Here is a 144179-nt window from a genome sequence, read left to right as displayed (position 1 = left end):
TGAAGAACCCATCCCTCCGCACACACTGTGATAAATGATCGCCATATAGACTGGAAGCCAGCCCCATCACCCAAGAACATTCACTGACACAGTGAACAAAAGGAACTGAAAGCTTCCTGTGCCAAAACTTCTCTAAAATTCTCCTGTGTTTGAATAGGGAGTTGTTGGTAAAGACCAGGCAAAATTTTCCCTGAAACTATTGATTCCCAAGGGTAAATCAAAAGGACAAGTGGAAATGATTTATATATGCCACAGGACTCAGGCTTCTGCCTCAGACCTACTTAAATGCTAGTACCGAAAGCAATCAAAAGAAGACACTTCTAAGTAAACGTCAATAACTGTCTCACAGGTATGGACGTTCTCTCTTCCCTTTCCCTGGGGACAACCCAGACTTACAGCTAATCTGTCATTGAGCACTTACTGTCTGTAAGAGGAGGAGAAAGAGGAGGAAGAGGAGGAGAGACCAACTGACCACAGATTAGATAGGAAATCTTAAAGTAAATTTCTTTGCCTCCTTTTTTTTTTTTTTTCTTTAGGGATAGCAGCAGAGGTCTGGAGGAAACTTTTTTTTTTTAAGTAGGCATACATAATATTACTGTTAAAATAAAACGATAGATTTGCAGAACTGTTTTGTACCTGGATTCATACTTAGGTTTGTCATTTTCTTAGCCTGCGGCTATTCCTGAAACATGTGCAGTGATTGTCTTCTTTCACATTTTGTTGGCATATATTTCCATGTTATGTTTCTTTGTTTTCCTTTTCCATACAATCCTGATGTTAAGATGATGTCTGCAATTTCAACAATATCAACGTTACTGGATTAATTTCCTTCAAGCTTTTTAAAATAACAGCAAAAAGTTTATAAGCAGCTTACTACTCTAAACTTGTTCTTTATAAGTTTGTTTGGATTTACAAGTTTCTGCTCTTCATCAATGAGGAACTGTCATTAGTTAGTGTATCCTATGTGTGCATGATCCTGGGCACTTGAAGATCTCAACTTGCAGAAGCTCCTGTGTTCGGATGGAGAGACGAGTCCTAAACTGATCATGAAGTAAACCCCCATTATGCCCAAGGTACTATGCTGATGAAAGCTATATCATGAATTATAACAACATATGGGTACATATGGTGTGAGGGGCTTCCCTCCAGCAAGGGAAGCAGGCAAAATCGAGCAGAGACAAAATAATCCATTTCCCATCTTTTGCTATCCACAAAGTCCATATTTCGGTAAACTTTGTTTCAAATTTTTTGGTTGTTCTTATTTCTTAATAAGAAAAAGAGACGATCCTTGCATTGAATGGAGTTGAGCTTTGAATAATTAATTTGGTGTAATTTTTTTGTGAAGGTCGTATTGGTCCTTTCCTGCACTGCTGAATGTCAGGTCAGTGTCATGGGACATTGTTTGGAGACATACTTCGCCTCAGCACATTCAGGATTCTCCTAACATAAGTGCCATTTCCTGGCGTTTTCTTCCCTTGTGATCAGGAAGTTCTTCAAGTGTCTTTAGTTTACAGAACCATTTTGTGTGCATGGGGGTAAGGGGATTAGGGAAACTAGCAATTTGGGTCAAAGCCCTAGTGACTCTATAGATGATACTGTGTTTGCACTTCACTGGGAATGCAGGAACAGCCCAAGTCATGACTTCACAGTGAAAAACAGAGGAGACGACTCTGGAAAGAGCAGGAGTGTTGTTAGAAGCGATGCTGACAGGGAGTAAGAGTTTTAAGGGTAAACTGGAGGCAGATGAGAATAAACTGCTAAGTAAAAAACACAAACATCTTGAGTAAGCTTTCTCAGTTAGAAATAGTTTTTTTTTCTTGCTAGATTTCAGGCATATTTTCATCCCTTAATTTGACTTTCTCCTCTTTCCACATTAAATGGATGGAAAAGTGTTACCAAAAAGTCAGGGATTATAATGATGAAAAGCACATCTCAGAGCAGTGGTTCTCAAAGTGTGTTCCCTGGACCAGCAGTTTTAACATCACAGGGGAATTTGTTAGGAATGCAAATTCTCAGGCCTTATTCTAGACCTACCAAGTCAGCAGTTTTGGGGCTAAGGCCACTAATTTGTGCTTTGACAAAAGTTCTCCAGGTATATCTAGTGTGTATCAACATTTGAGAACCACTGGTGTAGTGATTAAGGGTATGACATCTGGAGCCAGATAGCTGTAGTACTTAGGGCAATTCATTTGTTTGTTTGTTTCCCATCTGTAAAATGGTAGCTGTACCAAACTCACAGTGTGGTAATGGAGACTAAATGAGCTAAAGTGTGTAAAATCCTTAGAGCAATGCCTGGCCACTGTAAGTGCTATATAAATGATTAGGTGATGATGATAATCTCTTTATAGGTGTTATTTTCATTTTTTCCCCCCACAGGGTACATTTCACAATTTACAGCACAGCTTTTTGTTTACCAGGAGAGCTTCTCCCCTATTATCTTAGAGTTATTTTCCATGGCTCAAAGCAGCATTTCTCAGCATGTGCTCCATGGCTTATTTGCATCAAAACCACCTGTGGTGCTTATTAAAATGCAGATTCTTAACTTCCCCCCAGACCTACAGCAGTGATCAGAATTCTCTAGTGACACTTCTTCACCCAGAAATTTCAAAACCACCACCCTTGGATAACAAAGACTATGATCTTCATTTTGCAAATGGGAACGTGAGGCACGGGGGGTAGCATAAGCTCAGGGAAATCCAGAATCTCAGTAAGACCACGAATAAGAACTGGATTTCTGATTTTGTGTTATATTGACAGATTATGCTGCTTCTTTGTGGCTTTATTTGCTTTATCAAGAATTTGATTCGGGTTGTGCCACTTTGTTTACTGAGACCTAGCATTATTTAACCTAAAAATAACATTTACATTATAAATCTAGAACTATCAAAAATGATGAGTTCCGAAAAATATACCTGGACCATTATCCATCACTCAGCTAAAACTGTTTCAGTTGTGGCTGTATCTAATACATCACTATTTTTTTTTTAAGTTAAGTATTCTTAAAAATTAATTAAATTTTTTTGGCTGCGCTGGGTCTTCGTTGCTGTGCCTGGGCTTTCTCTAGTTGCGGACAGTGGGGGCTACTCTTCGTTGCGGTGTGTGGGCTTCTCATTGCGGTGGCTTCTCTTGTTGCGGAGCATGGGCTGTAGGCGCACAGGCTTCAGTAGTTGTGCCTCGTGGGCTCTAGAGCGCAGGCTCAGTAGTTGTAGCGCACGGGCTTAGTTGCTCCGCAGCAGGTGGGATCTTCCTGGACCAGGGCTCGAACCCATGGGCCCTACGCTGGCAGGTGGATTCTTTTTTTTTTTTTTTGCGGTATGCGGGCCTCTCACTGTTGTGGCCTCTTCCGTTGCGGAGCACAGGCTCCGGACGCGCAGGCTCAGTGGCCATGGCTCACGGGCCTAGCCGCTCGGCAGCATGTGGGATCTTCCCAGACCGGGGCACGAACCTGTGTCCCCTGCATCGGCAGGTGGACTCTCAACCACTGTGCCACCAGGGAAGCCCTGGCAGGTGGATTCTTAACCACTGCACCACCAGGGAAGTCCCTAATACATCACTCTTATGTTAAAGATGAAGCAAAAGGGCTCAGAGAGGTTGAGGAAACTGTCAAAAGTCACATGACTAGACATCAGCAGTGTGGAAATCAGAGCTTGGTCTCCCAACTGCCAATCCAGTGTCCTTTCGCCATATCCCACTGTCCTAATCCTTGCTGATTTAAATGATTTAAAGGAGCACTTAAATTTTAGAAACAACTTTACCTATACTGCTCACATAAAATCTGGTCTCAGCAGTTTTTTTTAACCTCCTTTAATTTCTTTTACTTAAAGATATGCTAATATCACATCTTCCTTTTTACAGTAATGATAAATCAATAATATACTGACAACTAATAACTCAAAGCTCCACTGCATAATGCTTTTTCATCAGTGCAAATTTGACTGTTCTAAAGCAGTTAGACTGACTTTTCAGGCTGTGATGAAAACGCTTTGGGCCTTGTCACACAGGGCCTACAGGTCTTGTATACACTGACCTATTACAGTCAAGCTCCCACACAGTATTAATATGCATTTAGATAACTTAGCTCTTAACTTGAGGCTACACAAGGATATTTATCTCCTCTACAAATCACGCTCGTGTAATTGGTGGGACAGAGGTGCTATTCATGCCAGGATCACTTGATTATCCTATAAAATGATTTTCTTTTTGTCTCAATTGTTTGTATTTTTTATATTATATATGAACTTCATCTTAATGCAGTCATCTTTTCCCATTTCTCTTTCCTGCTAAGTTTCTTTTCATCTTACCCTTAGCTAGTTCACTACTACTTACTACCTAGTTAACTACTCCTCATTTTTACATCTTAGCTCAACTGTTACCTCCTCATAGAAGTCTTCCTTTTCTTTCTCTCTCTCTATAAGAATCTCCCTGCCCCCATACCATGCACTCTTTGTAACTTTACAGCGTTTATTTCTTCATGGCACTGATCACAATATGTAATTTTAAAATTTATTTGTTTGCTTTTTTATTGTTTCTCTCTCTATACACTTGACTGTGAGGTCCATGTGTCCATCATGCAGGTGTCTGCCCGAGTACTAAGCATGATGCCTGATACACAGCAGAGGCTAAGCCAACATTTGTTGAATGAATATGTCTGTGAATTGCTGTGGAATTTTGTAGTCTGCTTAGAGGGGTATGAGTATGTGTTATATCTTGGTCCCCTATGATAACTTCTTTTGGATGATCTCCTTCAGTGACAGACACTGACATAGACGTAGGGTTGTCTATCTACTCAGTTAGTTTCCTTGACTCCAGATCTATTAAATGGACAGGCCTCCTAGACCATTTGGACCATGGTACCTTATCGTGAGTAAACCTAGGTTTTCTAGATCATTCTAGACCACGATGTACTATCTTCCAGAGCTTGTATTCTATGGTAGCCTCTGGTCACAGGGGGTTATTGAGCACTTGAAATGTAGCTAGTATGAAGTTCCATATGCTGTGAGTGTAAAATACACATTGGATTCTGAGGATTTAGTATAAAAATGTAGAATATCTCAGTAATACCTGTCATACTGTTTACTTATTGAATAACATTTTGGGTCTATTGGGCTAAATAAAATATATTATTACATTTAATTTCACTTTTTTTCTTTTTACTCTTAAAATGTGCTACTGGAACATTTGAGATTATATATGTGGATCACATTTGTGACTCACATTATATTTCTATTGGGCAGTGTTGTTCTAGACCTAACTAGTTCACCTCTGTTGTTTGGCAGTGTGGACTGAAGGTGATCCCCTGAAGGGAATGCCCAAATTGCAAGAGCCTCTCATAGCCTGCTCCATTCTTGTTAGCTGTGCACTAGGGGAAGAACTGGCACTCCAGGAGAGTGGCTCAGGTGTCATTTCAGTACTCCCTCAGTGTCAGATCACGAGGCCCACATACAGTTTGCATCCCGAGACACAGAAACTTCAAATATATTGTTAATGTCCATATATCTTGCTTAAAATAATGATAGGACCAGAACCCAGATCTTTCAATTATGCTAAGTCATTGAATTACTTATAGAAGGACTGACTAATAAAATTATATCTTCCTTTTAAAATGCAATACTAGAAAATTTTAAAGGATTGTTAATTAGTTATACAGGTTTTCTTTAAAAAAATCAATTAATGATGAAATTACACCAGTCTTTAGACAACTAAATAGAAAATCATATTGTATACTCTGATAAATTAAACAAACAGAAACTCCTATTATTGCCACGTGTGCTATAGTAGAGGATTAAACTGGGATGACCTTTATTTGGCAAAAGCGTATACACTGCAAAGCAAAATTTAAACAAGTCAGATATGAACATGAACTCTACTTGTAAATAAACACAAATCTAATAACCATTCTTTGCAAAGCTATAAAAACTCCCTTGGAGACCATACACTGCAGTTTGGAAAACTGGTTGCTATGTCTTATTCCAAAAGCCCTCACCACTGACACATCAGGCAGACTTCTCTTCTTAGGTAAGGAGATGGATTCCTAAATAATTAGCTTCATCATCATTATCTTCTGGTTCATTCATTAGTTTAGCAAATATTTAGTGGGAACCAACTATGTGCCAGGCATCTGTGTGTTCTAGGTGCTCAAGATGCTACAGTGACCAATGCAGACAAACTTTTGCTCTTTGGAGCTTAAATTTTTGTGCTTAGGTATTTTCTCAACAGGAAGAATAAAATGAAAGGATAAAGCAAATCTAAGCAGTGCTACCTTAGAATGCCACAGGTAACTTTTTTTTTTTTTTAAGTTGGGAATCGAAATGAATTTGAGACTTTCTATCCTGTGTCTTTCTTGGGGAATTTGAAAGTGGAGGTGCATATGAAAGGTGGAGGTGCATAAAACCATACCTATCCAAAGTACTAATTAGTATTTTCAGAATGAAAATGTCAGAAGACCCTATTAAAGCTTCAAATAAAACCATTAGACTGTGTTAGGGGATTTTCCAATCATTCTGGGGGGTCTTGGCATACTTATTCAGGTCTTCTTTCTTCTGCTGGGACATCCCAACCTATAGTTAACCAGATGTCTTAGTTCTTACATCCATTAATTCTAGGAACTCCCAGTCAGAATGGCTTCCCTTCCCGCCCAACAGACTCATTCTCATTCTCTCACAGTCCGAGTCCTGCCCCGGCACATATTCTCTCCCTTCCACATATTCACTTGCTTACACTTCCACAGGTTCCCCTTCATCCCTTTCAAGCAGAGAGGCTCCTTTAATATGGCATTTTCCCCTTAAAGTTCAGCCGGTAGATGTCTCCATTACTCCCTTATAGCGAAGACCTCGGCAAGTAGGGTTTAATCATTTCTTTAACCGACAACAAGGAAGAAGATTTGATAATTTGCCCAAAATGAGCAGATGCTCTGGAGGACACGTCTCCATCCTACGTCCCTTCCCTCCGATTTAAGCCACAAATGAAAACTACTTTCTCCCTCTTTACCAGGCAAAAGGAAAGGCTGATTTAACTAAGCATGCAAGATGCCAACACCCTCCTCCTCGGTACATCCAAGTTTCCTTCGCTCTGAGCCACCACAAGTCTGCTTCTCCCTTCACTCCGCCCACCCCACCTCTCACCCCCTCAGGTTCCCGAGTCATCAGGGAACGCGAGCGGGTGAAAGGACTCAGCGAAGCTGCATTCCGCGCCACCGCCTCCTCCTGCGCCTCGGGTTCAGCACTGGACAGCTCCCGCACCAGCCCAACAAACGGCAGTCGGCTGATTGACAGAGGAGCCGGCCAAACAGGGCACAAGACGACTTGAAGCCGCCCTACCAGGGTTTGGTTGCGGCCAAGCCGCCTCTTTAAACCGGCTTTCCTCCCGAGAGCAGGGAGAGGCAGGAGTGTGGTTTGTGGCCAAACTTAAAGACTCCAATTAACCAGCTGCCTAGCCCTCGTGGTTCCGGAAAGACAAACGCCTTAAAAGAAACCCTAGCTGCTACGCTCGCGGTGCGGGTCTGGGCGCGCGCGCTCCGCGCCTCGGGGCGAAGCGGACGAGGAGGAGCCTGAGCCGGGAGGCGGGAACGACCTGCCACGGGCGAGACGATGGAGCAGTGTCTTTGGCGGCCGCGGCGGCGGCGGCAGCAGCAGCAGCAGCAGCAGCAGCAGCTCCTTAACACACCTCAATGAGAGCGGCGGTGGAAGCTGCTAAGCAGAAAGACGTAAGCAGGCCAACTATAGCTGCCGGCGGCGAGAGGGGATGTAAGCTGCCGGGCTCCAGGCTGCGAGGTGCGCAATCCCGAGCAGACCCATGGTGGAGCAGGAGCAGCCGGCGTTGCCACAGGTGATCTGATCTCCTGCGACGGTAGCTCAGTCAGCCGCGCGTATTTCAGAACATCCCTACTTTAAAGTCCTTTTGGACTGGGTGCCAGCTGAAAAGGGGGAAGACTCCTAGAAAAAGTCTTAGTGCTGATAGATTGACGACCAAAATTTAAAAAGTGACTCCCTCCGTTACCTCCTCTCCTTGCTGCGAGGCAGATGGGAGCCATGGCTAACCCCTTACTCTGCTGCCTCCTGCTCGTTCACCTGGGATTGGGAGCTGCCGGCGCCAGCCGCGACCCTCCAAGTCGGACGGATTCCTCTCGAGAGAAGGCCCTGAGGGCGAAGCAGCACGCCCAGCAGCCGGCTCGAGCCTCTGCCTCGGACCCCTCGGCTCCCTGGAGCCACTCCACCGACGGCACCATCTTGGCGCAGAAAATCGCCGAGGAGGTGCCCATGGACGTGGCCTCTTACCTCTACACCGGGGACTCCCACCAGCTGAAGCGAGCCAACTGCTCCAGCCGCTACGAGTTGGCGGGCCTGCCGGGGAAGTCGCCTGCCCTAGCCAGCTCCCATTCCTCCTTGCACGGGGCGCTGGACACGCTGACACACGCCACCAACTTCCTCAACATGATGCTGCAGAGCAATAAGTCGCGGGAGCAGAACTCGCAGGACGACCTGGAGTGGTACCGGGCACTGGTGCGGAGCCTCCTGGAGGGTGAGCCCAGCATCTCCCGGGCGGCCATCACCTTCAGCACCGAGTCGCTGTCCGCCCCAGCCCCGCAGGTCTTCCTCCAGGCCACGCGCGAGGAGAGTCGCATCCTGCTCCAGGACCTGTCCTCCTCAGCACACCACCTGGCCAACGCCACGCTGGAGACCGAGTGGTTCCGCGGCCTCCGGCGCAAGTGGAGGACTCACTTGCACCGCCGCGGCTCCAATCAGGGGCCCCGGGGCCTGGGCCACAGCTGGCGGCGCAGGGACGGTCTTAGCGGGGACAAGAGCCACGTCAAGTGGTCTCCGCCTTATCTGGAGTGCGAGAACGGCAGTTACAAGCCCGGGTGGTTGGTCACTCTCTCCGCTGCTTTCTACGGGTTGCAGCCTAATCTGGTCCCGGAATTCAGGTAGGGAGGGAAAAAAGATCAAAGCAAAGCCTTCCTTCCGGGTTCATGGGTAGGTGCGCGTGTGGGGAAGGAACACTGTGGCTGTGACATTTAGGCCTCCCACCTTCAAAGCAGAGACCCAGGCTGAGGGACACCCCACGCAGGCGCAAGTGCTTAGGGACAAGAAGTGCCCCGCATTTGTCAGCTTCAGACACTCAGCAAAAGCTCTTCTCTCAAATCAGTTCCCCTGCAAGGGGCAAGGGACGGGAGCTCTTGGTAGAGCTGAGAGATGCCCTATGTTTCTCTCTAACCCTCGGGAGAGCAGGGAGGGGAGTTCCCGGTCAGGGGTGATGCACTGCACCCTGGCAAGCTCAGGGCATGCCAGCCAGGCACAGAGTGGCGTGCCAACTCACAAGAGTAGGAAAGGGAGTGGGAAGAAAAGAGTTCGTTATTCCCGCTACTTCGGGATAGCCTCTACCTACTTCCTCCTATGTGTGTAGTTTGAGGCGCCAGTCTGTTGTTAGTCAGTTACCAGAGCGCCTAATGAAAAGGCTGCAATCCCCTGGGCAGTTCTGTCCCTTCAGCAGTGAGTCAGTCCCAGCAGCACAGCTGTCTCTAGGATCCATACTTGGCCGTTTGACAGGTGCGCTCCTTCTACTTGTCTCCCTCCTTCCCTCAACCCATCTCCCATTCCTTGGTCCCCTCTTTCTCCTGTTTTCTGTGTTAGGCACACCTAAGGGTTCTCTGGCCCTTCACATACACACACTTTATAAATGAACCTGGTTGAGTTATCCTAGGGAGGGAGGGATCAGTTCTCACTGAATGCACTCAGGGAGCTCAGAGAAAATTTAGTAATAGTTCTGTATTTCCTGCCTCAAGGTGTAGCATTTGTGGGAAGATGAGAATTTGCAGATTAGCAGGTGGTAACTTGTGCCCTGGGACGTGCCTGATTTTTGAGGTGAGGGACTTTTAGAAGTAGCCCTGTTGAGTGAACATGAGGAACAGAAAGGAAAGAGTGGAAACTCCAAAGAAGGCCTGGGAGAAGGCCACAGATTGACTGGTATCCTCCCCAATTCCCAATGGGAAGAAGGTCTTGGGGGTTGAGGTTGCTTCTGTACTTTTTGGGAAACTGGGCAAAAGTGAGAAACCTGTGTGTGTTTTAATGCCCTTTTGGTACAACAAGGACAGGATGATGACCTGGTGAAAGTTACCAGGGGGAGTACTGGGTGGGCAAATGGGAGGAGTCAGAAAGCTTATTTGTCTTGGCACTGTTATTTACTGCTGAATGACCTCAAGAAAGTTGCTTAATCTCTCTGGGCCTCAACAACTTACCTATCAAGTAAGGGAGTTGAACTAGATGGTCTCTAGGGAGCCATCCAGTTATAAAACTCTGTGGCTTTTAATGCTGGCAACACTTGAGAAGGTATAAATGAAAAGTAACCTCCTTTCTCTAATTCTGTATGACCATATTAAATGTTTTTTGTGTGTGTCTATCTCTTTAAAGGATCTTGTCTTAAACCAGCGTAACTCTTTCCTACTTTAAGGATAATCTTACTTCCTCCTGATTTCTGTAGGATCCTATTAGTAAAAGCTGAGCCCAGCTTTGAGTCTTTGCTATATTATTTGCTCAGAAAAGATCTGCAGATGCCATTCACTGCTAGAAAATTGCTTTTGGCCTTCGCATAAGCCTTTTCAGGGAGTCCCAGGGCCCAGGACTGAAAGATCAGTTGATCAATCGATCGATTGATCTATCCATTCACCCAGCTTACTAACGTATATTGATACTTTATGTTAGGCTCTGTGCTAACTGCTTTGCATGTATTATCTTGATTAAGCCTCACGACAAACCTGAGTTAGGTTTTATTAGTTTCCCCGTTTTACAGAAAAGGAACCTGAAGCACAGAGAGATTAAGCTTCTTTCCTAAGATCACGCAGCAGTTAAGCAGCAGAGTCGGGATTTGAGCTCGATTCACACTTTTAACCACTATCTAAACTCTGTCTCATGAAGGTGTCCTAGGAGTGCTGCATGTATTGCAGCTGCTGCATAAAAATATATGTATTTTCAAGGGTCAGATGTGAGACTGGGGATGAGAACCATTCATTTTCAGAAGTATTTCTCATAAGGCTCAGAAACCATAGGTCACCTACATGAACTCAGGCCTTCCACAGGCCAAGATAAAAGGCTGAGACACCAGGGGTCATGTTGTGTAGGCTCACACGACCCTATCTAATTTTTGGACTATGTTCAGAAAATAGATTGTTTCCTCTGGCTGAGTCTCTTTAAGTGCCTTCCTAGTCATCGATGGTGTTCTTTAGCCAAGGCACGAAGCCAGGCCATTTAGTGTGTGGCTCTCTACAGAATCTGGCTCCTCCTAGCAGCACGCATGAAGAGCAGAATAAGTGCTCTCCTGTGAGTACTTTTGCCCCATGTCCCATGCTCCTCAAGTACTGTATTGAGGATTCGCACAGATGTTAATTATAGGAACTGGAAGAAATCTTAGATCAGATGGTTCTTCCTGTTTCATAAAGAAACAGATAAGAAAGGTGAAGTGACTTGTCCAAGAATCACATATCGAGCTTTTAACAACAGCAGAAATAGGATCCAGGCCTTCTGCCTCTGGTTCACACTATGCCATATATATATATAAATTTCAACGGGCCTTTTCTGTCTCTTCATACTCATAAAAGGCAAATGTTTTTGATGTTGTTGATGTTTTATCACCTAAGATGTGTATTCTAAACTTTTATAACGTAAGTGAATAATATTGTACAGGTATGGTAACAGGTAAACCTCAAATGAATTTCTGAGAAACCATGGCTAGGCTCTAATCATGATTTTAAATCTATTTTGAATCTATAGAGTGTTATTTGCAAAAAGCCTTATCTGTAATAAAAAAAATTTGCTAATGATTTCCTCATGGAAGAGAAGAGGAGGATAAACTTTGTAGTTAAGACTTTCATTTAACTTCAGTTACTATTTCAGCTAATATTTCGCCAGGTCTTACTTACAAGGTTCAAGATTTAAATTATATTTTATTTTTAGAGAATTCAAATCTGAAATATGAAATTCAAAAGTAATGTGGAAAACATGGTCAACTACCTTCTTATATTAATGCTTATCACTGTAAAACACCTCTCAGAATAAATTTTATTCCCCTCTGCTTCAGAATGACACAGGTTTCTTAAATTTTAAGGCCTAGTGTAAGACTCACATGTGAAGAGAAGTTTATTGCTCTTTTTTTTCCCCCCCAAAATGGCATTAGTGTTTTACCTAAATGGCTCCTGAGTCTTGTTATAGACCTATAGTATAAACACTTAAGTTCTCATCTTCTATCCCAGCAAAAAAAAAAGAGAGACTAACAATTTAAGGTATACTCTAAATTATTTTTATTTATCATCTTAGGTTTGTGATGTCCTTGCAGAGTTTTCTTCAAAGTTAAGTCCTTTGCTTTTGTATACTAATTTTTCTGTGTGGAACTTAAAGTACTATGGAGTTTGAGCCCATTCTAATGAACTCATAGACATATTCCTGGTGGTGGTTGGAACTGTTTAGTGCCTAGGATGAATATAAGGTACCTAAGTGTTTGTTGAATTTAAATTAAGGTAAAGGAACCTTTGGGAATTCTTACTTGATGAGCCGTAAGGGATTTTGGAATTCATTTGGTTTCTTTCCTCTTCTCATTGTACAGTGGAGGAAAGTGAGACCCAGAGGGCTAAAGGAATTTGCTAGAGTGGCACAGCTCTTTTGTGGTGGGTTAGAATTAATGGGAACCAATATATATTGAGCATCTACTATGTGTCAGATGTTTTATAAATATCCCACTGCATGTAGTTCTTAGTATTCTCAGGTAGTTACAACTTCAGGAAAGTTGAGCAACTTGCCCAGGGCAACACAGCTAGTAAATTAGGGAGCGTGAATTAAATTTAGATCTATCTAGCTATGAGGCTTGTATTGTCTTTCTACTACCCTATGCTGCTATCTCTTAATTACCAATTTTGTTTTCACCTTGTTATTAAAAATGTAACATGGTATTGGCTTGAAATAATTAATATATTTGGCCAAATACGTGACAGACACTTGTTTTTTTGGCCAATCATATAATCAAGTATGTTGTATAGAGAGAAGAGTATTAGACTTGAGTCAGAACTTTGCCCTAAGTCCCAGTTTTGTCTCTGACTGGCTGTATTACCTGTCTGAAAATCAGTTTCTGCACAATTAAAACGTGGAAAGAGACTTGGCGATATCCATATACCTTTATAACTCTTTGTTCTATGAGTTCTTAAGCGACCTATCCAACGGGCAACAAGGAGGCTTTGGAAACAGGACTGATACACATAAATGCAGTACCTTGTGGAAATGATATTGATGGGGGAGGAACGTGCAGAAGAAGAGGACACCAAATGAATGTCAGGTGTGCATTTTTCCACAATAGTGTGGAAACGCCTTTTTAGAAACTTACATAAGTAACATTGGTGTCACTGAGTCACTGACTCCTGAGGGGTTACTTCTCTCTCCTTCACAAACATGTGCCCACACACCTCCATCAGAGATTCTGGTATAGATCTCTGCAGATGGCAATTTACATAGTATTAGAGAAATGACCATCTTGCTCTAGGCCAAACATACCCTGTCTCTCTTGTGGGTACTGGTAGTGGTGAAGAGGTTACCTACAGGAACACGACAGAGCTGTCTACCTGGGTAATGGATCAGAGTTTTTAGATGGACTTCTGCTATTGAGGCTTTTGAGTCTCAATTATTTCATCTTTAAGCTGTGAATAGTAAAGTGTATCTTTGGGATTTTGTAAAGACTAAATGAAGGACTGTTATCACACAGGAAGTTCAGTAAATATTTTGTGTCACAGCGTCTGTCTTCCTAAATACTGAACACTTTTAGTTGTATTAAAGTCACATGATTTATAGTAATTTATAATTTATATAATGACTTAGTTTCATTCCTATTATTGCGAAGGCTTGTAATTACAGTGGATCATGGGGGAAATACTGGCCTTGGAGACAGGAGACATTGACCCCAGCCTGGACCACATCCTTGGCTATGGTGTTCCCATGGGCAGCAGTTGCCTTTCTAATCCTGTTTCCTCATCTGTAAGTTAAAGGGGGCTGGACTAGGTGACCTGTTGGGCTCCTTATAATCTAAAAGTCTATGATTATGTACATAATTAAATGTGTCACTTTAACTTGTGAAGTTTCGATGGTTGTGCTGAAACCAGTTAATGTATCCTCACCTGAATGCAGATCATGTTCATATATGTTCAGTGTTTAACTTTATCATGGTCATTTACTCACAGGCTATTTAGAGAAAGCCCTCTCGGTGTACACTGAATTAAGTATACATACTAAGGGAAATGAGAACTCCATTTCAAAATAAGAATAAGCATGATCTGAGTTTCTAGATCTTGAAAGATCACCTGAAATTTACTTAAAGTCAACAAGAAGCTGTTTCACAGATTTCTAAACCAAGGGCCTCAGTACACTTGTGTAATTTCCCCCAAGGTAATCAATGTTTAGGCATCCTGAAGCTCCTACTTACTGTTTAAAAACAACCTGTCTCTGACTTAACTCTGTAGTTGGTGTTAATACTTCAAAGGAGGCTATTTAGTGTGGTGTAGCAGTGGTACAGCATTATCTTGCCACCTTCTAGAACACGCATTCGGAAGCTGAAATGGGATTTCAAGACTGCTAAATAAATGACAGGAGTTTGGGCCTCCCCTCTGGGGAGAGAACTCATGCCTCACAAGACTGATTTTATGGCCTCAATTGCTGGCTAAGTCAAATTTTACTTTCAACTTCATAAAAGCATCAGTTTTTGTTCACTGTTCAGGGTTTTAAGGCTACCTTTTTCCAAGATGCACCGTGTTTTATGATTATATTGTAATATACTGGGATGCCAAGAAGTATGCTGTTGGTGTTATTTGTACTTGGTTGGTACAGAAGCATTAGGGCCTTGTTTGTCTTCTCTATTCAGCTCTGGATTGATGTTCACAGGGTTATTTAAACAGAATTACTGAAACAGTACATTGGAATTTTGATAACTTTAGCAGCTTGATGGCCACTATGTGCAAACAGGCAGTTCAGCCGTCTTGGGGCTATGTTTCGGACACTTTGCAGACAACAGCATCATTAGGCTCTTGCCCAGCACAGCTATGGCACATACGTACATTGGCTTGTTTTGCTGGTCTTTTAGTATTATTCGTTTTTCAAGTTTTAGCAAGAAACCTTTTCTGGTGTAATTTCTACTTTGGCTGGGCATTTACTCATCTAACAAGTCTTTCTTCCTAAAACTTGACCTATGAAAAGATTTAGGTGGATAGGCTGTTCTATAAAATACTTCTTCAGTTTAGGAAAAAATTAATGCTCTTGGCTAAAAGTCTTTCTCAGGTACCCACCCCCCCAGCCCCATTTTCTACAATACCAAACTTAGTGTAGGAACCATGACTGACTTTCTCTTTTACACCAAAGGATATTATAGTGTCTCAAAGCAATCACAGGAGTCACCTAGTTTTATTACCTTCATTATAGGTAGAATTTATAGAAAACAGAGATTAGCTTAAATGTGATCTGACCCCAAGATCATTTTCTCCAAAAAACAGTTTCCTTCCTTTTTATTAAAGAAGGCAGTCTCTTTCTCTTTTATAGTTAACTGATACTTATAATTAATTGAAATCCAGTTAATTTTTATTCATTATAATATCTCTTGTAACTTTCCCCCATTTAGAATAAGACAAAACAGGATTTAAAAAAAATCCTGTCCAGTTAGCAAAGTACCCAGTGCACTTATAACCTAAAAGGGAACTTAGAATTACATAAGATGTTGGTTTACTTTCTTAACCTGGTTTTCTCACCACTTATGTGTTTTCCAACGTGTATGCCTTATTACATTATCGTGGAAGGATTTTTATAGAATAACAAGACACATGGCTTTTATCTCAGAAAGAGGAAAAGGTATTGTAGTACAAAATAATGTATTTTATCAATTCTAAGATGTACCTTTTCCACATTTTGATGTCTCTCAAACTGAGATGTGTCTTAATGATTGGGGGCATGTCATTTCCAATTGGCATACACTTTTCTTTTAGTGGTACAGAATGTAATAGCATATCTTACAATTAATGGCATCTTATATTTGATGAACTGTGATATTAGAAAATGGGAAATTAAATTCCATGGTCTCTCCAACTATAAAGTTCTACTATCATCTATAAGCTATCAATATGCAGCAAAATATGCCTACATGGAAACAAAAAACCTAGACCTTACTGCTGTATATCAGATTGCTATTTGTCTTCATAATAATTTTTAAAACAAGACAAGCTATACTAAAACATGTAACCACACTGTCTTTTTAATATATGTGAAATACACAAAACATCGGGCCAGAAGCTGCAGAAACTTATTTTCAGAATAGGTGAGGTAAGGATTATCAAAATCTTTCCTACACCATCTGGCAAAGAGTTTCACTCACACTGTGGGGAGATGGATAGGACAGTGAGAATACAAGACCACTTATAAACTAAAAATAGAGGGACTAGATCTGTCTTTCCTTTCTAAAGTGCTTAGAGGTTTCAGGGTGGAAATAAAAGCTTTGTGGTGTAGCCGTGTAACTAGTTTTGGTTAAAGAGATTTAAATGGAATTGTGGAGGTATGTGTTTTTTCTCTTTCTTTTCTAGTCAGTTGCCGGGAATGGAATGAAGAGTTTGGCTGTCCCCTTATTTGATGCCTTAGACCACTGTGTAGAGCAGGGTGTCTCAACCTCAGAACTATCGACATTTGGGGCCAGATAACCCTTTTCTGTGGGGGCTTTTTCGCTGTAAGATGTTTAGCAGCACCCCTGACTCTACCCACAGGATGCCAGTAGCAACCTCCCTGCCCAGTGTGACAATCAAAAATGTCTACAAACATTGCCAAGTATCACCTAAGGGGTAAAAATGTCTCTGGTTGAAAGCAGCTGGTGTAGAGGGAACACATATAAAAATGCTATTCTGTGGCTATCCTATTTCAAGAGTTCTATATGTATCTATGTGTGTGTGTGTGTGTATGTGTGTGTGTGTGTGTGTGTGAGAGTGAGTGTGTGTGTGTGTGTGTGTGTGTGAGTTTGTCAGATCACATTTCTATTTGTTTGTCTGGAACATAAGATCACTGCATATATAGAATCTGACATGAATGAGAACTGGAAAATTTTGATGAATCGATGGAATATTAATTCACATTTAGATGTCATTAAGGCTCAAAAAGAACATCTGGCCAAATTATTTCCAGAACTTGTTGCTAAGCATGGATTTGCTACTTATATAGCTAAATGTCTCATTTTTAAGATTTCCCATTAAAGGATGCATTTGGAAAAGAAAATGTGTGTGTGTCTGTGTGTGTGTCTGTGTGTGTGTGTGCGTGTGTGTGTGCGAACCTCTGTGGGGACAAAGAGGAGAGAGGGAGAAAGCAGGGGGTAGAGAGGAGTGTGGACAGGGAACAAATGGAGATGAATGAAACGAAAAACAGTTAGCAATCTATGATAGTGTTTTACTTTTTCATGAAGCTCTGTTTACCACTGAGCACTTTCATAGTTCTGATGAAACTGAATTATTCTTTTCTAGCAAGTAGTGAGGAATCAAGTTCCTGACGATTTAATCATTATAAAGATAGGTTGGCTGTGCTTGCATTTCAGAACTTTATCTCAGGAAGTCAAAGCTATAAACAGGCTGATGCAGAGCTTATCCCATTAAAGGAATATTAATACCTTACAATATATATTCTTAAAATGCTCTGGTTTTTTTAATGATTTTTTGTTTTTTGGCTGCGCTGCATGGCTTGCAGGATCTTAGTTCCCCGACCAGGGATCCAACCCAGGACCCCTACAGTGGAAGCTCGGACCCTAACAGCTGGACCACCAGGGAATTCCCTAAAATGCTCTGTTTGCCACTTTACCTTTATTGATTCAACTAGAAGCTGTTCATAATTTGAACATATTATAAATGAAATTTCCTAGAAGAAATAATTAAAATGACATATTATATAGACATTATTTAAGGCTTTAACATGTTTAAAGACAGTTTTTAACATTACTATGTTTAGAATCCTGTCAGAAGAAACCTTAAAAAATAACAATGGCTACATGATGGAAAAGAATGTTTAGGCTTTACAAATTACCATAGCACAAACTGATGCATGCCTACTTCCTCCTGTGCCATCCATAAACATGTAGTACATGTGAGCTTCAGGGGCAAGAAACGAGGAGCGTGCTGCTGTATACTGTGTTGATTACAGAGAAATGAGAGATGATGTTGTGAATGTTAAGAGATGAGACCAAAGCTCATGAAGAGAAAGATGAAGATTACTATTTATCTGGATAAGGCACACTTCAGAAAGCTGTTTCAGGTACTAACTTAATAATTAGATTTGTGGGAAGGCCCTCATATTACAGCCCTCTGAAAGTTATTTAGAAATCTATTTGTCTTTCCACTTTTTTGAGAAAGAAGCAAATAACAACTGGGGCATTCCTGAAAGAAACAATGTTCTAGTAAACATCCTGGGAAAGCTCCTTTTTGAAGAATTAGAATTTTAGAAGTAAAAAGGATTTTAGAGATCATGTAATCCAACTTATTTTTACTTTTACACATGAGGAAATTGAGACCCAGGGAAGTGGTGACCATCACTTGCACTGGCTATGGCTGCAGTGAACTTGTAGTTTAATAAACAGGCACAGATAAAAAGACGCTGAGTCATCAAGTAAACGTTAATTTACGGTCATTATTCACTGATTACAAACTTAGCTGGGTATCAGGATCACCTGAAAAGCCTGATAGTACATTCCTAGGCCCTTTCAGACCCTGTGAAGAAGACATGTGGGGACAGCTTCAGAAGTCTGTATCAAAAACAAAGTCTTGGGGCTTCCCTGGTGGCGCAGTGGTTAAGAATCCACCTGCCAATGCAGGGGACACAGGTTCGAGCCTTGGTCCGGGAAGATCCCACATGCCGCGGAGCAACTAAGCCTGTGTGCCACAACTACTGAGCTCGTGTGCCACAGCTACTGAGCTCGTGTGCCACAGCTACTGAAGCCAGCGCACCTAGAGCCCGTGCTCCACAACAAGAGAAGCCACTGCAATGAGAAGCCCGCGCACCGCAACTAAGAGTAGACCCGCTCGCCACAACTAGAGAAAGCCCACGTGCAGCAACGAAGACCCAACACAGCCAAAAATAAATAAAAATAAATTTCAAAAAAACAAAACAAAACAAAAACCAAAGTCTCCATAATTCACAAGGAGCTGGTCCTTAAACACAAACTTGGGAAAAATTAAACAGTATCCGATAAGCTTGAAACACATAAAATTCCTTTTAAACGATTTTAAGAGTAAGAATTAAGAGTTGTAAATACTTGGCAGCTTCAGCTGTAGTCGTCCAAAAACTTTGGCTGCCGGCCATGACCCTACTGGCAAGGGCAGAATGACTAGAAGGTTATGAAGGCAGGGGGATCACAGAGACTATCATGAGAGCAGCTGCCTCTGGTTGTTATAATTTGTCTCTTTATGTAAACATAATATTTCCCCAACCAGTTCTACAGGTCCTTCAAATGCAAGGACCACATTTCATGGCTTCCCATATTCACTGCCTCTTGAAAGTGCCTTGCATATTTCAGGAAGTATGGAATAGTGTCTAAGAAGAAGGGTTTTAGGATTAAAAACCTAGATTTGAATCTATGAGCTTCCACTTTCACTTACTGTGTGATACTGGGCAAGTTGTTTCCTTCTGTGACTCAATTTCTTTATCTGCAAAGAGTACAGATTACACTGTAAAGAGTAAACAATCTTACCTATGTAAAGAGCTTAGCATAATGTATGGAATGTGTTATTTAAAAAAATAACGTGGGCTTCCCTGGTGGCACAGTGGTTGAGAGTCCGCCTACCGACGCAGGAGACACGGGTTCGTGCCCCGGTCCGGGAGGATCCCACATGCCGCGGAGCGGCTAGGCCCGTGAGCCATGGCCGCTGAGCCTGCGTGTCCGGAGCCTGTGCTCCGCAACGGGAGAGGCCACGGCAGTGAGAGGCCCGCGTACCGCAAAAAAAAAATAAATAAATAAATAAAATAAAAATAAAATAATAACGTATATAACATGCGCCTGGCTAGGAGTATGGGTACTGAGGATATAACAGTGAAAATGACAGATAAAAATCCCTGTACCTGTGGATTTTTTTGGTGGGTGGGGGAATATAGATGACAAACAAGCAAGATAAATATAATTCTTGATACAAACAAATGCTATAAGAAAATAAATATGATGTGGTAAAGAATGGCTGAGAGGTAAGGCGTGTTGCAGTAAATAGGGTGATTAAGGAAAACCTCTCTGAAGATGTGACTCTGAGTTAAGAAATGAAGGATGAGGAGACAGCCATGAAACAAGCTTAAGCTTAGGAATCATGCTTGAGATAGGGCACAGCGAGAACAAAGGCCTTGAGATAGGAATGAGCTTCAAATGCTCTAAAAGCAGAAAGAAAGTCAATGTTGCTGGAATGTAGTGGGGGGGGGGTTGACATAGAAAATGAGAGTAAGGGATGTAGAAGGGGCTCAGTAAGTGGTTAAAATATAGAAACATGTTAAGGGCTTTACAAATGTCTAGCCCTGCAGTACTATGTAGATTGTGGATGTATTTTCGTTTTCTTTGCTTTCCATTTTTCTTTCCTCCTTTCTGTCTTGGCCTTCCTGCCCAGTGCCTCCCTTAGCTCTGAGAGCGTGGGCTTTCCAGCTTCTCTGATGAGATCTCAGTCAAAGAAGCTATTTACAGCTGCTCCATTCTTGACTGTGAATGAATACACGGAAAGAGTTGAGTGGTGAGGGAGGTAGAGATTGAAAATCTAGAATTTCTTGCAAAAATCAGCTGGGTACTTTTCTTGCTCCCTGGCTTAAACCTGTACGGTGAAACCCTTTCCAAACACAAACAGCAGGAGACTAAAGGCAGAGGCACAGCAGGCAAACTCAGGGGCAAAACACTTTTCTCCCTCACCAGCATGCCTGAGATGACATGCAGCGGGTCCCCTACCTCTCTCAAGCTTGCGGCGGGCAGGTCTTGTCGTTTGGCATTTCCCGCCTCACTCTGTTGTCTTTTATGGTGAGGACTAAGATGTCTGGTTAGGGGCTGCCTCAGAAAGTGCCAGTGAGAGGCACAAGATACAGAAGTGAGACTGGAAAAGCCAGAAGGGACACCACAAACATTTGGACATGAATTTGGAGGAAGCAGACTTTGTACCATAGGAAAGGAAGTATAGGCAGAAGTACATCTCTAATGAAGAGCATTATCTATGGAAAATTGGGATTATGAATTTTGGGGATTAAAATCATCACCATGATACACTGATGATGATACGATGATCAGCTTCTCTGATACGACAAATGTGAAACTTAGCTTCTTTATATTTCACTTTTCCTTTCTCTACTCTCTCCATTGTTTTATTAATTATATTTAAAATTTCTCTATTGGTTACCTTGACTTTTATATCCATCAATTTAAAATAGTATCTTCTATTCTTTTCTTTCTTTATGCTCCTACTCTTATTCCAGTATTTTTAGGTAATTCAAGATGGTAACATTTTCAGTCTGTCACTGCAGTAAAAAAAAAAAACCCAAAGCCCACTTCTGTTTTGTCCATTAGTTGCTTCTAAAAATTAAAATCTGAATATCTGAATCTATGCCATTTTTAGAATGTTCCAAATTTCAAGGACCAATGGATTTTCTCTCCCTTTTTTTTAGATCAGTTGCACAAAACCATGTTACCTTTAGTTTGTGCATGTCTGCATGGAGACTTTTCACCTATTTTCCCTCCATGCAGCTGCCAATTGCTTTTCTCTTCACGTTAGAGAAATAAAAAGAAACCCTATGTTTTCTTTTTTTTTTTTTTTTTTTTTTGCGGTACGCGGGCCTCTCACTGTTGTGGCCTCTCCCGTTGCGGAGCACAGGCTCCAAACGCGCAGGCTCAGCGGCCATGGCTCACAGGCTCAGCCGCTCTGCAGCATGTGGGATCTTCCCGGACCAGGCCACGAACCCGTGTCCCCTGCATCAGCAGGTGGACTCTCAACCAGTGCGCCACCAGGGAAGCCCCCTATGTTTTCTTATTTCTAAGATCATCCAACTTCTTAATCAATCGTTTGTTAAAGAAAATTTACATTTTTGTTGAAGACATGCTTCTTGGAGTCCCATAATTTGTACAAATTGCTTTAGGTCTTCTGCAGAATAACTATCATGGAACTATTTTCAAATTATTGAAATTTTGGATCCAACTGTGTGTTGGGTGCTGGTCCTCTTATTTCAAGAATTATTCTTTTTTCCCCACCCCCCAAAACGCAATTTCAAGTACTTTTTCAGAAAGAATCTGTGGAAGGTAAAATTTCTAAGTCTCCCCGTGTCTGAAAATGTCTTTGTCTTCATGCATGATTGATTGTTTGTCTGTATATAGAATTAGGACAAACTTAAAATTTGGCAAATGATGCATATTGTATGAAATCAATATTGTAAGGCCTGCTTTTGTAATCAAAGCTGAGAGATTGCAGAGCACTGTACCAGTAAATATTCTTCCCCTTTCTAATATCATGTATTAACTTGTTTTCATGGAGTGGCTCTTCAGAATTGGCAGGTTCCCACATTCTGTTCAATTTAACCAATACTGGCTTGCTTTTTCTAGTGAAGGATCAGTTTTAAAACATTGTGATACTGATACAGAGAACTTGATACAGTATTTGTATCTTTTAATCAGTGTAGCCTTTGCAGTTATGAGCTTCTGCTGCTCAAGAGCTGGGTCAGTACAGTTTGCGTGCCATCTGTCCTCTTGACATTAAGGAGATACGGAATCGAATGTTCCATCGTTGGGGACAGTATCCCTCACTCCTCCCCACCCCTTTACATTTACATCAAGTGTTAGAACAGTGCCCAGGCAGCATAGCCACAAGCTGGGTTTATGTGGGCCTCCAAGTCTAACCAAACTCCAGACTTTGAGAGTCATTTTGGAGGAAGCCTGTGTGCGGTGTTTTAATCTAATAAATTTGATGAGAGCAGAGGGGAAAGAAACTATCATAAAGCAGGTAAACGTAGAAGCTTCTTTTGTATCCCAGGTGTGGCTTCTTCAATGGACCAAGCTGCTGCAACGCAGTATTGATTTGACAGAGCCTCTGCTTCAATGATGTCTGTCTCACAATGGCTCCAGATGATTTCTGTACTGCAAAATAAAGCCAAACTCTGGAAACCAGCTCCCTCTTGTTGGTCTTTTGTGTCCTGACAATTCAGAGCTAGTAAGTATTGTACTGGCCTTGACACAGCTGCTCATTTCCTTCACTAGAGCTGAAAACGGATGCTGGGGAAGAGTGCTGAAGACCCTAGTGGTTGGTGGAGTGCTGCCATCTGGCTTCACTGTGAGTAGACCCCGAATTACTTCTTGGTACAATATAATTATTAGACTCTCTTAGATATCCTTAGTAGTGGTGTAGAACAGGGATTCGTTCCCATCAGGGAGTAAGTGACATCCGGTGGAATGGGTGCGTTAATATATTTATTTATTTAATAAGTTAATTAATTTTATTTTTGGCTGTGTTGGGTCTTCCTTGCTGTTCACGGGCTTTCTCTCGTTGTGGTGAGTGGGGGCTACTCTTCGTTGTGGTGTCTGGGCTTCTTGTTGCGGAGCATGGACCCTAGGCACGTGGTCTTCAGTAGTTGTGGCACGTGGGCTCAGTAGTTGTGGCACACGGGCTTAGTTGCTCTGTGGCATGTGGGATCTTCCCGGACCAGGGATCGAACCCGTGTCCCCTGCATTGGCAGGTGGATTCTTAACCACTGTGCCACGAGGGAAGTCCCAGTATTTTCATTTAATTCAGATTGTAGACAGACAGTTTTTAGTGGTAACTCCTTTCCCCTTGATTGTTACAAGCCTCACTGTATGTGCTGTCATTTACATCGAGGACATTGTATTCTCTTTTATAGTTGAGTCTGTCATTTATGTCGGAGGAATGAGGACATTGTAACTGTATTCTCTTTTATAGTTGAGTCTGAAGGACATAGACTAAGGTAGGCAATCTGTTAAAGGATTTAGGGTAATAATAACTTCGATTATCCAAGTGATTACTTTAGCTTTCTCAATCTCATACTGTCCATTTTTGGCCAAAGAATTTTTTGTTGTAGGTGGGCTGTCCCGCACATTGTATGCACCTCCCTGGCGTGACAACCCCAGATCACCCCGGTTGAAAACAACTGCTTCCTTTTCATAAGATTATCTAAAATTCCAGCAGGCCTTTCCCCTCTTTTCCTGCAATATTTCACATTGTGAGCCGTTAACGCAGGTGGAGGCACAAGCTGGGTTAGTAGTACGAAGGAAGTACCAGGATGCCTTCATATTCTGCATTCGGCATATTTATGGGAACAACCAACATTTCTGTGCCAGGCCAACGGGGCACAAAGGTGATGAGGGCAGAGTCTCTGCAGAAGCTCAGTCTGGAGGCGCCTGCTCCTCTGTGGCCTGGCTAAGCCTTCAGTTACAGAACGGGCGGCCTCGTGGGTGCTGGAAGGTCCTTCAGGGGAGGAGCACGGCTGGCAGGTGCGCTGTACTTTCCTTTTCCGTAGTAATTTCAGATTAATTCAGTGTACCGAATACAGTTATGGTCCTATTAGATTCTTATCCCTGGGGTAAAGATCAGCTGAGTGGGTCTCTAAGCAAGAGCTAGGGTAAGAATTAAAACTCAGTCATTCTTCCTCCTCCTAAGAACATACCGAGGGGAAAGGAACACTTTCGGTTCTGTAGGGGGAGTTTAAAAGCAGATAAATGGCTTTTGAGGGAAGTTCCTGTGCAGGCTGACATGACCCCCTGGAAGGGCCAACTGGAGAGTTGTGAGGTGTCCTCTTGCTGGAGCCTGCTGCTCGGCACCGCACGAGGGAGGGGAAAGCACCGGGCAGGCCTGCGGGGATGAGGCTTGACAGATGGCGGCCAAAGTGAGGTAAGTGGTAGGATTCTTTTGGAAGCTACTTATTCTGCTAAATGGCCTAAAAAATTTAAAGTGCTGTAAAACATTCTCTTACAAATTTAATATTTGCTATAAAATCATTGCAGAAGCAGTTGAATGATTTTTAGTTGTCTTTATTAAAATGAAACAAATTAGGTACAAAAACCTTTGTTCCAAATAGATACTATGTATCTTACCAATGTTTTTGCTTGGTTTTGAGTTTTAAAGATTGGTGTAGAAATTATTTCTAATATAAATAAATGATTATTTCTTCCTCAGAGGGTTGATTTTTGTAGTACGCTGTTTACAAAAACTGAGTAAGTGAAAATGACAGTTTATAAATTTGTACCATTTAGGAAAAAAATGTTTATGTAGTGTAGCATGAATAACAGCAGATAAAACCATTGAAGATGTTAGTTTTTACACAGGTGGTAAAACCTTTAAAACAGACTCCAACATGCATTACATGTGCATTTCTGACCTTAACGTGCAAAAACAAAGCTACTGGTTAAAATAGACTTATTTTTGCTACAACTGAGCACACTTGTAAAATCCTTATTTTTATCATTAATTTCAATGAATAGCTTTGAAGCTATTCTGCTTAAAATGAGAATAATTTAAAACAATAATATTGAACACTGTAACCCAAAACTAATGGAAAACTACAGTGCTGCTGTGAACAAAGCCAGACAACAAAGTCAGACATTCTGGCAATGTGTAAAACACGAAGAAAAATGTTCCCCCAAGTTGTAGAACACTGAGGTACACAGAACAGTCTTCTCATATAAATCAAAGGTTTTCAAAGAAAAGGGAAAATACTCATTTGTTGTTGGCATCACCGATGTCTAGGTAAGCTGTAGTTAAATCACCCGGACAAATACAAAATTGATAATTCCGTCTTTAAAATAAAATAACCAAGAACTATTCCATAAATAGGATGCTACCTACTGGGGAAAATGGCTATGCATGTAGGCTACATTGTCTTCCGTCCTGGCAGCAGATGGACTGACTGCAGGTGAAAACACTCATAGAATGGAGGTTAGTTATTTCATTAGTGATACTTGAGAAAGTCCCATTTATGCCAAACCAGCAGCGCCCCTAAATAAACAAAACTTTCACAAGAAAATTCCTAAGTCACTTCCTCCATGTGGCCTTCCTCCGATCAACCCCAAAGATCTGTGAGACCTCCTTTATTCTGTATCCCATCATCATCTCAATCCCAAAATTTAATTAAGGATTTTCCAGACTTCTTCTTTAGAATGTTTTCTGAAACAAATGGATTTGTGAGGATCTGGAAGTCATATATAAGCTTTCCTACAGTTATAGACTTTAAATGAAGTTTGGCTTCTATATTATATTGACACCTGTGAATCTGTTGCTTAATATCAATAAAAGCTCCCCAGACTCTCTGAGTGTGATGCTTTTCTTTCCAAAGGCACAGACCTAGGCTTCCTGGTGTCATCCTTCTGTATATAGCTGTGCTCAGGTCAGCGGTGATGGTCAGCAGCCTGCCCGGGGTGAGAGTCTCCCTAAAAGGGACCCCAGAAATTGATCTACCTTTCAAGAGGCTCCATCAGCATCCAGAAACACTGTACCCTATCTCGAAAGGCATCGGTCCTGCTGCTCTGCAAATCAATGTTCTCCAGGCCTCATTTTGGCAGCGTGGGCCCTGGAAGTCTTTCTGTGCTGTACTTCTGTAGCCTTCCTTCTTGTGCACCCGCACTGCAACCTCTGCAACTTCCCCTTACTTGGCGCTGGGATTTCAGGACCTAGGAATTTTCCACGATGTCCTTCTACATGCTTTTCATCGGCCGGCCTGGGCTGGCATGTCACACAAGGCTAGCTCCTTCGGCCAACCCCCTCTGCTTAGTCAGTGGCAGCTCCGCAAATGCTGGAGGGATGACTCAATGCACGGGAGTGTGTCCTAAATACTGCATTTGAAAGTGATAGTTTTCCTGAGCTTCTCATGACAATGACTAACCTCTCTGAATGTTTCTTTATGCCTGTGAATAGCTTATCGAAACGGATTAAGCATCCTTTTATGCATGTTCTTAGTAATACTGGCAATATAGTTCTTTTTGTTTGTTATGGAAATAACCCAAATTGGGAAAGGTAGCTTTAAAACTCCCCCGCTAACCAAAGCATGATCAATTGGGGAAAAAATTTCGAATTCTTTTCTTTTTCTTGTGAGAGGCATGGGAAATAATAGGAAAGGGAAAGTGGGGAGCACCACTCATCAAAAACATATTTTAAGAAATGTGCTGGCTTCTATTTCAGGAAGGTTTACATCAACACTGTTAACAGACAAATGAAGGAAAAGGAAATGTGGATCATTGGTATTGGTACTTTTCAGAAAGGCTGATTGATAATATTTTCTTGTATTTGAGATAATCAAGGACAGAAAGCAATGTCACAGGATGTGAATTACTCCTCATGACGGTGAGGAAGGTGCCTATTTTCTGTCTGTTGTACAGTATGTCTGGGAAGTCCCTCCCACACTGAGTCCTTGGTCTTTCTTCCTCTGACCCTTTCACATGACTTTGACTCCTTATTGGCAGGGCCTTTTCCTAAGATTCTTTTGCTGATAATCCAGTCATGCTGTTCTCACACAAAGGCGAGTACTAGAAATAGGCATGTCAGGCTATGACACAGCCTTCCTCCTCCTTTGAAGGGGTAATGACCTTATTCAAGATGCTTTTATTAGGTCTTCTCCGCAAGTTACCGGAGAAAAGTCATTGCATTTCATTCACACAACCATGCTGCCACTGCCAGTCTGGGTGGTTCTTCCAAGTCTCGGTCAACCCCCGTTTTACATGGCTGAGGCGAGGTAAGAAGTTGGACAATGAATTGTAATAACCTGGCTGATTTCTTACTTTGATTTAAAAAAAAACAAAACTAAGCATTATTATTTTTTTCTGCCTGTAAAAGTAGTCATTCCGACCGTAGAAAATACAGGGAAAACATAAAGAATAAAATTAAAATCCCACAAAATATCATCGTTATTAAATTTTGGTATTTTTCCTTCTATATCTGAGTTAAGTTATCTTGTCCCACTGGATGGGTGGGACCAACAAAAGAATTTTCTTTTTCTGTTATGGCCAAATCTACTGTTTCAACCTGGGAGGATCTGTCAGTTTTCTCATAGTGTGCATCACAGAGTTTAAAACTACTTGGAAATACAGCCCAAGCTGGCTGTGCTTCTTCACCTGGTACCTGGCAGTCAGGACTAGAAGCTGGTGACACTTCTTTAATTAAAGAACTGAAGGAGGGGGAAAAAAAACAGAAACAAAAACAAACAAAAAAAAAACAAACAAAAAAAACAACTGAAGGAGAAGTCTGAACCAACTTGAACTTCCTCTGCAACCTCAAGGGCACAGGTTTCTTTCGAAAGTATGAAAGCCACTGTCTGTAAGTTATCACCTTTTCTCTCACTTTCTCGTGGTTTCATTGACGTGTGATCAGCAGAGTTCACATCAGGCACCTCTTCAGGCTCAATTATTTCTTCCGCTGTCTCCTGAAGCTCTAAGCAGGGTAACGGGGCCTCCTGCTGCTGCTCCATCTCACCAGCGGATGCTTCTTCCCAGGGACTCGTGGGCGGTGATATGGTGAGAGTGAGGTCAAGGTCAGAATCCTCCTCTGATAACTCGAGGCTGACTTCCTCTCTATTCACAGATAGGCTGGTTTGTTTGGTAAATGCAGAATTAAATGTTTCAAAACTCATGTGTTCACTGTTTAGACCACTCTTGTCATTCTTTAGTTCTGAAGAGCCATCCGAAGCATTCCTCACTGATGGGACGCAGTCAAGTGAATCTTTTTCTTCCAAGGGATCAGAAGCTGACGATGAGACTACTTCTTCAAGCTGGGACGACTCTACAGTGTCTTCCGAAGAGATGCTGAAGAGACTCTGGCTCGACGGAAAACATTCTTGAGAGAGCTTCATTTCTTCTCTGGGTAACAAATAACTAGAACTTTTAACTAGTGATAATGCCTCTGTTACAAGGCAATTATCAGACGGCGATGGTGAGCCTGCAACAGCCTGCCCTTTCTGTAATGAACACATTTCTTTAGCAAGTATCTCTCTACTCACTGAGAAGGCACAAAGGTACTTAGCGCCTTGTTGTCCTGACATTGCCAGAGAGGGAACGTCCCTAAGACCCTGTGTCTTTTCAAATGCGGACACAGGATGTCTAAGGCTTGTAGCAGGTGATACTTGTTTAATCAACTCCACATTAAAGGGTGTAGGTTTATCAGCTCTGTTTACAACTTCTGTCTGTATTGGTGCATAGGCATTTTTTTCAAAACTGAATGTAACTCGTTCCAGATTAATCACTCCATACTCCGTATCATCCTCCCCTTCCAAGGATGACTGACATTCTTTGATTATAAGGCTGCTATGCTGGATAAAGCCCTGCAAAGCACCTGTTTTTGTTTGCATTTTTGCATGAAAAACATCAACTTTGCTTTCAAGGGTGCTGTACACAGACTTTTGAAAAATCATTGACGGATTGCTGATCCCATCGTAAGTCCTGGCGAATGTGGACTGTGTGACAGTATCATTATAAGATGTCACCTGTGTGCCATCAAGTGGCTCAAAGGTTTTATCTTCAGCAGGAATAGAAGATCCATTAGTTTGGGTACTTCCAATGCTAGAAAGCACCAGATTAGAGGTCTCTAGTTTATCTGACGACTCTTGTTCGGCTTTCCCCCCAATTATCTGAAATGATAAAAGCAAAAGAAATAAATTAATTTAAAAAATCAAGGGCCAAATAGATCTTTTTTTCAAGCATTTACATATGTGAAGAACAGAACAGACAAAGATCAATTTTAGTTTGCTCTGTTCTTTTGAATCTTCATAGGGTAGAGATCAAGCAAATCCCTCTCTTCTTAGGCTTAAAATACCCCCCAAATAGGAATTTGTTTTATCTAAATACACACACACGAGAACTCCAAAACTTTCTTAGTTGCACAGCCTTGTTTTTTTGTTTTTTTTTTTAATGGACTTTTGGGAAGAAAAGCGGCTAGACCACTGGCAATTTAAAGACTTGAAAATGCAGACTGTTTGCTAAATAGCATCACTTAATTCAGAAATGCAGCAGTAGAGGAAAAAGTGCTCAATTAATTTAAATTATTTTTAGTAAGATTAAAAGATAATCTTTAAAGCAAAGAATAACTTATTTTAAACACCAGCTTTCAATTAGACTATAAATGCACTGTCATCTGGAATGTTCCCATGAGGAAACACTAATTATTATCTCTTGTACTCAGAATACACTGATAAGCAGCTTTCCCAAGGTATCAATCTCTATCTTGTTAAATAAAAGTCCCTTACCCCTTAGCTGTCTTCTTAGCTTATAACTGGACATAATCTCTCTCTCAGTTTAATACCTCCCTATTCAACAAAGCAGCAGAAAACACAGTGCAGCTTGCATTAATAAACTCAACTAAAAGGACTGATTTAAACAGTACCAGAAAGGATTTAGCATAAACAGTAACAGAAATACCTCTGGACAATTTTGATAACCTCATAAAAAGGCTGTTTCTTTTCTTCTTTTTTTTAAAGGCTGAAGAATGGTCTTGTTCAGAATATGGTAAAGTGGATTGACCATACAGTTGACCTACACCTGTAGCTCTGGAACACTACGGCCACAGATTTCCTGCCAGATTTTGAAGCAGTCGTGTTGTAAGTCAGGACCTGTGTTTCAAATCTCTTGTTAAAAACATTTCTGCCTTAGTCAAAGAAAGACACTGACCTGAGCAATTGGCAGGGAGGAGCTGAGACTTGGTTTTAAGGGGACACGACTGGCCAGATACAAAGCGTAGAAAACTCTTGATGGCACACTCATTCTGAGAACAGTTCTATGACCCTCCCAATCGTACTGTGGCTGATAATGTTGGGCCATAGTCGTGAATCTCACCATGCCTGTGCTCTTAGTGAAATGAAAACTTTGATAATCCTAGTTTGCCCTAGAATAGGGAGTGGTACAGGATGTGTGTGCACCTTTAAAGTATGGGTACAGTATTCAAGAAGATGACGGAAACATGTTTCTAAGTATATGCTATAGAAAGTGTTAGGAATCGTTAATTTTAACATTCTACTTTCTACTTAATACTCTTTCATGTTTGCAAGAAAATCATTCCTAATTGGACACTACTAAAGTAAGTTAATATATATTACCACGACCGAAAATACTTTATAAGAAACTAGTGTGTGTATAAATATATATGTAATAATTAAAATCTGCCTGACTAAACATAAATACTTTCTTATTCTAAGGTAGTGATTTTATGTATCTCTTTGAGAATAAGATGAAATTTATGAACCCCATCCTCAGAAAAAGAACGCATACACACGTAACATATATTTTATGTGTACACATATAAACACACACATATGTGCATATATATACATAAATACATCCACAGAATTAGACACTGAGAAACAGCTAGAGTGTCCAGATCTGAGTCTTGGCCGGACAATTTACTATGTGCCTCCAGGCCATTCTGTACTTCTCCATCCTCAGTCTTCTCACCTATAAGATGGGTGGCACGGTCCTTACCTCACCCGGCCGTGTGAGAATTAACTGAGCTAATGCGAGTGAAGGGCTCAGACCAGTCTCTGGCCCACAGCGTTCCACCAGTCTTCATTCTGATGAAGATGAGCATCTGCAGACACTCACAGACCCTCTGAGGCTCACCCCTGGACCTGCAAATCCCCACGGAAGCCCAGGTACAGAAACTCAATGTTAACACAGGCACTGAAGGTGCCCAAACCCATGTAAAATTATTCTGTAATAAATCTGCTCTGAAAGCTTAAAAAGGCAGGTATTTTGTCAATCCATTTACTTAGAATCTTGATACAACTTTTTAATTTGCTCCAATTAAAATTCGATTATCAGGCTTCCCTGGTGGCGCAGTGGTTAAGAGCCTGCCTGCCGATGCAGGGAATACAGGTTCGTGCCCCAGTACGGGAAGATCCCACATGCCACGGAGCGGCTGGGCCCGTGAGCCGTGGCCGCTGAACCTGCGCATCTGGAGCCTGTGCTTTGCAAAGGAAGAGGCCACAACAGTGAGAGGCCCGCGTACCGCAAAAAAAAAAAAAAAAAAAAAAAAAAATTCGATTATCCGTCCTATCAGTTGAGAACAGTGAAATGAAACAAAGTGTATTTTTCATATTTACAAACAGTTATCTGCAGACTATGAGAGGTCTGGCATTTTATTTACTGTCTCAGGATTTGTTTTCTGTTTTGGTGGTACGCGGGCCTGTCACTGTTGTGGCCTCTCCCGTTGCGGAGCACAGGCTCCGGACGCGCAGCCTCAGCGGCCACGGCTCACGGGCCCAGCCGCTCCGCGGCATGTGGGATCTTCCCAGACCGGGGCACGAACCCGTGTCCCCTGCATCGGCAGGCGGACTCTCAACCACTGCGCCACCAGGGAAGCCCTCAGGATTTGTTTTTAAAAATATTTTTTAATATATTCAATTTTAGTTTCCTTTAAGGTTTATCAAAGATTTTTTATATTTATTATTACTGCATTTGATCCATAAACACTATTATAGGTAAACAGAATAAGTATTATTCACCTCTTTTAAAAGATAATAAGCTCAGAGAACAAGTAATTTGCCCCAAATCATACAACTAAAAAGCTACATAATTATGGTTGGCTCCCAGATCATCTGAGGCCTACGATTTTTTTCCTCCTTTTGTTTCTTCAATCAGGATGGTAGATAAGCTCCACCTGCAGACAATCCAGACTTTGTAAACTAAGTTTCTGGCATTCTAATCCTTTACATAGCTAGAGAATCCACTTTCCTAAAAGAAACCAATGCCTTGTTATGAATGTGATTTTACGTACAAAAAATATTTCTTCAAAAATAACACCAGCATTTACAGTATTCAGCTTGACCTACCTCATTATTACAGGAATAGATGAAATTCTGGCTTTCTGGGGTCTCTGGATGACCTGCTGTTGCAAACATTTCTTTCTGTTCATTCTGCACCCAAAGCTCCAAGCCTCTCACAGGCGGTGGTTTCATGAAAGGAAGCAGGGGGTCAGTGATTGGGAAGGACACTTTGGCAGTAGGACCTCTGGGAGCCTCATTAGTCTCCAACAGAGGGTCTACGGAGCACCTTTCCACACCGGAGGACTCTTCAATTTCACTGAATTCAAACGATTCTAACGTGCTATTTATGCACACGTATTTTGCTGGGTTGCTGTGTTCTACTACTTTTCGGGATGATTGTATGACTTTATTTTGATTGCTATAAAACAGAGCTACCCACATATGAAGTAAAAGCTTCACTTCTTCCATGGTATCTGGTAAATCAGTATTCCAAGGCCTGAGATTTTAAAGAAAGAAGAAACCAAAATCATTGAAAATGACTGTTTTAGTTGATTATCTTATAAGTAAGTGCCTTAATTATTAACCTTAGTTTTTGTGTTCATTTTTATTTTAAAAATTACATGAACATGAAACAATGAGTAAGATAAAAATGAAGTTGATATAACAAATAATTACAGTGAATCTGCTTGGTATTATTCCCAAGTTACTGGATCTTACACACTTCCTTCTCCCTCCCCAGGGTTTAGCACAAGTATCCCTTCTCGCTACATTTATCTCAACAGAAAAGTCCATCCACTTTCATCCAGGGTCACTCCCACTCACCCGTGTAGTGCTCTGACTACAGTCTTCTCCAGGGGGTTGTTGGTATACTTACTTGCCGTCTAAGCTGAACACGTAATCTGCTTCCCATACGAAAGTGACCTTAAAGGAGCCGTCACAGCTGAATACGGCACGAGAGCGGCAGAAGTCCTGCAGGCTGGAGGGCAGCACCCCGCTCCTGCGCCTGAGCGCTGGGGCCTCGGAAAGCTGCTGCAGTGGGGAGGTGACCTGCTGATGCCGAAATGGCATCACTTTCCCCACTGGGGTTCCCGCTTCAGGGCCTTTTGTGCCATTCTTGGCAAACGCAGGGCCTGGGGCCCCTCTCTGCTGTAGATGCTTCTTTGAATGTTCTGCAAGGAGCAGGGCATAGGAATGCTCCACAGCAACGACAGAGCTTTGGCTTGCGTCGGAACTTTCTAGGGTTTCCTCGGGCAGTGCTGACTGGGCTTCTGCAGGGGCCTGAATGCCGGCAACCAAGCTTTCTTCCTCCTGGCTGACCGTGGGGTCTGATGTCAGATTACTCTTATCAGAGGAGGGCTTGGATAACGGTCCACCTTTTTGACTTTTTACTCCTCTATGATATTCATGGTCTGATGTACCACGCAAAGAATGTTCTTTAGAAAGCAAAACATCGTTCTGTGGCAATTCAGAGGAGCAGGGCAAGTTTCTGGGCTCAGAGGATGGTGTGGTAGAGGTAGCAGCGCTTAATGCAAGATCAGCCAACATATTTAGGGCCTGGGAGTCACAGTTGACAATGGAGTTTTCAGGTGGGTCTTCTGGAGCCACTGTGATATTTTCTGGTTGAGCTGTACTTATGCTAATAACATCTTCTTGACCATCTGAAATTTCTGATTGAAGCTGTGAAGAAGTTTCTCCTTTGGCTTCAGCATAAAAGAAAAAAAGACACATAACACTTGATTTCCATAGAATTAATTCTTTGTCATATTCCTATGGTTCAGTGAAAATCAACAGTTAAGTCAACATATTCAAGAAAAACCTCTTGATATGTTGCATAAATTGTATGTTAAATTTTTATTACCAGAGTGAGGTCTTGTCCAACTTCCTGATGTATTATAATGTATTTACCAAGGAACAAGTCTTAAGGAATGTGCATATTAATTTAAAAAGAAATCACCCTTCAAAACTGCATGTACTCAGGCTTCCCTGGTGGCGCAGTGGTTAAGAGTCTGCCTGCCGATGCAGGGCATACGGGTTCGTGCCCCGGTCCAGGAAGATCCCACATGCCACGGAGCGGCTGGGCCCGTGAGCCGTGGCCACTGAGCCTGCGCGTCCGGAGCCTGTGCTCCGCAACGGAAGAGGCCACAACAGTGAGAGGCCCGCGTACCGCAAAAAAACAAAAACAAACAAACAAAAAAAACCTGCATGTACTGACCTACACACAAGGCATACTGCTCAGCTAAAGAAATATACAAAGAGAAAAAAACAAAAACAAGAAAACAAGACTCCTGCCCTCAGAGAGCTTACAATCTAGTGAGAATCTAAGAATTTCTAAGTTTAAAGTGTATATTATAGAAGGTTAATGTACTTTCTTAGAAATCATTTCCCTTGGCAAGTTATTAGAGAAACCACCTAAGTTCAAAATAGAGATGATTTTTAACCGTACTGATGTTTAATTATAATACGTTACGATACAAATAAAAAATGAGAAAAGTAAGAATATTCAGAATCGCCAATTAATTTCAAGTTTTAAAACTTCAGTTTCTGCATTAAAAACATTTCCTCTCTATTCTATCTGCAAAAAAGCAAATCTCCTCATCTACTGATAATTCTCCTTACAGCAGGTACTCAAATCTACCCACTGGCATTCGGTCAGAAAACTAACATTCTCAGGTGGTTTACTTGCCTTCTCAGGACTTTGATTCAGCCTTTTAAAATGTGATTATCATGAAGGACAAAGTTCTCAACAATACTGGGCAGTGAGTCCCTGTAGCAGGTGGCTGGATGGACAGAAAAGCCAACTGTGCTCCTCTTTATAATTAGCAGTAGCAGGTCTGAAATAAATTACTAACCTGTCTGCAAAGCCCAATGACAGTACATTTACAGAGAAAACTCTGGCCTATGAGGTCATCAAACAGAATGACAAGAGTGTGTGTATGGTGAGGAGGGTAAAATTAATCAACCACTGCCCAGTTTTTATTTAAAATATCAAAGCCCAACGGGGTGAGGTACGAGAAAGTGGCCCAAAGAGGGCTGTCTCGTGAACCCTCCGGGTGTACTGGAAACACATTCATTTTAGGATCTGATGTGTTTACTGACACTAAGTTCATTCTATCCTTAAATACTATGGTTCTTACACTGAGTATCACTATGAGGAAGGTCGAATATAGAGAACACTGTATTGAGTCAAGAAAAAGGGTTCATTTTCATATGTGTCATTTCAGGTAAATCATTTAATAACTGACTTGCTAGAGGTTTTCAATTAATTAAAAATACAATACTGATCATCTATCTCTTTTAAGAAATATAGATAAAATGATGCCAAATAAATTATAAAAAATTAAAGAGTTCAGTAAATAAAAACTATATTGAAAACTTTAAAAAGGACAGAAAACCATTAGTTTCAGTAACAAAATGATTGAGCCTTCTTAAACTCTGATATTTCAAGTAAAAGAAATGAAGTGGATTAGCATGGGTGATTAAGAAATAAAAGAAAAAATTAACACATTATTTAAAAGGTGGTAATCTTAAAATTTTAACTTGGAATGTGGCTGCACAATATATACAGACACTTGCAATACAAATCGCCCTATTTCTGAATACCCATTCTGGAAACTTTTCATTTTCTGGGCTCACTTTTCTGCCAATGCCCAGTTGCACACCTCCTCCCACTAATCGATTAGCCTACAAGTATATAGAAGCCAATTCAGCACAAGGAATTCTAATGACAAGGCTGGGAATACAATGCATTATGTATGTATCTATACTCATCCTGTTCACAAACTAATTGGAAAGACAGGACCAAGACACACCAGATGATTGGAAAATAGTATGAATTAACTCTTTAACGTTCTCAAAAACCCAAAAAAGAAATGGAAAAAAAAGGAGAAATGAGTGCAGATCAGAGCATCAGGAAATAACTCCGGGTGGACTTAGCTGAGCAGAGGGGACTGCACAGGAGTGACAACAGGCGTGGTTCGTGTGGGTGGCACCATGTGCCTGGCAGGGAAGGCACGCATTGGGAAACGGCAGGAGAGAAATGTGCACCCGTGGGTAAGACCACCTCGTAACTGCCTGGGGAGACAAGCAGAGAGGCTGTGTTGGGTATGACTCTCTACAGGCTGTACGGTGATATGACTGAGGAGCTTTCAGAAAAATCTTCAGCCATAAACAACATTAACGAAACTGAGGAAAGGGACTTCCCTGTGGTCCAGTGGTTAAGACTCTGCGCTTCCAATGCAGGCAGTGTGGGTTCGATCCCTGGTCAGGGAACCGAGATCCCACATGCTGCAAGGTGTGGCCGAAAAAATTTTTTTAAACAATGAGGAAAGAAAAAACCAAGCTCATCCATAATACCATCACCCCAACAAAACAAGAGTTTCTTTCCCTGAATTCCACTAAATTTGAGGCTTTTAAAAAACCTAAAGGTAGATGAGAGAAAGTAGAATCATGAGATTAGACAGAAAACTGATGGAAATACAGAGATATGAGGAAATGAAGGGTTTTCTAAACAAAAAACACCACCACACATACAACACAGTAGGACTCAATACCGAAGATACTGTAAAATGTATAGATTTTGCAGCTTGGTGGAGCTGCACTCTACTCAGAGAGACGGGTGTGAAGAGGGACATGGAGCTGGGAGAAAAGTGAGGTCCGCGGTGATGAGGGAACGTGCCAGCAACGAGGAGGTTCCAGCAGGTGGAACACGGAACCAGCAGTCAGCTGCTGGCTCACAGAAGGAGACTTGGTTATTCACTTCCGCACAAGTAGAAGTAGAAAAGTAAAACTGCTTTTAAAATTAATTTAATGCCTTTTGAAACCAAATACAGGGGCTTCCCTGGTGGCGCAGTGGTTGAGAGTCCGCCTGCCGATGCAGGGGACACGGGTTCGTGCCCCGGTCCGGGAAGATCCCACATGCCGCGGAGCGGCTGGGCCCGTGAGCCACGGCTGCTGAGCCTGCGCGTCTGGAGCCTGTGCTCCGCAACGGGAGAGGCCACAGCAGTGAGAGGCCCACGTACCGAAAAAAAACAAGAAAAAATACAAGTGAAATACAGGATTCGAGATTACTGACTGCTTTGAACCATGTCTTTACAGTTCCCTCTGGACAAACTTATAATATCTTCTATAACTGATTATGGTCCAGAAAAATACTGCCAGATGCTACTTGCTTGTGAATTTAGTCATTAGAAAAGGCCATTTATACTTTAACTCTGCTAAACAGTTCATGTTCAGGCTTTCTGCAGAATGAAAAGTAGGGTCTATTTAGTGAAGGTATGAATCTTGGCACTTTCTTATTTATTCACAATGGGAAACCAAGTTACTTGTCCTGTCAGTGTCTGAACTAAAGAAGACCACAAGAACGTGACAGATTTCAACTGATCTTATACTGTTTCAATATACTACTTTATAACCTCGATTAGTCTGTATTACGGTGCTGAAATTTACAGGAAGAGGACTTCTTACCAGGTTGCGGCTGCTTTCTGATTCTGGGATTCTGATTGCCTTTTACTATATTTTCCCTCTGTTTTTGTGGAGAATTCTTCACAGGTGGCTCAGCCCTTGGAACAGTTTTGACTGGAGATGTCTCTCGTTTCCTTGCCCTTTTAGCATTCGTTGACCCTGGAACATCTTTAGAAATAGGAGCTTCTTGGTTTTTCCAATCCAATTTGGTTGTCTGTACAAACTGTGCAGTCAGCACTTCAGCACCTTATGCAGAAAAGACACCGTTTTCTAAGGGGTAGGGGGCGCACATATTTATCAGCATAGCTTTCCTTTGATTTGTTTTGGGGGGGAAACTTTAATAATGGGGAATAAAATATAAAATTGGGGGTATTTCATTAAAAGATTTTTGAACTTGCTAAGTGTTGGTCTATACCCCTAATTAGGATTAGGAGAAAAATATCAGAGTAGTAACTTTATAGAAACAAGGCATGACTTAATTTTTAAAAAAGATTCCATAATCTTTGCTGACTGATGTGGCAGGTAAGGCTGAACATGCTAGTTCACAGCACAGGGTGACGGATAATTCAATTTACACAAAAGCGACACAGCTCCCACAAAGCCATGTGGTTAAAACCATGATCACACTGTAGAGAAGAGACTGTAGGTTCACAAAGAGCCATCTTACATATTTTCCTTCACTACACCTAAATATCAAAGCTTTAACACTGCCTGAAAAATCATCTCTTAAGAGAAGACAGAGGAAGGTACATTGAAGAAAGTCCTCTTCTGATTTAACTTCCTATAAATCTATTATAATTGCTCATTTCTCTTACAAAATGCTCAGCTTTACTTCTCGCAGGGAAGGAAGGAAAGAACTAAAGGTGGGGGCACATGAGGAGAAAAAACTATTAACAACCTGCTTGTATCACACGCAGAAAGTGTTTCAATCCTTTAAGAGTTAAAAAAAAATGTTAATAAATGTTCCCTGTGAAAACGTTTTCCCCATTGACTATATAAAATAATCACACGTGTGAATGTTTGCAAATATTTTAAAATCACGTTATATGGAAAATACTATTTCTAATTCATTGAGAACAGAAAACATATTAAACAGTTTCAGAATGTGATGGTTATTAGTGAAATGTAGAAAAGAGACCAGTTTCATTTTATTCTTTTGAAGGTTAGAAAAATAAACGGTTTTTTAAAAAAGCTTTTAGACTCTCTTAATGTTGTACATTTCCCTGGGTCTAATTATTTTCTTCCCTACTAAACTATCAAAGGCAATAAAGCAGCAGTTTTGTTTTCAGAGTAAGACTTCTGATTTTATACTGGTTACAATTTCTAAAATTTTTAGCATAAAAAAAGGCAAAATATAAGTCAAGCAGGAAAACTGTTAAGACTAAATTAAGAAGAGAAAGAAAATAAGATGAGATGATCAAGACTAGGGGAAGCGTAACATCTGCACGGGCGGGAGGGGAACATCTCTCACAACCTAGGTCCTGCGAGGAAAAGGAGAAACACGAAACAGGTGACCCTGCACGGACTGCCCTGCTTATTTGCATCACTCAATGACATGTTTCTCAAGCTGCATGCAATAACCCATGGGTGTATTATAAAATAAACTTAATGGGCTGCAACCAGAATTCTTTGTTAAATGAAACAGAAGATATCAGATTGTATTACACATAGTTAGGGTAAATGCTTCCTGAAATTTCTGTTTCAGTAATGTATGAATTTGTGTGTACTGGACTACAATATACAATGTATTTCTTTTCTATTTTTTTTTTGAGCTTTTGTGGTATTATATTTAGTCATCTTGGCTGGTTTAATCACATCGTTGTTGTTGTTCATTTTTTGGCCACACTCTGTGGCATGTTGTGTCTTAGTTCCCTGACCAGGGATCAAACCCGTGCCCTGTGCACTGGAAGTGTGGAGTTGTAACCACTGTACTGCCAGGGACATCCCTAAAACATATTTCTTATAGTGGATGAAATTAGCACACTTGAGAAACAGTGACAACATATATGTTGAATTATAGGTAATTTATTTAATACCTTTAAAATGGTTCATATAGAGAGAAACCCAATATGGTTGGCCTGGAATTTGTGAGGAAATGTAGAGTGTGAGTTGCTGCTTCATACTGCCGTTCTTTCTACCACCCTCCTAAACACACACACACACACACACACACACACAATTTCTCAAACTATAATTGGCCAGAAATAACTACTTGTTAAACCACAGGGTAAAATCTTAATTATCTAGGATCCTGGGGATCCACACACCTCCAGTGTTTCTTCTTTAGGCATCAGAATTTTAAAATTCAAAATACTATAGATAGGGTTGGCAAATTTTTTCTGTGAAGGGCCAGACCTCAGTCACAGCCGCCCACCTGTGCCAGCACAGTGAAGTACAGAGACAACAGGTAATGCCTGAGGGACCCTTTGGCCCAAGTCTGCTCACCTCTTCGCTAAGGGGTCATAGAGCATAAGTTCCCTAGTTTTAAACAAAATACACCACACATAATCTGAGATGACTCTAAGCCAAAATTGTGTTATTTGTCGTGCTCTGTTCACTGAAGTGCATTTGACTAACATTAAATGGCTCTGGACGCTGATTCTCCCTCAGTTTTCAGGGGGCAACAAAACCACTTGAGGAACTGTTTCAATATATATGTCTCGAGGCCACTGGACCTTGTTTCAGTAGGTCTGTAGTAGGATCCAGACGACCACTTTTAAAACACACAAAGGATTAGAAATTCTGCCCCAGGATGCTCTAGTTCTGGGAGAGTCCAGGCACTTTCCCCCCTCTTTAAACATGTTCAGGCTATCACTTATCAGTTTTTGCCATCTGTTCTTAGTGTGCCTGATTTTAGCAGATCCTCTTCTTCCACTCGAATTTGTCCGAGGACAGTTCAGAAACTGAATGACCTTATTTCTTAGACAGGTAAGTAAATAACTGAGTGATGATTTGAGCAGTTTTACAAGTGAAATACAAGCTTTTGGTGGGTGGGCTTTTGTCCTATTTCTTGATTTTCATGTCATCTAGATTAGCGCTTCTCCAACTTTAGCATGCACACAGATCACCTGGAGAGAGCTAACGGACACTGTCTAGCTACAGTCCAGGATGGTCACACAGGAACAGGGTTAACACACAACAGTTATTACTAATTGCTCATCTGAAAATCCATACAGACCATGCTTACCGTTTTCTCTTTTCTGACGGAACTTGAGAGCTGTGCGAGAGTCTGGACGCTTCTTTGCTCCACCACGAGTTCTTCTGGGAAAGGGACGGCACAACTTCACCCTTTTACTCTGTACCACGGGCAGCGTGCCTGCTTTTCTCTTACGCTGAACTCTCAGATTTGATGCGGGACTTGATGGGACCAGAGCTCCCTGCCTTGCTTTAAACATCTCTTCAGAATTCTTTTGTGTTTCTGTTTCTTTTCTTACTTCTGCCGCTGAGTTGTGAAATTCAGCACCTGGAGTCATAACTAAAGAAAATCCAGCATCACAAATTCCATCTGAAATACCTTATTTCTTGGACAGGTAAGTAAATAACTGAGTGATGATCTGAGCAGTTTTACAGGTGAAATACAAGCTTTTGGTGGGTGGGCTTTTGTCCTATTTCTTGATTTTCATGTTATCTAGATTAGCGCTTCTCCAACTTTAGCATGCACACAGATCACCTGGAGAGAGCTAACGGACACTGTCAAGCTACAGTCCAGGATGGTCACACAGGAACAGGGTTAACACACAACAGTTATTACTAATTGCTCAGCTGAAAATCCATACAGACCAGGCTTACCGTTTTCTCTTTTCTGACGGAACTTGAGAGTTGTGCGAGAGTCTGGACGCTTCTTTGCTCCACCACGAGTTCTTCTGGGAAAGGGACGGCACAACTTCACCCTTTTACTCTGTACCACGGGCAGCGTGCCTGCTTTTCTCTTACGCTGAACTCTCAGATTTGATGCGGGACTTGATGGGACCAGAGTTCCCTGCCTTGTTTTAAACATCTCTTCAGAATTCTTTTGTGTTTCTGTTTCTTTTCTTACTTCTGCCGCTGAGTTGTGAAATTCAGCACCTGGAGTCATAACTAAAGAAAATCCAGCATCACAAATTCCATCTGAAATACCTTATTTCTTGGACAGGTAAGTAAATAACTGAGTGATGATCTGAGCAGTTTTACAGGTGAAATACAAGCTTTTGGTGGGTGGGCTTTTGTCCTATTTCTTGATTTTCATGTTATCTAGATTAGCGCTTCTCCAACTTTAGCATGCACACAGATCACCTGGAGAGAGCTAACGGACACTGTCAAGCTACGGTCCAGGATGGTCACACAGGAACAGGGTTGACACACAACAGTTATTACTAATTGCTCATCTGAAAATCCATACAGACCATGCTTACCGTTTTCTCTTTTCCGACGGAACTTGAGAGTTGTGCGAGAGTCTGGACGCTTCTTTGCTCCACCACGAGTTCTTCTGGGAAAGGGACGGCACAACTTCACCCTTTTACTCTGTACCACGGGCAGCGTGCCTGCTTTTCTCTTACGCTGAACTCTCAGATTTGATGCCGGACTTAATGGGACCAGAGCTCCCTGCCTTGCTTTAAACATCTCTTCAGAATTCTTTTGTGTTTCTGTTTCTTTTCTTACTTCCGCCGCTGAGTCGTGAAATTCAGCACCTGGAGTCATAACTAAAGAAAATCCAGCATCAATAAATTCCATCTGAAATACCGTACTTCTTAGACAGGTAAGTAAATAACTGAGTGATGATTTGAGCAGTTTTACAAGTGAAATACAAGCTTTTGGTGGGTGGGCTTTTGTCCTATTTCTTGATTTTCATGTTATCTAGATTAGCGCTTCTCCAACTTTAGCATGCACACAGATCACCTGGAGAGAGCTAACGGACACTGTCAAGCTACAGTCCAGGATGGTCACACAGGAACAGGGTTAACACACAACAGTTATTACTAATTGCTCAGCTGAAAATCCATACAGACCATGCTTACCGTTTTCTCTTTTCTGACGGAACTTGAGAGTTGTGCGAGAGTCTGGACGCTTCTTTGCTCCACCACGAGTTCTTCTGGGAAAGGGATGGCACAACTTCACCCTTTTACTCTGTACCACGGGCAGCGTGCCTGCTTTTCTCTTACGCTGAACTCTCAGATTTGATGCGGGACTTAATGGGACCAGAGCTCCCTGCCTTGCTTTAAACATCTCTTCAGAATTCTTTTGTGTTTCTGTTTCTTTTCTTACTTCCGCCGCTGAGTCGTGAAATTCAGCATTTGGAGTCATAACTAAAGAAAATCCAGCGTCACAAATTCCATCTGAAATACATGGAGACTGAGGACAGTCTGCCAATAAGTCTAGTGCAGTAGATACTTCCAAAATGTACCCATTAGGATTTGAAGAATAAGATCTCAACTGAGTTAAAGACTGTAAAGGGCACTTTTCAGCTGGAGGAGTCAAGTCAAAACCACTGGACACTTTGCCAAAGAATGCAGTCTCTTTAATTCCATCCTGAGAAGCAGCAGTCAATGAAGGACTTTTGTCCACCTTGTACAGTTCTTGGAGATTATGCTTTACTAATGTGTTTGGACAGATTCCTTTTTCAGAAAATGATTTCTTTGCTTCCAGCAGGGCACAATTAAGGGCAGGTAAAATAGGTACCACCTTCAATGAGATGTCATCTTCAACTTTCAAGTCTTTCAGCCCTAAAATATATACACATGTATTAAAAACCCAAAGTTCTTGTTTTTTCAAAAACATGCAGGAAAAAACGCTTTAGATTACAAAATTACAGGATGGTTAAATATGATACAGTGTTTCAAATGGTAATCTAAATAGCAATTAATAGAAGACTTATGGATGCACTTAATGAACATATATTATCTCCATATATATGAAAACACGCACACACAGAACCAAAAAAGAGTCACTCAGATGGGATCACCAGGTGAGAATGAAGAAGGCAGGCCCGCCTGCAGCTCCATCTCATCTGACCAGGAGCCCAGCGTGGGCTCAATGCACCGGCATTTAGAGTTGGCAGAATTACTTTTCTATTCTCATCTTCTGCTTTTAAAATGTATCTAATCTGTACCTTATATGACCTACTTCAAATTCTCTTAAGAAGGTAGTCACAGGTGCAAACTTTCAGTTATAGGATAAATAAGTACTAAAGATGTAATGTACAACATAATAAAAAATAATTAACACTGCTGACGTTACATATGAAAGTTAAGAAAGTAAATACTGGGACTTCCCTGGTGGCGCAGTGGTTGAGAATCCACCTGCCTTTGCAGGGTACACGGGTTCGAGCTCTGGTCTGGGAAGATCCCACATGCCATGGAGCAACAAAGCCCGTGCACCACAACTACTGAGCCTGCGCTCTAGAGACTGCGAGCCACAACTACTGAGCTTGCATGCCACAACTACCGAAGCCCGCGTGCCTAGAGCCAGTGCTCTGCAACAACAGAAGCTACCACAATGAGAAGCACGTGCACTGCAATGAAGAGTAGCCCCCGCTAGCCGCAACTAGAGAAAGCCTGCAGCAACGAGGACCCAACACAGCCAAAGAAGGAAAAAGAAGGGAAATACTAATAGTTCTCATCACAAGGGAAAAAATGTTTTTTCTATTTTCTTTAATTTTGTATCTATATGATATGATGGATGTTCACTAGAATTACTGTGGTAGTTGTTTCATAATGTATGTAAGTCAAATCTTTATGCTGGTAAACCCTAAACTTATATAGTGCTGTATGTCAATTATATAATATCTCAATAAAACTGGAAGAAACTAGAGTTACAACACAAACCAGTTGAACTAAAAGAAAGTAAACCCTAAGTAACCCCCAACTCTCATGGTAACTACTGCTATATATTTCATCACCTTCTCTAGCAAATGCAATTTTTTAATATTATGTAACTAGACTGACTAGTCTGTATTTTACTTCCTCTCCCTGGTTCACTCTCTGGCTGAAATGCTAATTTTTCAGCAACTCAATAACCTAAAGGAAAAGAGTACAGGAAAAAAGAGAAAAGGTCAGGTCACTGAGAAATAGGTAATAAAATCCTAGAAAATGTAATTTATCAGTAATAAAAAACCCACAGATAATAAAGACCTTTGGTGCCTACTAAACTGAAGTATACCATTCTTTTTAACGAAAAAGTAACTGCAAAATTAAGAAACACCTAGCTGAATACGTTTATACTTGAGCAGGTATCAGGAAAAGAATGGCAAATAAAAATAAATGGGAAAATGTGGCTAGCCATTAAAATAAAAATTCCTTTCTCTGCAGTTCATTTAGATAGTAAAAGGAAAAATAAAACATGACAAAGTTCTTATGTACTGCTAACAGTTCACGATAAAGCAGCAGTTTTCTAGACAACTTCATTATTTCAAGAATTTGGAAAGGCAGAAGTCAGAACGATTTGTAACAGGCTATTATGAAATCTAAGAAAAAGAACTTTTTAAGTCTGCTAAGCGAAGAGTCACTCAATTTAAAACAAATAACCCCAGCACTGAACATTTCTGAGTGACCAGAAATAGAAAAGTGTCTTAACGAACTAGAGGAGGCTGTGAGCATTGAACACAACAATCCAATGTTTACTCAAAAAGAAATCCTGTGCTGTTCAACCCCAAATGGTACAGGAACTAATGTTTCTTATTCAGGTGGTAGTGTACACCTAAAAATAAGAATAAAGGCAGAGCTCCTGCATACGGAGGGAGGCAGTGTGGGAACAGAGCTGGAAGCCAGCTCAGACTCAGCTGTTTGACCTTGGGCAAGTTTAAGTTTCAGTTTCCTCATCTTTGAGATGGTCACAATAAAAATACCTATTAAGGGCTGTGAAATCAATTGTGCCTAGCAGAATATCAATGTAGTAAATGCTTGAAAAATGCAAGCAGCTATCGCCATTATGTTATTATAACTGGTAATATTTTGCTTATTCCAAACAGGTAATGCCAGCAGTTCTCTGCTTTGAGTAGCTGAATACAATTTAAAAACATCAATTAAAAGAATTTTTTTGGATTGGTTGTAGCTTTATAAATACTATATACAAATCATGTTTAAACATACACAGTGTGATTATAAAACAATGAGGAAAATTTCCTCATATGACAAAAAGAAATGACTCATTTACTTTAATTTATTTATTTGCTCAGCAAGCATTTATTACTTTTTAGGTGCCTGACATTGCTAAGCAGTAGGGATGCAGTAGAATACAAGAAAGGCAGGCATTAAATAATTATAAAAATAAATATTTAAATTATATTGGTGAAAAGCCTAGGGGTCCTCATTGAAGGAAGAGTGGTGATGGGAATAAATAAAGTGATATTTAAACTGACACCTGACAGCTATGGGTAAGTGGCTAGACCAGCACTTCTCCTCCAATTTTATTCATTATCTACCCCCACCAAAGACAGCCTTTCTAGACTTTGTTTCCTAACTGCCCTCTGAAATTCTAATACCACAGATATGCTGTATATCTATTTACAGACTGCAGGAGCAATATTTTTTGCCCCTAGCAGGCAATTCCTGGTTCTGGCTTGGGGGGCGATCAACATCATCTGATCAGGGGGAAGGAGACAAGTAGTCCAGACAGAGGGAAGTGCTTCTGTGAGGACCTTAAGTCCTACTGACGGGGAGACTATGATAAAACCAACTCCCAGCTCTTGTTGTTCCATAACAAATGAATCCAGTTTTGGACATGCTGAATGTGAGGACCATCTGAGACATTTAAGTAGAAAGAAATGTCCATAGGCAGGTGGATATCTGAGCATGGAGCAGACAGGAAAGGATAAGCCTACAAAGAAAGGAGATGAAGGATTGACCAGGGAGAGTAAAGGAAGAAAGTTATTTAAGAGAAGAAAAGAGTTACCAGGGTCATATGCTGCTGAGAGTTTAAGATGAGGACTGAAAAATGGCCCACAGGTGCAGTGAACTGCCAGTCCTGGTCCTTACCTGCTGACGGGGATGAATGGAATAAATGCAACCCGTGAAGACCCATCTGCTCCTCTCCAAAACCTACACAGAATGAGAATCAGAAGAAACGTGAGGTTGCTGATCTTACACAATAAAAGTAAACATACTGAAAAACATTTATTCAAAAAGTTGTTCTTACTTGTTTCTGACATTAAGGCTGACGACGTAAGTAAAATGAAAAATTCTCGATCTTCTAAGCATTTGACGATTGCCTTAAACATAAAATAGCAAGAAAGAAGATTCAATTCCTCTCTCCTTCTCCCTCTACCACATTCTTCAGTGATTTTTAAGCTCATGAAAAGTTAAAGAAAAAAATTCTTGAAATGTCAGTATTTATGGGAATCAGGACAATTTTGTCCCCAGTATCAGAAACTGCAAGCTCCTTAGCATTCAAGTAATCTTGGCCTTGTTATGGCTACATATAATAAATAACTAGAACATCATGGGTTAGTTTTAGGATAGTGTTCAATTACATAACAAATCAATCAGAAACAACGTCTTTCATTTTTTTTCATTGACATGTTGGACATTTCATACTGCTAAGTAGCCGCTCTGTTCCCATTTAGCCACTACAAATTCAAGGTCAATCAGACCTATGATTAACATGTTAAGCTCATTTTAATACAAAACATATCACAGAATCCTGGGACTAGAAAAACTGGAAGATACCATCCATTAAAAGAATCCTTTCTACAGCTTCCTAAGAGATGAGTAATAAAAGGAAATAACATCATTAGGTCCCCTGGTTATAAGAAATGCAGATGAAAATAAATACTTCTATTTTCCCTCTACCACAGTCTTCAGTGGCATCTTCTGTCATTCTAAATCACAGAGATAACAGCTCTTCTTCCCCATTAGTCACCATTTCAAAAGCCTATATACCCTTAACGAAGATAAAATTCAATGTCATACAGTAATTTGTCAGTTAAAAAAACAGAGTAAAAGATACCACTTTATAAAGTGATAAAACATACTTCAAAACTTGACAGGTCATAAGCCTACAAATATGATAAATCAATAAATTATTCAACAACTCAAGTATGAAAAAAAGACTTCTTTTCTAATTATTTATTGGAACTAATTATGAGACTGAAACGTCACCCACAGGAACAATCACTATTGTGAGTCTCCAAACATTTCTATCACAGCCCCTATGCATTGGTTGGTTTACATTTTTGTCTCCTATAGTCTTGTAAGTTCCTTGACGGCAGGGACAATTTGTCTTTTTGCTTCTGGCACACAGTAAGCACTCAAGAAAGAATTACTGAATAAATGTATCAACAGTTATATATACCCATATCTTTGGTATTTATCAGCAAACAGATGTAATTCTTGTTTTATCTTTTTATCGGTGTAAAGAGTAAAAGTGACAATAATTAGCTACATTATTCTGAATTTTAGTTTTGTAATATAGATGAAAGTAAAATCCTATATCTGCTTAAAACTGTACATTCCTTTATTCCAAAATATGTGCACGTAAAACAAATATGTAGTGTATCTTATTAGTCTCTCAAATTACGCGCTGAAAGGGCTATATAAAATTCCTATTTTAACCTTTGTGGGGAAAAAAATCATAGAATCTTTGAAATATCTACTTCTAGCCTTTTCCATTCACACACAGAAAAATCCAGCCATACATGTCTTTACCACCTTTTAAAGAAGAGACCTTCCTCAGTACTGTTCTTGAAGTCCAGTGTTGTAGGTACAAGGGACATTTACTGCTCGTCCACTATACACCAGGCACCAAGGTGTCAAAGATGCTTAAGACATGATACCTACCCTCAAGGAGCTCGATGTCTAGGTAGGGAGACCGATATGTAAAGATTATTCATTATAAAATGAGGCAGGAAAAGCAGCCTGGAGCACTGAGAGCGAAGGACCTTATGTGATAAGTAATTTCTGTTAAGTAATTAACACACAAACTGTGAAGTAAAGCTGGGCACCGAGTCTCCTGAGTTCAATACCAGAAGCACTCACAAGTAGACCCTTCACTAATGCATTTTCTCAAAGTATCTTTGAACTTCCTTCCTTTGAATTTCCAAATATAAAATGAACTACACTACTTCGAAAACACATAGCCTGTAGTCCCCGTCGATACTCGGTGGTCACCTGCTCAGCATCCTGTGTCAGCCACTGCACCTCCTTACTGCAGAATGGGGGCCCTGACCTCGCACCCAGTTCTGGAAGGTGGGCTCTGAGTGGCCTGAACTAATCAGTGTGGGCCATTCCCTTTCTAGTTGCTGCTGAGAGACATGCAGATGATGGAACTGGTCTAAGGACAGAAGCCATGGTTTGGAGGACGGGTTCTCTCTGCATGCAAAAAGGAAGCACGCAGCCCTGACTGGCAGCCTAGGACAGAACTATTGCACAGAGGAGGGAGAAGCTGAAAGAAAAAGAGTCCTGAGCAAACAGCACTTGAACTTGCTTTACCATCTAAAACTCAAAAGTAAGCCTATCAAAACTCTTTATTGTTTAAGCCAGTCTGAATTTCTGTTACGTGCAACTCAAGCATCTTACCTGACACTTCCCCCAAGGCAGCTCACCTATCTATTCTGTTAATTTACCGGTTTCATACTGTCTACTATGGGGATAAGTCCGTTGTGCCACTAAAGGGCTGAGCAGACTTGTTTGGTCACTTCCACCATGCACACTGTTTCCTTTGGGATGTTTGGGAATCACTCACTGTAAGGTCAGCATCTACTCCTATCCTCAGACCGAGGAGCCCTGGTTAACACAGTGGAGAGGTCTTTGGATGTTACATATTTCTCAGTAGAATCGTGCTTTTCTACGCTATGAAAGCAATAGAAGCAGCAACTTTTTCTTCTTTATACACCTATGTGTTGACAAGGGTCACTTTTAAAGAAATATCCCACAAATCAATCTCCTTTGATTAATGCAGAAATACCAGGGATCTACTCAATTCTTCCATCATAAAACAAAAACAACAACAAAAAAGGATTTGAGAAAAACTGTCCTCCTATACTTAAAACCAGGAGTATGAACTGACTAGTGAGACACAGAAAAAGTAAACTAAGATACAAAGGGGATGAACATGTTAGCCAATACATATCATGTCAATAAATATTAAATGATAAATATCCTCTTAAGGGAATTTCCTGGCGGTCCAGTGGTTAGGACTTGGCACTTTCATTGTTGTGGGCCCGGGTTTGACCCCTGGTCAGGGAACTAAGATCCTACAAGCTGTGTGGCGTGACCAAAAAAAAAAAAAAAAAAAAAAAAAAATCCTTTTGAGCAAGCTAAAACAATTCAATCTAGGCAGAGCCAACTAATAAACAGATATCAATTTCTCAATTTAAGGAAAACATAATAATAATATTTTAAACTGATGATTCTTACCAATTGCTCCCTTTTAATGTACTCTGTTAGTTTATCTACTTTTTCCCCTTGTTTGTTGGACAGTTTCACCTCATACATATTGAAGCACATATCTTGGCAACAGACTGTGGAGAAAATCAGAAACACAGAACATTTCCTATTTTAAAATGCTATTGTGAAAAATTCCGTTTCTCCCTAGACCCACCGTGTGGCTGACATGGTTGGTCTTGGTGCTCCGGCCTGGTGTCAGGCCTGAGCCTCTGAGGTGGGAGAGCCGAGTTCAGGACACTGGACCACCAGAGACCACCCGGCTCCATGTAACATCAACCGGCAAGAGCTCTCCCAGAGATCTCTGTCTCAACGCTAAGATCCAGCTCCACCCAATGGCCAGCAAACTCCAGGGCTGGAGGCCCCACGCCAAACAACCAGCAAGACAGGAACACAACCCCACCCATTAGCAGAGAGGCTACCTAAAATCATACTAAATTCAGAGACACCCCAAAACACACCACTGGACGCAGCCCTGCCCACCAGAAAGACAAGATCCAGCCCCACCCACCAGAACACAGGCATCAGTCCTCTCCGCCAGGAAGGCTACACAAGCCACTGAACCAACCTTACCCACTGGGGGCAGACACCAAAAACAAAGGGAACTACGAACCTGCAGCCTGCGAAAAGGAGATCCCAAACACAGTAAGTTAAGCACAATGGGAAAACAGAGAAATATGTAGCAGATGAAGGAGCAAGGTAACAAACCATCAGACCAAACGAAGAGGAAATAGGCAGTCTACCTGAAAAAGAATTCAGAGTAATGATAGGAAAGATGATCCAAAATCTTGGAAATAGGATGGAGAAAATACAAGAAACGTTTAACAAGGACCTAGAAGAACTAAAGAGCAAACAAACAATGACGAACAACACAATAAATGAAAATAAAAATTCTCAGGAAGGAAGCAATAGCAGAATAACTGAGGCAGAAGAATGGATAAGTGACCGGGAAGATAAAACAGTGGAAGTAACTACCGCAGAGCAAAATAGAGAAAAAAGAATGAAAAGAACTGAGGACAGTCTCAGAGACCTCTGGGACAACATTAAAAGCACCAATGTTTGAATTATAAGGATCCCAGAAGAAGAAGAGAAAAAGAAAGGGTCTGAGAAAATATCTGAAGAGATTATAGTTGAAAACTTCCCTAACATGGGAAAAGAAACAGCCAGTCAGGTCCAGGAAGTGCAGAGAGTCCCATACAGGATAAATCCAAGGAGAAACATGCCAAGACACATATTATTCAAACTATCAAAAATTAAATACAAAGAAAAAAAATCCTAAAAGCAGCAAGGGAAAAGCAACAAATAACACACAAGGGAATCCCCGTAAGGTTAACAGCTGATCATTCAGCAGAAACTCTGCAGGCCAGAAGGGAGTGGCAGGACATATTTAAAGTGATGAAAGGGAAAAACCTACAACCAAGATTACTCTACCAGCAAGGATCTCATTCAGGTTCGATGGAGAAATTAAAACCTTTACAGACAAGCAAAAGCTAAGAGAATTCAGCACCACCAAACCAGCTTTACAACAAATGCTAAAGGAACTTCTCTAGGCAGGGAACACAAGAGAAGGAAAACACCTACAAAAACAAACCCAAAACAATTAAGAAAATGGTACTAGGAACATACATAGCGATAATTACCTTAACTGTAAATGGATTAAATGCTCCAACAAAAAGACACAGCCTGGCTGAAGGGATACAAAAACAAGACCTGTGTACATGCTGTCTACAAGAGACCCACTTCAGACCCAGGGACACATACAGACTGAAAGTGAGGGGATGGAAAAAGATACTCCATGCAAATGGAAATTGAAAGAAAGCTGGAGCAGCAATTCTCATATCAGACAAAATAAACTTTAAAATAAAGACTATTACAAGAGACAAAGAAGGACACCACATAATGATCAAGGGATCAATCCAAGAAGATATAACAACTGTAAATATTATGCATCTGACATAGGAGCACCTCAATACACAAGACAAATGCTAACAGCCATAAAAGGGGAAATCCATAGTAACACAATAATAGTAGGGGACTTTAACACTCCACTTTCACCAACAGACAAATCATCTAAAATGAAAATAAATGAGGAAACACAAGCTTTAAATAACACCTTAAACAAGATGGACTTCACTGATATTTATAGGACATTCCATCCAACAACAACAGAATACACTTTCTTCTCAAGTGCTCATGGAACATTCCCCAGGATACATCATATCTTGGGTCACAAATCAAGCCTTGGGAAATTGAAGAAAATTGAAATCGTATCCAGTATCTTTTCTGACCACAACTTTATGAGACTAGATATCAATTACAGGGAAAAAAACTGTAAAAAATACAAACACATGGAGGCTAAACAACACGCTACTAAATAACCAAGAAATCACTGAAGAAATCAAAGAGGAAATCAAAAAATACCTAGAGACAAATGACAATGAAAACACGACCCAAAACCTATGGGATGCAGCAAAAGTTCTAAGAGGGAAGTTTACAGCACTACAATCCTACCTCAAGAGACAAGACAAATCTCAAATAAACAACCTAACCTTACACCTAAAGCAATTAGAGAAAGAAGAACAAAAAAACCCCCAAAGTTAGCAGATGGAAAGAAATCATAAAGATCAGATCAGAAATAAATGAAAAAGAAATGAAGGAAACAATAGCAAAGATCAATCAAACTAAAAGCTGGTTCTTTGAGAAGATAAACAAAATTGATAAACCATTAGCCAGACTCATCAAGAAAAAAAGGGAGAAGACTCAAATCAACAGAATTAGAAATGAAAGAAGGAGAAGTAACAACTGACACTGCAGAAATACAAAGGATCATAAGAGACTACTGCAAGCAACTATATGCCAATAAAATGGACAACCTGGAAGAAATGGACAAGTTCTCAGAAAAGCGCAACCTTCCGAGACTGAACCAGGAAGAAACAGAAAATATAAACAGACCAATCACAAGCAGTGAAATTGAAACTGTGATTAAAATTCTTCCAACAAACAAAAGGCCAGGACCGGGTGGCTTCACAGGCAAATTCTATCAAACATTTAGAGAAGAGCTAACACCTATCCTTCTCAAACTCTTCCAAATTATAGCAGAGGGAGGAACACTGCCAACCTCATTCTACGAGGCCACCACCATCCTGATCCCAAAACCAGACAAAGATGTCACAAAGAAAGAAAACCACAGGCCAATATCACTAATGAACATAGATGCAAAAATCCTCAACAAAATACTAGCAAACAGAATCCAAGAACACATTCAAAGGATCATACACCATGATCAAGTGGGGTTTATCCCAGGAATGCAAGGATTCTTCAATATACGCAAGTCAATCAATGTGATACACCATATTAACAAATTGGAGGATAAAAACCCTATGATGATCTCAATGGATGCAGAAAAAGCTTTTGAGAAAATTCAGCACCCATTTACGATATAAACTCTCCAGAAAGTAGGTAGAGAGGGAACCTCCCAAGAACTGAATCACAGAGCTACTCTACACCTTTCACAAAAGACCCTTTTAAGAAGTACTTAAGGGAAAACAGAAGTAAGAGGGCGAGAGAGAGAGTGCACATGCACGCGTGCATGTGTGTATGAAAGAGAGGGTGGAAAAGAACTGGAACAGAGCTCAGGACATGCAGTGTACCATGACATCTGAACAGACCTTTGTGCTCCACGTAATTCTGTTTTCTAAAAGCAGCTTCTGGTAGTCTGTTTTTCAAAGACGACACTTTCATTACATACTTAAAGTCTAGTTCGTGTGGTCTAAGAAACAAAATAACAATATCATGTAATGTAATAAGCACTGAAACTACAGCTTCATAAGTTTTGGTTTTCTAATATAAAGCAAACAAAAATATTATAACCACAAAAAATTCTTAAATCTATAAACGCCAGATCAAATAATGTACACATTCATAAATAGTATAGATTTTTGAGTATGTGACCTCATAAACCATGGTCTGCAAATGCGTTCCCATTTTCTGAGTGCATGCATTTCTGTTATAACCAAAATATCCAGACATGTGGAAGAATTATGCATATTGGAACGAGAATCTTCTAGAAATTACACTACGTAAGAACTTTTGATAATATGGGACTGCCGACCATGCAGTGCCACAGGATGAACCGCAGCCAGACTTGCATCATTTCCCCTGACTACCTTTTCCTTCTCTAAAACTCATTTTTAAATACTTGCAGACTTACAGATGCCTCCTTTCCCCCCAAATACTTCTTAATGTGTACCCTTAAGAAAAATATTTCCTTATATAACCACAAAACAATTAGCAAAAATCAACAAATTAACAATGATACAGGACAATTTTTTAACCTACAGACCTCATTCAAATGTTGCCAACTGTCTCACTAAGGTCCCTTGTAACAAAAGAAGGTACTTTTTTCTGGTTCAGGATCCAATCCAGGATGCCACATTGCATTTACGTATGTCTCTTTAGTCTCCTTCAGTCTGCAACAATCTCTGAGTCTTTATCTTCAGTGACCTTGATATTTTTGAATAATATAGACCATTTATTTTGCAGAATGTCCCTCAATCTGGGCATGTCTAACCTTTCTTCCTGATTAGATTGGCAGGAGCACCACAGACTGATATCGTGTTATTCTCTGTGCATCATATCAGGAAGCACATGATGTTTATTCCTCTCCTGGTGACATTAACTTAACCACTTAGTTAAGATGGTCTCTGTAGCTTCTTCCATTGTAAAGTCTTTATTTTTTCCTTTGCGAGATATGTAAATACCATCAAACTTTCACCTACTACATCAAGCCTCCACTGATTATTATGATGTTGCCAAAATGTGATTTCCAAATTCCATCGCTCTTTCTATACCTATTAGTTGCACTCTACAGTGAGAAAGAACTTTCCCTTCTCTCCCATTTATTTATTCACAGAATCCTTAATTTATTCTATGGGCTATAAATTCCCTCTCTCTTCTTAAAAAAGGCCAGTAGAAAGTAAATGATTTCTAATAGCACACCAGTTTTCATTTTATTTTTCAATTAAAGCATGTCTAACTTTCAACAGTTTTGGGTGCAAACTAAGAATAGATTAAACAAAAAGATATCACAAGATGCCCTTCACAGTTCTCTCTGCAGAAGCAAGTACTGTAATTCATCATAATGTAAATACATGTAAAGGCTACTCTAATACTAGTCTAGGAAAATCGTGTGAAAATTAAAAAGCTAGATACTGCAAACCTTATAAAGATTCTAATAGAATTCAGTGGCTAGAATCTGTTGCATCTGTTATCTAGGCAAGTCCAAGTTGTTTCTTGGGGAAAGACAAACTTCTAGCATCAAGTAAATTAATTTAGCCTGAGAGATCATTTTCCCATAAATGGATTAAGATACTAAAATATAAAAAGTGATTTGTCAAAGATTATAAAACTAACTTATTTCAAGGCAACGGTCAGATTTATATCTGAATTTAGGTCTCCTGTGTCATGGCCCTGTGCTCTATACATCTCCCCAGGAGTAATCTAAAACCAAGTACGGTTGCTGTATTTCACACCAGTGCCAACAAGCAAGACCTCAAAATGAGAATCAAAAAATTATACAAGCATCAGTAAAGGCACTTATTCAATACTTACAGTTGTTTTGGAACCAATGTGCCGTAAGAGGACCAAAGAGTTATATCACACATCAGACAGCCTTGAATAATTAATTTCCCTTTCCATGGATAGATGAGAACTGTGAGAAATGAGGGTAAGAAAGAAACTGATTATTTTATTTATGAACAAAACATTTACTTAAAGAAACAGCTAAAAGAACCAATTAAATAACTTCTTACCATCTTCTTTGAGTTCAAGTCTAGGGGGAAAAAAAAGAAGCATATTTTATAAGAGCAAAGGAAAGAAATCCAGTAAAACCAAGTATGTACATAATTACTTACTTGCTTTTATGATTATGAGCTGGTGCTGCCATCTTTTTAGGTTCCCTGTACTGAAAAGCTACAATCACATAAGGACAGATCTGTCTGGGTCGCTCAATAACAGTGCTGCCTGAAAGTTCATAGAGGTAATACTGAAAGAAGCAAAATAAGTATTATCAGGGTAATACTACAGAATTCCACGTGCATCAAGTTTATTTCAACCCTACCCAACCCCAAAATTTAACTCCTTAGATTTAGAAATGATTTATTCCCAGGTGACTATACCTGATTCAGTTCAAAGGTGCGAAACTGACTTGTCTTGTGAGAAAACTTGTTAGTACTTACAGCCACGTGGCAATCATAGCCAGAAGATGGGCTGGTATAGTTAGTTGTATAATTCTCAGACACAAACTTGACTCTTCCCTAGAATGAAAATATTAAGACTAATCAAATGTTTTCAAATAGCAATAATCTGACTCTAGGATTTATTTAAAAGTAGCCTAATAAAGAACATATACACATGTTTGCTGTCAAGGTCCCGCCTCTTCATCAACAGGACCACCAAAGGCAATACTAAGAAGACAAATAATATAAATGGTACTTCAGTGAGCAATCAAAACCTGTATTCTCTCCCCATCAAACAGCTTATGATGTTGGGCAGGGCTGGCTTCTAAGCAGTAAAGTAAGGAAGACTGAGAGCACATAGGCAAAAACTAAACAGCAGTATCCACCAGACAGGGTGGGATATGGGGGCACGAAACCAATGGCGAGGCACAATCTGACATAAGCAAAAAATGTTTGTTACCTGAGCTGACAGGCACGTTGTCTGCGGCAGAACTACAGCACTTATCACAGAGCAGGAGAGGGAAGAGTAAGGGAGGGAAGCAGTGACTATGAGCCAATGCAATGCTACTTTCCCTCCAGTTCTTGGGGACAAGTTTTGGAATATGAAGAGTTCACACTCTTAAAAAAATCAGTAGTGTTAGGTTTATGACCAAAGAACTTAAGATAGTAGGAAAGCTAAAACAAAAGCAAAACCAAAACGAGACCACAGAATATGTCCTCAAAAAGCCCCCCAACCTCTAAAATTAGAGTTTTCCTACTATTTGAGTGAAAATTCTAATTGCGTGATTCATTTATACTGGACTATTTAAGGGCATTTAAAAATTTCTGAGATCATCAGTTGCAGGTGCCCCATGAAACTGTGAACAAGGTCTCAATGTTTTAGGGGTTAAAAAAATATATAAAGGTTTCTCATTTTGACAACTTAAATCAATGAATGTTGCTTTCTAAATTCATCTCTTATAACTGAAATCACACTGCTTTATAAGCAGCTACTCGTTTTCTGTTATTTACTATTTAAAAAGTGGCATTGTGGGACAGGGTGAGAGGAAAGCTTTTCACTGAATACCTGTTGTATTATTTTGAAGCCTTTTTAAAAAAAACATATTCATAGATCATCTATAAAATGAATTTAAAAAAAGCTTTGTCCGTAAAGGAAAGCAAAAAGCAGTTATTTTCTCTGACTTTAGATAGCTGTCTTTGGCAAGGACTATGTGTAGCAAATGATCTGCAAAGAACATTATCACAGACTGATAATCTTTCATTTTTAAAAGAAAAATTACATAGAAGCACATTTAGTCTTTACCTTAATTAGATTAAAAATTACAACATAACCAGACTTCCCATGATACCAAGGTCTTGCATGAAGATAGTCTGAGTATTTGGAAATGTATACACCTATAAAAGTATAAAAATAGATTAATTTACACTTTAAAAAGATTATTTACACATGGGTTACCTTTAACTGAACAAGACAACACAAAAGACAAATAAATGCTAACATTAAAAAACTATTTTGAAACTGCTTACCTTTTAAAAACTATTTGAGATATTCTAAAGGTATGGAAACATTAGAGCTAAGATACAACACATCTGTTCGACAACCAATTTTCTATTTGGGTATGGTAAGTGAAAAGGGATAAGAGTATCACATGTTTGGAAAAGTCTTCGTGAGTCTGTTTTTTCTCCATGCAATCATTCAGTGAAAAGGCCTATAGTAATCTGATTCTCAAGTTATTTTTTGCAAAACATCTCAGTAAGTACTCATATTTAAGAATGTGTGCTGAGGTCTACTACACTGCAGCTGTGTGCCAGGCAGCAGTGCCACAAAGGGAAATACAACGAGGTCCTGCCTTCAAGCAGCTTATTCTGCTGGGCTGTGAATTCCAGGGAGGCGGGGGTTATATGTGTTTTGTTCACCACTGTAGCCACATCACAGCCCACTGCAGCTTAATAGAGAAGTGAGTCTCAAGAGGGGAGAGACTCCTTTAAGTTACGACAGGAGAAGAGGATCCCCACCCGGCAGCAGCAGTGAGAATAAGGAGGAAAGGACACATTTCAGAGATATTCCTGAAGTATCTCTTTTGAAACATAAAAGACAATGGTGAGGACATGGATATAGCAGACAGAGCAATAAACTTGTGGCCAGGAGATTGGGTTCCAGTTCCAGGTTTTTCACTTACTGCTAATAATAACCATGTGACTGAGGAGTATGTCACTTAAGCGGGCAAGGTGGGCATGAGTATAGATACATAAATCACAGGGTTCTCAGGAAGATTTAAAAAGATCCATAAACTTTTAAAACTATAATACACTACAGTAATATAAAGGATTACTTTCATACACAGAACTATCCATTTCTATTTGAGCCCAAAACTATAGAACACACACAGGCAGTAGTGCTATTTTATTATTACCCCCAGTACATGTGATGAAGAAGACTGTGTATTTATAGGAGCAATCCAGCCTCTATCTACTCCACCACCCTGCTGAAGCCAGCCTCTCAAACATCAACAATAAACTCATGTGACTGCAGTAAAGCGCAAAAATGGCCTTAATTTTTAGAGATGTAAGCTGAGGTGTTTGCTTGTAATTCACTTTCACAATTTTCAGAAAAAAAAAACTTTTTTAAACAAATGAAGAGAATAATGCAAAACATTATCTGTTAAACGTAGGTGATAGGTATATTATACTATGCTCTCTACTTTTTCTATGTTAGCATTTTTCATAATGAAAAGAAGGGGGGGGTTAAAAAGAGTAGGGGAGAAGGAAAAAAAGGTTTTAGGTAAACTGTTACTGGGGTTATGAACTTATCCCCTTTCATGTCCTTTAGAAGAGCTGAATATAAGTTTAAAAAAACATTTGTTTTACACAGAGTTACCATATGAGCCAGCAATTCCACTCCTAGGTATAAACCCAACAGAAATGAAAAAACATGTCCACATAAAGACCTGGACAAGAACGTACATAGTACCATTTTTTTATAATAGCCAAAAAGTAGAAACAACCAAATGTCCATCAAGTGCTGAATGGATAAAGAAAATGCGGTACAGTGGAATATTATTCAGTCAAAAAAGGAATGAAGTATATGCTACAACATGGATGAATCTCAAAAACACTAAGCTAAGTAAAAAAGTTAGTCACAAAAGGTCATATACGATCCCATCTACATGGAATGTCTGGAATAGGCCAACCCATAGGGGCAAAAAGTAGAGTACTGGTTGCTTAGGCTGGTGGGAGTGGGGAGTGACTGATGAAAATGGTCTAAACTTGATTGTGCTGATGGCTGCATATTCATTTTAGTGAATATGCTAAAAAAAAATTGTATACTTTAAACAGGTGAAACGAATGGTATGTGAATGTTATCTCAATAAAGTTGTTATTTAAAAGAAATGGTCAGCAGGAATGTAGCCATGGAGCCCAGTAATCCTTCTCAGTGCTGATCTCCAACTTCTGTAGCATCTGACACTGCTAACACCCCTCCTTACAGCCTTCTGTTCTCTGTGAAACTCCACCTCCTGATTCTTCATCCCCTGGACTGCTCTCAACTCCCTCTTCCTAGCCTTGCCCCGTGGCCCCATCCCTTGCTCCCATAACCACCTGAAAGTTCTGCTCTTGCCATCTTTGCTGCCCCATGTAACAATGTTTTTGGCTTCAGCTAACACCCACCCGCTGCCACCTTGAACCCCAACCTCCAGTTCTAATCCCTTTTCCAACTATTTTTACCACCAGCAGGACAGCTTTCAGAAACACTTATGACCACCTCATTATTTCTCAAATTTAGCTCACTGAAGTAGTAGTGTTCATTTAGGTGTAAGCTCCAAGCTAAGCACTTGACACAGTCTCATGTAATCCTCACAGCAAATCTAGATGGTAGTTTCATCTATTTTACAGATGAGGAAAGTGAAGCTTAAAGAAATTAGTGCTAATCCACATTCTTGACAGTAAGATTACCTTTCTCTTTTAACTCAACAGCTTCCCTACAATTTCCTCTCCTCCGTGTCTCTCTTCTACTGACAATATCAGTGCAGTGTAAGTTACCTTACATTTGATTCTTTGTTACTCCTCACATTCCACAGTTGCCAAGGTGCGTCAGTTCCCTCTATTATGTGTTCCTACTGCCATTATGATAATTCAGAAGAAATCCTCACTAGCCCCAGATGACTGCACTGAACTCTTGGCACTGAAAGATACCTTCAGTACCTTTTCTAGTCCAACCATCCTTTTAAAAAAGATAACTCCTATTAGAAAACCTTAAGTCTTAGACTCAAAGCTCATTTATATGTTTAAAGGTCTGCTTCCAAAGATCACTATTTATCATCAATGAAACTAGCATTTAACATAGGTATCTTATGTAACTAACTAAACCCCACTTCACCTTGTAAAAGAGATTCCTTTTCCTTACAGACGTACCTTTCCCTGGGTCACCCAGAGTGCTGATAGCACTGCTGCCAACACAGAGTCCACGCTGACATACCAACTTTGCCTTAAACAAAAGATCGTACTTTGCTTATCATATCGTTCTTGGGAGGGTCCATGAAATAACTCTATAATCTATATACAGACTTTCAATACAGAATCTGTACGTTCTATGCATTCATGGCACAAAGCAAGCTTACGTAAGGCAATTGTGTTTTAGTTAATATTAACAGTTCAAACTTTTTCGTGAAATTTTATTATTTCTGTTAACAAAAATGTCACCGGCAAAACCAAATTAAACAAGCTCACAGATAAGTCCTCTCCTGAAGATTTCTTTTTCAATTACAGCTTGGGAATCACTAAATTTGAAAATGTCTCCTCCGCAAATGCTTTTTTTTTTTTTTTTTTTTTTTAGTATGAATCCATAACATATCTTATTTGGAAGTTAAACAAACTCTCTAGTATTACTATATAATCCATAAGTTATATGGTAATGTTAATTATTCTTTAGCAAATCTATCCCTGTTCTTTAAAAATCATGACCTCAACCGAAATACTACCTTGGAATTACTTTAAGTTGGATTATAGATCTCTAGCATTGCTGAACTGTATCTAGAAGCCACACACATCTCTGGAGACATACCTGCACACAGTAGTCTCCTTCTCCACAATTTAGGTACAACCAACAATATGGATGTTCAATTTTCAAAATAAGGCATGAAACAATTCCAAGTAACTAGAATGCTGAACGTGTTCATCTTGTCCCCAAAATCATGTAATTTAAACTTGAAAAACCTCCACAAGAAATAGAAAATATCTATCTAAACAATGATCGAGAATAGAAAATATCCATTCACTCCATTAAAAGTCATTATTAATACTTAAGGAATCTGTATTAATCAAAATCTCACCACGAGCTTACAAATGTATTCAAGATAAAACTAAAGAAAACCTATGGAAAGTTGTAGAAATCCAATCTCTTTCATGACAAGCTTTCACTGTCATTTACATTGCCACCAAACTAACAAAAAAGACTGATGAACTGGTAATCTTACAAACTTTATAGACCTAAAATACCAATATTTAACTTTAATGATATAATTAATTTTGTACATTAACATCACAAAATTACTTTTCTACGATCGAATTCCCTTACCTGATTTTCAGTTTCAAACAGAAGAAACCCGTAAGTTTCTTGAAGTTCTTCGTGAGTACAGTTACTTGCTTTTTTTTCTTGGTAAAGAGTTTTGTACCGTATAAGGAGAGAATAATCAAATGTTATAAACATGTTATTTTGCCTTGAAAATTAACTTTTAAAAATGCATCATCTGAATTCCTCCTGCTAAAAGACTAATGAAATTTATTATTTTTCTATTCCCTAGAATATATTATAATTACCTTTCAAGTGACTATTTCCAAGGATCTTTTATTTCAGCTGAAATGGGATAGCTAAAAAGAACTAGGCTTATATATCAAAAATAATGGGTCTCTTTCTTTAGAACTAAAATAAAGCAGACACAGTGTGTACCAAGCACCTCACCTCATTTAAGAAAATGTCATTTTTCACCAGTCACTTGACTGTACTGAAAACCATGCTCAGATGCAGAGTCCAAGTAAGAAGTATGGAGAATTGAAACTGCCCTCTGGAAGAGAGAGTCTGAACTCAAGGACACTGTCTCAAAAACTGCAAAACACAAACAAAAATAATGCAACTGTTTAAGATAACCAAAGGATGGGGAAAAGTGGCACACTAAATATCACTGAATACTGATACAGGAAATATATCATCTATGATAATAGGAAATAATCATCTATTTCCTTCCTGTATAATTAAGACATTTACAATGTGTTTTGGCTACCATATCTGGACTATCTTAAAAGATCTCACATGTGAAAATAACCTAAATGGATTATAACTGAGGGTGAATGACTTTTAATGCAAGAATAAATCCCTTTTGGTTTCAAGCTGGGCGCTGTAGCCACACTGGGTAAAAGCAGATGCAACTGTAGTGTCAAGTTGGTGGTCAGCAACTGCTTAGACCAATGCTTCTCATTCTTAAATTTTTTTAAACCTAAGCCACATTTTGATAAACTTACCCTTCCTGTCTTCTCACCAAATCCCCAAGGAAGTCTGTTAGGTCCCTTGGAAGGAGCCTACTACTGCACACTCAGCAAACACATTAGAAATCATGTTTCTTTGGGGCTTCCTCACCAGCCTGTACATGTCTATTAAAATTTACTTCTTATGGGCTGTATTATAAAATCATCATTTTACAAAAATAAAACTTTATTACTTTTCTTGAAAGTGCTTTCTTCAAACCATACCCATGTGTTATCCCAAAGATGCTGGTATACCCCTCCCATGAGAGGCATGCTTCCTAATTGAGAACTACTGACTCAATCCAGTAATTCTCTCGATTGAGCCCTTGTGTCTTTTGATTTTACCAGTCCTCACTTAGCAAGAACTGAGCCTAATGAGTTCTCATAACATTGAACTATTTGATTTGTTTACTCCTTTCTATTTACATCCTCTCTATTCTCTTTAACAAGGTTGGGGGGGCGGATACACACTGATTATTTGTAAATAATAGAGAGAATAATTTATGTAAGACTGGAAGTTTGGGCCTTACAGTATAAATAAGTACATTAATCTGGCTTCCTACTTATACCAGGACTCTGCCAATTACACTAGAGTTCAAAAGTTAAAGAAAACATAAGCTTTTTAATTAAAATTAATTTATGAACAACAGGTTAAAAAACCCTAGACTATTACAGAAATCAAAACAAACATTTCAGTAAAATTCATTTGGACTAAACTGTCCTAATGCTTCAATTCCCAAGGTAATTTAAAAATGATTTTGATAATAATACTTCATCGTATCAAAAATAAAAGATTATAAATAGCACGGAAAGAAAGAAAAGAGGATGAAACACTTAAGAATATTCTGAAGTTGGCACATCTGATCTATATCGATTGTATCTGACTTTTATTTTTCCTCAGTTTCACCTTCTCTCTTTCAATATCGGTATACCAGTGCTGTGAAAAATATGGATATTCTAAAGAGATTCAAACAGCAAAACACCAGTGATAACAATTTAAAAATTATGGCTTTCTTTAGCTACTTCCTCAAAACAAACTGGGAAGCCTATGCACTTGCAAACTCCTTTTACAAATAATCTGTACAGCTAGCTCAAATGCAAATCAGGATTCCTTTAAAAATTATAATTTTGGAAACCTAGTATTTAAATTTTTTAAAAGGCAATATAATATTTAAAGAATCTAATTATACTATGAGGCTCAATATTTGTGAAAGATGTTGCTTACAAGTGAAAGAAATAAAAGTTGTCATAGCTTTGGAAATGACCAATCTATGATTATCAACTTCCCTAAATTCTGCAAGATGTTAATAGATTATAAGTTTCACAAGTACTGAATACTACATATATCCCCAATTTTGAGCGTCAACGCACAATAATAAACTGAAAACTGTGAGAAATAATGCAATTTAAAAGACCCCATCTAATACAATGTGGGGAGTACTGCTCCCAATAAAGCTAGGACTAATGGTAATGATTTAAAATAAACAAGGAGGAACAAGTAAGAAATGACTTATTTTGTACTTTTATACTGTAACTTCTAAAACCATTTATTTATGGTTAAAAATGCTTCCTTTTTATGTCAGCACTCTCCAAATAGCCATATGTTAGAAAAGTAGTAATTTTACAGTTGGCAGAAGGAAAAGCATATCAAAAGAGAAGTTAATGGAAAACCACAGTAAACCCTGAATCTTTCATGACTTCATAATAAATGACCTCAATTATACTCTCAAGAAAGCACAAGTTTCCTGCTCTATAATTAAGGACATAATGAGAATTTTACTGATAAATCATTTGACGTTGTCTCTTCCCACACAATGCGCTTTCATTTAACCGCCTAAAACAAGCGTACAAAACGAGGAGCATTAAATAAATGGATAGTTTCATTTTTTGCTGAGCAATGCACATGCTCTAGTTTAACATTCAAGATGATCAGAATATTAAGAGAAAGAAGAGGGGGCTATTCCACACAGAAATCTAAAGCAACATCTAAGAAGGTAACTTGAAAAGTACCTGTCTGTAAAGCATAAAGAGTGTCCCTTACGGTTTAAGTGATCAACAAAGAGCACATGGAAAAAACTGAAGTTGAATCAAAATGGCTCTGAAAACTGAGTTAATATTCCTTCCTGTAGCACCTGGCTTCGGGCACGTTTCTCTGCCATTTGTGGATTGGATCTTAAAAGTCAGGTCAAGCTTGGGTTTCCCTGGTGGCACAGTGGTTGAGAGTCCGCCTGCCGATGCAGGGGACACGGGTTCGTGTCCCGGTCCGGGAAGATCCCACATGCCGCGGAGCGGCTGGGCCCGTGAGCCATGGCCGCTGAGCCTGTGCGTCCGGAGCCTGTGCTCCGCAATGGGAGAGGCCACAACAGTGAGAGGCCTGCGTACTGCAAAAAAAAAAAAAAAAAAAAAAAAAAAAGTTAGGTCAAGCTTGACACAACAAGTTGGATTCTGCTCAAAGCGCCCTGCATCAATGTCCCCCATCTCAAAATCCATGACAGGGATACTGAGTGTCTGATTTCGGGACACTTTTTTCTCTCTTTATAACTTCTAATAAGAGAGATAAAAAAATTATAAACCAGCTTCTGATGCTATACCACAGGTATCTATTTTCCATTCTATAAGCATCTGGTCTGAAAGCAAATAATGAGATGAACAAACGTCAACAACTTAGGTGTCACAGTAATCTAACAGAATCTAGCCACTTCTCCATCTCCCCCAGACTTACATGACCACAACTCCTGTTTGTGAACTAAGCAATAGCACTTATCAAAGACAGAAACACTAAGAACCCAACAATATGTGCCATTAAAGGCCCTTATTAGTAGAAGGCAACCTACACCTTTTAATACTCTCCATGCCTATATACTGTATCTCCTCTAAGTAGGTCATTTGACAGTTGTTGAAGGAACAGCCCATTCTTTAATCACCTAATCCTAAAATGTACTACCCTTACCTTTAAGATATCAAAGGACTGCCAGTTTAAGATATATACAGCTTTTTTAGAACACAATTTGGCAGAAAGTAACAAAAACTTAAATGGGCATACCAAATAACCATTCCATTTCTGGGAATCTATTCCTCAGAAATATTAGCATAAGTGCAGGGGTTATATGTCCAAGGGTGTTCCATGCACCAACACCTATAACAGCAAAAACACTGGAGACAGCCTAAATTGCCATCAATAGGGAAACACCTTGCACTCACTAAATAAAAACAAAGTAAATCTGTATATACTGACGTACAAAGATATCTATTGTATACTACTGAGTGAATAATATGTATTATCTGTCATTTTGGTAAAAAAAAAAAAAAACCATAAAAAATTATGTGTTTGGAAGTATACAGAAAAAGATGTAGAAAAGATGGGAAATCCAACCGTTAACAGTATATACACCAATGGTGAGTGGGGAGTGGACAAAAAGGAGAACTTATACTTTTGCCTTATATATATCACTACAATTTAGATTTTTCTTACATAAGCATGTATTACTTCTACTATTTAAAATATCTCAATTTAAAATCAAGTAAAATAAATCATAATTTCAAAGAAATACAGATAGAGGAGTGTGACAATTTCTCTTGAACACACACACCTTTTCTGATGCAATTTGCAAACTTAATCACCTATCAATTTTGGACTAATAATTATAAGAAATCTGTAGCTACTGGAAGTTAGAATTTTTAAAAAAGTCCTTTCATTTTACATGATCTAAATTAAAATCTAAAAAACTGTACTGTGCAGCTTTGGATTCATTAGTAATAGCTTATAGCATTTAGTTTAATACCCACTCTTCTCTGATATGAACCTTGTCTCGGTCTTCTCTCACAGGGAATGGAGCTGGGAGGGTGGTCTTAATTCATTTGCACCAAGTATACCCCCGGACTTCTTGACATAGTCCTGTTCTCTGCTAATGTCATAAATGCTAAAATGAAAAAAGAAAAAATTAAATCATAAAGTGAATAGTTCTATTTCAGGCATATCTACTATATAAATAAATGTTTACTGAGCATCTAGTTTGCATTAGGTACAATTTTGTAATGTTTCCCTTCTTTGTCAAGTCTCCAGAGCTAAAGGCTAAATTTGCTGTATAAGAAGTAGTAACACACATAAATTGAAGTGGTTTTCCCCCAATTCTTTAATTTCTAAAGAAAATTTTCTTCGCAGAGATAAACAGGAATCAATTTTGCCTCATTGAAAAAAACCTTTCAAAATGCACAGATTATAGAACCACACCCATGTTCTACTGGCTGGAAATAATAAAATCAAATAGAACACAAATAAAACCTCTCCCCACCCCTAAATAAGTAATATTTGATTCACCCTTCATTAAACAAAACTATTAGTGATGACTATTATGTGCCTAGTACTATGCTATACCCTGCATTTTATCAAGACAAACGAGAAAAAGTCTCTATGATGAAAGTGTCCCGGTGGCCTGGAGATCTTAGAATGCGCTCACAAAATACTCCTAGAGTGAGTGTGTGACCTTTGGAAAGCAAGGGCTGTATCTCCTGGTGACAGTGGTCTCAAAGAGGAAAGCAGAGCTGGAAGTAAAGACCCTCCCAAACCAGATTACACTTGCAACTTAGAAAAGGAGTAGCAACAAAGGCACCATATTTTTAAAAACAATCCTCAGCTTCAGGAGCAGAGGAGGGAACCCTTAAGCCTGAAAACTGCTCTGTTGCATCCGTACACTGGGCTCAAACACATCTTCAGAGCTAGAATAAGATGAAGGCAGGGAGAGGGCATCTTTTCCTTTGTCCTCGGTGAGAAAGCTTTCCCAGAATTCTCTCTGCAGGCACCCCATTCTCAACTCATTGGCCAGAGCTGAGTCACACGTTTATTCCTAAAACAATCACTAACCAAAGAGAGTGGAATTACCATAATGAGCTTAGAGTAACTAAGAGTCACACAGCCCCCCACTCTCACCCGCCCAAGCTGCTCCTGAAGCATGGGATCACCCCAAAAGCTAGACAAAATTGTGGTTTGGGGGAAGGGAAGAAAAAGGGAGGTGATTACTGGGAAGGCAGTCAACAACATTATCACACTAAGGTCTCAACAAGTTAGTGGTAGGTCTGCACTAGAATCCTGGTCTCCTGAATCCCAATTTAATTCTCCCCTCTTGACATAATGAACGATATAACCAATATTGCTACTATTTCTAAAGAATCTTAAATATATTCACACAGTTCTACCTCAAATCCTTTTTGAAAAAAGGTGTACTATTATAAAACTATACATGCTATTTTTTGTAAAGTATACTGAATTTCTCAAATAATGAACTGCTTGCAGTTCCTCATGTGTATCGTGTTTCCACCTCTGCATTTGCTATTTCTATTGCCCTGAAAATGTATACACTAGTGCCCTTTTTTGGCTTATCATTTGAATACTTACTTAGATTTCAGGTATCAGTACCTCTCTGAAACCTTTCATGACATATCCCATCTCAATGACACTGGCTGTTGGTATCACTGGCTACCCACTGTATCATGTTCCAGATTCTCCCACATATCTATAGTACTGATTTCGTTATAGATTTTTCTTCCTGCCACTGGATTAGATGAAAAACTTTCTTGACTGGACCTTTATTTTCTAAATACTTTCTCACTCTTTTTGTCTAATTGTTGTGGCTATTCTATTTTTTAGGAGAGTTCTTCAGCTTTATTATCTAATCCTTTCTTGCTTCCTGAATAATTTCTCTCCCTTTTTTAAAAAAAGAATCTCTTCTTTTACGTAAGTTGTATTTTCTCTTTTCTTTTTAAAGATACCACAGTTTACAGATACTTCTATTTCTATTCCACCCATATTCCTGCCCTGAGAAGTACTTGGTACCTCTAAATCCTGAGCCTTTTCCAGATTCTGTGGAGGGAATCGGCTTGCTTCTCTTGTTGGCTTACCTCTCTTCAGCCTTCAGCATTCTCTAATCCACTAAATCATTTAGTAATTGACCACCTTCTTTTGTAGTTTCCCAAATGCTGATTTCATTTATCTTCTCCTTTCTCACTCTCTTGATCTTTGTGGATTTATATCTTTACTCTGTCACTATAATCTTAGTGGAATTTCCAGAGGAGTGTACAACTGGAGGTGTCACAGACATAACTGAAGTGTCTACTTAATGTAAGTCTTAATTTCTTCAATCAAAAAATGTGCAATATACCACCTACCATGGTAGCTACTATCACCATTATTTTTATTTTAACTTTTATAATTATGAAGACCTCATTTTATTTACTTATGTATTTATCACAGAACTAATTACATATCAAATCTTCAACAAATATTAATTTTAAAAGAATTAATTTTTAGTGTGTATTAACGCAATAACCATTTACTCAAATACATGAACAGAACAGTCAAAGTAGATCTTCAACGATTTCTTTCAGAGTATTTATCATGGTTTATAATTACATAATCATAATTATTTCACTAATGTCTATTTACCTAATAAACCAAGCCTTATGAGGACAGGAATCATGTCTGTTTTGTCTACTTGTGATTACCCAGCATCAGCCCAATGCCTGGCACGCAGTGAATGTTCAGTAAATATGTATTTGATAATTAAAGGAAAGAATAATACTTATGCAATTTAATCTGTTCCAAAACTCAGAAAAAGAGCTTCCCGATTCTTTTTATAAAGCAGTCAAATGCTAACACCAAAATCTGACAAAGAAAATACTAAGAAAGGAAACTATAGATCTCACGAATATTGATACTAAAATCCTAAAATATATGTATTGGCAAAGGGAATCCATCAGGACACTAACATAATAACAGAAGTCAATTAAGGTACATTTTAGGAATGTATGAATTGGTTCAATAAATAGGAAATCCATAAATTTAACTAACCACATTAACAGGTCAAAGTTATCATGAGGGGCTGCTGGAACATGGGATGAGGCAGGAGAGCCACATGTCAGACTGTCCAAAGGAAGTTACTATATACTTCTTTCCAAACAGATGACTTAGATAAGTTTTTGTTGCTGCACAGTATTTTTTTCATTTCTGTAGTATTATTTTGGCCATACTTAATCTACAAAACAAATTGATGCTTCCAAATAAAAGAAAGCTGTTCATTTAATGTAACACAGAAAAAATCCTACCATAAGTTGTTTAGGGGAAAGAAAAGCTGATAACAAAGGAGAAGTATGTATATATATACACAAAGTCTTAAGAACATATACTATGATTTAAACAATGGTCATCATCTGTATAATGCTTATCTGATGTTTTTCTTGTTTATTTGATTATGCGCCCACCACTAGATTATTAGCTTCATGAATACAGGAATTTATCCTTTTCCATGCTGTACCCCAGTGCCCAGAACAGTGCCTGGTACACAGTAAGGTTTCAATAAACATTTCATGTATTGAATGAATCAATCCATATTCCAAATCACTTCACTTCTCTACTTAAACCCTTCGCGGCTTCTCGTTGCCCCCAGAATACAACACACACTCCCTGCCATGGCCCTGTGAAATCTGACCCCTGCTTGCTTCCTCCACCTCACCTGATCCTCCCTCCTCTGGCTTACTACTACGGTCCAGCTACCCTGGTCTTTCCATTCAAGCTCTTTGCTCGTTTCAGGCCTTTGCACTTGCTGTTATTTCTGACTGAAACGCTCGCTCTCCTGTTTTGCCCTCGGCTTAGCTCCCTCTCTTCTTTGAGTGAAATCTCAAGTTATTCCCTCAGATAAACCTCCTCTGATCACCCCACCTAAAGTAGGTGTTTTCTTTAAATCACTCATTACAACATACAGCTATTTTGTCAATTTACTTTTGGGTGTGTGTGTGTGTCCATCTTCCCCAGCAGAATGTAAGGTCCACAGAGGCAGATACTCTTTGTCTTGCTCACAAAGACCTTCAGTACCCAGCAGAGCTCCTAGCACCACAGTACTCAACGCTCTACCAAGTTATCTTTGGGTAGGTCAAGTACAGGTAGTTCCTGTTTCATTCTTTTTACAGCTTTACGTATTATCTGAAATTTTACGTAAGCATAAATATAATCTGGGGAACTAAAGCTATTTTCATTTTGGAAAAAAAGATCTTCCATGGCCCTAAGTAGTAGCAAGTTAGTTTTTAAAATGAACACAAAGTAAATGAATGGAAATAGCATTTCCCATAAGCCAAAACAGTAAGAGACCCATAAGATAAAGCTTCTCTATTAAAAAATAGAAAATACTACAGAATGAGAAATGTATGATTTTTATAACAATTTTTAAGTTCTTAAAAATTTTTAAACTTTAAAAATTTCTTAAATTAAAAAAAGTCTACCATGTACAAAAGTTTAAATGTTTTCTAATGTCAAGATAATCACCCACAGAAAGAATAAAAACCAAGATACCCTTGCTATTATTTGAAGTGCAAAAGTCCATTTGGAATCACTGCTTTACAATTCAAAAGATTTCCTAAAATACTGTAAGTCTACACACACAGAAGAGTTGTAAAGAGTGATGCCATCTCTCTGGCAGTTCGGCAAGGGTTTCTCCACTCCACGCTCGCAGAATCCCATGAGTCAGGAGGCAAAGGCGCTCCGTAAACCCTTAAGTACATACAACCGTTTGTTCACCACCTACCTCGGCGGCCCCACCAAAGCTTCACTCCCCAAAGCCCCCTGAAGGTGGGACACCTAGTCCGTCCCTTCTCCCAGTCTCCTCGTCACCCAGTTGTCTGGCAGGCAGCTCACCGGCCAGGCGGGAGGCCCCAGACGCAGGTGTCTCCAGGAGCCCCTGGCTGGGTGGGGGTTAGGGCCGGCCCCTCCTCCTCACCTCATGGCGTGTGGCGGAGGGGGCTGTCCCTCTGCCCAGCTGGCCCCTCCGGCCCCCTCCTGCCAGCGAAAGCCAGTGTGGCGGGGGCGGCGCGGGCTGTGCCTTTAAAAGTCAACGAGGGCGGGTGGCGAACCGCGAGCCGCGCACGCGCGCACAGCCAGGCTACCTGGCCGTGCGCCGGGTCGGGGAGCCGCAGTCTGGTCCGAGGGCTGGACAAGCAGAGTGTCCTCAGTTCCCTGTTTCTGACGTCTCCCAATACTCTTAGGTGGACAGTTTTATTGTTATTTTACAACGATCGCTCCAAGCTTCAATTCCCTCGAAGGTCTTGCCTGCAGGTTATTCAGTAACCATTCTGGATTGCAAATCCTAGACCTAAACCGAAATCCATGTCTTTTCACCACAGTGACCCCAAGTTATTCTAACTCACCGCTGCTATAAAGCTTTCCCATTATTGTCTAGTAAACTCGCTGATTATAGTTTCATGGGGCTTTGCTGTGTAATTTACAAAAATAAAAGGTCTACTGAATATGGTTTTGGATACTCCATATATGCCCAGGAGATGCTGATACCAGCACCCAGGGTTGGGATGGGGTGCTTGTCCCTCCCACTAAGCCACACAGCCCTAACAAAACTCATGAAAAATAAAGTTGGAGTGTGTGTCTGCGTGTGTGCGTGTGCGTGTGTGTGTGTGTGTGTGTGTGTGTGTGTGTGTGTGTGTGTGGTGTTTGGCCTGATCTAAGGACGTCTTTCCTTTTGGCTTATGTTTTAACCAAGTAATCTAAGACATCCATATGCATTTCCTGGACCGTATCTGCACTTGCTAGCGGAAAACTAATCAGGAGCTCCTAGAGAATCATTGCCGCTATGGTATTGTACAAATAGAAAACATACAGGAAGACCTTAACTCACAAAGGAAATTACTTAAATTCATAAAGAATCACGTAGATTAATTACTATTGAAAATAGCAAAATCACTTTGCATATTTAACATATGCAATGGGAGAGCAACTGCCTTCTTCTTAAAAACTTTAAAAAATTATTTCCATTGCTAGGGGGAAAATTGGCTGCGGGTGGTAGTGGTGTGATGAATTGGGAGATTGGGATTGACATGTATACACTAATATGTATAAAATGGATAACTAATAAGAACCTGCTATATAAAATATAAAGAAAATTCAAAAGTAAAAAAAAAATTATTTCCATTGCTAAAAATCCCTTTGTACTATGATTGTTTCATTTAACTGTGGCTTACTTTTAGACTTAATATTCAATTTTTGAAGACTGTTTGAACATTTTCAAAATCCATTTCTACTATAAAAAAGATTTCTATATATCAGACAGACGCTTATAATCTTATATCATATTTTGTTTTCTTTCTTGCTATGCTGTGTAAAGAGTCAACAGATTCTTTGGAGAACATACTTTCCATATTCAAGATTATGCACTTTTTATTAGAATCACTTCGAAGTTGATATGGTGCCATTTTCAGACATCTGTATAAAGGAACCGGCCTTTGCTCTGGCTCATCAAACCACGTTTACTAATTTGTGCTTCAGCATTAAACTATCAGCCTGCAATGAATGGCTGCATTAAACTCATTACTGTATGTATACACTACAAAGATACTGTTAAGTAGTTTTGTCCTTCTTCCAAGAAAATCCTAAGACTAAATTTCTCTCAGGGTCAATTACATTTTAAGACCTGCTTTAGATTATTTTGATTATCACATATAACAAAAGGGAAAGTGACATCTAATCCATACCATAACAATGATTTTTTTTTAATCACCACCACCCCTAGATATATCCCATCACAAACGCCCTGGGCAGAGAATAGGCCTATTTACTAAAGGTGGCTCATAGAGAAGTGGAGGATAACCACAGGGTGAAGCAGGTGCTTCAACTGGTCAAAACAGGCCTCAGGAGTTGGGGTCTTGAATAGTTAATGAGGAAGCAGGTGTACCCAAAGGTTCTAAACAGGGTCTATTTCACCGTACCAAGGAGGGCAGAGTCTTTAACACAGAATATTACCAAGGGATTTAGTTATCCAATTAAGTGTTACTCAATTCTTAAGAGAAAACAGAAAGTATGCCCCAGACACTTCTTAGAAAATTCATAAATAAAAAGAGAGGCCAAATTTAAAAACAAAAGGCCAATTGAGTTAAACAATAAAAACCAAAAGCTAGTTCTTTTTTTTTAAAAAAAGATTTTTTTTAATGTGGACCATTTCTTTAAAACACTCTTTACTGAATTTGTTACAATATTGCTTCTGTTTTATGGTTTTTGTCCCCCCCCACCCCCGCCAGCCATGAGGCATGTGGGATCTTAGCTCCCCCACCAGGGGTTGAACCCACACCCCCTGCATTGGAAGGTGAAGCCCTAACCACTGGACCGCCAGGGAAGTCCCCAAACTGGTTCTTTTGGAATAAGTAACCTTTAGCAAATATAATCAATAAAGAGAAGAAATTAAATGTCAACAAAAGGAGGCTAACCACAAATACAGGGAAAAATTTCTAAAATAATAAATTATCACACACTATACCAATAAATTTGAAAGTTATAAAAATATAATTTACTAACATTGGTCTAAGTGGAAGAAACATCTGAATAGACCAATTACGATGAAAAAACTGAAAGAGTAGTTGCAGTCCTACTCCTCTCAAAAGACCAGTTCCAGAGTTTTATTGTCAAGGTTCACTTTTCACTTATCAGATTATCAAAAATCCACGAGTTTGGCAATGCAGTCTGTTGGCGAAACCGTGGGAAACAAAGGAAAAGAAAAGCAAAAGACCAGGAGAAAATATTTACTATGAAGGTTATAAAAGATTTATTTATACATTAAGACAAACAGATCAACAGAACATAAAAATGGAAATTCACAGTTTAGGAATTATGAATAAGTCAATAAACACATTTCAAAACACCTCCAATTTACAGACTTAAAAAAGCCAAATAAACCCAAGCAAGATAAATATAGATACAGTGAAACAGCAGAAAGCTAAAAACAAAGGGAAAAATATTAAAGCAGCCAGAGACAAGGAACTGAAAGACTGACAGGTGACTTTTCAATAGCAATAATGGAAACCAAAAGACAGAGGAATGAGATCTTCAAATTGCTACAAGAAAATAACTGCCAACCTAAACTGCCATATTCAGCAAAAACATCTCCCTTAAGTGATGGTGAAACAAAGACACTTTCAGGTAAACACAAACTAAGAGAGTTCATCTATTCTAAAGGATAGACTTTAAGCAGAAGGAAAATGGCCCTAGGTGGATGGTCTAAAAGATAAAACAATCAATGAATAATAGAGAAAGTAGCAAAAATGTGGGAAATATAAAAAAGGACTGACGGCAAAACACAATAACAATTCTAAACAGGTCTCCTTCTGTCTTGTAAGAATATTAAAAAAAAATTAAACTACATAATAATAACATGTTAAGTCATGAGGGGCTGAATAAAATTAAACTACTAAGGTTCTTGTATTATCTAAGAGGAAGGTAAAGATGTTGGTTATTTTTATTATTTAAAAAAATTTTTTTTTTGCGGTACACGGGCCTCTCACCACCGCGGCCTCTACTGTTGCGGAGCACAGGCCCCCGGACGCGCAGGCCCAGCGGCCATGGCCCACGGGCCCAGCCGCTCTGCGGCACGTGGGATCCTCCCGGACCGGCGCACGAACCCGTGTCCCCTGCATCAGCAGGCGGACCCCCAACCCCTGCGCCACCAGGGAAGCCCTACTGGTTATTTTTAGATTTTGAAAAGTCAAGGATGCATGATATTTCTAGGATAACTATAAAAAGAGAAAAAAGTATAAAACTTCTGAAATAATATACGGGGAAAATGAAATGATATAAGATATTAAATAGCTATTTTAAAAAAATAACAAAAAAGGAGAAAAAAGAAATATAAAACAGCCAGGACAAATAGAAAGCAAAAATAAGAGCAACTGTAGCAAATGTAAATAGGCTATATCCCAGCTAAACATGTTTGAAAATTGCATTAAAATTCCAACTGATGCTCTTTAAAATAAGCATATCTAAAGCATACACATGCATACAAATCTATAGCTATCTCAAAAATAGTTTAATAAATGAAAAAACAAAAAATAAACACAAAAAGAAATATATGATAAGACTTCCCTGGTAGCTCAGTGCTTAAGAATCTACCTGCCAACGCAGGGGACACAGGTTCAAGCCTTGGTCTGGGAAGATCCCACATGCTGCAGAGCAACTAAGCCCATGTGCCACAACTACTGAGTCTGCAAGCCAAACTACTGAGCCCACGTGCCACACCTACTGAAGCCTGCGAGCCTAGAGCCTGTGCTCCGCAACAAGAGAAGCCACCGCAACGAGAAGCCTGCACACCACGACGAAGAGTAGTCCCATCTCACCGCAACTAGAGACAGCCCGCACACAGCAACAAAGACCCGACGCAGCTGAGTATAAAATATAAACAAATAAATAAAAAAAGAATTAAAAAATAAAAACAAAGACATGATAGAGATAATCACAAAGCTAAAACAGGATTCACTAAAAAGACTAAGATCGATGATAAACTACAGGCAAGATGAATTAATAGAAAAGGAGGAGGGGAGTTGGGAACAGAAATATGCATTATCAGAAATGAAAAAAGGAGACATAATTACACATTCTTCAGACATTAAAAATAGGAAGAGGGCACTTTTAACAACTCTGTACCAATAAATATTACAAATTTAGACAAAATGGACAGAGTCCTAGAAAAAATCTAATCTACCAAAACTGACATAATTTTCTTTAAGAATCTAAGTAATCCTGCTACTATTAAAAAAATTAAATCACTAGTCAAGAATCTGCCACCACCAAAACTTCAAACCCAAGTGGATTCAATGGTAATTTCTACCACAACTGGTTATCCATATGTGAATAAAGTTAAAATTACAGCTATACTCCAAACTACCCACAAATAACAATTCTAAATATACAGACATGAAATAAGAATGTTTAAAATTAAGAATTACTAGCACCACAAAGAGAAAAAGAATTTGCAACCTACTTAACTGTCAAAAGATTAGTACCTAGAGTATGTAAAGAAGTCCCAAAGTTCAACAACCCAATAAAAAACAGAAAAATGGACAAAGAATATGAGCAGTTAGTACAAAAAAAGAGGGGGGAAAGACCTTTAAGCATATATAAAGATGCTCAAACAGTCCAAGAAAATGTAAATTCAAATAAACTGATACCACTTTTCACTGATCACACTCTCAAAACCTATAAATTTATAAGCATATTCCGTGAGGCGAGGTTTTAGGAAAAATAGTCACTTAGGTATACTGCAGGTAAGAGTGCAGAATCCAAGGAAAAGCAATTTGGCAATATTTACCAAAATTTCAAAAGCATTTACATATTGACCCAACAATCAGTTTTGGAAATTAACTGTATAGAAATCTCACATACAAAATGACAACTCTACAAAGTTACTCCATGCACCACTGTTTTGTTTTTTTTAATAGCAAAAGATTAGAAAAATATCAAATACTCTATCTACTACAGATTAGGTAAAACTGGTACAGCCACAAAGTAGAAAACTGCTTTTCCTACTCTATAGAATGAGTATGCTTCCTCTATACTGATTTGTGAAGACTTCTAGAATATGCTGAAAAGTGGAGGAAAATAAAGGAGCATAATAGCAGAAATTAGAGTAAGAAGGAGGAATATCAAAAAATACACTGGGGGAATGAGCTGGACAGGTACAGGGAAGAAGGACTTTCTTCAACGTATGCCTTTACATGTTTTTAAATTGTTTAAATAAATGATCCTAGTAACTTTTTTAGCAACAGGAAGAGTTCATCAACTAGTATATATAACATATTTCATTTTAATTCGTAGATATTAGTAAGAAAAAACAAGCAGCCTGTAGAAAACAGACCCTGAGTTTCTTTTAAGTAATCAGAGAAATGCAGTTTAAAACCACAGTAATATATCATTTCACTTCTACCAGACCAGCAAAGATTTTAAAAGTTGGACAATGCCATATGTAGAGAGAATGGTGAGCAAAGGGAGGTTTCATTCACAACTGGTGGAGTATATATCAGAATCACCATCTGGGGAAAGTTAGATATTATCTAATGAAATTGAACATGCAAATATCCTCCCAATGGATCTAGCACTTCCACTACAAATATGCCCGATCAACAGTACTGTGTATATGCACTTGGAGATGACTGAGAACATTTATGGCTCCACTAATTATAATGGCCCAAATGTTGGTAATAACCAATATGTTCATAAAGAATAAAATGGATAAACGTATAATATATTCTTAGAGTAGATTATTATACTTCAACAAAAACGAATGAATCACAGGAGTGGTTCTCAAAGTGGTGATGATAATGTAAGTGAGTTTTTGGTATTATATATTGAAATGTGCCATCATTTGGGAAATCTACATAATTCAGTGAACTAGTATCTTCCTCATGACCAATGCATGGGTGAAAGATCCCTTTAAAGTGCAAGCTACCAGACAAACATGTCACAAAGGAAGAAAACTACAGGCCAATATCACTGATGAACATAGATGCAAAAATCCTCAACAAAATACTAGCAAACAGAATCCAACAGCACATTAAAAGGATCATACACCATGATCAACTGGGGTTTATCCCAGGAATGCAAGGATTCTTCAATATACAAAAGTCAATCAATGTGATACACCATATTAACAAACTGAAGGAGAAAGAGCATATGACCATCTCAAGAGATGCAGAAAAAGCTTCTGAAAAAATTCAACACCCATTTATGATAAAAACCCTCCAGAAAGTAGGCACAGAGAGAGCTTACCTCAACATAATAAAGGCCATATATGACAAACCCACAGACAGCATCGTTCTCAATGGTGAAAAACTGAAACCATTTCCTCTAAGATCAGTAACAAAACAAGGTTGCCCACTCTCACCACTATTATTCAACACAGTTTTGGAAGTTTTAGCCACAGCAATCAGAGAAGAAGAAGAAATAAAAGGAATCCAAACCAGAAAAGTAGAAGCAAAGCTGTCACTGTCTGCTGATGACATAATACTATAGAGAATCCTAAATACTCTACCGGAAAACTACTAGAGCTAATCAGTGAATCTGGCAATGTAGCAGGATACAAAATTTATGCACAGAAATCTCTTGCATTCCTATAAACTAATGATAAAAAATCTGAAAGAGAAATTAAGGAAACACTCACATTTACCACTGCAACAAAAAGAATAAAATACCTAGGAATAAACCTACCTAAGGACACAAAAGACCTGTATGCAGAAAACTATAAGGCACTGATGAAAGAAATTAAAGATGATACCAACAGATGGAGAGATATACCACGTTCTTGGATTGGGAGAATCAACATTGTGAAAATGACTCTACTACCCAAAGCAATCTACAGATTCAATGCAATCCTTATCAAACTACCAAGGGCATTCTTCACAGAACTAGAACATAAAATTTCACAATTTGTATGGAAACACAAAAGACCCCGAATAGCCAAAGCAATCTTGAGAAAGAAAAACGGAGCTCGAGGAATCAGGCTCCGTGACTTCAGACTATACTACAAAGCTACAGTAATCAAGACAGTATGGTACTGGCACAGAAACAGAAATATAGATCAATGGAACAGGACAGAAAGCCCAGAGATAAACCCACGCACATATGGTCACCTTATTTTTGATAAAGGAGGCAAGAATATACAATGGAGAAAAGACAGCCTCTTCAATAAGTGGTGCTGGGAAAAACTGGACAGCTACATGTAAAAGAAGGAAATTAGAACACTCCCTAACAACATAAACAAAAATAAACTCAAAATGGATTAAAGACCTAAATGTAAGGTCATACACTATAAAACTCTTAGAGGAAAACATAGGCAGAACACTCTATGACATACATCACAGCAAGATCCTTTTTGACCCACCTCCTAGAGTAATGGAAATAAAAACAAAAATAAACAAATGGGACCTGATGAAACTTAAAAGCTTTTACACAGCAAAGGAAAACACAAACAAGATGAAAAGACAACCCTCAGAATGGGAGAAAATATTTGCAAATGAAGCAACTGACAAAGGATTAATCTCCAAAATTTACAAGCAGCTCATGCAGCTCAGTATCAAAAAAACAAACAACCCAATCCAAAAGTGGACACGAGACCTAAATAGACATTTCTCCAAAGAAGATATACAGATTGCCAACAAACACATGAAAGGATGCTCAACATCATTAATCATTAGAGAAATACAAATCAAAACTACAATAAGGTATCACCTCACACCAGTCAGAATGGCCATCATCAAAGAATCTACAAACAATAAATGCTGGAGAGGGTGTGGAGAAAAGGGAAGCCTCTTGCACTGTTGGTGGAAATGTAAATTGATACAGCCACTATGGAGAACAGTATGGAGGTTCCTTAAAAAGCTAAAATTAGAACTACCATACGACCCAGCAATCCCACTACTGGGCATATACCTGAGAAAACCATAATTCAAAAAGAGTCATGTACCACAATGTTCACTGCAGCTCTGTTTACAATAGCCAGGACATGGAAGCAACCTAAGTGTCCACTGACAGATGAATGGATAAAGAAGTGGCACATATATACAATGGAATATTACTTAGCCCTAAAAGGAAACAAAACTGAGTTATTTGTAGTGAGGTGGATGGACCTAGAGTCTGTCGTACAGAGTGAAGTCAGTCAGAAAGAGAAAAACAAATACCGTGCAATAACACATATATATGGAGTCTTTAAAAAAAAAAAAGTTCTGAAGAACCTAGGGGCAAGACAGGAATAAAGATGCAGACGTAGAGAATGGACTTGAGGACACGGGGAGGGGAAAGGGTAAGCTGGGATGAAGTGAAAGAGTGGCATACTACCAAATGTAACACAGATAGCTAGTGGGAAGCAGCTGCATAGCACAGGGAGATCAGCTCGGTGCTTTGTGACCACCTAGAGGGGTGGGATAGGGAGTGTGGGAGGGAGATGCAAGAGGGAGGAGATATGGGGATATATGTATATGTATAGCTGGTTCACTCTGTTATAAAGAAGAAACGAACACACCATTGTAAAGCAATTATACTCCAATAAAGATGTTAAAAAAAAATGCAAGCTAGACCAATAGGTTTTAATATCGCATAGTTTGAGAAGTTCATTGATTCCAAACTCTATACTTCAGCTAACCTTTAAGAAACTATTAGGTTTTGATGAGTATTAAAGAAAAATATAACTATTTAAAAGAATATTAAAATATTCCTCCCTCTTCTAAACATACAGCTCAGTGAGGCCGGATTTTTTCATATACTTCAACTAAAACAGTATATTGCAACTAACTGAATGCAGAAGCAAACATGAGACTCTAGTCATTAAATATATTTGCGAAAACGTAAAACAAAAACACTCTTGCCACTAACTTATTCTGGGTTTTGGAACCCAGTTATTTTTCATTAAAAATGCTGTTTAAGATGTAGTAGGTTTACTATTATTAGTAGTAGTATTTTTTAGAGGTATACACTTCTATAAGCAATACACCATATACTTAATGGTATATGTAAATATACCAATATCTACGTTTAAAATTGGTTGGTTTCAATATCTAATATAATATTGATCCACAATATGACCCACAAAGGATCTTTGTGGTCCTCAATACTTCCTAGAACTGTGAAGGAGTCCTCAAGTTTCTGAATTGAGCTATAGGTACATGCTTCAACAGGGATGGATCTCAGAAACATAACGTTTAACGAAAGTAATTCACAGAGTACACAATATGATTCTACTTAAAGTTCAAAAACAGGTGAAAGGAAACAATATGTTGGGTAAGGATACATATATGGTTGATAAAACTGTAAAGAAAAGCAAAGGGATAATTAACACAAAATTCAGGACGACCATGGTGATGGGGGCAGAGAATCCTTTGTTTCTGGAGAAAGGCACACACCAAAGGCTTCTAAGGTACTTGTGATGGTCTATTAAGCAGAGTACACAGATACAGTTTTTTGGTTTTGTTTTTTAAAACAGTATATACAAATGGTATATTTCACAACAAAAATTTTAACAGAAGAAACAAGGAGGCATACCTATCCTCTTAGAAGAAAAAACTCAAAAGAATGTCTCTTCTCAAATTAATCTATAAATTCAATGCAATCACAAACAATATCTATCCCAGCAAGATTTTCTACAGAACTTGAAAAGATGATTTTAAATTTCATCTGGAAGAAAAATGCAAAAGAAGAGCCCAAAACTTTTTTCAAAAGAAAGTACCAAACTATATTATAAAGCTACAATAATTAAAACAGTGTGGTAGTAGATAAATGGGTCAAAGAAAAGAAGAAAATTCAGAACTCAATTAAAAAAAAAAATCAGCAAAGTATATGACCTGGCCAAAAATGCTTAATTTTCCTACTATCCAAGGAAGATAAACATTTAAATGAGATGTTATTTCAACTATTAGAAAATTAGTAAAATATTACCATCCGGTGCTGGCTAGTGGGGAGACAAAACACATCTTTTGAGAAAGTGAATATAAAAAGGTACAATCATTTGAGGGTAATTTAATAGCATTATTATCCATCATTCTCAGAAGCAATCAAGTCTACGATTCATAGAAATACTATGATGAGCGCATGAAACACTGCTTATAATGGCAAAAAAATCACTGCAGCATTTTAGTTATAAGGGAAAACTTGAAAATAATTTAAACGTCCATCAGTAGAGGAATGAAAGACTCATTTGACAAACAGATGTCATATCTATTTAATTACACTAAATAGATATATCACACTGCATTTATTTAACAAACACTACGTCTCAGTTAAGTTTTTAGACACTTTGCAGATTTTAATTCACTTAAGCAACTATGTCTGGATTACAGGAGATGCTCCTGATACAGCTCTTTTTAAAAAAGAACTGGTTACACTTGGACAAATGTCCTGAAAACACAAAATTTCAAACACTGTTCTTTGTCTTCCTTAAAATAGTTGTGAACACTGTGTCACTTTTAATTTTTCTCCAGTCTGAGTTATTTACTGTTGTACTGAGTATACTGTATAGAGCTATCTGGTTCTAGAAGGCAGTTTTTCAACAGAAAAGTATTTTTACACTATTAAGGAATAGCAGCTTTGTTATAAACCTCCTGAGTAAGCTTACTACCAATCTCAGAGCCTATAATATTAAATATATCCAAACCCCTTTCCCCTTCTAATGCTTTTTCAGGGGAACACCGTGGGCCCTTGGATCACCAACGTTACTGCAATAACACCGTACGCTTGCACAGCACTTAACGTCTGGAATATATTTTCAAAAACCTAACTGTTCTAATTTTACCTTACAGGGAGAATAAAGGGTAAAAGAGGTGTATTTAAATATATGGATTTCAAATAGACAAGTGGTGATTAAGAGAAACTTGAGGATTTTCAAAGGATCTTCCCCCCAATTTTGAGGTTAATGTGCCACGTTCTCCCACAAATGCTGCTTGGTGCCACCTTCAGACAAACTGCTGGGTTGAATGGAGCAACCTACGATGACGCGCTACTTCTGTTTTCAGCTAAATGACCCTCCCTGGGGAAAGACCTCTTCTATGCCTACTTTAAAAAAGAAAAGGTCACACACGGCCAATGAAGTCTATGCAGAAGGAAAGCGGAGGTGCGGCCTTAACCAAGAATCCTTAGAAAAGTACTTCACTGCCAGTCCCAACCCAAGGAGCAAAGAAAGCTTCAGCTGGCCACTTCTTAACAACGTCCACGAGGATGCAGCGGTCCTCTCACAGGCAACTCAAAGGAAGTGCTGAACCGCCCTACACTTCCCGCCTCCGAAAGGGGAAACAGGAATTCTGACGCCTTACACACCTGGAAGACGCTGACTGACTAGAAACAGGTGCAGATCGGTGTGTTAGCAGCTGAGAGCGGCCACAGGTGGAGTCAGAGCCGAAGCAGCAAAGCAAAAGCGATTCTGAAAATCTCCGACCCCCGCCCCTCCCACCCAGAGCAGCGCTACCAGGCAAGAACGCGTGAGTCAACTCAGCATCCAGGAGAAGCATGCAAAGTCGACTGGAACTCAATTTTTCATTAAAAAATAAAATGACAACAACGAACCCCGCACAACCCGAGCGGCCACGCCGGGCACTCGGCCCCGGAGGACGGGCTCCTCTCGCCTGCCCTCTGGGTGGGCGTCCACGAGAGGCAGTCTCACCTGTCCTGTGCGCCGCCGCCGCCCCCGCGGACCGAAGATAAGCGTTCAGTTTCCTCTCCATGCTAAAATGCTGTCCGCGCCTCCACACGCGCTTCCTCCCCTCAGGCCCTCGAGGCCAAGCGTGACAGATCCCGTCGGACCCTGCCAACCAGCCGCGCCCGGGCCAACTCCCCGGGCCGGGGAGCCTTCGGGCCGCCCCTTGCAGCGACTCCCCTCCTCCCGGTTCCATAGGGCCCGCGTTCGCACAGGCTCGTCAGCGGCGCGCGGGACCCTCCACGTCGCAAACAGTCCTTCCTCTCCGCCCTTGTGCCAAGAAAGCCGCCCGGGCGTCGCGGGGCGGCTCCGAGGCGCTGGCGGGAGTGACGCGGACCCGGCGTCCAGGCTCGGAGCCTGCAGGCCTCGCCGCGCTCGTCAGCCAAACAAACGCTGCTCCTGCCCCAGAGGGTCATAGGAAGGCACGAACGCTGAAACTCCGCTCCACCTGAGGTAACAAGTCGACTTTCTCAGTGACTGACGCTGGAACCCGGAAGTAAAACCCCACGCCCACAGGAAGCGGAGGTGGGGGGAAGAGAAAGTGAAAACTGAACTGTGGCGTCCCTAGGAGGCAGGAGCCAATCGCTGGGGAGAAGCCGACGCGCAGGCGCGAGCTGCGGCCCTCGTCCACGCGGCGCTCACCTCTCTCCTCTACGCAGGCGCGAGGCCGCGGCGCGGCCCGGGATTGGACAAAGGATTCTGGCGGGCGCGGTTGCCCGGCGGGCGGAGCTGGGCGTCTCGCGGGGCTGACGCGTCACCGGAAGCGGAAGGCGCGCAAGGAGAACGGCGGAGGCGCGGCCATGACGGCGTTGAATGTGTTGGCGCGCGTCTTTCGCCTCACCGTTGGGAGTATTTACCTCCTTGAGTCTCCTGCTACAGCTGCCGCAGCGTCGCTTGTCTTGTCTTGCCCAAAAGCGACGTTTACGAAATCACGTTGATCCATGTAACATTTGTTTATGTGGTGGGTTCCCTAGGAAAACACCGCTAGAAGCTTCTATTCCATGCAGAGTTAAGGGAATAGCATTACTATAGCAATGCTGTTACCACAAATAGCATTACTTATACCAATCAGAGATACTAGGTGATGCACTTAACCGTGAGCCAGACACTGGGCCACACTATGGGAATAGAATAATTTACTCATTCAGTAGCATCTTTTATTGTTTACTGTGGCCAGGTGCTGAATTAGGCACTAAGATTACAGTCATGAATAAGCCAGATAAGGACCCTGCACAGAGTGGAGCTTATTCTAGAGGTGGATGACAAACAGTAACAAGTAACACCACCACCACCACCAGAACAGAACTTAATAATAACTGCAGTGAAAACAAGCCAGAAATGCTGAGGATGGGGTTGGAGGCTGGAGGCCAGAGCAGAAAAGGCAGAGCTACAACGTCTCACTGAATAAGGGACATTGAGGTCAAACCTCAGTGATAAAAACAGACCAAATTAGTTCTTGGAAGATGAGGAGGAAGAACTTTCCAAGCAGAAGACAAAGAAGTACAAAAGTCCTAGACATGAAATTGCGTTCAAGAACTGAGGAAGGTTGGCTGTAGAAGCAGAGACTGAGGTACAGCCGATGTTTTCAAAGTACATAAAACCAGTATGTACAACTCCCTGGCTTATCACAAAGCAAATATTCATGAAACCACCACCCTGGTCAAGAAATAGAACATTAAAACTGGAGCCTGTGCTCCGCAGCGGGAGAGGCCACAACGGTGAGAGGCCCGCATACCAAAAAAAAAAAAGAAAGAAAGAAATAGAACATTGCCAAAAACCCAGAAGTTCCTTCTTGCGCCACCTATGGATCAATACCCACTCCCCTTACCTACCATCAAACCTAACAACGAATCTAACTTCCATGGTAATCTCTTCCTTTCCTTTCTTAGTAGGTTTGCTGCCTAAATATGCATCCCTAAACTTTATCATTTAGTTTTGCTTGTGGTTTGAACTTTATATAAACTGAATGGGTTTGTGCCTGGTTTCTTTGGAGTAACACTGTGAGACTCATGTTTTTGTGTACACAATTCTTTCATTTTCATTGCTATATATGTAGGGGTGGGTGTAGCACATTTTCTTTATCCATTTTACTGTTGATAGACATTTGCATTATTTCCAGTTCTTGGCTATGATGAATAATACCGCGGAGCACAGGCTCCGGACGCACAGGCTCAGCGGCCATGGCTTACGGGCCTAGCCGCTCTGCGGCATGTGGGATCTTCCCGGACCAGGGCACGAACCCGTGTCCCCTGCATCGGCAGGCGGACTCTCAACCACTGCGCCACCAGGGAAGCCTGCTACTCTTTTAACCCCGCTTCTCTTCACCTCCAGCCTCCTAAACCTATAGCTCTTCTTGCTCTTTCCTATTTGGGTGTTGGTTGATAAGGATTAGTGAGAACTTCCTAGTCAGGGGCCTCTACAGTAAAAGTTGCTAACATTTATTCAGTGCTAACTATGTGCCAGAAATGCTTCTAAATGCTTTCCAAGTGTTGGGTCACTTAATTCTCTCAACAATATTGTGATGAAGGTATCCATTTTACAGATAAGGTACCTGAGGCACTGAGAGGGGAAGATGCTTACTCAAGGACACAGTTAACAGATAGGGGAGCCATAGTTTGAATCCAGGCTTTACTCCAGAGCCTGCACTCAGACATTACGACTTGCTCAAGATACTGAAAACCTTCAGCGAGGCTGAACAGTGGATTATGAGTTTCCAGGGGACTAAGAGGGGTTGTGATTTGATGTTTTTAACACAGAATCCCTAAAATCACAAGTGATGTCTATTTGGCAGACTGGCCAGGCCTTAGAGCTTACGGCCTTTGGCTTACATTTGAACAGACTGCTGTTCTTCTGAACAAACGGTTTGGCATTTTTAAGGTTGGTTTATTACATGTCTAAAGACTGGATTCACTTATATCTTTCTTATTCCTGTTCTGATCTGGTTCCCAAAAGATGGCTGTGAACTTGAGAAGGGAGGAGTGTCTTCTTATTCATCTTTGTGTTTCCACAGTCTCCAGCCCTTAGGCTTAGTAGGTGCTCACTAAATGTTGGTCCACTGGAATTAAACCCCTTTAGTCTGTATCAGCCACCTTGAATTATGGGCCATGGTAAAGGTTCCCCTCTGGGACCACCAGGTAACCCTGTTCTGCTTGGCATTGACCTTTTTTGCTTTTTCCCTGCACACAGAAGCATTTTTTTCTTTATTCTGATTTAATGTGTGTGCGGGGGTTGGTTCTCTCTGATAACTACAACAGAGAACATATTATGCATTTTTGATTACTCTACATCTTTTGAATGTATGAGTAGAAAGGACTAGAAAATTTACCCTTCATTGCTAATTGCTTGCCTTCAATTTAAAGAGTAAACTAAATCCTGTTATTCTAGCTCAATCTATTTTATCTATTCTTTCAGATGCTTTCCTCTGTCATATCTTTCCTTTTTCTCCCTGTATCATTTTTCTTTTTTTTTTAAGTTCTCAGCACAACCTCCAGGCTTGACCAGCATTCCTGTGTGCTCTCAGACTCCACCAAAGAAGAGGCAGATTGCTCTTCAATGATTTTATTATTATTTTAAAATTATTTATTTATTTATTTACCTATTTTTTGGCCATGCCGCGTGGCTTGTGGGACCTTAGTTCCCCGACCAGGGATTGAACCCGGTCCCTCAGCAGTGAAATTGCAGAGTCCTAACCACTGGACTGCCAGGGAATTCCATCTCTCTGTACCTTTTAATGAGCATTGCAGATCATTCATTTTGTACAACTTCTGATCCCCACCTTTTTGACAAACTTAATACCCATGCAAATATGAGTTTAAAGATTGAGGCACACTGACCGAACTCCCTAATCCCAGGCATCCCCAGGAGGCTACTGTCTCTCTTGAACAACCTTATCTCTGAGAGGCCCTAGGTTCCTGGAATAGGGCAGATTCTGCTTCAGAAAGGAAATGTAGTCATACTCAGAACATCCCCTAGGCCAACCCAGAGCAGCCAGGGTCTTCATTCCAAGGTTGGCTCTGAGCAGATCTGCTCTTCTCCAGACCCGCGCATGAAGCAGACTGACCTGCCGCCTGTGGGCATTCCAGCCCGTGCCTGCTGTGGACAGCCTCACTGTCTTCAGACCTCTCTGCTGGTATGTTTCCAACACTTTCACAAGAAAATTCCTAAGTCACTTCCTCCATGTGGCCTTCCTCCGATCAACCCCAAAGATCTGTGAGACCTCCTTTATTCTGTATCCCATCATCATCTCAATCCCAAAATTTAATTAAGGATTTTCCAGACTTCTTCTTTAGAATCTTTTCTGAAACAAATGGATTTGTGAGGATCTGGAAGTCATATATAAGCTTTCCTACAGTTATAGACTTTAAATGAAGTTTGGCTTCTATATTATATTGACACCTGTGAATCTGTTGCTTAATATCAATAAAAGCTCCCCAGACTCTCTGAGTGTGATGCTTTTCTTTCCTAGGCTTCCTGGTGTCATCCTTCTGTATATAGCTGTGCTCAGGTCAGCGGTGATGGTCAGCAGCCTGCCCGGGGTGAGAGTCTCCCTAAAAGGGACCCCAGAAATTGATCTACCTTTCAAGAGGCTCCATCAGCATCCAGAAACACTGTACCCTATCTCGAAAGGCATCGGTCCTGCTGCTCTGCAAATCAATGTTCTCCAGGCCTCATTTTGGCAGCGTGGGCCCTGGAAGTCTTTCTGTGCTGTACTTCTGTAGCCTTCCTTCTTGTGCACCCGCACTGCAACCTCTGCAACTTCCCCTTACTTGGCGCTGGGATTTCAGGACCTAGGAATTTTCCACGATGTCCTTCTACATGCTTTTCATCGGCCGGCCTGGGCTGGCATGTCACACAAGGCTAGCTCCTTCGGCCAACCCCCTCTGCTTAGTCAGTGGCAGCTCCGCAAATGCTGGAGGGATGACTCAATGCACGGGAGTGTGTCCTAAATACTGCATTTGAAAGTGATAGTTTTCCTGAGCTTCTCATGACAATGACTAACCTCTCTGAATGTTTCTTTATGCCTGTGAATAGCTTATCGAAACGGATTAAGCATCCTTTTATGCATGTTCTTAGTAATACTGGCAATATAGTTCTTTTTGTTTGTTATGGAAATAACCCAAATTGGGAAAGGTAGCTTTAAAACTCCCCCGCTAACCAAAGCATGATCAATTGGGGAAAAAATTTTGAATTCTTTTCTTTTTCTTGTGAGAGGCATGGGAAATAATAGGAAAGGGAAAGTGGGGAGCACCACTCATCAAAAACATATTTTAAGAAATGTGCTGGCTTCTATTTCAGGAAGGTTTACATCAACACTGTTAACAGACAAATGAAGGAAAAGGAAATGTGGATCATTGGTATTGGTACTTTTCAGAAAGGCTGATTGATAATATTTTCTTGTATTTGAGATAATCAAGGACAGAAAGCAATGTCACAGGATGTGAATTACTCCTCATGACGGTGAGGAAGGTGCCTATTTTCTGTCTGTTGTACAGTATGTCTGGGAAGTCCCTCCCACACTGAGTCCTTGGTCTTTCTTCCTCTGACCCTTTCACATGACTTTGACTCCTTATTGGCAGGGCCTTTTCCTAAGATTCTTTTGCTGATAATCCAGTCATGCTGTTCTCACACAAAGGCGAGTACTAGAAATAGGCATGTCAGGCTATGACACAGCCTTCCGCCTCCTTTGAAGGGGTAATGACCTTATTCAAGATGCTTTTATTAGGTCTCCTCCGCAAGTTACCGGAGAAAAGTCATTGCATTTCATTCACACAACCATGCTGCCACTGCCAGTCTGGGTGGTTCTTCCAAGTCTCGGTCAACCCCCGTTTTACATGGCTGAGGCGAGGTAAGAAGTTGGACAATGAATTGTAATAACCTGGCTGATTTCTTACTTTGATTTAAAAAAAAACAAAACTAAGCATTATTATTTTTTTCTGCCTGTAAAAGTAGTCATTCCGACCGTAGAAAATACAGGGAAAACATAAAGAATAAAATTAAAATCCCACAAAATATCATCGTTATTAAATTTTGGTATTTTTCCTTCTATATCTGAGTTAAGTTATCTTGTCCCACTGGATGGGTGGGACCAACAAAAGAATTTTCTTTTTCTGTTATGGCCAAATCTACTGTTTCAACCTGGGAGGATCTGTCAGTTTTCTCATAGTGTGCATCACAGAGTTTAAAACTACTTGGAAATACAGCCCAAGCTGGCTGTGCTTCTTCACCTGGTACCTGGCAGTCAGGACTAGAAGCTGGTGACACTTCTTTAATTAAAGGACTGAAGGAGGGGAAAAAAAAACAGAAACAAAAACAAACAAAAAAAAAACAAACAAAAAAAACAACTGAAGGAGAAGTCTGAACCAACTTGAACTTCCTCTGCAACCTCAAGGGCACAGGTTTCTTTCGAAAGTATGAAAGCCACTGTCTGTAAGTTATCACCTTTTCTCTCACTTTCTCGTGGTTTCATTGACGTGTGATCAGCAGAGTTCACATCAGGCACCTCTTCAGGCTCAATTATTTCTTCCGCTGTCTCCTGAAGCTCTAAGCAGGGTAACGGGGCCTCCTGCTGCTGCTCCATCTCACCAGCGGATGCTTCTTCCCAGGGACTCGTGGGCGGTGATATGGTGAGAGTGAGGTCAAGGTCAGAATCCTCCTCTGATAACTCGAGGCTGACTTCCTCTCTATTCACAGATAGGCTGGTTTGTTTGGTAAATGCAGAATTAAATGTTTCAAAACTCATATGTTCGCTGTTTAGACCACTCTTGTCATTCTTTAGTTCTGAAGAGCCATCCGAAGCATTCCTCACTGATGGGATGCAGTCAAGTGAATCTTTTTCTTCCAAGGGATCAGAAGCTGACGATGAGACTACTTCTTCAAGCTGGGACGACTCTACAGTGTCTTCCGAAGAGATGCTGAAGAGACTCTGGCTCGACAGAAAACATTCTTGAGAGAGCTTCATTTCTTCTCTGGGTGACAAATAACTAGAACTTTTAACTAGTGATAATGCCTCTGTTACAAGGCAATTATCAGACGGCGATGGTGAGCCTGCAACAGCCTGCCCTTTCTGTAATGAACACATTTCTTTAGCAAGTATCTCTCTACTCACTGAGAAGGCACAAAGGTACTTAGCGCCTTGTTGTCCTGACATTGCCAGAGAGGGAACGTCCCTAAGACCCTGTGTCTTTTCAAATGCGGACACAGGATGTCTAAGGCTTGTAGCAGGTGATACTTGTTTAATCAACTCCACATTAAAGGGTGTAGGTTTATCAGCTCTGTTTACAACTTCTGTCTGTATTGGTGCATAGGCATTTTTTTCAAAACTGAATGTAACTCGTTCCAGATTAATCACTACATACTCCGTATCATCCTCCCCTTCCAAGGATGACTGACATTCTTTGATTATAAGGCTGCTATGCTGGATAAAGCCCTGCAAAGCACCTGTTTTTGTTTGCATTTTTGCATGAAAAACATCAACTTTGCTTTCAAGGGTGCTGTACACAGACTTTTGAAAAATCATTGACGGACTGCTGATCCCATCGTAAGTCCTGGCGAATGTGGACTGTGTGACAGTATCATTATAAGATGTCACCTGTGTGCCATCAAGTGGCTCAAAGGTTTTATCTTCAGCAGGAATAGAAGATCCATTAGTTTGGGTACTTCCAATGCTAGAAAGCACCAGATTAGAGGTCTCTAGTTTATCTGACGACTCTTGTTCGGCTTTCCCCCCAGTTATCTGAAATGATAAAAGCAAAACAAATAAATTAATTTAAAAAATCAAGGGCCAAATAGATCTTTTTTTCAAGCATTTACATATGTGAAGAACAGAACAGACAAAGATCAATTTTAGTTTGCTCTGTTCTTTTGAATCTTCATAGGGCAGAGATCAAGCAAATCCCTCTCTTCTTAGGCTTAAAATACCCCCCAGATAGGAATTTGTTTTATCTAAATACACACACACGAGAACTCCAAAACTTTCTTAGTTGCACAGCCTTGTTTTTTTGTTTTTTTTTTTAATGGACTTTTGGGAAGAAAAGTGGCTAGACCACTGGCAATTTAAAGACTTGAAAATGCAGACTGTTTGCTAAATAGCATCACTTAATTCAGAAATGCAGCAGTAGAGGAAAAAGTGCTCAATTAATTTAAATTATTTTTAGTAATATTAAAAGATAATCTTTAAAGCAAAGAATAACTTATTTTAAACACCAGCTTTCAATTAGACTATAAATGCACTGTCATCTGGAATGTTCCCATGAGGAAACACTAATTATTATCTCTTGTACTCAGAATACACTGATAAGCAGCTTTCCCAAGGTATCAATCTCTATCCTGTTAAATAAAAGTCCCTTACCCCTTAGCTGTCTTCTTAGCTTATAACTGGACATAATCTCTCTCTCATTTTAATACCTCCCTATTCAACAAAGCAGCAGAAAACACAGTGCAGCTTGCATTAATAAACTCAACTAAAAGGACTGATTTAAACAGCACCAGAAAGGATTTAGCATAAACAGTAACAGAAATACCTCTGGACAATTTTGATAACCTCATAAAAAGGCTGTTTCTTTTCTTCTTTTTTTTAAAGGCTGAAGAATGGTCTTGTTCAGAATATGGTAAAGTGGATTGACCATACAGTTGACCTACACCTGTAGCTCTGGAACACTACGGCCACAGATTTCCTGCCAGATTTTGAAGCAGTCGTGTTGTAAGTCAGGACCTGTGTTTCAAATCTCTTGTTAAAAACATTTCTGCCTTAGTCAAAGAAAGACACTGACCTGAGCAATTGGCAGGGAGGAGCTGAGACTTGGTTTTAAGGGGACACGACTGGCCAGATACAAAGCGTAGAAAACTCTTGATGGCACACTCATTCTGAGAACAGTTCTATGACCCTCCCAATCGTACTGTGGCTGATAATGTTGGGCCATAGTCGTGAATCTCACCATGCCTGTGCTCTTAGTGAAATGAAAACTTTGATAATCCTAGTTTGCCCTAGAATAGGGAGTGGTACAGGATTTAAAGGTGTGTGCACCTTTAAAGTATGGGTACAGTATTCAAGAAGATGACGGAAACATATTTCTAAGTATATGCTATAGAAAGTGTTAGGAATCGTTAATTTTAACATTCTACTTTCTACTTAATACTCTTTCATGTTTGCAAGAAAATCATCCCTAATTGGACATTACTAAAGTAAGTTAATATATATTACCACGACCGAAAATACTTTATAAGAAACTAGTGTGTGTATAAATATATATGTAATAATTAAAATCTGCCTGACTAAACATAAATACTTTCTTATTCTAAGGTAGTGATTTTATGTATCTCTTTGAGAATAAGATGAAATTTATGAACCCCATCCTCAGAAAAAGAACGCATACACACGTAACATATATTTTATGTGTACACATATAAACACACACATATGTGCATATATATACATAAATACATCCACAGAATTAGACACTGAGAAACAGCTAGAGTGTCCAGATCTGAGTCTTGGCCGGACAATTTACTATGTGCCTCCAGGCCATTCTGTACTTCTCCATCCTCAGTCTTCTCACCTATAAGATGGGTGGCACGGTCCTTACCTCACCCGGCCGTGTGAGAATTAACTGAGCTAATGCGAGTGAAGGGCTCAGACCAGTCTCTGGCCCACAGCGTTCCACCAGTCTTCATTCTGATGAAGATGAGCATCTGCAGACACTCACAGACCCTCTGAGGCTCACCCCTGGACCTGCAAATCCCCACGGAAGCCCAGGTACAGAAACTCAATGTTAACACAGGCACTGAAGGTGCCCAAACCCATGTAAAATTATTCTGTAATAAATCTGCTCTGAAAGCTTAAAAAGGCAGGTATTTTGTCAATCCATTTACTTAGAATCTTGATACAACTTTTTAATTTGCTCCAATTAAAATTCGATTATCAGGCTTCCCTGGTGGCGCAGTGGTTAAGAGCCTGCCTGCCGATGCAGGGAATACAGGTTCGTGCCCCAGTACGGGAAGATCCCACATGCCACGGAGCGGCTGGGCCCGTGAGCCGTGGCCGCTGAACCTGCGCATCTGGAGCCTGTGCTTTGCAAAGGAAGAGGCCACAACAGTGAGAGGCCCGCGTACCGCAAAAAAAAAAAAAAAAAAAAAAAAAAAATTCGATTATCCGTCCTATCAGTTGAGAACAGTGAAATGAAACAAAGTGTATTTTTCATATTTACAAACAGTTATCTGCAGACTATGAGAGGTCTGGCATTTTATTTACTGTCTCAGGATTTGTTTTCTGTTTTGGTGGTACGCGGGCCTGTCACTGTTGTGGCCTCTCCCGTTGCGGAGCACAGGCTCCGGACGCGCAGCCTCAGCGGCCACGGCTCACGGGCCCAGCCGCTCCGCGGCATGTGGGATCTTCCCAGACCGGGGCACGAACCCGTGTCCCCTGCATCGGCAGGCGGACTCTCAACCACTGCGCCACCAGGGAAGCCCTCAGGATTTGTTTTTAAAAATATTTTTTAATATATTCAATTTTAGTTTCCTTTAAGGTTTATCAAAGATTTTTTATATTTATTATTACTGCATTTGATCCATAAACACTATTATAGGTAAACAGAATAAGTATTATTCACCTCTTTTAAAAGATAATAAGCTCAGAGAACAAGTAATTTGCCCCAAATCATACAACTAAAAAGCTACATAATTATGGTTGGCTCCCAGATCATCTGAGGCCTACGATTTTTTTCCTCCTTTTGTTTCTTCAATCAGGATGGTAGATAAGCTCCACCTGCAGACAATCCAGACTTTGTAAACTAAGTTTCTGGCATTCTAATCCTTTACATAGCTAGAGAATCCACTTTCCTAAAAGAAACCAATGCCTTGTTATGAATGTGATTTTACGTACAAAAAATATTTCTTCAAAAATAACACCAGCGTTTACAGTATTCAGCTTGACCTACCTCATTATTACAGGAATAGATGAAATTCTGGCTTTCTGGGGTCTCTGGATGACCTGCTGTTGCAAACATTTCTTTCTGTTCATTCTGCACCCAAAGCTCCAAGCCTCTCACAGGCGGTGGTTTCATGAAAGGAAGCAGGGGGTCAGTGATTGGGAAGGACACTTTGGCAGTAGGACCTCTGGGAGCCTCATTAGTCTCCAACAGAGGGTCTACGGAGCACCTTTCCACACCGGAGGACTCTTCAATTTCACTGAATTCAAACGATTCTAACGTGCTATTTATGCACACGTATTTTGCTGGGTTGCTGTGTTCTACTACTTTTCGGGATGATTGTATGACTTTGTTTTGATTGCTATAAAACAGAGCTACCCACATATGAAGTAAAAGCTTCACTTCTTCCATGGTATCTGGTAAATCAGTATTCCAAGGCCTGAGATTTTAAAGAAAGAAGAAACCAAAATCATTGAAAATGACTATTTTATTAGTTGATTATCTTATAAGTAAGTGCCTTAATTATTAACCTTAGTTTTTGTGTTCATTTTTATTTTAAAAATTACATGAACATGAAACAATGAGTAAGATAAAAATGAAGTTGATATAACAAATGATTACAGTGAATCTGCTTGGTATTATTCCCAAGTTACTGGATCTTACACACTTCCTTCTCCCTCCCCAGGGTTTAGCACAAGTATCCCTTCTCGCTACATTTATCTCAACAGAAAAGTTCATCCACTTTCATCCAGTGTCACTCCCACTCACCCGTGCAGTGCTCTGACTACAGTCTTCTCCAGGGGGTTGTTGCTATACTTACTTGCCGTCTAAGCTGAACACGTAATCTGCTTCCCATACGAAAGTGACCTTAAAGGAGCCGTCACAGCTGAATACGGCACGAGAGCGGCAGAAGTCCTGCAGGCTGGAGGGCAGCACCCCGCTCCTGCGCCTGAGCGCTGGGGCCTCGGAAAGCTGCTGCAGTGGGGAGGTGACCTGCTGATGCCGAAATGGCATCACTTTCCCCACTGGGGTTCCCGCTTCAGGGCCTTTAGTGCCATTCTTGGCAAACGCAGGGCCTGGGGCCCCTCTCTGCTGTAGATGCTTCTTTGAATGTTCTGCAAGGAGCAGGGCATAGGAATGCTCCACAGCAACGACAGAGCTTTGGCTTGCGTCGGAACTTTCTAGGGTTTCCTCGGGCAGTGCTGACTGGGCTTCTGCAGGGGCCTGAATGCCAGCAACCAAGCTTTCTTCCTCCTGGCTGACCGTGGGGTCTGATGTCAGATTACCCTTATCAGAGGAGGGCTTGGATAACGGTCCACCTTTTTGACTTTTAACTCCTCTATGATATTCATGGTCTGATGTACCACGCAAAGAATGTTCTTTAGAAAGCAAAACATCGTTCTGTGGCAATTCAGAGGAGCAGGGCAAGTTTCTGGGCTCAGAGGATGGTGTGGTAGAGGTAGCAGCGCTTAATGCAAGATCAGCCAACATATTTAGGGCCTGGGAGTCACAGTTGACAATGGAGTTTTCAGGTGGGTCTTCTGGAGCCACTGTGATATTTTCTGGTTGAGCTGTACTTATGCTAATAACATCTTCTCGACCATCTGAAATTTCTGATTGAAGCTGTGAAGAAGTTTCTCCTTTGGCTTCAGCATAAAAGAAAAAAAGACACATAACACTTGATTTCCATAGAATTAATTCTTTGTCATATTCCTATGGTTCAGTGAAAATCAACAGTTAAGTCAACATATTCAAGAAAAACCTCTTGATATGTTGCATAAATTGTATGTTAAATTTTTATTACCAGAGTGAGGTCTTGTCCAACTTCCTGATGTATTATAATGTATTTACCAAGGAACAAGTCTTAAGGAATGTGCATATTAATTTAAAAAGAAATCACCCTTCAAAACTGCATGTACTCAGGCTTCCCTGGTGGCGCAGTGGTTAAGAGTCTGCCTGCCGATGCAGGGCATACGGGTTCGTGCCCCGGTCCAGGAAGATCCCACATGCCACGCAGCGGCTGGGCCCGTGAGCCGTGGCCACTGAGCCTGCGCGTCCGGAGCCTGTGCTCCGCAACGGAAGAGGCCACAACAGTGAGAGGCCCGCGTACCGCAAAAAAACAAAAACAAACAAACAAAAAAAACCTGCATGTACTGACCTACACACAAGGCATACTACTCAGCTAAAGAAATATACAAAGAGAAAAAAACAAAAACAAGAAAACAAGACTCCTGCCCTCAGAGAGCTTACAATCTCGTGAGAATCTAAGAATTTCTAAGTTTAAAGTGTATATTATAGAAGGTTAATGTACTTTCTTAGAAATCATTTCCCTTGGCAAGTTATTAGAGGAACCACCTAAGTTCAAAATAGAGATGATTTTTAACCGTACTGATGTTTAATTATAATACGTTACGATACAAATAAAAAATGAGAAAAGTAAGAATATTCAGAATCGCCAATTAATTTCAAGTTTTAAAACTTCAGTTTCTGCATTAAAAACATTTCCTCTCTATTCTATCTGCAAAAAAGCAAATCTCCTCATCTACTGATAATTCTCCTTACAGCAGGTACTCAAATCTACCCACTGGCATTCGGTCAGAAAACTAACATTCTCAGGTGGTTTACTTGCCTTCTCAGGACTTTGATTCAGCCTTTTAAAATGTGATTATCGTGAAGGACAAAGTTCTCAACAATACTGGGCAGTGAGTCCCTGTAGCAGGTGGCTGGATGGACAGAAAAGCCAACTGTGCTCCTCTTTATAATTAGCAGTAGCAGGTCTGAAATAAATTACTAACCTGTCTGCAAAGCCCAATGACAGTACATTTACAGAGAAAACTCTGGCCTATGAGGTCATCAAACAGAATGACAAGAGCGTGTGTATGGTGAGGAGGGTAAAATTAATCAACCACTGCCCAGTTTTTATTTAAAATATCAAAGCCCAACGGGGTGAGGTACGAGAAAGTGGCCCAAAGAGGGCTGTCTCGTGAACCCTCCGGGTGTACTGGAAACACATTCATTTTAGGATCTGATGTGTTTACTGACACTAAGTTCATTCTATCCTTAAATACTATGGTTCTTACACTGAGTATCACTATGAGGAAGGTCGAATCTAGAGAACACTGTATTGAGTCAAGAAAAAGGGTTCATTTTCATATGTGTCATTTCAGGTAAATCATTTAATAACTGACTTGCTAGAGGTTTTCAATTAATTAAAAATACAATACTGATCATCTATCTCTTTTAAGAAATATAGATAAAATGATGCCAAATAAATTATAAAAAATTAAAGAGTTCAGTAAATAAAAACTATATTGAAAACTTTAAAAAGGACAGAAAACCATTAGTTTCAGTAACAAAATGATTGAGCCTTCTTAAACTCTGATATTTCAAGTAAAAGAAATGAAGTGGATTAGCATGGGTGATTAAGAAATAAAAGAAAAAATTAACACATTATTTAAAAGGTGGTAATCTTAAAATTTTAACTTGGAATGTGGCTGCACAATATATACAGACACTTGCAATACAAATCGCCCTATTTCTGAATACCCATTCTGGAAACTTCATTTTCTGGGCTCACTTTTCTGCCAATGCCCAGTTGCACACCTCCTCCCACTAATCGATTAGCCTACAAGTATATAGAAGCCAATTCAGCACAAGGAATTCTAATGACAAGGCTGGGAATACAATGCATTATGTATGTATCTATACTCATCCTGTTTACAAACTAATTGGAAAGACAGGACCAAGACACACCAGATGATTGGAAAATAGTATGAATTAACTCTTTAACGTTCTCAAAAACCCAAAAAAGAAATGGAAAAAAAAGGAGAAATGAGTGCAGATCAGAGCATCAGGAAATGACTCCGGGTGGACTTAGCTGAGCAGAGGGGACTGCACAGGAGTGACAACAGGCGTGGTTCGTGTGGGTGGCACCATGTGCCTGGCAGGGAAGGCACGCGTTGGGAAACGGCAGGAGAGAAATGTGCACCCGTGGGTAAGACCACCTCGTAACTGCCTGGGGAGACAAGCAGAGAGGCTGTGTTGGGTATGACTCTCTACAGGCTGTACGGTGATATGACTGAGGAGCTTTCAGAAAAATCTTCAGCCATAAACAACATTAACGAAACTGAGGAAAGGGACTTCCCTGTGGTCCAGTGGTTAAGACTCTGCGCTTCCAATGCAGGCAGTGGGGGTTCGATCCCTGGTCAGGGAACCGAGATCCCACATGCTGCAAGGTGTGGCCGAAAAAATTTTTTTAAACAATGAGGAAAGAAAAAACCAAGCTCATCCATAATACCATCACCCCAACAAGAGTTTCTTTCCCTGAATTCCACTAAATTTGAGGCTTTTAAAAAACCTAAAGGTAGATAAGAGAAAGTAGAATCATGAGATTAGACAGAAAACTGATGGAAATACAGAGATATGAGGAAATGAAGGTTTTTCTAAACAAAACACACCACCACACATACAACACAGTAGGACTCAATACCGAAGATACTGTAAAATGTATAGATTTTGCAGCTTGGTGGAGCTGCACTCTACTCAGAGAGACGGGTGTGAAGAGGGACATGGAGCTGGGAGAAAAGTGAGGTCCGCGGTGATGAGGGAACGTGCCAGCAACGAGGAGGTTCCAGCAGGTGGAACACGGAACCAGCAGTCAGCTGCTGGCTCACAGAAGGAGACTTGGTTATTCACTTCCGCACAAGTAGAAGTAGAAAAGTAAAACTGCTTTTAAAATTAATTTAATGCCTTTTGAAACCAAATACAGGGGCTTCCCTGGTGGCGCAGTGGTTGAGAGTCCGCCTGCCGATGCAGGGGACACGGGTTCGTGCCCCGGTCCGGGAAGATCCCACATGCCGCGGAGCGGCTGGGCCCGTGAGCCACGGCTGCTGAGCCTGCGCGTCTGGAGCCTGTGCTCCGCAACGGGAGAGGCCACAGCAGTGAGAGGCCCACGTACCGAAAAAAAACAAGAAAAAATACAAGTGAAATACAGGATTCGAGATTACTGACTGCTTTGAACCATGTCTTTACAGTTCCCTCTGGACAAACCTATAATATCTTCTATAACTGATTATGGTCCAGAAAAATACTGCCAGATGCTACTTGCTTGTGAATTTAGTCCTTAAAAAAGGCCATTTATACTTTAACTCTGCTAAACAGTTCATGTTCAGGCTTTCTGCAGAATGAAAAGTAGGGTCTATTTAGTGAAGGTATGAATCTTGGCACTTTCTTACTTATTCACAATGGGAAACCAAGTTACTTGTCCTGTCAGTGTCTGAACTAAAGAAGACCACAAGAACGTGACAGATTTCAACTGATCTTATACTGTTTCAATATACTACTTTATAATCTCGATTAGTCTGTATTACGGTGCTGAAATTTACAGGAAGAGGACTTCTTACCAGGTTGTGGCTGCTTTCTGATTCTGGGATTCTGATTGCCTTTTACTATATTTTCCCTCTGTTTTTGTGGAGAATTCTTCACAGGTGGCTCAGCCCTTGGAACAGTTTTGACTGGAGATGTCTCTCGTTTCCTTGCCCTTTTAGCATTCGTTGACCCTGGAACAGCTTTAGAAATAGGAGCTTCTTGGTTTTTCCAATCCAATTTGGTTGTCTGTACAAACTGTGCAGTCAGCACTTCAGCACCTTATGCAGAAAAGACACCGTTTTCTAAGGGGTAGGGGGCGCACATATTTATCAGCATAGCTTTCCTTTGATTTGTTTTGGGGGGGAAACTTTAATAATGGGGAATAAAATATAAAATTGGGGGTATTTCATTAAAAGATTTTTGAACTTGCTAAGTGTTGGTCTATATCCCTAATTAGGATTAGGAGAAAAATATCAGAGTAATAACTTTATAGAAACAAGGCATGACTTAATTTTTAAAAAAGATTCCATAATCTTTGCTGACTGATGTGGCAGGTAAGGCTGAACATGCTAGTTCACAGCACAGGGTGACGGATAATTCAATTTACACAAAAGCGACACAGCTCCCATAAAGCCATATGGTTAAAACCATGATCACACTGTAGAGAAGAGACTGTAGGTTCACAAAGAGCCATCTTACATATTTTCCTTCACTACACCTAAATATCAAAGCTTTAACGCTGCCTGAAAAATCATCTCTTAAGAGAAGACAGAGGAAGGTACATTGAAGAAAGTCCTCTTCTGATTTAACTTCCTATAAATCTATTATAATTGCTCATTTCTCTTACAAAATGCTCAGCTTTACTTCTCGCAGGGAAGGAAGGAAAGAACTAAAGGTGGGGGCACATGAGGAGAAAAAACTATTAACAACCTGCTTGTATCACACGCAGAAAGTGTTTCAATCCTTTAAGAGTTAAAAAAAAATGTTAATAAATGTTCCCTGTGAAAACGTTTTCCCCATTGACTATATAAAATAATCACACGTGTGAATGTTTGCAAATATTTTAAAATCACGTTATATGGGAAATACTATTTCTAATTGATTGAGAACAGAAAATATATTAAACAGTTTCAGAATGTGATGGTTATTAGTGAAATGTAGAAAAGAGACCAGTTTCATTTTATTCTTTTGAAGGTTAGAAAAATAAACGGTTTTTTAAAAAAGCTTTTAGACTCTCTTAATGTTGTACATTTCCCTGGGTCTAATTATTTTCTTCCCTACTAAACTATCAAAGGCAATAAAGCAGCAGTTTTGTTTTTAGAGTAAGACTTCTGATTTTATACTGGTTACAATTTCTAAAATTTTTAGCATAAAAAAAGGCAAAATATAAGTCAAGCAGGAAAACTGTTAAGACTAAATTAAGAAGAGAAAGAAAATAAGATGAGATGATCAAGACTAGGGGAAGCGTAACATCTGCACGGGCGGGAGGGGAACATCTCTCACAACCTAGGTCCTGCGAGGAAAAGGAGAAACACGAAACAGGTGACCCTGCACGGACTGCCCTGCTTATTTGCATCACTCAGTGACATGTTTCTCAAGCTGCATGCAATAACCCATGGGTGTATTATAAAATAAACTTAATGGGCTGCAACCAGAATTCTTTGTTAAATGAAACAGAAGATATCAGATTGTATTACACATAGTTAGGGTAAATGCTTCCTGAAATTTCTGTTTCAGTAATGTATGAATTTGTGTGTACTGGACTACAATATACAATGTATTTCTTTTCTATTTTTTTTGAGCTTTTGTGGTATTATATTTAGTCATCTTGGCTGGTTTAATCACATCGTTGTTGTTGTTCATTTTTTGGCCACACTCTGTGGCATGTTGTGTCTTAGTTCCCTGACCAGGGATCAAACCCGTGCCCTGTGCACTGGAAGTGTGGAGTTGTAACCACTGTACTGCCAGGGACATCCCTAAAACATATTTCTTATAGTGGATGAAATTAGCACACTTGAGAAACAGTGACAACATATATGTTGAATTATAGGTAATTTATTTAATACCTTTAAAATGGTTCATATAGAGAGAAACCCAATATGGTTGGCCTGGAATTTGTGAGGAAATGTAGAGTGTGAGTTGCTGCTTCATACTGCCGTTCTTTCTACCACCCTCCTAAACACACACACACACACACACACACACACAATTTCTCAAACTATAATTGGCCAGAAATAACTACTTGTTAAACCACAGGGTAAAATCTTAATTATCTAGGATCCTGGGGATCCACACACCTCCAGTGTTTCTTCTTTAGGCATCAGAATTTTAAAATTCAAAATACTATAGATAGGGTTGGCAAATTTTTTCTGTGAAGGGCCAGACCTCAGTCACAGCCGCCCACCTGTGCCAGCACAGTGAAGTACAGAGACAACAGGTAATGCCTGAGGGACCCTTTGGCCCAAGTCTGCTCACCTCTTCGCTAAGGGGTCATAGAGCATAAGTTCCCTAGTTTTAAACAAAATACACCACACATAATCTGAGATGACTCTAAGCCAAAATTGTGTTATTTGTCGTGCTCTGTTCACTGAAGTGCATTTGACTAACATTAAATGGCTCTGGACGCTGATTCTCCCTCAGTTTTCAGGGGGCAACAAAACCACTTGAGGAACTGTTTCAATATATATGTCTCGAGGCCACTGGACCTTGTTTCAGTAGGTCTGTAGTAGGATCCAGACGACCACTTTTAAAACACACAAAGGATTAGAAATTCTGCCCCAGGATGCTCTAGTTCTGGGAGAGTCCAGGCACTTCCCCCCCTCTTTAAACACGTTCAGGCTATCACTTATCAGTTTTTGCCATCTGTTCTTAGTGTGCCTGATTTTAGCAGATCCTCTTCTTCCACTCGAATTTGTCCGAGGACAGTTCAGAAACTGAATGACCTTATTTCTTAGACAGGTAAGTAAATAACTGAGTGATGATTTGAGCAGTTTTACAAGTGAAATACAAGCTTTTGGTGGGTGGGCTTTTGTCCTATTTCTTGATTTTCATGTTATCTAGATTAGCGCTTCTCCAACTTTAGCATGCACACAGATCACCTGGAGAGAGCTAACGGACACTGTCAAGCTACAGTCCAGGATGGTCACACAGGAACAGGGTTAACACACAACAGTTATTACTAATTGCTCATCTGAAAATCCATACAGACCATGCTTACCGTTTTCTCTTTTCTGACGGAACTTGAGAGTTGTGCGAGAGTCTGGACGCTTCTTTGCTCCACCACGAATTCTTCTGGGAAAGGGACGGCACAACTTCACCCTTTTACTCTGTACCACGGGCAGCGTGCCTGCTTTTCTCTTACGCTGAACTCTCAGATTTGATGCGGGACTTAATGGGACCAGAGTTCCCTGCCTTGTTTTAAACATCTCTTCAGAATTCTTTTGTGTTTCTGTTTCTTGTCTTACTTGTGCCGCTGAGTTGTGAAATTCAGCACCTGGAGTCATAACTAAAGAAAATCCAGCATCACAAATTCCATCTGAAATACCTTATTTCTTGGACAGGTAAGTAAATAACTGAGTGATGATCTGAGCAGTTTTACAAGTGAAATACAAGCTTTTGGTGGGTGGGCTTTTGTCCTATTTCTTGATTTTCATGTTATCTAGATTAGCGCTTCTCCAACTTTAGCATGCACACAGATCACCTGGAGAGAGCTAACGGACACTGTCAAGCTACAGTCCAGGATGGTCACACAGGAACAGGGTTAACACACAACAGTTATTACTAATTGCTCATCTGAAAATCCATACAGACCATGCTTACCGTTTTCTCTTTTCTGACGGAACTTGAGAGTTGTGCGAGAGTCTGGACGCTTCTTTGCTCCACCACGAATTCTTCTGGGAAAGGGACGGCACAACTTCACCCTTTTACTCTGTACCACGGGCAGCGTGCCTGCTTTTCTCTTACGCTGAACTCTCAGATTTGATGCGGGACTTAATGGGACCAGAGCTCCCTGCCTTGCTTTAAACATCTCTTCAGAATTCTTTTGTGTTTCTGTTTCTTTTCTTACTTCTGCCGCTGAGTTGTGAAATTCAGCACCTGGAGTCATAACTAAAGAAAATCCAGCATCACAAATTCCATCTGAAATACCTTATTTCTTGGACAGGTAAGTAAATAACTGAGTGATGATCTGAGCAGTTTTACAAGTGAAATACAAGCTTTTGGTGGGTGGGCTTTTGTCCTATTTCTTGATTTTCATGTTATCTAGATTAGCGCTTCTCCAACTTTAGCATGCACACAGATCACCTGGAGAGAGCTAACGGACACTGTCAAGCTACAGTCCAGGATGGTCACACAGGAACAGGGTTGACACACAACAGTTATTACTACTTGCTCATCTGAAAATCCATACAGACCATGCTTACCGTTTTCTCTTTTCTGACGGAACTTGAGAGTTGTGCGAGAGTCTGGACTCTTCTTTGCTCCACCACGAGTTCTTCTGGGAAAGGGACGGCACAACTTCACCCTTTTACTCTGTACCACGGGCAGCGTGCCTGCTTTTCTCTTACGCTGAACTCTCAGATTTGATGCCGGACTTAATGGGACCAGAGCTCCCTGCCTTGCTTTAAACATCTCTTCAGAATTCTTTTGTGTTTCTGTTTCTTTTCTTACTTCTGCCGCTGAGTCGTGAAATTCAGCACCTGGAGTCATAACTAAAGAAAATCCAGCATCAATAAATTCCATCTGAAATACCGTACTTCTTAGACAGGTAAGTAAATAACTGAGTGATGATTTGAGCAGCTTTACAAGTGAAATACAAGCTTTTGGTGGGTGGGCTTTTGTCCTATTTCTTGATTTTCATGTTATCTAGATTAGCGCTTCTCCAACTTTAGCATGCACACAGATCACCTGGAGAGAGCTAACGGACACTGTCAAGCTACAGTCCAGGATGGTCACACAGGAACAGGGTTAACACACAACAGTTATTACTAATTGCTCATCTGAAAATCCATACAGACCATGCTTACCCTTTTCTCTTTTCTGACGGAACTTGAGAGTTGTGCGAGAGTCTGGACGCTTCTTTGCTCCACCAGGAGTTCTTCTGGGAAAGGGATGGCACAACTTCACCCTTTTACTCTGTACCACGGGCAGCGTGCCTGCTTTTCTCTTACGCTGAACTCTCAGATTTGATGCGGGACTTAATGGGACCAGAGCTCCCTGCCTTGCTTTAAACATCTCTTCAGAACTCTTTTGTGTTTCTGTTTCTTTTCTTACTTCTGCCGCTGAGTCGTGAAATTCAGCATTTGGAGTCATAACTAAAGAAAATCCAGCGTCACAAATTCCATCTGAAATACATGGAGACTGAGGACAGCCTGCCAATAAGTCTAGTGCAGTAGATACTTCCAAAATGTACCCATTAGGATTTGAAGAATAAGATCTCAACTGAGTTAAAGACTGTAAAGGGCACTTTTCAGCTGGAGGAGTCAAGTCAAAACCACTGGACACTTTGCCAAAGAATGCAGTCTCTTTAATTCCATCCTGAGAAGCAGCAGTCAATGAAGGACTTTTGTCCACCTTGTACAGTTCTTGGAGATTATGCTTTACTAATGTGTTTGGACAGATTCCTTTTTCAGAAAATGATTTCTTTGCTTCCAGCAGGGCACAATTAAGGGCAGGTAAAATAGGTACCACCTTCAATGAGATGTCATCTTCAACTTTCAAGTCTTTCAGCCCTAAAATATATACACATGTATTAAAAACCCAAAGTTCTTGTTTTTTCAAAAACATGCAGGAAAAAACGCTTTAGATTACAAAATTACAGGATGGTTAAATATGATACAGTGTTTCAAATGGTAATCTAAATAGCAATTAATAGAAGACTTATGGATGCATTTAATGAACATATATTATCTCCATATATATGAAAACACGCACACACAGAACCAAAAAAGAGTCACTCAGATGGGATCACCAGGTGAGAATGAAGAAGGCAGGCCCGCCTGCAGCTCCATCTCATCTGACCAGGAGCCCAGCGTGGGCTCAATGCACCGGCATTTAGAGTTGGCAGAATTACTTTTCTATTCTCATCTTCTGCTTTTAAAATGTATCTAATCTGTACCTTATATGACCTACTTCAAATTCTCTTAAGAAGGTAGTCACAGGTGCAAACTTTCAGTTATAGGATAAATAAGTACTAGAGATGTAATGTACAACATAATAAAAAATAATTAACACTGCTGACGTTACATATGAAAGTTAAGAAAGTAAATACTGGGACTTCCCTGGTGGCGCAGTGGTTGAGAATCCACCTGCCTTTGCAGGGTACACGGGTTCGAGCTCTGGTCTGGGAAGATCCCACATGCCATGGAGCAACAAAGCCCGTGCACCACAACTACTGAGCCTGCGCTCTAGAGACTGCGAGCCACAACTACTGAGCTTGCATGCCACAACTACCGAAGCCCGCGTGCCTAGAGCCAGTGCTCTGCAACAATAGAAGCTACCACAATGAGAAGCACGTGCACTGCAATGAAGAGTAGCCCCCGCTAGCCGCAACTAGAGAAAGCCTGCAGCAACGAGGACCCAACGCAGCCAAAGAAGGAAAAAGAAGGGAAATACTAATAGTTCTCATCACAAGGGAAAAAATGTTTTTTCTATTTTCTTTAATTTTGTATCTATATGATATGATGGATGTTCACTAGAATTACTGTGGTAGTTGTTTCATAATGTATGTAAGTCAAATCTTTATGCTGGTAAACCCTAAACTTATATAGTGCTGTATGTCAATTATATAATATCTCAATAAAACTGGAAGAAACTAGAGTTACAACACAAACCAGTTGAACTAAAAGAAAGTAAACCCTAAGTAACCCCCAACTCTCATGGTAACTACTGGTATATATTTCATCACCTTCTCTAGCAAATGCAATTTTTTAATATTATGTAACTAGACTGACTAGTCTGTATTTTACTTCCTCTCCCTGGTTCACTCTCTGACTGAAATGCTAATTTTTCAGCAACTCAATAACCTAAAGGAAAAGAGTACAGGAAAAAAGAGAAAAGGTCAGGTCACTGAGAAATAGGTAATAAAATCCTAGAAAATGTAATTTATCAGTAATAAAAAACCCACAAATAATAAAGACCTTTGGTGCCTACTAAACTGAAGTATACCATTCTTTTTAACGAAAAAGTAACTGCAAAATTAAGAAACACCTAGCTGAATACATTTATACTTGAGCAGGTATCAGGAAAAGAATGGCAAATAAAAATAAATGGGAAAATGTGGCTAGCCATTAAAATAAAAATTCCTTTCTCTGCAGTTCATTTAGATAGTAAAAGGAAAAATAAAACATGACAAAGTTCTTATGTACTGCTAACAGTTCACGATAAAGCAGCAGTTTTCTAGACAACTTCATTATTTCAAGAATTTGGAAAGGCAGAAGTCAGAACGATTTGTAACAGGCTATTATGAAATCTAAGAAAAAGAACTTTTTAAGTCTGCTAAGCGAAGAGTCGCTCAATTTAAAACAAATAACCACAGCACTGAACATTTCTGAGTGACCAGAAATAGAAAAGTGTCTTAACGAACTAGAGGAGGCTGTGAGCATTGAACACAACAATCCAATGTTTACTCAAAAAGAAATCCTGTGCTGTTCAACCCCAAATGGTACAGGAACTAATGTTTCTTATTCAGGTGGTAGTGTACACCTAAAAATAAGAATAAAGGCAGAGCTCCTGCATACGGAGGGAGGCAGTGGGGGAACAGAGCTGGAAGCCAGCTCAGGCTCAGCTGTTTGACCTTGGGCAAGTTTAAGTTTCAGTTTCCTCATCTTTGAAATGGTCACAATAAAAATACCTATTAAGGGCTGTGAAATCAATTGTGCCTAGCAGAATATCAATGTAGTAAATGCTTGAAAAATGCAAGCAGCTATCGCCATTATGTTATTATAACTGGTAATATTTTGCTTATTCCAAACAGGTAATGCCAGCAGTTCTCTGCTTTGAGTAGCTGAATACAATTTAAAAACATCAATTAAAAAATTTTTTTGGATTGGTTGTAGCTTTATAAATACTATATACAAATCATGTTTAAACATACACAGTGTGATTATAAAACAATGAGGAAAATTTCCTCATATGACAAAAAGAAATGACTCATTTACTTTAATTTATTTATTTGCTCAGCAAGCATTTATTACTTTTTAGGTGCCTGACATTGCTAAGCAGTAGGGATGCAGTAGAATACAAGAAAGGCAGGCATTAAATAATTATAAAAATAAATATTTAAATTATATTGGTGAAAAGCCTAGGGGTCCTCATTGAAGGAAGAGTGGTGATGGGAATAAATAAAGTGATATTTAAACTGACACCTGACAGCTATGGGTAAGTGGCTAGACCAGCACTTCTCCTCCAATTTTATTCATTATCTACCCCCACCAAAGACAGCCTTTCTAGACTTTGTTTCCTAACTGCCCTCTGAAATTCTAATACCACAGATATACTGTATATCTATTTACAGACTGCAGGAGCAATATTTTTTGCCCCTAGCAGGCAATTCCTGGTTCTGGCTTGGGGGGCGATCAACATCATCTGATCAGGGGGAAGGAGACAAGTAGTCCAGACAGAGGGAAGTGCTTCTGTGAGGACCTTAAGTCCTACTGACGGGGAGACTATGATAAAACCAACTCCCAGCTCTTGTTGTTCCATAACAAATGAATCCAGTTTTGGACATGCTGAATGTGAGGACCATCTGAGACATTTAAGTAGAAAGAAATGTCCATAGGCAGGTGGATATCTGAGCATGGAGCAGACAGGAAAGGATAAGCCTACAAAGAAAGGAGATGAAGGATTGACCAGGGAGAGTAAAGGAAGAAAGTTATTTAAGAGAAGAAAAGAGTTACCAGGGTCATATGCTGCTGAGAGTTTAAGATGAGGACTGAAAAATGGCCCACAGGTGCAGTGAACTGCCAGTCCTGGTCCTTACCTGCTGACGGGGATGAATGGAATAAATGCAACCCGTGAAGACCCATCTGCTCCTCTCCAAAACCTACACAGAATGAGAATCAGAAGAAACGTGAGGTTGCTGATCTTATACAATAAAAGTAAACATACTGAAAAACATTTATTCAAAAAGTTGTTCTTACTTGTTTCTGACATTAAGGCTGACGACATAAGTAAAATGAAAAATTCTCGATCTTCTAAGCATTTGACGATTGCCTTAAACATAAAATAGCAAGAAAGAAGATTCAATTCCTCTCTCCTTCTCCCTCTACCACATTCTTCAGTGATTTTTAAGCTCATGAAAAGTTAAAGAAAAAAATTCTTGAAATGTCAGTATTTATGGGAATCAGGACAATTTTGTCCCCAGTATCAGAAACTGCAAGCTCCTTAGCATTCAAGTAATCTTGGCCTTGTTATGGCTACATATAATAAATAACTAGAACATCATGGGTTAGTTTTAGGATAGTGTTCAATTACATAACAAATCAATCAGAAACAACGTCTTTCATTTTTTTTCATTGACATGTTGGACATTTCATACTGCTAAGTAGCCGCTCTGTTCCCATTTAGCCACTACAAATTCAAGGTCAATCAGACCTATGATTAACATGTTAAGCTCATTTTAATACAAAACATATCACAGAATCCTGGGACTAGAAAAACTGGAAGATACCATCCATTAAAAGAATCCTTTCTACAGCTTCCTAAGAGATGAGTAATAAAAGGAAATAACATCATTAGGTCCCCTGGTTATAAGAAATGCAGATGAAAATAAATACTTCTATTTTCCCTCTACCACAGTCTTCAGTGGCATCTTCTGTCATTCTAAATCACAGAGATAACAGCTCTTCTTCCCCATTAGTCACCATTTCAAAAGCCTATATACCCTTAACAAAGATAAAATTCAATGTCATACAATAATTTCTCAGTTAAAAAAACAGAATAAAAGATACCACTTTATAAAGTGATAAAACATACTTCAAAACTTGACAGGTCATAAGCCTACAAATATGATAAATCAATAAATTATTCAACAACTCAAGTATGAAAAAAAGACTTCTTTTCTAATTATTTATTGGAACTAATTATGAGACTGAAACTTCACCCACAGGAACAATCACTATTGTGAGTCTCCAAACATTTCTATCACAGCCCCTATGCATTGGTTGGTTTACATTTTTGTCTCCTATAGTCTTGTAAGTTCCTTGATGGCAGGGACAATTTGTCTTTTTGCTTCTGGCACACAGTAAGCACTCAAGAAAGAATTACTGAATAAATGTATCAACAGTTATATATACCCATATCTTTGGTATTTATCAGCAAACAGATGTAATTCTTGTTTTATCTTTTTATCGGTGTAAAGAGTAAAAGTGACAATAATTAGCTACATTATTCTGAATTTTAGTTTTGTAATATAGATGAAAGTAAAATCCTATATCTGCTTAAAACTGTACATTCCTTTATTCCAAAATATGTGCACGTAAAACAAATATGTAGTGTATCTTATTAGTCTCTCAAATTATGCGCTGAAAGGGCTATATAAAATTCCTATTTTAACCTTTGTGGGGAAAAAAATCATAGAATCTTTGAAATATCTACTTCTAGCCTTTTCCATTCACACACAGAAAAATCCAGCCATACATGTCTTTACCACCTTTTAAAGAAGAGACCTTCCTCAGTACTGTTCTTGAAGTCCAGTGTTGTAGGTACAAGGGACATTTACTGCTCGTCCACTATACACCAGGCACCAAGGTGTCAAAGATGCTTAAGACATGATACCTACCCTCAAGGAGCTCGATGTCTAGGTAGGGAGACCGATATGGAAAGATTATTCATTATAAAATGAGGCAGGAAAAGCAGCCTGGAGCACTGAGAGCGAAGGACCTTATGTGATAAGTAATTTCTGTTAAGTAATTAACACACAAACTGTGAAGTAAAGCTGGGCACCGAGTCTCCTGAGTTCAATACCAGAAGCACTCACAAGTAGACCCTTCACTAATGCATTTTCTCAAAGTATCTTTGAACTTCCTTCCTTTGAATTTCCAAATATAAAATGAACTACACTACTTCGAAAACACATAGCCTGTAGTCCCCGTCGATACTCAGTGGTCACCTGCTCAGCATCCTGTGTCAGCCACTGCACCTCCTTACTGCAGAATGGGGGCCCTGACCTCGCACCCAGTTCTGGAAGGTGGGCTCTGAGTGGCCTGAACTAATCAGTGTGGGCCATTCCCTTTCTAGTTGCTGCTGAGAGACATGCAGATGATGGAACTGGTCTAAGGACAGAAGCCATGGTTTGGAGGACGGGTTCTCTCTGGATGCAAAAAGGAAGCACGCAGCCCTGACTGGCAGCCTAGGACAGAACTATTGCACAGAGGAGGGAGAAGCTGAAAGAAAAAGAGTCCTGAGCAAACAGCACTTGAACTTGCTTTACCATCTAAAACTCAAAAGTAAGCCTATCAAAACTCTTTATTGTTTAAGCCAGTCTGAATTTCTGTTACATGCAACTCAAGCATCTTACCTGACACTTCCCCCAAGGCAGCTCACCTATCTATTCTGTTAATTTACCGGTTTCATACTGTCTACTATGGGGATAAGTCCGTTGTGCCACTAAAGGGCTGAGCAGACTTGTTTGCTCACTTCCACCATGCACACTGTTTCCTTTGGGATGTTTGGGAATCACTCACTGTAAGGTCAGCATCTACTCCTATCCTCAGACCGAGGAGCCCTGGTTAACACAGTGGAGAGGTCTTTGGATGTTACATATTTCTCAGTAGAATCGTGCTTTTCTACGCTATGAAAGCAATAGAAGCAGCAACTTTTTCTTCTTTATACACCTATGTGTTGACAAGGGTCACTTTTAAAGAAATATCCCACAAATCAATCTCCTTTGATTAATGCAGAAATACTAGGGATCTACTCAATTCTTCCATCATAAAACAAAAACAACAACAAAAAAGGATTTGAGAAAAACTGTCCTCCTATACTTAAAACCAGGAGTATGAACTGACTAGTGAGACACAGAAAAAGTAAACTAAGATACAAAGGGGATGAACATGTTAGCCAATACATATCATGTCAATAAATATTAAATGATAAATATCCTCTTAAGGGAATTTCCTGGCGGTCCAGTGGTTAGGACTTGGCACTTTCATTGTTGTGGGCCCGGGTTTGACCCCTGGTCAGGGAACTAAGATCCTACAAGCTGTGTGGCGTGACCAAAAAAAAAAAAAAAAAAAAAAATCCTTTTGAGCAAGCTAAAACAATTCAATCTAGGCAGAGCCAACTAATAAACAGATATCAATTTCTCAATTTAAGGAAAACATAATAATAATATTTTAAACTGATGATTCTTACCAATTGCTCCCTTTTAATGTACTCTGTTAGTTTATCTACTTTTTCCCCTTGTTTGTTGGACAGTTTCACCTCATACATATTGAAGCACATATCTTGGCAACAGACTGTGGAGAAAATCAGAAACACAGAACATTTCCTATTTTAAAATGCTATTGTGAAAAATCCCGTTTCTCCCTAGACCCACCGTGTGGCTGACATGGTTGGTCTTGGTGCTCCGGCCTGGTGTCAGGCCTGAGCCTCTGAGGTGGGAGAGCCGAGTTCAGGACACTGGACCACCAGAGACCACCCGGCTCCATGTAACATCAACCGGCAAGAGCTCTCCCAGAGATCTCTGTCTCAACGCTAAGATCCAGCTCCACCCAATGGCCAGCAAACTCCAGGGCTGGAGGCCCCACGCCAAACAACCAGCAAGACAGGAACACAACCCCACCCATTAGCAGAGAGGCTACCTAAAATCATACTAAATTCAGAGACACCCCAAAACACACCACTGGACGCAGCCCTGCCCACCAGAAAGACAAGACCCAGCCCCACCCACCAGAACACAGGCATCAGTCCTCTCCGCCAGGAAGGCTACACAAGCCACTGAACCAACCTTACCCACTGGGGGCAGACACCAAAAACAAAGGGAACTACGAACCTGCAGCCTGCGAAAAGGAGATCCCAAACACAGTAAGTTAAGCACAATGGGAAAACAGAGAAATATGTAGCAGATGAAGGAGCAAGGTAACAAACCATCAGACCAAACGAAGAGGAAATAGGCAGTCTACCTGAAAAAGAATTCAGAGTAATGATAGGAAAGATGATCCAAAATCTTGGAAATAGGATGGAGAAAATACAAGAAACGTTTAACAAGGACCTAGAAGAACTAAAGAGCAAACAAACAATGATGAACAACACAATAAATGAAAATAAAAATTCTCAGGAAGGAAGCAATAGCAGAATAACTGAGGCAGAAGAATGGATAAGTGACCGGGAAGATAAAACAGTGGAAGTAACTACCGCAGAGCAAAATAGAGAAAAATGAATGAAAAGAACTGAGGACAGTCTCAGAGGCCTCTGGGACAACATTAAAAGCACCAATGTTTGAATTATAAGGATCCCAGAAGAAGAAGAGAAAAAGAAAGGGTCTGAGAAAATATTTGAAGAGATTATAGTTGAAAACTTCCCTAACATGGGAAAAGAAACAGCCAGTCAGGTCCAGGAAGTGCAGAGAGTCCCATACAGGATAAATCCAAGGAGAAACATGCCAAGACACATATTATTCAAACTATCAAAAATTAAATACAAAGAAAAAAATCCTAAAAGCAGCAAGGGAAAAGCAACAAATAACACACAAGGGAATCCCCGTAAGGTTAACAGCTGATCATTCAGCAGAAACTCTGCAGGCCAGAAGGGAGTGGCAGGACATATCTAAAGTGATGAAAGGGAAAAACCTACAACCAAGATTACTCTACCAGCAAGGATCTCATTCAGGTTCGATGGAGAAATTAAAACCTTTACAGACAAGCAAAAGCTAAGAGAATTCAGCACCACCAAACCAGCTTTACAACAAATGCTAAAGGAACTTCTCTAGGCAGGGAACACAAGAGAAGGAAAACACCTACAAAAACAAACCCAAAACAATTAAGAAAATGGTACTAGGAACATACATAGCGATAATTACCTTAACTGTAAATGGATTAAATGCTCCAACAAAAAGACATAGCCTGGCTGAAGGGATACAAAAACAAGACCTGTGTACATGCTGTCTACAAGAGACCCACTTCAGACCCAGGGACACATACAGACTGAAAGTGAGGGGATGGAAAAAGATACTCCATGCAAATGGAAATTGAAAGAAAGCTGGAGCAGCAATTCTCATATCAGACAAAATAAACTTTAAAATAAAGACTATTACAAGAGACAAAGAAGGACACCACATAATGATCAAGGGATCAATCCAAGAAGATATAACAACTGTAAATATTATGCATCTGACATAGGAGCACCTCAATACACAAGACAAATGCTAACAGCCATAAAAGGGGAAATCCATAGTAACACAATAATAGTAGGGGACTTTAACACTCCACTTTCACCAACAGACAAATCATCTAAAATGAAAATAAATAAGGAAACACAAGCTTTAAATAACACCTTAAACAAGATGGACTTCACTGATATTTATAGGACATTCCATCCAACAACAACAGAATACACTTTCTTCTCAAGTGCTCACGGAACATTCCCCAGGATACATCATATCTTGGGTCACAAATCAAGCCTTGGGAAATTGAAGAAAATTGAAATCGTATCCAGTATCTTTTCTGACCACAACTTTATGAGACTAGATATCAATTACAGGGAAAAAAACTGTAAAAAATACAAACACATGGAGGCTAAACAACACGCTACTAAATAACCAAGAAATCACTGAAGAAATCAAAGAGGAAATAAAACAATACCTAGAGACAAATGACAATGAAAACACGACCCAAAACCTATGGGATGCAGCAAAAGTTCTAAGAGGGAAGTTTACAGCACTACAATCCTACCTCAAGAGACAAGACAAATCTCAAATAAACAACCTAACCTTACACCTAAAGCAATTAGAGAAAGAAGAACAAAAAAAACCCCAAAGTTAGCAGATGGAAAGAAATCATAAAGATCAGATCAGAAATAAATGAAAAAGAAATGAAGGAAACAATAGCAAAGATCAATCAAACTAAAAGCTGGTTCTTTGAGAAGATAAACAAAATTGATAAACCATTAGCCAGACTCATCAAGAAAAAAAGGGAGAAGACTCAAATCAACAGAATTAGAAATGAAAAAAGGAGAAGTAACAACTGACACTGCAGAAATACAAAGGATCATAAGAGACTACTGCAAGCAACTATATGCCAATAAAATGGACAACCTGGAAGAAATGGACAAGTTCTCAGAAAAGCACAACCTTCCGAGACTGAACCAGGAAGAAACAGAAAATATAAGCAGACCAATCACAAGCAGTGAAATTGAAACTGTGATTAAAATTCTTCCAACAAACAAAAGGCCAGGACCGGATGGCTTCACAGGCAAATTCTATCAAACATTTAGAGAAGAGCTAACACCTATCCTTCTCAAACTCTTCCAAATTATAGCAGAGGGAGGAACACTGCCAACCTCATTCTACGAGGCCACCACCATCCTGATACCAAAACCAGACAAAGATGTCACAAAGAAAGAAAACCACAGGCCAATATCACTAATGAACATAGATGCAAAAATCCTCAACAAAATACTAGCAAACAGAATCCAAGAACACATTAAAAGGATCATACACCATGATCAAGTGGGGTTTATCCCAGGAATGCAAGGATTCTTCAATATACGCAAATCAATCAATGTGATACACCATATTAACAAATTGGAGGATAAAAACCATATGATGATCTCAATGGATGCAGAAAAGGCTTTTGAGAAAATTCAGCACCCATTTACGATATAAACTCTCCAGAAAGTAGGTAGAGGGGGAACCTCCCAAGAACTGAATCACAGAGCTACTCTACACCTTTCACAAAAGACCCTTTTAAGAAGTACTTAAGGGAAAACAGAAGTAAGAGGGCGAGAGAGAGAGTGCACATGCACGCGTGCATGTGTGTATGAAAGAGAGGGTGGAAAAGAACTGGAACAGAGCTCAGGACATGCAGTGTACCATGACATCTGAACAGACCTTTGTGCTCCACGTAATTCTGTTTTCTAAAAGCAGCTTCTGGTAGTCTGTTTTTCAAAGACGACACTTTCATTACATACTTAAACTCTAGTTCGTGTGGTCTAAAAAACAAAATAACAATATCATGTAATGTAATAAACACTGAAACTACAGCTTCATAAGTTTTGGCTTTCTAATATAAAGCAAACAAAAATATTATAACCACAAAAAATTCTTAAATCTATAAACGCCAGATCAAATAATGTACATATTCATAAATATTATAGATTTTTGAGTATGTGACCTCATAAACCATGGTCTGCAAATGTGTTCCCATTTTCTGAATGCATGCATTTCTGTTATAACCAAAATATCCAGACATGTGGAAGAATTATGCATATTGGAACGAGAATCTTCTAGAAATTACACTACGTAAGAACTTTTGATAATATGGGACTGCCGACCATGCAGTGCCACAGGATGAACCGCAGCCAGACTTGCATCATTTCCCCTGACTACCTTTTCCTTCTTTAAAACTCATTTTTAAATACTTGCAGACTTACAGATGCCTCCTTTCCCCCCAAATACTTCTTAATGTGTACCCTTAAGAAAAATATTTCATTATATAACCACAAAACAATTAGCAAAAATCAACAAATTAACAATGATACAGGACAATTTTTTAACCTACAGACCTCATTCAAATGTTGCCAACTGTCTCACTAAGGTCCCTCGTAACAAAAGAAGGTACTTTTTTCTGGTTCAGGATCCAATCCAGGATGCCACATTGCATTTACGTATGTCTCTTTAGTCTCCTTCAGTCTGCAACAATCTCTGAGTCTTTATCTTCAGTGACCTTGATATTTTTGAATAATATAGACCATTTATTTTGCAGAATGTCCCTCAATCTGGGCATGTCTAACCTTTCTTCCTGATTAGATTGGCAGGAGCACCACAGACTGATATCGTGTTATTCTCTGTGCATCGTATCAGGAAGCACATGATGTTTATTCCTCTCCTGGTGACATTAACTTAACCACTTAGTTAAGATGGTCTCTGTAGCTTCTTCCATTGTAAAGTCTTTATTTTTTCCTTTGCGAGATATGTAAATACCATCAAACTTTCACCTACTACATCAAGCCTCCACTGATTATTATGATGTTGCCAAAATGTGATTTCCAAATTCCATCGCTCTTTCTATACCTATTAGTTGCACTCTACAGTGAGAAAGAACTTTCCCTTCTCTCCCATTTATTTATTCACAGAATCCTTAATTTATTCTATGGGCTATAAATTCCCTCTCTCTTCTTAAAAAAGGCCAGTAGAAAGTAAATGATTTCTAATAGCACACCAGTTTTCATTTTATTTTTCAATTAAAGCATGTCTAACTTTCAACAGTTTTGGGTGCAAACTAAGAATAGATTAAACAAAAAGATATCACAAGATGCCCTTCACAGTTCTCTCTGCAGAAGCAAGTACTGTAATTCATCATAATGTAAATACATGTAAAGGCTACTCTAAATACTAGTCTAGGAAAATCGTGTGAAAATTAAAAAGCTAGATACTGCAAACCTTATAAAGATTCTAATAGAATTCAGTGGCTAGAATCTGTTGCATCTGTTATCTAGGCAAGTCCAAGTTGTTTCTTGGGGAAAGTCAAACTTCTAGCATCAAGTAAATTAATCTAGCCTGAGAGATCATTTTCCCATAAATGGATTAAGATACTAAAATATAAAAAGTGATTTGTCAAAGATTATAAAACTAACTTATTTCAAGGCAACGGTCAGATTTATATCTGAATTTAGGTCTCCTGTGTCATGGCCCTGTGCTCTATACATCTCCCCAGGAGTAATCTAAAACCAAGTACAGTTGCTGTATTTCACACCAGTGCCAACAAGCAAGACCTCAAAATGAGAATCAAAAAATTATACAAGCATCAGTAAAGGCACTTATTCAATACTTACAGTTGTTTTGGAACCAATGTGCCGTAAGAGGACCAAAGAGTTATATCACACATCAGACAGCCTTGAATAATTAATTTCCCTTTCCATGGATAGATGAGAACTGTGAGAAATGAGGGTAAGAAAGAAACTGATTATTTTATTTATGAACAAAACATTTACTTAAAGAAACAGCTAAAAGAACCAATTAAATAATTTCTTACCATCTTCTTTGAGTTCAAGTCTAGGGGGAAAAAAAAGAAGCATATTTTATAAGAGCAAAGGAAAGAAATCCAGTAAAACAAAGTATGTACATAATTACTTACTTGCTTTTATGATTATGAGCTGGTGCTGCCATCTTTTTAGGTTCCCTGTACTGAAAAGCTACAATCACATAAGGACAGATCTGTCTGGGTCGCTCAATAACAGTGCTGCCTGAAAGTTCATAGAGGTAATACCGAAAGAAGCAAAATAAGTATTATCAGGGTAATACTACAGAATTCCACGTGCATCAAGTTTATTTCAACCCTACCCAACCCCAAAATTTAACTCCTTAGATTTAGAAATGATTTATTCCCAGGTGACTATACCTGATTCAGTTCAAAGGTGCGAAACTGACTTGTCTTGTGAGAAAACTTGTTAGTACTTACAGCCACGTGGCAATCATAGCCAGAAGATGGGCTGGTATAGTTAGTTGTATAATTCTCAGACACAAACTTGACTCTTCCCTAGAATGAAAATATTAAGACTAATCAAATGTTTTCAAATAGCAATAATCTGACTCTAGGATTTATTTAAAAGTAGCCTAATAAAGAACATATACACATGTTTGCTGTCAAGGTCCCGCCTCTTCATCAACAGGACCACCAAAGGCAATACTAAGAAGACAAATAATATAAATGGTACTTCAGTGAGCAATCAAAACCTGTATTCTCTCCCCATCAAACAGCTTATGATGTTGGGCAGGGCTGGCTTCTAAGCAGTAAAGTAAGGAAGACTGAGAGCACATAGGCAAAAACTAAACAGCAGTATCCACCAGACAGGGTGGGATACGGGGGCACGAAACCAATGGCGAGGCACAATCTGACATAAGCAAAAAATGTTTGTTACCTGAGCTGACAGGCACGTTGTCTGCGGCAGAACTACAGCACTTATCACAGAGCAGGAGAGGGAAGAGTAAGGGAGGGAAGCAGTGACTATGAGCCAATGCAATGCTACTTTCCCTCCAGTTCTTGGGGACAAGTTTTGGAATATGAAGAGTTCACACTCTTAAAAAAATCAGTAGTGTTACGTTTATAACCAAAGAACTTAAGATAGTAGGAAAGCTAAAACAAAAGCAAAACCAAAACAAGACCACAGAATATGTCCTCAAAAAGCCCCCCAACCTCTAAAATTAGAGTTTTCCTACTCTCTGAGTGAAAATTCTAATTGCGTGATTCATTTATACTGGACTATTTAAGGGCATTTAAAAATTTCTGAGATCATCAGTTGCAGGTGCCCCATGAAACTGTGAACAAGGTCTCAATGTTTTAGGGGTTAAAAAAATATATAAAGGTTTCTCATTTTGACAACTTAAATCAATGAATGTTGCTTTCTAAATTCATCTCTTATAACTGAAATCACACTGCTTTATAAGCAGCTACTCGTTTTCTGTCATTTACTATTTAAAAAGTGGCATTGTGGGACAGGGTGAGAGGAAAGCTTTTCACTGAATACCTGTTGTATTATTTTGAAGCTTTTTTTAAAAAAACATATTCATAGATCATCTATAAAATGAATTTAAAAAAAGCTCTGTCCGTAAAGGAAAGCAAAAAGCAGTTATTTTCTCTGACTTTAGATAGCTGTCTTTGGCAAGGACTATGTGTAGCAAATGATCTGCAAAGAACATTATCACAGACTGATAATCTTTCATTTTTAAAAGAAAAATTACATAGAAGCACATTTAGTCTTTACCTTAATTAGATTAAAAATTACAACATAACCAGACTTCCCATGATACCAAGGTCTTGCATGAAGATAGTCTGAGTATTTGGAAATGTATACACCTATAAAAGTATAAAAATAGATTAATTTACACTTTAAAAAGATTATTTACACATGGGTTACCTTTAACTGAACAAGACAACACAAAAGACAAATAAATGCTAACATTAAAAAACTATTTTGAAACTGCTTACCTTTTAAAAACTATTTGAGATATTCTAAAGGTATGGAAACATTAGAGCTAAGATACAATACATCTGTTCGACAACCAATTTTCTATTTGGGTATGGTAAGTGAAAAGGGATAAGAGTATCACATGTTTGGAAAAGTCTTCGTGAGTCTGTTTTTTCTCCATGCAATCATTCAGTGAAAAGGCCTATAGTAATCTGATTCTCAAGTTATTTTTTGCAAAACATCTCAGTAAGTACTCATATTTAAGAATGTGTGCTGAGGTCTACTACACTGCAGCTGTGTGCCAGGCAGCAGTGCCACAAAGGGAAATACAACGAGGTCCTGCCTTCAAGCAGCTTATTCTGCTGGGCTGTGAATTCCAGGGAGGCGGGGGTTATATCTGTTTTGTTCACCACTGTAGCCACATCACAGCCCACTGCAGCTTAATAGAGAAGTGAGTCTCAAGAGGGGAGAGACTCCTTTAAGTTACGACAGGAGAAGAGGATCCCCACCCGGCAGCAGCAGTGAGAATAAGGAGGAAAGGACACATTTCAGAGATATTCCTGAAGTATCTCTTTTGAAACATAAAAGACAATGGTGAGGACATGGATATAGCAGACAAGAGCAATAAACTTGTGGCCAGAAGATTGGGTTCCAGTTCCAGGTTTTTCACTTACTGCTAATAATAACCATGTGACTGAGGAGTATGTCACTTAAGCGGGCAAGGTGGGCATGAGTATAGATACATAAATCACAGGGTTCTCAGGAAGATTTAAAAAGATCCATAAACTTTTAAAACTATAATACACTACAGTAATATAAAGGATTACTTTCATACACAGAACTATCCATTTCTATTTGAGCCCAAAACTATAGAACACACACAGGCAGTAGTGCTATTTTATTATTACCCCCAGTACATGTGATGAAGAAGATTGTGTATTTATAGGAGCAATCCAGCCTCTATCTACTCCACCACCCTACTGAAGCCAGCCTCTCAAACATCAACAATAAACTCATGTGACTGCAGTAAAGCGCAAAAATGGCCTTAATTTTTAGAGATGTAAGCTGAGGTGTTTGCTTGTAATTCACTTTCACAATTTTCAGAAAAAAAAACTTTTTTAAACAAATGAAGAGAATAATGCAAAACATTATCTGTTAAACGTAGGTGATAGGTATATTATACTATGCTCTCTACTTTTTCTATGTTAGCATTTTTCATAATGAAAAGAAGGGGGGGTTAAAAAGAGTAGGGGAGAAGGAAAAAAAGGTTTTAGGTAAACTGTTATTGGGGTTATGAACTTATCCCCTTTCATGTCCTTTAGAAGAGCTGAATGTAAGTTTAAAAAAACATTTGTTTTACACAGAGTTACCATATGAGCCAGCAATTCCACTCCTAGGTATAAACCCAACAGAAATGAAAAAACATGTCCACATAAAGACCTGGACAAGAACGTACATAGTACCATTTTTTTATAATAGCCAAAAAGTAGAAACAACCAAATGTCCATCAAGTGCTGAATGGATAAAGAAAATGCGGTACAGTGGAATATTATTCAGTCAAAAAAGGAACGAAGTATATGCTACAACATGGATGAATCTCAAAAACACTAAGCTAAGTAAAAAAGTTAGTCACAAAAGGTCATATACGATCCCATCTACATGGAATGTCTGGAATAGGCCAATCCATAGGGGCAAAAAGTAGAGTACTGGTTGCTTAGGCTGGTGGGAGTGGGGAGTGACTGATGAAAATGGTCTAAAATTGATTGTGCTGATGGCTGCATATTCATTTTAGTGAATATGCTAAAAAAAAAATTGTATACTTTAAACAGGTGAAACGAATGGTATGTGAATGTTATCTCAATAAAGTTGTTATTTAAAAGAAATGGTCAGCAGGAATGTAGCCATGGAGCCCAGTAATCCTTCTCAGTGCTGATCTCCAATTTCTGTAGCATCTGACACTGCTAACACCCCTCCTTACAGCCTTCTGTTCTCTGTGAAACTCCACCTCCTGATTCTTCATCCCCTGGACTGCTCTCAACTCCCTCTTCCTAGCCTTGCCCCGTGGCCCCATCCCTTGCTCCCATAACCACCTGAAAGTTCTGCTCTTGCCATCTTTGCTGCCCCATGTAACAATGTTTTTGGCTTCAGCTAACACCCACCCGCTGCCACCTTGAACCCCAACCTCCAGCTCTAATCCCTTTTCCAACTATTCTTACCACCAGCAGGACAGCTTTCAGAAACACTTATGACCACCTCATTATTTCTCAAATTTAGCTCACTGAAGTAGTAGTGTTCATTTAGGTGTAAGCTCCAAGCTAAGCACTTGACACAGTCTCATGTAATCCTCACAGCAAATCTAGATGATAGTTTCATCTATTTTACAGATGAGGAAAGTGAAGCTTAAAGAAATTAGTGCTAATCCACATTCTTGACAGTAAGATTACCTTTCTCTTTTAACTCAACAGCTTCCCTACAATTTCCTCTCCTCCGTGTCTCTCTTCTACTGACAATATCAGTGCAGTGTAAGTTACCTTACATTTGATTCTTTGTTACTCCTCACATTCCACAGTTGCCAAGGTGCGTCAGTTCCCTCTATTATGTGTTCCTACTGCCATTATGATAATTCAGAAGAAATCCTCACTAGCCCCAGATGACTGCACTGAACTCTTGGCACTGAAAGATACCTTCAGTACCTTTTCTAGTCCAACCATCCTTTTAAAAAAGATAACTCCTATTAGAAAACCTTAAGTCTTAGACTCAAAGCTCATTTATATGTTTAAAGGTCTGCTTCCAAAGATCACTATTTATCATCAATGAAACTAGCATTTAACATAGGTATCTTATGTAACTAACTAAACCCCACTTCACCTTGTAAAAGAGATTCCTTTTCCTTACAGACGTACCTTTCCCTGGGTCACCCAGAGTGCTGATAGCACTGCTGCCAACACAGAGTCCACGCTGACATACCAACTTTGCCTTAAACAAAAGATCGTACTTTGCTTATCATATCGTTCTTGGGAGGGTCCATGAAATAACTCTATAATCTATATACAGACTTTCAATACAGAATCTGTACGTTCTATGCATTCATGGCACAAAGCAAGCTTACGTAAGGCAATTGTGTTTTAGTTAATATTAACAGCTCAAACTTTTTCGTGAAATTTTATTATTTCTGTTAACAAAAATGTCACCAGCAAAACCAAATTAAACAAGCTCACAGATAAGTCCTCTCTTGAAGATTTCTTTTTCAATTACAGCTTGGGAATCACTAAATTTGAAAATGTCTTCTCTGCAAATGCTTTTTTTTTTTTTTAGTATGAATCCATAACATATCTTATTTGGAAGTTAAACAAACTCTCTAGTATTACTATATAATCCATAAGTTATATGGTAATGTTAATTATTCTTTAGCAAATCTATCCCTGTTCTTTAAAAATCATGACCTCAACCGAAATACTACCTTGGAATTACTTTAAGTTGGATTATAGATCTCTAGCATTGCTGAACTGTATCTAGAAGCCACACACATCTCGGGAGACATACCTGCACACAGTAGTTTCCTTCTCCACAATTTAGGTACAACCAACAATATGGATGTTCAATTTTCAAAATAAGGCATGAAACAATTCCAAGTAACTAGAATGCTGAACGTGTTCATCTTGTCCCCAAAATCATGTAATTTAAACTTGAAAAACCTCCACAAGAAATAGAAAATATCTATCTAAACGATGATCGAGAATAGAAAATATCCATTCACTCCATTAAAAGTCATTATTAATACTTAAGGAATCTGTATTAATCAAAATCTCACCACGAGCTTACAAATGTATTCAAGATAAAACTAAAGAAAACCTATGGAAAGTTGTAGAAATCCAATCTCTTTCATGACAAGCTTTCACTGTCATTTACATTGCCACCAAACTAACAAAAAAGACTGATGAACTGGTAATCTTACAAACTTTATAGACCTAAAATACCAATATTTAACTTTAATGATATAATTAATTTTGTACATTAACATCACAAAATTACTTTTCTACGATCGAATTCCCTTACCTGATTTTCAGTTTCAAACAGAAGAAACCCGTAAGTTTCTTGAAGTTCTTCGTGAGTACAGTTACTTGCTTTTTTTTCTTGGTAAAGAGTTTTGTACCGTATAAGGGGAGAATAATCAAATGTTATAAACATGTTATTTTGCCTTGAAAATTAACTTTTAAAAATGCATCATCTGAATTCCTCCTGCTAAAAGACTAATGAAATTTATTATTTTTCTATTCCCTAGAATATATTATAATTACCTTTCAAGTGACTATTTCCAAGGATCTTTTATTTCAGCTGAAATGGGATAGCTAAAAAGAACTAGGCTTATATATCAAAAATAATGGGTCTCTTTCATTAAAACTAAAATAAAACAGACACAGTGTGTACCAAGCACCTCACCTCATTTAAGAAAATGTCACTTTTCACCAGTCACTTGACTGTACTGAAAACCATGCTCAGATGCAGAGTCCAAGTAAGAAGTACGGAGAATTGAAACTGCCCTCTGGAAGAGAGAGTCTGAACTCAAGGACACTGTCTCAAAAACTGCAAAACACAAACAAAAATAATGCAACTGTTTAAGATAACCAAAGGATGGGGAAAAGTGGCACACTAAATATCACTGAATACTGATACAGGAAATATATCATCTATGATAATAGGAAATAATCATCTATTTCCTTCCTGTATAATTAAGACATTTACAATGTGTTTTGGCTACCATATCTGGACTATCTTAAAAGATCTCACATGTGAAAATAACCTAAATGGATTATAACTGAGGGTGAATGACTTTTAATGCAAGAATAAATCCCTTTTGGTTTCAAGCTGGGCGCTGTAGCCACACTGGGTAAAAGCAGATGCAACTGTAGTGTCAAGTTGGTGGTCAGCAACTGCTTAGACCAATGCTTCTCATTCTTAAATTTTTTTAAACCTAAGCCACATTTTGATAAACTTACCCTTCCTGTCTTCTCACCAAATCCCCAAGGAAGTCTGTTAGGTTCCTTGGAAGGAGCCTACTACTGCACACTCAGCAAACACATTAGAAATCATGTTTCTTTGGGGCTTCCTCACCAGCCTGTACATGCCTATTAAAATTTACTTCTTATGGGCTGTATTATAAAATCATCATTTTACAAAAATAAAACTTTATTACTTTTCTTGAAAGTGCTTTCTTCAAACCATACCCATGTGTTATCCCAAAGATGCTGGTATGCCCCTCCCATGAGAGGCATGCTTCCTAATTGAGAACTACTGACTCAATCCAGTAATTCTCTCGATTGAGCCCTTGTGTCTTTTGATTTTACCAGTCCTCACTTAGCAAGAACTGAGCCTAATGAGTTCTCATAACATTGAACTATTTGATTTGTTTACTCCTTTCTATTTACCTCCTCTCTATTCTCTTTAACAAGGTTGGGGGGGGCGGATACACACTGATTATTTGTAAATAATAGAGAGAATAATTTATGTAAGACTGGAAGTTTGGGCCTTACAGTATAAATAAGTACATTAATCTGGCTTCCTACTTATACCAGGACTCTGCCAATTACACTAGAGTTCAAAAGTTAAAGAAAACATAAGCTTTTTAATTAAAATTAATTTATGAACAACAGATTAAAAAACCCTAGACTATTACAGAAATCAAAACAAACATTTCAGTAAAATTCATTTGGACTAAACTGTCCTAATGCTTCAATTCCCAAGGTAATTTAAAAATGATTTTGATAATAATACTTCATCGTATCAAAAATAAAAGATTATAAATAGCAAGGAAAGAAAGAAAAGAGGATGAAACACTTAAGAATATTCTGAAGTTGGCACATCTGATCTATATCGATTGCATCTGACTTTGATTTTTCCTCAGTTTCACCTTCTCTCTTTCAATATCGGTATACCAGTGCTGTGAAAAATATGGATATTCTAAAGAGATTCAAACAGCAAAACACCAGTGATAACAATTTAAAAATTATGGCTTTCTTTAGCTACTTCCTCAAAACAAACTGGGAAGCCTATGCACTTGCAAACTCCTTTTACAAATAATCTGTACAGCTAGCTCAAATGCAAATCAGGATTCCTTTAAAAATTATAATTTTGGAAACCTAGTATTTAAATTTTTTAAAAGGCAATATAATATTTAAAGAATCTAATTATACCATGAGGCTCAATATTTGTGAAAGATGTTGCTTACAAGTGAAAGAAATAAAAGTTGTCATAGCTTTGGAAATGACCAATCTATGATTATCAACTTCCCTAAATTCTGCAAGATGTTAATAGATTATAAGTTTCACAAGTACTGAATACTACATATATCCCCAATTTTGAGCGTCAACGCACAATAATAAACTGAAAACTGTGAGAAATAATGCAATTTAAAAGACCCCATCTAATACAATGTGGGGAGTACTGCTCCCAATAAAGCTAGGACTAATGGTAATGATTTAAAATAAACAAGGAGGAACAAGTAAGAAATGACTTATTTTGTACTTTTATACTGTAACTTCTAAAACCATTTATTTATGGTTAAAAATGCTTCCTTTTTATGTCAGCACTCTCCAAATAGCCATATGTTAGAAAAGTAATAATTTTACAGTTGGCAGAAGGAAAAGCATATCAAAAGAGAAGTTAATGGAAAACCACAGTAAACCCTGAATCTTTCATGACTTCATAATAAATGACCTCAATTATACTCTCAAGAAAGCACAAGTTTCCTGCTCTATAATTAAGGACATAATGAGAATTTTACTGATAAATCATTTGACGTTGTCTCTTCCCACACAATGCGCTTTCATTTAACCGCCTAAAACAAGCGTACAAAACGAGGAGCATTAAATAAATGGATAGTTTCATTTTTTGCTGAGCAATGCACATGCTCTAGTTTAACATTCAAGATGATCAGAATATTAAGAGAAAGAAGAGGGGGCTATTCCACAAAGAAATCTAAAGCAACATCTAAGAAGGTAACTTGAAAAGTACCTGTCTGTAAAGCATAAAGAGTGTCCCTTACGGTTTAAGTGATCAACAAAGAGCACATGGAAAAAACTGAAGTTGAATCAAAATGGCTCTGAAAACTGAGTTAATATTCTTTCCTGTAGCACCTGGCTTTGGGCACGTTTCTCTGCCATTTGTGGATTGGATCTTAAAAGTCAGGTCAAGCTTGGGTTTCCCTGGTGGCACAGTGGTTGAGAGTCCGCCTGCCGATGCAGGGGACACGGGTTCGTGTCCCGGTCCGGGAAGATCCCACATGCCGCGGAGCGGCTGGGCCCGTGAGCCATGGCCGCTGAGCCTGTGCGTCCGGAGCCTGTGCTCCGCAATGGGAGAGGCCACAACAGTGAGAGGCCTGCGTACTGCAAAAAAAAAAAAAAAAAAAAAAAAGTTAGGTCAAGCTTGACACAACAAGTTGGATTCTGCTCAAAGCGCCCTGCATCAATCTCCCCCATCTCAAAATCCATGACAGGGATACTGAGTGTCTGATTTCGGGACACTTTTTTCTCTCTTTATAACTTCTAATAAGAGAGATAAAAAAATTATAAACCAGCTTCTGATGCTATACCACAGGTATCTATTTTCCATTCTATAAGCATCTGGTCTGAAAGCAAATAATGAGATGAACAAACGTCAACAACTTAGGTGTCACAGTAATCTAACAGAATCTAGCCACTTCTCCATCTCCCCCAGACTTACATGACCACAACTCCTGTTTGTGAACTAAGCAATAGCACTTATCAGAGACAGAAACACTAAGAACCCAACAATATGTGCCATTAAAGGCCCTTATTAGTAGAAGGCAACCTACACCTTTTAATACTCTCCATGCCTATATACTGTATCTCCTCTAAGTAGGTCATTTGACAGTTGTTGAAGGAACAGCCCATTCTTTAATCACCTAATCCTAAAATGTACTACCCTTACCTTTAAGATATCAAAGGACTGCCAGTTTAAGATATATACAGCTTTTTTAGAACACAATTTGGCAGAAAGTAACAAAAACTTAAATGGGCATACCAAATAACCATTCCATTTCTGGGAATCTATTCCTCAGAAATATTAGCATAAGTGCAGGGGTTATATGTCCAAGGGTGTTCCATGCACCAACACCTATAACAGCAAAAACACTGGAGACAACCTAAATTGCCATCAATAGGGAAACACCTTGCACTTACTAAATAAAAACAAAGTAAATCTGTATATACTGACGTACAAAGATATCTATTGTATACTACTGAGTGAATAATATGTATTATCTGTCATTTTGGTAAAAAAAAAAACCATAAAAAATTACGTGTTTGGAAGTATACAGAAAAAGATGTAGAAAAGATGGGAAATCCAACCGTTAACAGTATATACACCAATGGTGATTGGGGAGTGGACAAAAAGGAGAACTTATACTTTTGCCTTATATATATCACTACAATTTAGATTTTTCTTACATAAGCATGTATTACTTCTACTATTTAAAATATCTCAATTTAAAATCAAGTAAAATAAATCATAATTTCAAAGAAATACAAATAGAGGAGTGTGACAATTTCTCTTGAACACACACACCTTTTCTGATGCAATTTGCAAACTTAATCACCTATCAATTTTGGACTAATAATTATAAGAAATCTGTAGCTACTGGAAGACAGAATTTTTAAAGAAGTCCTTTCATTTCACATGATCTAAATTAAAATCTAAAAAACTGTACTGTGCAGCTTTGGATTCATTAGTAATAGCTTATAGCATTTAGTTTAATACCCACTCTTCTCTGATATGAACCTTGTCTCGGTCTTCTCTCACAGGGAATGGAGCTGGGAGGGTGGTCTTAATTCATTTGCACCAAATATACCCCCGGACTTCTTGACATAGTCCTGTTCTCTGCTAATGTCATAAATGCTAAAATGAAAAAAGAAAAAATTAAATCATAAAGTGAATAGTTCTATTTCAGGCATATCTACTATATAAATAAATGTTTACTGAGCATCTAGTTTGCATTAGGTACAATTTTGTAATGTTTCCCTTCTTTGTCAAGTCTCCAGAGCTAAAGGCTAAATTTGCTGTATAAGAAGTAGTAACACACATAGATTGAAGTGGTTTTCCCCCAATTCTTTAATTTCTAAAGAAAATTTTCTTCGCAGAGATAAACAGGAATCAATTTTGCCTCACTGAAAAAAACCTTTCAAAATGCACAGATTATAGAACCACACCCATGTTCTACTGGCTGGAAATAATAAAATCAAATAGAACACAAATAAAACCTCTCCCCACCCCTACATAAGTAATATTTGATTCACCCTTCATTAAACAAAACTATTAGTGATGACTATTATGTGCCTAGTACTATGCTATACCCTGCATTTTATCAAGACAAACGAGAAAAAGTCTCTATGATGAAAGTGTCCCGGTGGCCTGGAGATCTTAGAATGCGCTCACAAAATACTCCTAGAGTGAGTGTGTGACCTTTGGAAAGCAAGGGCTGTATCTCCTGGTGACAGTGGTCTCAAAGAGGAAAGCAGAGCTGGAAGTAAAGACCCTCCCAAACCAGATTACACTTGCAACTTAGAAAAGGAGTAGCAACAAAGGCACCATATTTTTAAAAACAATCCTCAGCTTCAGGAGCAGAGGAGGGAACCCTTAAGCCTGAAAACTGCTCTGTTGCATCCGTACACTGGGCTCAAACACATCTTCAGAGCTAGAATAAGATGAAGGCAGGGAGAGGGCATCTTTTCCTTTGTCCTCGGTGAGAAAGCTTTCCCAGAATTCTCTCTGCAGGCACCCCATTCTCAACTCATTGGCCAGAACTGAGTCACACGTTTATTCCTAAAACAATCACTAACCAAAGAGAGTGGAATTACCATAATGAGCTTAGAGTAACTAAGAGTCACACAGCCCCCCACTCTCACCCGCCCAAGCTGCTCCTGAAGCATGGGATCACCCCAAAAGCTAGACAAAATTGTGGTTTGGGGGAAGGGAAGAAAAAGGGAGGTGATTACTGGGAAGGCAGTCAACAACATTATCACACTAAGGTCTCAACAAGTTAGTGGTAGGTCTGCACTAGAATCCTGGTCTCCTGAATCCCAATTTAATTCTCCCCTCTTGACATAATGAACGATATAATCAATATTGCTACTTTTTCTAAAGAATCTTAAATATATTCACACAGTTCTACCTCAAATCCTTTTTGAAAAAAGGTGTACTATTATAAAACTATACATGCTGTTTTTTGTAAAGTATACTGAATTTCTCAAATAATGAACTGCTTGCAGTTCCTCATGTGTATCGTGTTTCCACCTCTGCATTTGCTATTTCTATTGCCCTGAAAATGTATACACTAGTGCCCTTTTTTGGCTTATCATTTGAATACTTACTTAGATTTCAGGTATCAGTACCTCTCTGAAACCTTTCATGACATATCCCATCTCAATGACACTGGCTGTTGGTATCACTGGCTACCCACTGTATCATGTTCCAGATTCTCCCACATATCTATAGTACTGATTTCGTTATAGATTTTTCTTCCTGCCACTGGATTAGATGAAAAACTTTCTTGACTGGACCTTTATTTTCTAAATACTTTCTCACTCTTTTTGTCTAATTGTTGTGGCTATTCTATTTTTTAGGAGAGTTCTTCAGCTTTATTATCTAATCCTTTCTTGCTTCCTGAATAATTTCTCTCCCTTTTTTAAAAAAAGAATCTCTTCTTTTACGTAAGTTGTATTTTCTCTTTTCTTTTTAAAGATACCACAGTTTACAGATACTTCTATTTCTATTCCACCCATATTCCTGCCCTGAGAAGTACTTGGTACCTCTAAATCCTGAGCCTTTTCCAGATTCTGTGGAGGGAATCGGCTTGCTTCTCTTGTTGGCTTACCTCTCTTCAGCCTTCAGCATTCTCTAATCCACTAAATCATTTAGTAATTGACCACCTTCTTTTGTAGTTTCCCAAATACTGATTTCATTTATCTTCTCCTTTCTCACTCTCTTGATCTTTGTGGATTTATATCTTTACTCTGTTACTATAATCTTAGTGGAATTTCCAGAGGAGTGTACAACTGGAGGTGTCACAGACATAACTGAAGTGTCTACTTAATGTAAGTCTTAATTTCTTCAATCAAAAAATGTGCAATATATCACCCACCATGGTAGCTACTATCACCATTATTTTTATTTTAACTTTTATAATTATGAAGACCTCATTTTATTTACTTATGTATTTATCACAGAACTAATTACATATCAAATCTTCAACAAATATTAATTTTAAAAGAATTAATTTTTAGTGTGTATTAACGCCATAAACATTCACTCAAATACATGAAAAGAACAGTCAAAGTAGATCTTCAACGATTTCTTTCAGAGCATTTATCATGGTTTATAATTACATAATCATAATTATTTCACTAATGTCTATTTACCTAATAAACCAAGCCTTATGAGGACAGGAATCATGTCTGTTTTGTCTACTTGTGATTACCCAGCATCAGCCCAATGCCTGGCACGCAGTGAATGTTCAGTAAATATGTATTTGATAATTAAATGAAAGAATAACACTTATGCAATTTAATCTGTTCCAAAACTCAGAAAAAGAGCTTCCCGATTTTTTTTATAAAGCAGTCAAATGCTAACACCAAAATCTGACAAAGAAAATACTAAGAAAGGAAACTATAGATCTCACGAATATTGATACTAAAATCCTAAAATATATGTATTGGCAAAGGGAATCCATCAGGACACTAATATAATAACAGAAGTCAATTAAGGTACATTTTAGGAATGTATGAATTGGTTCAATAAATAGGAAATCCATAAATTTAACTAACCACATTAACAGGTCAAAGTTATCATGAGGGGCTGCTGGAACATGGGATGAGGCAGGAGAGCCACATGTCAGACTGTCCAAAGGAAGTTACTATATACTTCTTTCCAAACAGATGACTTAGATAAGTTTTTGTTGCTGCACAGTATCTTTTTCATTTATGTAGTATTATTTTGGCCATACTTAATCTACAAAACAAATTGATGCTTCCAAATAAAAGAAAGCTGTTCATTTAATGTAACACAGAAAAAATCCTACCATAAGTTGTTTAGGGGAAAGAAAAGCTGATAACAAAGGAGAAGTATGTATATATATACACAAAGTCTTAAGAACATATACTATGATTTAAACAATGGTCATCATCTGTATAATGCTTATCTGATGTTTTTCTTGTTTATTTGATTATGCGCCCACCACTAGATTATTAGCTTCATGAATACAGGAATTTATCCTTTTCCATGCTGTACCCCAGTGCCCAGAACAGTGCCTGGTACACAGTAAGGTTTCAATAAACATTTCATGTATTGAATGAATCAATCCATATTCCAAATCACTTCACTTCTCTACTTAAACCCTTCGCGGCTTCTCGTTGCCCCCAGAATACAACACACACTCCCTGCCATGGCCCTGTGAAATCTGACCCCTGCTTGCTTCCTCCACCTCACCTGATCCTCCCTCCTCTGGCTTACTACTACGGTCCAGCTACCCTGGTCTTTCCATTCAAGCTCTTTGCTCTTTTCAGGCCTTTGCACTTGCTGTTATTTCTGACTGAAACGCTCGCTCTCCTGTTTTGCCCTCGGCTTAGCTCCCTCTCTTCTTTGAGTGAAATCTCAAGTTATTCCCTCAGATAAACCTCCTCTGATCACCCCGCCTAAAGTAGGTATTTTCTTTAAATCACTCATTACAACATACAGCTATTTTGTCAATTTACTTTTGGGTGTGTGTGTGTGTCCATCTTCCCCAGCAGAATGTAAGGTCCACAGAGGCAGATACTCTTTGTCTTGCTCACAAAGACCTTCAGTACCCAGCAGAGCTCCTAGCACCACAGTACTCAACGCTCTACCAAGTTATCTTTGGGTAGGTCAAGTACAGGTAATTCCTGTTTCATTCTTTTTACAGCTTTACGTATTATCTGAAATTTTACGTAAGCATAAATATAATCTGGGGAACTAAAGCTATTTTCATTTTGGAAAAAAAGATCTTCCATGGCCCTAAGTAGTAGCAAGTTAGTTTTTAAAATGAACACAAAGTAAATGAATGGAAATAGCATTTCCCATAAGCCAAAACAGTAAGAGACCCATAAGATAAAGCTTCTCTATTAAAAAATAGAAAATACTACAGAATGAGAAATGTATGATTTTTATAACAATTTTTAAGTTCTTAAAAATTTTTAAACTTTAAAAATTTCTTAAATTAAAAAAAGTCTACCATGTACAAAAGTTTAAATGTTTTCTAATGTCAAGATAATCACCCACAGAAAGAGTAAAAACCAAGATACCCTTGCTATTATTTGAAGTGCAAAAGTCCATTTGGAATCACTGCTTTACAATTCAAAAGATTTCCTAAAATACTGTAAGTCTACACACACAGAAGAGTTGTAAAGAGTGATGCCATCTCTCTGGCAGTTCGGCAAGGGTTTCTCCACTCCACGCTCGCAGAATCCCATGAGTCAGGAGGCAAAGGCGCTCCGTAAACCCTTAAGTACATACAACCGTTTGTTCACCACCTACCTCGGCGGCCCCACCAAAGCTTCACTCCCCAAAGCCCCCTGAAGGTGGGACACCTAGTCCGTCCCTTCTCCCAGTCTCCTCGTCACCCAGTTGTCTGGCAGGCAGCTCACCGGCCAGGTGGGAGGCCCCAGACGCAGGTGTCTCCAGGAGCCCCTGGCTGGGTGGGGGTTAGGGCCGGCCCCTCCTCCTCACCTCATGGCGTGTGGCGGAGGGGGCTGTCCCTCTGCCCAGCTGGCCCCTCCGGCCCCCTCCTGCCAGCGAAAGCCAGTGTGGCGGGGGCGGCGCGGGTTGTGCCTTTAAAAGTCAACGAGGGCGGGTGGCGAACCGCGAGCCGCGCACACGCGCACAGCCAGGCTACCTGGCCGTGCGCCGGCTCGGGGAGCCGCAGTCTGGTCCGAGGGCTGGACAAGCAGAGTGTCCTCAGTTCCCTGTTTCTGACGTCTCCCAATACTCTTAGGTGGACAGTTTTATTGTTATTTTACAACGATCGCTCCAAGCTTCAATTCCCTCGAAGGTCTTGCCTGCAGGTTATTCAGTAACCATTCTGGATTGCAAATCCTAGACCTAAACCGAAATCCATGTCTTTTCACCACAGTGACCCCAAGTTATTCTAACTCACCGCTGCTATAAAGCTTTCCCATTATTGTCTAGTAAACTCGCTGATTATAGTTTCATGGGGCTTTGCTCTGTAATTTACAAAAATAAAAGGTCTACTGAATATGGTTTTGGATACTCCATATATGCCCAGGAGATGCTGATACCAGCACCCAGGGTTGGGATGGGGTGCTTGTCCCTCCCACTAAGCCACACAGCCCTAACAAAACTCATGAAAAATAAAGTTGGAGTGTGTGTGTGCGTGTGTGTGTGTGTGTGTGTGTGTGTGTGTGTGTGGTGTTTGGCCTGATCTAAGGACGTCTTTCCTTTTGGCTTATGTTTTAACCAAGTAATCTAAGACATCCATATGCATTTCCTGGACCGTATCTGCACTTGCTAGCGGAAAACTAATCAGGAGCTCCTAGAGAATCATTGCCGCTATGGTATTGTACAAATAGAAAACATACAGGAAGACCTTAACTCACAAAGGAAATTACTTAAATTCATAAAGAATCACGTAGATTAATTACTATTGAAAATAGCAAAATCACTCTGCATATTTAACATATGCAATGGGAGAGCAACTGCCTTCTTCTTAAAAACTTTAAAAAATTATTTCCATTGCTAGGGGGAAAATTGGCTGCGGGTGGTAGTGGTGTGATGAATTGGGAGATTGGGATTGACATGTATACACTAATATGTATAAAATGGATAACTAATAAGAACCTGCTATATAAAATATAAAGAAAATTCAAAAGTAAAAAAAAATTATTTCCATTGCTAAAAATCCCTTTGTACTATGATTGTTTCATTTAACTGTGGCTTACTTTTAGACTTAATATTCAATTTTTGAAGACTGTTTGAACATTTTCAAAATCCATTTCTACTATAAAAAAGATTTCTATATATCAGACAGATGCTTATAATCTTATATCATATTTTGTTTTCTTTCTTGCTATGCTGTGTAAAAAGTCAACAGATTCTTTGGAGAACATACTTTCCATATTCAAGATTATGCACTTTTTATTAGAATCACTTCGAAGTTGATATGGTGCCATTTTCAGACATCTGTATAAAGGAACCGGCCTTTGCTCTGGCTCATCAAACCACGTTTACTAATTTGTGCTTCAGCATTAAACTATCAGCCTGCAATGAATGGCTGCATTAAACTCATTACTGTATTTATACACTACAAAGATACTGTTAAGTAGTTTTGTCCTTCTTCCAAGAAAATCCTAAGACTAAATTTCTCTCAGGGTCAATTACATTTTAAGACCTGCTTTAGATTATTTTGATTATCACATATAACAAAAGGGAAAGTGACATCTAATCCATACCATAACAATGGTTTTTTTTTAATCACCACCACCCCTAGATATATCCCATCACAAATGCCCTGGGCAGAGAATAGGCCTATTTACTAAAGGTGGCTCATAGAGAAGTGGAGGATAACCACAGGGTGAAGCAGGTGCTTCAACTGGTCAAAACAGGCCTCAGGAGTTGGGGTCTTGAATAGTTAATGAGGAAGCAGGTGTACCCAAAGGTTCTAAACAGGGTCTATTTCACCGTACCAAGGAGGGCAGAGTCTTTAACACAGAATATTACCAAGGGATTTAGTTATCCAATTAAGTGTTACTCAATTCTTAAGAGAAAACAGAAAGTATGCCCCAGACACTTCTTAGAAAATTCATAAATAAAAAGAGAGGCCAAATTTAAAAACAAAAGGCCAATTGAGTTAAACAATAAAAACCAAAAGCTAGTTCTTTTTTTTAAAAAAAAGATTTTTTTTAATGTGGACCATTTCTTTAAAAAACTCTTTACTGAATTTGTTACAATATTGCTTCTGTTTTATGGTTTTTGTCCCCCCCCACCCCCGCCAGCTATGAGGCATGTGCGATCTTAGCTCCCCCACCAGGGATTGAACCCACACCCCCTGCATTGGAAGGTGAAGCCCTAACCACTGGACCGCCAGGGAAGTCCCCAAACTGGTTCTTTTGGAATAAGTAACCTTTAGCAAATATAATCAATAAAGAGAAAAAATTAAATATCAACAAAAGGAGGCTAACCACAAATACAGGGAAAAATTTCTAAAATAATAAATTATCACACACTATACCAATACATTTGAAAGTTATAAAAATATAATTTACTAACATTGGTCTAAGTGGAAGAAACATCTGAATAGACCAATTACGATGAAAAAACTGAAAGAGTAGTTGCAGTCCTACTCCTCTCAAAAGACCAGTTCCAGAGTTTTATTGTCAAGGTTCACTTTTCACTTATCAGATTATCAAAAATCCACGAGTTTGGCAATGCAGTCTGTTGGGGAAACTGTGGGAAACAAAGGAAAAGAAAAGCAAAAGACCAGGAGAAAATATCTACTATGAAGGTTATAAAAGATTTATTTATACATTAAGACAAACAGATCAACAGAACATAAAAATGGAAATTCACAGTTTAGGAATTATGAATAAGTCAATAAACACATTTCAAAACACCTCCAATTTACAGACTTAAAAAAGCCAAATAAACCCAAGCAAGATAAATATAGATACAGTGAAACAGCAGAAAGCTAAAAACAAAGGGAAAAATATTAAAGCAGCCAGAGACAAGGAACTGAAAGACTGACAGGTGACTTTTCAATAGCAATAATGGAAACCAAAAGACAGAGGAATGAGATCTTCAAATTGCTACAAGAAAATAACTGCCAACCTAAACTGCCATATTCAGCAAAAACATCTCCCTTAAGTGATGGTGAAACAAAGACACTTTCAGGTAAACACAAACTAAGAGAGTTCATCTATTCTAAAGGATAGACTTTAAGCAGAAGGAAAATGGCCCTAGGTGGATGGTCTAAAAGATAAAACAATCAATGAACAATAGAGAAAGTAGCAAAAATGTGGGAAATATAAAAAAGGACTGACTGCAAAACACAATAACAATTCTAAACAGGTCTCCTTCTGTCTTGTAAGAATATTAAAAAAAAATTAAACTACATAATAATAACATGTTAAGTCATGAGGGGCTGAATAAAATTAAACTACTAAGGTTCTTGTATTATCTAAGAGGAAGGTAAAGATGTTGGTTATTTTTATTAGTTTTTAAATTTTTTTTTTTGCGGTACACGGGCCTCTCACCACCGCGGCCTCTACTGTTGCGGAGCACAGGCCCCGGACGCGCAGGCCCAGCGGCCATGGCCCACGGGCCCAGCCGCTCTGCGGCACGTGGGATCCTCCCGGACCGGCGCACGAACCTGTGTCCCCTGCAGCAGCAGGCGGACCCCCAACCCCTGCGCCACCAGGGAAGCCCTACTGGTTACTTTTAGATTTTGAAAAGTCAAGGATGCATGATATTTCTAGGATAACTATAAAAAGAGAAAAAAGTATAAAACTTCTGAAATAATATATGGGGAAAATGAAATGATATAAGATATTAAATAGCTATTTTTAAAAAATAACAAAAAAGGAGAAAAAAAATCTAAAACAGCCACTTATTCACATGTTTACAGATAACTTTGGGGTTATGTGCTGGTTCCCTGGGAGAGTAGCCCTCCCACTCTCACAGGGTAAAACAAACTGGAGTATTTTGTGAAGGTGGAAAACTTTATACTGCTATTTAAACTTTTTGATATACTTGAAATTTACTAGAAAATAAAGTACTTATCAAAACAACCATGTCATACCATGCCAGAAATACAGACATCAAACTCTGTTATAGAGGCCAAGCCCTACCCAGATCCAGTTCGCCCACAGTGGGGATGCTAATCACCCTTGTAGGAGTCCACATACTACAAGAGGCACCATGGGAAGATTATATTGGGAGCCACTATGTTTTGGGTGCTGTGGATGACCTGGATGTAGATGAAACAGTGGGATTTCTGAATTCTAGTTTTCCACATTCAACCACCAAAAAACTGTTACAACTAAAAAATGAATTCAGTAAAGCTGCAGGATACAAAAAAAAAAAAAGAAAAATCAATGCACAAACATCATTTGTGATTCTATACACTGATAATGAACCATCAGAAAAAGAATTTTTAAAAAATCCCACTACAATTGCATCCAAAAAGATAACTAGGAGTAAATTTAACCAAGGATGTGAAGGACCAGCACACTGAAAACTGGAAGACACTAATAGAGGACACTGAACAGATGAAAATAAATGGAGGGGCTTCCCTGGTGGGGCAGTGGCTGAGAGTCCGCCTGCCGATGCAGGGGACGTGGGTTTGTGCCCCGGTCCGGGAAGAACCCACATGCCGCGGTGCGGCTGGGCCCTTGAGCCATGGCCGCTGAGCCTGTGCTTCCGGAGCCTGTGCTCTGCAATGGCAGAGGCCACAACAGTGAGAGGCCCGCATACCGCAAAAAACCAAAACAAAACAAGGGCTTCCCTGGTGGCGCAGTGGTTGAGAGTCAGCCTGCCGAAGCAGGGGACACGGCTTCGTGTCCCGGTCTGGGAGGATCACACATGCCGCGGAGCGGCTGGGCCCGTGAGCCATGGCCGCTGAACCTGTGCTTCTGGAGCCTGTGCTCTGCAACGGGAGAGACCACAACGATGAGAGACCCGCGTACCACAAAAAAAAAAAAAAAATACTGTGAAAATATGCATTCTATGGTGGGAATTCCCTGGCCATCCAGGGGTTGGGACTCTGTGCTTCCACTGCAGGGGGTGCGGGTTCGATCCCGGGTTGGGGAACTAAGATCACGCATCCTGCATGCTACATGGTGTGACCCAAATTTTTGTTTAATTTTTAAAAAATATGCAGTCTAGCAAAATTAATGTACACATTCAATGCAATCCTTCCCAAAAGTCCAAAGACACTTTCCATAGAAACAGAACAAATAATCTTAAGCTGTGTGTGGAACCACAAAGGACCCAGAAGAGCCAAAGCGACTCTGAGGAAGGAGAACGGGCTGGAGGCGTCTCCCTCCCTGATTTCACACTACATTACGAAGCTACAGTCCCCAAAAAGTGTGGAATTGGCACACAAACAGGCACACAGACTAGAGGAACAGAGCAGAGAACCCAGGAATCAACCTACAGGTATGTGGTCAGTTAATTCACAAGAAAGGAGCCAAGAACATACACCAGGGAAGGGACAGTCCCCTCAATAAACGGTGCTGGGAAAATCAGATGCCACACGCCAAAGAACAACACTGCACTCTGTCTACAGCACACACAAGAGGGGACAAAAACCCAGTTTTCCAGATCAAGCCCTTCCTCTCCTGGGTCCTCTGAAGACAGACACCCTCAGCGGTCAGCCACGCACAGGAACCTTCTGCCCACTTTTCCTCACCTTCTCCCTCAGTGGCATCACCTCCCAGCAGGTCATGAGGAGACCAGGCTCCTGTCAGCATGAACTGGACCCCACAGTGTCCCAAAGCTGAAGGCCCAGCGGGTCCTGAGGAGACCCGGCTCCTGTTAGTGTGGACTCGACCCCGGCTTGTCCCGAAGCCTGGACATCAGCGTGGACTCAGCCCAACGTGTTCCAGAAACCAAAGCCCCAGCAGGTCCTGAGGAGACAGGGCTCCTCTCAGCATGAACATGAACAGCATGATCTGAACAGACATCCCACCAAAAAAGATATACAGACAGTAAAAGTCATACAGAAACAAGCTCAAGGGCTTCTCTGGTGGTGCAGTGGTTGAGAGTCCACCTGCTGATGCGGGGGGCACGGGTTGGTCCCCCGGTCCGGGATGATCCCACATGCTGCGGAGCAGCCGGTTCCGTAAGCCATGGCCGCCGAGCTTGCGTGTCCAGAGCCTGTGTTCCGCGATGGGAGATGCCACGACAGTGAGAGGACCGCGTACCGCAAAAAAAAAAAAAGAAAAAGAAACAAGCTCAACATCATATACCATTAGGGAATTACAAATTAAAATCATGAACTATCACAGCACACATATTAGGACTGCTAAGCTCCAAAAATATGACAATACCAATTGCTAGAGGATGAGGAAAAAAAGGAACTCTCCCTCATAGCTGGGGGGATGCATGTGCAGCCACTTTGTAAGACAATTTGGCAGTTTTTCCAAAGCTAAACAAGTCTCATGTTGGCATCCAACAATCATACTTCCAGTATTTAGGCAACTGCTTTGAAAATCTATGTTCAAATGCAAACAAGGATGCAATTATGAAGAGCAGCACTTCCATAATGGCTAAAAACTTGAAGAAATCAGGATATCCTTCAAAAGATGAATGCATAAGCAAATTGGGGTACATCCATGTCAACGCGAGTAAAATATGTCACCCCAAAATATGTCTCTCTGGCATAAGGATTATTGGTCTGCTTTAAAAAAAAACAAAACAAAACAGGGCTTCCCTGATGGCTGAGTGGTTAAGAGTCCACCTGCCGATTCAGGGGACACAGGTTCAAGCCCTGGTCCGGGGAGATCCCACATGCCGCAATTCAACTAAGCCTGTGAGCCACAACTACTGAAGCCCACACATCTAGAGCCTCTGCTCCGTGACAAGAAAAGCCACCACAATGAGAAGTCCGCACACCGCAATGAAGAGTAGCCCCTGCTCGCCACAACCAGAGAAAAGCCTGCACGCGGCAACGAAGACCCAATGCAGCCAAAAATAATAATTTTTTAAAAAAATCTCAGAAAACTGAGATTGCCGTTTTATGAAGGACATTTACAACAGGGAAATCTCCAATTATAAGGGTATGTCCCTCTTTGCACCAAAAATAGAAGGATAATTAAATATTAAGTAACTCTTTTCAAAGGGGAAGTCCTGACTTAAATGTGCAAACAGTCATACCCTTGTTTACTGTGCTTTGCGTGATAAGCTGCCATAACTGGCCTTCCCCACTTCCCCAGCATCTTTCTTCTGTTTTTAGCTGAAGACAGTATTTAAGGGGATGGTTTTGGTCATTTCAGGGCCTGACTCAGTTTCCCGTGGTATCCCCCCTGTATTCAGAAGGTATACATGTTATTAAACTTCGGCTTTTCTCCTGGTAATCTGTCTTTTATTACAGGGGCGGGGGCGGCCTCAACCAAGAACCTAGAAAAGTAGAGGGAAAATTGTTCTTCCTCCCATACACGTGCAGTGGAATACTACTCAGCAGAAGAGAATGCACCACCAACCTATGGAAAGACATGGATAAATCTTCGGTATACACTGCTAAGTGAAAGACTCCAGTCTGCGGAGGCTGCACACAGCATGACCCCATTGATGACATTCCGGGAAAGGCAAAGCTACGTAGATGATAAGCAGATCATGGGGTGGGGGTTTGAAGTAGTCCACGTGATACTCTAGGGTGGGTGCCTGTCACTATGCATTTGTCTAAGCCCACAGATGTGCATAGCCCAAGGGGCCAATCATAATCTATTCAAATTTAGTTATTTAGGATGTAGGAATGTTGGAGGATGGAATACATAATGTCACAGAATCTAACTGTATTAGAAATATATGGAAACAACTCACTGTACGGGATGGGATAAAAGGTGCTGACCTAAGTCACCTTTGGAAATGAATGGGATCTGTAGACTAAAGGCAAAATGGACCATATATAAACAGTGGGCTTTATTCTAGGAAGTTCTTTCCAGGGTGTAGTAGCTAACAATTCTGAAACCTCTGCACATGTAACCTGGAAAGGAGCAATGCAGACAAATGGCAGATGGTGGGAGCCAGGGAGCCAGCCACAGCCTTGCTGTGGGAGTGGGAAGTTACAGATAAGCAAGGGGAGAGCCTCTGCCCTCGTAATCCTGGATATAGGCTTCCTGGGAGGATGTTGACTGGCCGGGGAAAACACACAGATCTTCATGCTGGGAAGACCCTGCAGACATAGGAATTTCCCACCCCATCTTTCCACCCATACCTGCTGGAAACATTCAGCCCTCCATAATCAGTCAACATCTCCCCCCCCCGGGCAGATAAAGGAGCATGAGGGTCTTGATTACCCTAAGCTGTCCCAGAATCCAGGCCCTGAGGGTGGAGCCAGGTTGGGGGTTCCTGGGCCTCTGAATCCAGGCCCTGGGTGTGGAGCCAGGTTGGGGGTTCCTGGGCCTCTGACCAGCAGGTGAGAAGAGGGAGGAAGACTGGTCCTGAGGACAGAGGTTCCCTCAAGTCTGTGAGCCCAAGAGCCCCGATGGGGTTCATTCCCGGTGCGGATATGGGCGGAGCCTGCAGTGGTTCTCTTCCACCTGGGCCCTTTGATGAAGCCATGGCAGCACTGGGCCCTGACGTCTCCTGGCGGTGCCTCAAACTCTGACACAGCAGTTTTACAAAGGAACAGGAGAATGCAGCTGAGCCCCTGACGGCCACTCCTTTGTGGCTCTGAGTTGCTTCCACCAGGACCGCAGTCACCTGCACATAGTCTGCTGTGACCTACCTGCCCCCATTGGCCTTTCCTCTCCCTCCCTGTGATGATGCCCGTGACGTTTCCAGCCTGGACCCCTCTCCCAGGCCAGACGCCTCTGTCCAGCCACTGCACCCTCATCTCACCTTGGGGGCTAACAGGCCCCTCAGAGGACTGGGCCCACAGCTCCCCACACCCAGGAGCAGCCCCACGTTCCCAGGCTGCCGATCCCAGGCACCGGGTGTAACCGAGCAGGACCCTACTGGGCCTTCCCAGGACAGACCCCTCCCCCACATGCTCTGCTGTAGCTCCTCTCTGAAGTGCCTGGATAACAGTACCTGATGCACGCTTCCTGAGTTGTTTTACAGATGCTAAAACCACCACCAAGTGGAAGAAATTAACTACTTGATGATCATGAACAGGTAGCCCCGCAGCTTCTGGCGCCTAAGAATTTATAATGTTAACCGCCTGTTACCTCACCATCAACCAGAGAATTGTGCACCAGCTGATCACATACCCTGCGACGCCCCTCCTTCACCTGGCCTTTAATATTGCTTTACTGAAATCCTTCAGGGAGCTTGGGGTTTTAGAGCACAAGCCACCTGGCCTCCTTGTATTGGCACTTTTACAATTAAAGCTGCACTTTCCTTCACCACACCCAGTGTCAGTAGACTGGCTTTACTGCACTCGGGCAAGCCGACCCATGTTTTGTTCAGTAACACTGGGGCCTCCCAGGCTCCCACCCTCCTTTTGCCCCAGTGGCTGTCATCTGCTCCTCCAGTCTTGTTGCAGCAAAAGTAGAAATGAAGTTTTCCTTCCCCTGAGAACAAGGAAAACAAAGGGAACAGCGAACAGGCTAGAGAAGAAACATAACCTGGCCTGAAAGTGTTCATCACTCCTTGTTTTACTTTGTCACTCATCTGTAATAATTAGATTTGTACTTTTCAAAGCTAACCTCACTCCCTGACACTATGTAATTTACATTTAGCACCCATCACCCCTGACTCTGTGTGAGTTACATCCCCTGCCTCTCACTCCCTA

The 144179-nt window shown here is 39.9% G+C and overlaps 3 protein-coding genes, 3 long non-coding RNA genes and 1 pseudogene across 7 annotated transcripts; 1 reads left to right on the top strand and 6 right to left on the bottom strand.

Annotated features, from left to right (window-relative positions):
• The first annotated feature begins 8027 nt into the window (after positions 1-8027).
• LOC149743802 (metabotropic glycine receptor pseudogene) lies at positions 8028-9485 on the top strand (annotated as a pseudogene).
• A 15513-nt stretch (positions 9486-24998) lies between these two features.
• On the bottom strand, positions 24999-43949 carry LOC149743801 (protein TASOR 2-like). Its single transcript, XM_089906155.1, is given in 6 exon segments — positions 24999-29594; positions 32787-33216; positions 33543-33598; positions 33600-34420; positions 38184-38426; positions 43175-43949. Coding segments are annotated over 6 exon segments (3777 nt in total). The 5' UTR covers positions 43935-43949; the 3' UTR covers positions 24999-28127.
• A 3265-nt stretch (positions 43950-47214) lies between these two features.
• Positions 47215-58041, bottom strand: LOC149743800 (uncharacterized). Its single transcript, XR_016391785.1, has 5 exons — positions 56710-58041; positions 56144-56576; positions 54202-54302; positions 50507-50610; positions 47215-47361 (listed from the first exon to the last, which is right to left on the bottom strand). It is a non-coding gene; the product is annotated as an uncharacterized LOC149743800 (long non-coding RNA).
• Positions 58042-64917: 6876 nt separating this feature from the next.
• On the bottom strand, positions 64918-84906 carry LOC149743799 (uncharacterized). The gene is made up of 3 exons (XR_016391786.1): positions 84240-84906; positions 67072-67205; positions 64918-65666 (listed from the first exon to the last, which is right to left on the bottom strand). It is a non-coding gene; the product is annotated as an uncharacterized LOC149743799 (long non-coding RNA).
• A 5100-nt stretch (positions 84907-90006) lies between these two features.
• Positions 90007-95652, bottom strand: LOC149743798 (protein TASOR 2-like). The gene is made up of 2 exons (XM_089906154.1): positions 95204-95652; positions 90007-92004 (listed from the first exon to the last, which is right to left on the bottom strand). Exons 1-2 carry the CDS (start codon positions 95603-95605, stop codon positions 90538-90540), a joined length of 1869 nt encoding a protein of 622 aa, XP_089762280.1. The 5' UTR covers positions 95606-95652; the 3' UTR covers positions 90007-90537.
• Positions 95653-95663: 11 nt separating this feature from the next.
• On the bottom strand, positions 95664-106383 carry LOC149743797 (protein TASOR 2-like). Of its 2 annotated transcripts, XM_089906152.1 has the most exons (6): positions 105586-106383; positions 104983-105270; positions 104381-104668; positions 103779-104066; positions 100597-100761; positions 95664-96840 (listed from the first exon to the last, which is right to left on the bottom strand). In XM_089906152.1, exons 1-6 carry the CDS (start codon positions 106343-106345, stop codon positions 96011-96013), a joined length of 2619 nt encoding a protein of 872 aa, XP_089762278.1. In that variant the 5' UTR covers positions 106346-106383; the 3' UTR covers positions 95664-96010. The 2 variants fall into 2 exon arrangements, with proteins under 2 accessions (XP_089762278.1, XP_089762279.1); XM_089906153.1 differs by lacking the exon at positions 104983-105270.
• A 17615-nt stretch (positions 106384-123998) lies between these two features.
• LOC149743796 (uncharacterized) lies at positions 123999-129529 on the bottom strand. The gene is made up of 3 exons (XR_016391787.1): positions 129462-129529; positions 125123-128064; positions 123999-124815 (listed from the first exon to the last, which is right to left on the bottom strand). It is a non-coding gene; the product is annotated as an uncharacterized LOC149743796 (long non-coding RNA).
• Positions 129530-144179: the final 14650 nt, after the last annotated feature.

The sequence above is a fragment of the Delphinapterus leucas genome, unplaced genomic scaffold, assembly GCF_059928025.1.
Source record: "Delphinapterus leucas isolate spDelLeu-1000000601 "Yukka" unplaced genomic scaffold, BTC_Dleu_Yukka2 spDelLeu_asBTCV2_sq80, whole genome shotgun sequence".
NCBI classification, from domain to species: domain Eukaryota; kingdom Metazoa; phylum Chordata; class Mammalia; order Artiodactyla; family Monodontidae; genus Delphinapterus; species Delphinapterus leucas.
Note: the sequence above shows the minus strand (reverse complement) of the source record. Positions and strands in the feature narration are given on the sequence as shown.

Bases quoted from the DNA above. Each gene is read 5' to 3' on its own strand.
- LOC149743798 (XM_089906154.1), bottom strand. From the start codon at position 95,605: ATGGAAGAAGTGAAGCTTTTACTTCATATGTGGGTAGCTCTGTTTTAT. The intron at 92,005-95,203 runs GTAGGTCAAGCT...TTATCATTTCAG, and splicing joins TCTATTCCTGTAATAATGAG to ATAACTGGGGGGAAAGCCGA.
- LOC149743797 (XM_089906152.1), bottom strand. From the start codon at position 106,345: ATGTTTTTGAAAAAACAAGAACTTTGGGTTTTTAATACATGTGTATAT. The intron at 104,669-104,982 runs GTAAGCATGGTC...GATTTTCTTTAG, and splicing joins CCGTCAGAAAAGAGAAAACG to TTATGACTCCAGGTGCTGAA. The intron at 100,762-103,778 runs GTAAGCATGGTC...CTATTTCTAAAG, and splicing joins CCGTCAGAAAAGAGAAAACG to CTGTTCCAGGGTCAACGAAT.